General features: G+C 45.4%; 1 protein-coding gene across 1 annotated transcript; it reads left to right on the top strand.

The window, feature by feature from the left end:
- The first annotated feature begins 87,053 nt into the window (after nt 1-87,053).
- LOC122920530 (C-factor-like) lies at nt 87,054-139,143 on the top strand. Its single transcript, XM_044270105.1, has 6 exons — nt 87,054-87,271; nt 116,077-116,128; nt 124,816-125,003; nt 131,323-131,487; nt 135,146-135,256; nt 138,947-139,143. Exons 1-6 carry the CDS (start codon nt 87,137-87,139, stop codon nt 139,058-139,060), a joined length of 765 nt encoding a protein of 254 aa, XP_044126040.1. The 5' UTR covers nt 87,054-87,136; the 3' UTR covers nt 139,061-139,143.
- Nucleotides 139,144-144,179: the final 5,036 nt, after the last annotated feature.

Genomic DNA, 144,179 nt, shown 5'->3' with positions numbered 1-144,179 from the left:
TGTGCACAGGGATCCATTCAGCAAGGCTGTGGCAGGTTGGTGGAACTACTAAGTTCGCCTGCCATACCCGTAAGGCTGTTTGTATTCCCCTTTTCCCAGCAGCTTGGCCATTGAGACTCCTGCTCCTCCGTGCCTAGGAGGAGTAGGTCGTCTTACCCTGACACCTAGCCCAGGGACTGGACGGAGGGTGAGTTAGGGATCCGAGGTTCCTGAGCATGGGTCCTCCTACCTTAAAGGTTGGCTCATGCAGCTAGGAGTTAGGGTCAGGTTAGGGACGCGTTAGGAGGTGACCTGCTCCCTAATCCTGTCTTCCTGGCCGAGCAGCCTAACATCATCGGGCATCGCACGGCTGAGGGTTTTCCCCATCCTCAGCCGTGACACTAGGAGGAGGAACTACACCCCTAACAGGCCTGGTACACAGGAGATAATATGACAACATACATTAAAATGCAATACAAAATACCATGACCATGTTCCACAAAAAGGTGGGGAACAACGTGACCCAATTGACCCTTGAGTAGTGCCCACAGTTACATAGTGGGACACTACAAGTTTCCATCCTTGTTTTTATTCTGGTTCATCTGTCTCTTCGTCTAATCCTGAGGCGGATAAGGTCTCATGTGAACTGTGCACAGTTTGGGCCCAAGGTTCAGTCGAACCTAGAAAAGGTTCAAAATAATCAGAAAGTCAAAGCTAATAAGAGACGTTCTAGGAGGATGGATTTTCAGGTTGGGGATCAGGTGTGGCTGTCCTCTAAGAATGTGCCTCTTAAGGTGGCCTCCAAAAAGTTTGCACCTCGGTTTATAGGTCCATACGAGATTACGGAGGTAAAAAATCAAGTGTCGTTTAGATTAAGGTTACCTGATTCGTTCCACATTCATGATGTCTTCCATAAATCTCTGCTGAAAAAACATGTTATTCATGTGGTTCCTTCACAGCCTGCTCCGCTGCCAGTACTGGTTAATAATTCGGAGGAATTTGTGATTTCAAAAATTTTGGATGTGAGGAGGGTCCGCAACTCCTTACAATATCTGGTACACTGGAAACGCTATGGACCAGAGGAAAGGTCCTGGGTGCCAGCTAAGGATGTTGATGCCGCCAGACTTGTTAAAAAATTTCATTTGGAACATCCTGAGAAGCTGTCTTCTAGGAAGCCGGGACAGCCGCGTCGCTCGTTCCCGTGGGAACCACACTGGGGCTGAGTGCCGAGCTGATCACTCTGCACTCAGCTGTATGGGCTGCATTGAAACTCAGGAGTCATGTGACGCTGGCCACGTCACATGACTCCACTAGTGCTCTTTTTAAACAGGCAATCTGCTGGCCACAGATTGCCTGTTATTGAGGTCCTTCCTGCATGATACTCACCTGGTTAGTTTGTTCCTGCTTGGCTTCCGATTTCCCGTCCGTCTCATCCTCTGGTCTTGGCGTGCTCTCCTGGTTTGACTTTGGCTTGTCCTGACAATTCTCTGCTTGCTCCTCCGGTACCTTATCTGCTCTATTGGTTTTGACGCGGCTTGTTTGACATTTCTGTTTATGTGTTGTTTGTCTTCCCTGCACTATCCTAGGTAAGGGTTTGTCGACCAGTTGTACATTGTCGCTAGGACTTGCAAGGCAAGTAGGCAGGGACAGGGGTAAGGGTGGAGTTCAGTGGTCACTACCCCACCCCCTGTGTGTGTGACAGCAGTCTTATCTCCTCTTTCTTTAATATTTTTAGATACTGAGTTTAACCTCCCCAGGACCGCCTAACGCACGGATGCGTCCTGGAGGCGGTCGATTCATTCCTCCTGGACGCATCCGTGCGTCATCTCGCGAGAGGCGAGATTTCCTGTGAACGCGCGCACGCAGGCGCGCGCGTTCACAGGATCGGAAGGTGAGAGAGTGGATCTCCAGCCTGCCAGCGGCGATCGTTCGCTGGCAGGCTGTAGATGCGATTTTTTTAGCCCCTAATAAGTATATTAGATGCTGTTTTGATAACAGCGTCTAATATACCTGCTACCTGGTCCTCTGGTGGTCCCTTTTGCTTGGATCGACCACCAGAGGACACAGGTAGCTCTGTAAAGTAGCACCAAACACCACTACACTACACTACACCCCCCCTGTCACTTATTAACCCCTTATAAACCCCTAATCACCCCATATAGACTCCCTGATCACCCCCCTGTCATTGATCACCCCCCTGTCATTGATCACCCCCCTGTAAGGCTCTATTCAGATGTCCGTATGTGTTTTACGAATCCACACATCCATGGATCGGATCCGCAAAACACATACAGACGTCTGAATGGAGCCTTACAGGGGGGTCATCAATGACAGGGGGGTGATCACCCCATATACACTCCCTGATCACCCCCCTGTAAGGCTCCATTCAGACACCCGTATGTGTTTTACGGATCCACGCATCCATGGATCGGATCCGCAAAACACATACGGACGTCTGAATGGAGCCTTACAGGGGGGTGATCAGTGACAGGGGGGTGATCAGCCCGTATAGACTCCCTGATCACTTCCCTGTCATTGATCACCCCCCTGTCATTGATCACCCCCCTGTAAGGCTCCATTCAGAGGTCTGTATGTGTTTTGCGGATCCACGCATCCATGGATCGGATCCGCAAAACACATACGGACGTCTGAATGGAGCTTTACAGAGGGGTGATCACCCCATATACACTCCCTGATCACCCCCCTGTCATTGATCACCCCCTGTAAGGCTCCATTCAGACGTCCGTATGTGTTCTACGGATCCACGCATCCATGGTTCGAATCCGCAAAACACATACGGACGTCTGAATGGAGCCTTACAGGGGGGTGATCAATGACAGGGGGGTGATCAGGGAGTGTATATGACTCCCTGATCACCCCCTGTCATTGATCACCCCCCTGTCATTAATCACCCCCCTGTAAGGCTCCATTCAGACGTCCATATGTGTTTTGCGGATCCGATCCATGGATCCATGGATCCGCAAAACACATACGGACGTCTGAATGGATCCTGACAGGGGGGTGATCAATGACAGGGGGGTGATCAATGACAGGGGGTGATCAGGGAGTCATATACACTCCCTGATCACCCCCCTGTCATTGATCACCCCCCTGTAAGGCTCCATTCAGACGTCCGTATGTGTTTTACGGATCCACGCATCCATGGATCGGATCCGCAAAACACATACGGACGTCTGAATGGATCCTGACAGGGGGGTGATCAATGACAGGGGGTGATCAGGGAGTCATATACACTCCCTGATCACCCCCCTGTCATTGATCACCCCCCTGTAAGGCTCCATTCAGACGTCCGTATGTGTTTTACGGATCCACGCATCCATGGATCGGATCCGCAAAACACATATGGACGTCTGAATGGAGCCTGACAGGGGGGTGATCACCCCATATAGACTCCCTGATCACCCCCCTGTCATTGATCACCCCCCTGTAAGGCTCCATTCAGATGTCCATATGTGTTTTGCTGATCCGATCCATGGATCCGCAAAACACATACGGACGTCTGAATGGAGCCTGACAGAGGGGTGATTACCCCATATACACTCCCTGATCACCCCCCTGTCATTGATCACCTCCCTGTCATTGATCACCCCCTGTAAGGCTCCATTCAGACGTCCGTATGTGTTTTACGGATCCACACATCCATGGATCGGATCAGCAAAACACATACGGACGTCTGAATGGAGCCTTACAGGGGGGTGATCAATGACAGGGTGGTGATCACCCCATATAGACTCCCCATTTTTTTATACAAAGTTGGCATTTGACCAAGATATTTATCTCACCCAGCATGGGTATATGTAAAATGACACCCCAAAACACATTCCTCAGCTTATCCTGAGTACGGCGATACCACATGTGTGACACTTTTTTGCAGCCTAGGTGGGCAAAGGGGCCCACATTCCAAAGAGCACCTTTCGGATTTTTTACTGATTTTGATTTCAAACTACTTTGCACGCATTTGGGCCCCTAAAATGCCAGGGCAGTATAACTACACCTCAAGTGACCCCATTTTGGTAAGAAGACACCCCAAGGTATTTCATGATGGGCATAGTGAGTTCATGGAAGTTTTTATTTTTTGTCACAAGTTAGTGGAATATGAGACTTTGTAAGGAAAAAAAAAAATTAATCATTTTCCGCTAACTTGTGACAAAAAATAAAAAGTTCTATGAACTCACTATGCCCATCAGCGAATACCTTAGGGTGTCTACTTTCCGAAATGGGGTTATTTGTGGGGGTTTTCTACTGTCTGGGCATTGTAGAACCTCAGGAAACATGACAGGTGCTCAGGATGTCAGAGCTGCTTCAAAAAGCGGAAATTCACATTTTTGTACCATAATTTGTAAACGCTATAACTTTTACCCAAACCGTATTTTTTTTTTTTTACCCAAACATTTTTGTTTTTATCAAAGACATGTAGAACAAAAAATTTAGAGAAAATTTATATATAGATGTCATTTTTTTAGAAAAATTTTACAACTGAAAGTGAAAAATGTCATTCTTTTGCAAAAATTTTGTTAAATTTCGATTAATAACAAAAAAAGTAAAAATGTCAGCAGCAATAAAATACCACCAACTGAAAGCTCTATTAGTGAGAAGAAAAGAAGTTAAAATTCATTTGGGTGGTAAGTTGCATGACCGAGCAATAAACAGTGAAAGTAGTGTAGTGCAGAATTGTAAAAAGTGGTCTGGTCATTAAGGGTGTTTAAGCTAGGAGGGCTGAAGTGGTTAAAGCAGGTTGAAAGTCTTTTTGTGTAGAGTCTGTCACATAGGTAGGAAACCCTTAGTCTCTTCGCATACCACTGCCCTTACCTACTTGGACAATCCACCCTAAATGGCAGCCCCAAACTGGTCAAGAGTTCCGCTCCTGACTCAGGACCTAAGAGAGGTAAACAGAAACACATATTTAAATGGAAACAAAGTGAAAGACAGAGCAGCAGACAAATACTATAATGAACCAGTGGGTGTGAACCCACTGCTCCACGTGTCCTACCTCCTCTAAGGTCTAAGTGAACCCCTCGATCTTCACAGTACCCCTGATGGTGGGGATAGACTTTTCCAAGGGGAATACCAGGTCACTACCTCTAGAGGAGGATAGCACACAAGGCAGCTGGTCCAGGCAGACCAGAAGGTACCTGAGAAAGGTACCAGAGGTGCAGGACCGAAGGATGAGGCAAAGGCGTAGTCAAACAGGCAAAAGGTCAGGGCAGGCGGCACAGGTACAGGTCAGGCAATCCGAGTCGGCAACAGGAGAGTCAAGGCAAGAAGGCAGAGATCTAGCAGGTAGCAGAGACCAGGAATACAGTTACGAGTCAGGAACACAAGAGAAAATCAGAAACCTTAGCAGGACACAAGGACCTTGAGACTGAGGCATCTAGGAAGGGGGCTGAGCCGCTTATATATGTGCAGAAGGGCAAGGATTGGTCAGCAGGGTCAAATGACCTAACCCATAAAGCCCAGGAAGTGACAAACGCCGGCCCTTAAGGAAGTGCTGCAGGAAACAAGCAGCAAGCATGCTGTGGCCAGGGCTAAGAGAAAACTGTGGAGCCGATCCCAGTACAACAGTACCTACACAGACAGAACCCAGGACTGCAGCGGTAAATGGGAAGCACTGGCCGCAGATCACTGCTGAACACAGCGACCAGGACCGCGGCTGTAAGTAGGGGAACAGCCGCGGTCTGTCCACGACGAGACAGAAACTTTTTAATCAAGCTCGGAGCATGAATGTTCTCCTTTGGTTCCCAAGACCTCTCCTCAGGACCAAAGCCCTTCCAGTCCACAAGATAGTAGGTCTTCTTGATGTCCAGGATGTCTTCTACCTCAAATATCTCATCAGAATCTTCAGATACAGGAGTTAGAGTAGAAGGAGCTGTCGAGAAGCGATTAAGGACTACTTGTTTTACTAAGGACACGTGGAAGGCATTAGGAATACGCAGTGAAAGAAAGGCAGATGCAATTGTATGTCACTTCATTGATCCTCCTCAATACTTCAAAGGGTCCAAGGAACCTAGAAGCAAACTTGAAACTGGGAACCCTTAAGCTGATGTCTTTAGAAGAGAGCCATACCTTATCTCCAGAGGAGAACTGAGGCGGTTTTCTTCTTCTCTTGTCTGCAGGAGATGAGTATGAGGGTGTTGTCCATAAACGACAAAGAACGGAGAGGATCCAGTAGACTCACTAGAGTGGTTGTTATGGGAGAATTCAGCCAAAGGTAGAAATTGTACCCAGTTGCCGTGTTGGGCTGAAACAAAATGCCAGATATAGTTTTCTAATAATTGATTGACCAGCTCTACTTGCCAGTTGGTCTGGGGGTGATAACCGGAAGAGAAGTCCAGCTCAATTTCGAGCAGCCGGCAAAGAGCTCTCCAGGGCTTAGAGGTAAACTGGACTCCACAATCGGAAACAATAAGCCAAGGTAGACCACGCAAGTGGAATATGTGTCTCACAAATATTTTAGCAAATTCAGCGGCCGAGGGCAGTCCACCCAAAGGAACGAAGTGCGCCATCTTGGAAAAGTGGTACACGACCACCAAGATAGCTGTACATCTGGCATAAGAGGGCAGATCTGTAACAAAGTCCATGGCAATGTGTTGCCATGGGGCATCAGGAGCAGGAAAAAGTAACAACAGTTCAGGGGGTTTGGTCCCAGAGACTTTATTCTGAGCACAGAAGGTGCAGGCAGACACATAATCATGCACATCCTTAGACAGTTTGGGCCACCAGTAGTGGCGATACAAAAGTTCTGTGGTCCTGTGGATCCCTGCGTGACCAGCCAGTTTGGAGTTGTGCCCCCAAGCTAGAATACATTTTCTCTTGGCAGATGGCACAAATGTCCTCCCAGGAGGGATGTCTTTTACCAGAACAGGAGCCACTGTGATCAAACGAGCAGGATCTACAATGTACTGGGCCTTGATGTTCTTCTCGGCTGGGCTAAATAAAAACAGGAGAAGAAGAGTGCCCATCTGGCTTGGCGAGGGTTCAGATGTTGGGCCGTCTGCAGATATGTAAGGTTCTTGTGGTCGGTGAAGATTATAACTGGATGCTGGGCCCCCTCCAATAGATAATTCCACTCCTCCAAGGCAAGTTTTATGGCCAGAAGCTCTCTGTTTCCTATACAGTAATTCCTCTCAGCAGAGGAGAAAAGCGTGGAGAAGAATCCACATGTAAACATACTTTTCTGTAGTGAAACAGCACCGGTTCCTATAGAGGAGGCGTTCACCTCTAAAAATAATTAGCTGGAGACATCTGAATGACACAGAACAGGTGCAGAATTAGCTGGAGACATCTGAATGACACAGAACAGGTGCAGAAGCAAAGGACCTCTTTAAATGGAAGAAGGCGGCCTACGCCTCAGGAGTCCAGTCTTTGGCATTCACCCCTTTATTAGTAAGAGCGGAGATCGGAGATGTAAGAGATTAAAAATTTGTGATGAACTGATGATAGAAATGAGCAAATCCAAGGAAGCACTGTATAGCACGAAGACCCTGTGAACGGGGCCAGTCCATTACTGCATTAAATTTTTCAGGATCCATCTGCAACCCGGCATCCGAGATTATATATCCGAGGAACGGTACGGTAGATTTTTAAAAGATGCATTAACGTACATGCTTCCGGTGAGTGGTCAAATCTGGAGAATAGATCTGTACTGTATATCATCCAGGTACACTATCAGGCAGACATAGAGCAGGTCCAGGAAGGTATTGTTCACCAACTCCTGGAATACCGCCGGAGCACTGCACAGACCGAAGGGCATGAGAAGATACTCGTAGTGTCCATCATGAGTGTTGAAAGCTTCCACTCATCGCACTTTCGAATGTGGCCAGGGCTGAGAGGAAACTGTGGAGCGGATCCCAGGACAACAGTACCTACATAGACAGAACCCATGACTGCAGCAGTGAATTGGAAGCACTGGTTTCAAATCACTGCTGAAAACGGCACCCGGAACCGCAGCAGTAAACAGGGGAACAGTGGCGCACAGCCGCCGGTAACAAAGACAAATAACAGACAGCAGGACAATTACCAGGAGGTGACATCAGCAGCAAAGTTGGCAAACAAACGGCAAAGTCACAACCACAGCAGCTGGTCGGAGTTCCAGAGTGAATCCAAAGTAAAACCAAGTCAGTGAGGTATGAAGAACAGTCACAGGTAACTGTAGCTAGCAGATGCTTGTTTAACTATCATGTCTAGATAGAGCCTGATTGGCCCGGCATCTCTGCTCCCTGATAGGCTGACCAGCCCCACTGTCAGCAGGTCGTATTACTAGTGTTGAGCGAAGTAAAGCATTCAAAGCGGAATTCCATCCGAAGTTTAGGAAAACTTCAATTCTAAAATAATCCGAATTTTCTCGTGCTTCATAGTAACAAATCAGGTTTTCCTAAAATGGCAGCTGAACATGTTCCACAGGGAAACTAAGTGTTGAGGAGAAAAGCTCGGGAACACAAGATCACCCATAATGCTGTGCACCCACCCTGTGATGTCACAGCCCTATAAAACCCTCATCCCGTGTGGTCATTTTCCTGTGAGCTGAACATAGGGAGAGACGTGGCAAGCACTCATGCGCTAGAACAGTGTTGCTGAAAACGATTAATAGAAGAATATTGAAGAGGGAGCGTGCAAGGATAGTGCAGAGAGACTTATTATTGCTACATTTATTTATTCCTACATCAGCCATAAACTAATATATGTAATTCAATACCAATAAGATGGACATCTTTATTATTCCACTGGCAAAATGCCAACCAATACCATCCACTCTGCACCCCTTAGAGGGGCCAGGACTATCGATGACCATCCAGGATGGTCCTTACTTATCTTTTGCTGGCTTTACTTCTTCCAAATCATTCTTCAAAATCTCCATGTCCTAGAAAAGTCAGCAAGATACAGAGAGAGTATTAGATGATGGGGAAAAGAATGGAAAAGCAGATGGCAGAAGAAGGGCTCCCACCTGTAGGGTAGAAGGGCGCTGGGAGTGAAGAAGTAGGTATATGCCAAAGCTGTTTAATATTCTTTGTTTACTGTCAAATAACCTGCTGGAGATTTCAGGCCAGAACAGCAATAATATGCATATTGTCCCCCCACCTAGCTAACCAAACCAGCAACAGTACCTGTTTAAAGGTGCCACAAGGTCATTAACATGAAGACTAACTGTACTGTGCGGTCTTCATTTTTAAGTGAAAGGCAGCTATGGTCTAATTGGCCACGCAATTCTTCACAGCAGTATGGCCACAACCCGCCCGCAGCTCGGACGCTCCATGTGGCTGTACCCTAAGGCAAAGTGGCCTGGGTATACCTGACTCAGAACAAATCAAATTTCTTGACAAACTCCAGCCAGCATGAATAATGCACAGTATACAGTAGGTTTTGTGACAGCCTATGGATGATGTATGCCCAGGGCCGTTTGAAAGAATTTGGGGGGCCCGAGCAAAATAGACATGGAGGCCCACCCCCTCCCGCTGACAGCCGCTAGCGACTTTTCCCTCTGGCAGGGCGACCTGTCAATCAGGTGACGTCACAATACGCCTATTGTAACTGTAAACACAGTGCTGTAGCGTTACATTACCCTACTTCGTGAGATTTCCCTACCTCCTGTCTTCCCGTCGCACTGCTAATGACGTGGGGAGGCGTTCCTGAGTTTTGACGATCTGCGCATGTGCAAACCGACAGTTTATGGAAAATCTCTGCGGAGTTTAGCTTCACACCGGGACACTGCGCATGCGCCGGCCGGAGTTAGCTGCGCTTGTGCACTGGGCCGTAATATTTCCCTACTGAGGCTCTCCTGCGCATGCGCAGTGTCCGGGTATAAAGCTGAACCGCTGAGATTTTCCATAAACTGTCAGTTTGCGCATGTGCAGATCGTCAAAACTCAGAAACGCCTCCTTACGTCATTAGCAGTGCGACAGGAAGTCAGGAGGTAGGGAAATCTCACGGGGTAGGGTAGTATAACGCTACACCGTCCACCGTGGTAACCAGGAGTGCTGCAGCCGCCTGAGGTTCTCTATAGAGCGCTCAGGCAGCTGCAGCCTTAAAGGAAGCAAAACAAGCACCGGCTCTGGGGCCCCGGGCCAGCTCGGGGCCCCAAGCAATTGCTTGTTTTGCCTGTCTGTTAGCGACGGGCCTGTATGCCACTATAACCTTATCCAGTATCATACATGGGAGTCTTCCATCAGAGAAATATACATCAGAAAATCCTCCATGTCAGGAGGCTGAAACATGATGTGAATCAGACCTGAGAAACACAGTTTAATGCGAATCCTTATAATAAGTTTGGAAATTCATGTAAATACTTTTTATATGCTACCTGAATTTGATAGATTTCCGTCTTTTTTCAGCCTATGTAACTACAGTGTGTAACTATCTTCAAATAATTTCAGTGTTTGTTTATCTACCAAATGTTATGAGTAAAATAAATATAATGTACAAATCTTGTTAATTGAAAATAATGTATTGTGGTAATTTACTAAAGACTGGTGTTTCACATGCCATTCTTAATATAAAAAAAACCACTACAGGAAGATCCTCCTAATTTTTTAAGAGGTACGTTTATCTTCTGCTGTCTGTGTGCCAGAAACTGAAATCCACTCCAGCTAGGAGCTGGAATACTGTAGATTTCACTTATAATTTACACCAGTTTTCTAGTAAATTATATAAATTATAGTAACTCTGTCTGCCTTGATGGCGCCCCTGGTGCCACTTCTGCTAAGCTTTGCCGACTTATTTTAAAGTGCCAAAAGTGGTGGGGGGGGAAAAAAAGTCACAAAATCTTTGTGCAAAATGTTCTTTGCACCAAATTTTTTTACTTTTTTTATGCCAAAAAACTGATCCAAAGCCTTGGTAAATTACCACAGTTTTTTTTAGGTTTGTGTATCATTTCTTGATTTCCAATATACATGGTAACAGTTTAAACATGGATAGTATTATTTTCTTTAGGTAAATAAATACTGAAAGTATTAAGTGAGTAATCATGTGGAGCCTGGAGATCTAAAATAGCCACACCTGATAATAAGCTCACAACCTACCAGTGGTATGTACATATTAAGAATAGGAGGGTTAAGTCAGGTAACAAATCAATATTTAGTAGATCCTCCTTTTGCAGAAATTACAGCCTCTAAACGCTTCCTGTAGGTTCCAATGAGAGTCCGGATTCTGGTTGAAGGTATTTAGGACCATTCCTCTTAACAAACATCTTTAGTTCATTCAGGTTTGATGGCTTCCGAGCATGGACAGCTCTCTTTAAGTCACACCACAGATTTTCAATTATATTCAGGTCTGGGGACTGAGAAGACCATTCCAGAACGTTGTACTTGTTCCTCTGCATAAATGCCTTAGTGGATTTTGAGCAGTGTTTAGGGTCGTTGTCTTGTTGCAAGATCCAGCCCCGGCGCAGCTTCAGCTTTGTCACTGATTCCTGGACATTGGTCTCTAGAATCTGCTGATACTGAGTGGAATCCATGCGTCCTTCAACTTTTCAACTTTGACAAGATTCCATCCCTGCACTGGCCACACAGCCCCACAGAATGATGGAACCACCACCATATTTTACTGTAGGTAGCAGATATTTTTCTTGGAATGCTGTGTTCTTTTTTTTCCATGCATAACGCCCCTTGTTATGGCCAAATAACTAAATTTTAGTTTCATCAGTCTACAGCACCTTATTCCAAAATTAAGCTGGCTTGTCCAAATGTGCTTTAGCCCACCTCAAGCGGCACTTTTTGTGCTGTGGGAAGAGAAAAGGCTTCCTCTGCATCACTCTCGCATACAGCATCTCCTTGTGTAAAGTGCGCTGAATGGTTGAACGATGCACAGTGACTCCATCTGCAGCAAAATGATGTTGTAGGTCTTTGATGCTGGTCTGTGGGTTGACTCTGACTGTTCTCAGCAGGGCCGTCTTTAATATTGATTGGACCCTGGGCAAGAATTTACTTGGGCCCCCTGGATCCCCCCCCCCCCCCACCTGCACTTTGCTGTACTTGCTATACAGCAGCACTTACCTGTCACATCCAGTGCCTCCAGGTGACGTCTCCTCTCTGTCATCATCTTCTCCACTCGGTCTGGACAACTTCTCTCAGCCGCCTCGTCTCTGCAGAGTGTGACACACAGATATCTTAGCTTCCTCACATTCTATCATTATCCCCCAACTGGAGTCCCAACAGTGTTATCCTGCTGCTTGCTGTGCCCCCCCCCCAGGGGTGTAGCTATAGGGGGTGCAGAGGTAGCAGCCCCCAGTAGTAATAGGACCTGCCTATAATGTCCCCTGGATCTGCAGTGCCCCCTGCAGTTATAATCCTCCCTCCACCATACAGTCCCATGTAAATAACATCACCTCCTCCCCAGCCGCCTCCAACGCACAATCCCATGTAAACATCACGCCCTACGGCTACTTTCACGCTTGCGTTCCTGCAGATCTGTCCTGCACTTGTACAGGACGGATCCGCACCGATAATACAAACGAATGCATCCGTTCAGGACCGATTTGTATTAGATTTGAATTTCTAAGTCCCAATACGGATCCGTCCTGACTTACATTAAAAGTCAATGGGGGACGGATCTGTTTACAATTGCACCATTTTATGTCAATGCAATGGGATCCGTCCCCATTGACTTACATTGTAAGTCAGGACGGATCCGTTTGGCTGCGCAAGGCCATGCGGACACAAAAACGCTGCTTGCAGCATTTTGGGGTCCGCCTCCAAAATGGAACGGGGGGCCGTACGGAGCCAAACGAATGTATTCTGAATGGATCTGCATCCATTCAGAATGCATTGGGGTTAAACTGATGCATTTGGGGCTGCTTGTAAGAGCCTTGAAACGGATCTCACAAGCGGACCCAGAAACGCCAGTGTGAACGTAGCCTAAACATTAAGTCCCATGTACATAAACATCATTCTACCCCACCATCCACTTTCAACATACAGTCCCATGTAAATAACATCACTCCCTCACCCAGCCACCTCAAGCATACAGTTCTATGTCAATAACATCCCTCCCTTCAGCCCTAACATACATCCCAGTTAAATAACTACAACTCCCAGCATCTGCCTCTCCCTTCACTTACCTTTTCTCATGTACAGACATCACCATTAGGCTCCTTCTTCTCTTCACTCCGGTCCAATCCTGCACTGGTCACATGATGGTGACATCATCCAGGTCATCCTATCACAGCCTGTTTTGCTGATCACATGACCTGTGATGTCACCGCAGGTCCTTCAGCTCTTCCCAGTGTAAGATTCAATTGTATTGCCGTTCTGTGTACGGCAATACAGTTGTATCTAGCAGGCAGGCAGGACATTCGGGGCCTGGGACAAAACATCCCAGGCCCCGAATGTTTTAACCTAGCAACGCCCCTGGACTAGTGAATAGGAGTCAGGAAACGGAGCTCCCTTGGGCCCCCAGGAGCAACTGGGCCCAGGGCAGCTGCCCCTTTTGCCCTGTGGCAAAGACGGCCCTGGTTCTCAGCATTCGTCGCTTCTGTCTATCCGAGATTTTTCTTGGTCTGCCACTTCGAGCCTTAACTTGAACTGAGCCTGTGGTCTTCCATTACCTCAATATGTTCCTAACTGTGGAAACAGACAGCTGAAATCTCTGAGACAGCTTTCTGTATCTTTCCCCTAAACTGTAATAGTGAACAATCTTTGTCTTCAGGTCATTTGAGAGTTGTTTTGAGACCCCCATGTTGCTACTCTTCAGAGAAAATTAAAAGAGGAGGGAAACTTACAATTGACCCCCTTAAATACTCTTTTTCATAATTGGATTCACCAGTGTATGTAGGTCAGGGGTCACTGAGCTTACCAAGCCAATTTGAGTTCCAATAATTAGTTCTAAAGGTTTTGGAATCAATAAAATGACAACAGTGCCCAAATTTATGCACCTGCCTAATTTTGTTTAAACAATTATAGCACACTTTCTGTAAATCCAATAAACTTCCTTTCATTTCTCAAATATCACTGTGTGTGTCTCCTATATGAGATATTTAACTGACATTTTTTATCGTAACAACCAACGATTTATACAGGAAAATCATGACGATTAACAAGGTTGCCCAAACTTTCGCATCCCACTGTATATGGCTCACCCATATGTTCCTTAGTTTGGGATCAAGTCAGTTGGATCTTTATTTATGACTTCTAGTTTTCTGCAACACCATCCGTGACATCACCCCAATCATGAATCTCTCTAGCTTGCCAATTATAGCTACATAGTTTATACGGTTGAAAAAATACATACTGGTAAGTCCATCAAGTTCAACCAAGGGATAGGTGGGGACGCGAATCCCAGAAGGAAGTGTAGATTTCTACATGTTTTTATAAGTATTAGGGTCCATTCACACGTCCGTTTTTTCTTTCCTGATGTTTTATGCGGAACAGATCTGGACCAGTTATGTACCCATTAATTTTCAATGGGTCCTGGAAAAAATCAATGTGTGCTGTCCGTTTCCGTTGTACCGTTCTACATGTCCGAAAAAATATAAAACTTGTCCTATTCTTTTCCGCAAAAATCGGATCCTGGTACAATACAAAGTCAATGGATCCGCAAAAAACGGAAGACATTCGTATGTCATTACGTATGTCATCCGTTTTATGCGGATTCCGTTCCTGGAAATTAAAACCTGTCCACAGAAACTTTTTTTTTTCTTTTTTTTTTCTAAGAAATCCAAACAACTTTATTTGCTTATTGAAATTTATACAGGTTTTCGTTTTTTGCGGATCCGCAAAAAACTGATGTCATACGGATGACATCCGGAAATATTTTCAGGAACAACAGATCCGCAAAAAACGGACCGAAATTCGGGATATAGAAAAATACTGACGAGTGAATGTAGCCTTAATGTTGTTTATTTTTAAGAATACATCTAAACCCTTTTTAAAACTGTCCACTGTTCCTGCTGTGACCACTTCCTGAGTCAGTCTATTCCACAGATTCACGGTTCTTACAGTAAAGAAGCTTTGACACTTCTGGAGGCTAAATTTTTCTTCTCCAGTCAGAAACAGTGACCCCTTGTCTTTTGAGGGCATTTTACATGAAACAGTATTTTTTGTATGGCTCATTTATATATTTGTATAAGTTAATCATATCCCCCCTTATACGTCTCTTCTCAAGACTAAATAAATTAAATTATTTAATCTTTCTTCATAACTAAGACCATCCATATCAGTTTAGTCGCTCACTCTCCTTTATACTTTTTGCAGCTGCAGTTTGTCCTTTTTTATGGACTGGTGCCCAGAACCGAACTGCATATTCCAGCACTTTGTAAAGTGGTAATATCCCTGCCCTGCGAGTCCATGCCTCGTTTAATGCATGGCAATATCCTGGTGGCCTTAGAAGCAGCTGATTGACATTGTATGCTGTTATTTAACCACCTCCCGACCGCGCTGGCAGGTTGGTGACTTTAAAAAAATCGAATCAGAAGCCATTTAACACATTATATTTATAAATATAATGTGTTAAATGGCTTCTGTGCTCTCTGCTGGTTCCTTTTCGTCGGTTGGTTCCAGCAGAGATCACACATCACTGTGAGTTCACCAAACACTACACATTTAGCCCCAGATCACCCCCGATCACCCCCAATTAACCCCTTGATCACCCCTGTCAACCACTAGTGAAAGGGAAAAAAGTGATCAGTGTAAACTGTCACTTATTTTTTTTCACCAGTATTGACTGTTAGGTTTTAGGTTAGTTTAGGCCCCTTTGGTAGGTAGTTAGCGTTGGTTAGTGCCCAGCCCACCGCACCGCAGTCACTGATTCACTGATTAGCGTACCGCTAATCAGCATTGGTACTTTTATAGTATCTGTAAGTGATCAGAACTGATCACAGTCAGATCTATAATAGTATTAGTGTCACCTTAGCTTTTTTTTATTTTTATCACTGCACAATCACTTCACAAGCGCTGCGGCGATAAAAAAAAATCAGTTTTGATATTTTTTATCAATCGCAGCGGCTTCCTGTACTTTGCTAGCCTCCCATTTGTAAGACAGGCTTGCTTTTTTTCTTGGGTAGTCTCAGGGAATACCCCCTAAATTTAGTTGACCAAATGGCAAGTAAGGGGTATTCTTCTGAAGAGGCCTACAGGCTTCTGACCCAGTCGGATGAGGAATGGGAACCCTCATCTGATTAATCTAGCGGGTCAGAATACGAACCTGTAGAAAGCAGTGGCAGTCTGACCCAAAGTTCGGACGATGAGGTTGAGGTCCCTGATACCACCAGGCGTACCCGGCCCCTTGTTGCTAGACCACAGGTTTCGCAGGATCCGCTTCAAGGGCAGCAGAGTGGGGTTGGCGCTGTCGGATTACGTGGGTTTTTTTGAGCTGTTCTTGACTGCGGAGCTCTTGGACTTAGTCGTGGCAGAAACAAACCGGTATGCCACTCAATTTATAGCCGCCAACCCGGGAAGCTTTTATGCCCAGTCTTTCCGGTGGAAACCCGTCCAAGTTTCCGAATTTAAAACTTTTCTGGGCCTTCTCCTCAACATGGGCCTGACAAAAAAGCATGAATTGTGGTCATATTGGTCCACGAACCCAATTCATCACATGCCTATGTTCTCTGTTGCCATGTCCAGGACACGATTTGAGACCATCCTGCGTTTCCTGCACTTTAATGACAATAGCACCTCTCGTCCCAGAGGCCACCCAGCTTTTGACCGGCTCCACAGAATTAGGCCCCTAAAAGACCACTTTAACACCAAATTTGCAGATTTGGCTTCAAACAATACACCGCAAGCAAGCGCGCCCGGTATGGGGTCAAATTGTATAAGCTCTGTGAAAGGGCCACAGGCTATACGCACAAATTTCGTGTCTATGAGGGTAAAGATCAGACCCTGGAGCTGGTCGGTTGCCCTGACTACCTGGGGAGCAGTGGGAAGACAGTCTGGGACTTGGTGTCACCCTTATTTGGCAAGGGGTACCATCTTTATGTGGACAATTTCTACACAAGTGTGCCCCTCTTCAGGCATTTGTTTCTAGAACAGATTGGCTGCTGTGGCACCGCGCGACCTAGTCGCCGGGGCTTCCCCCAATGGCTCGTTACCACCCGTCTTGCAAGGGGGGAGAGGGCTGCCTTGTGTAACCAAGAACTGCTCGCGGTGAAAGGGAGAGACAAGCGTGACGTTTACATGCTCTCCTCCATTCACACAGACATGACAATCGAAATTGAACGAGCAACTGGAGTCATTGAAAAGCCCCTCTGTGTCCACAACTATAATTCGCTCATGGGAGGGGTGGACTTTAATGACCAGATGTTGGCTCCTTATTTACTCTCCCGCAGGACCAGACACTGGTATAAGAAGGTGTCTGTATACCTAATTCAATTGGCTGTCTATAATAGTTTTGTTCTCTACAGTAAGGCTGGGAGAACAGGATCCTTCCTCAAATTTCAGGAAGAGATCATCGATCATCATTCCGTGGCACCAACCACCAGTGTAGTGAGCCATCTACACAAGCGACATTTCCCCAATATCGTTGCTGGTACCTCAAACCAATCGCCACCCCGAAAAAAATGTTGTGTCTTTAGCAGGAATGGAAAGAGGCGTGACACTCGCTATTTCTGTCCTGACTGCCCTGACCACCCTGCCCTATGGGAGTGTTTCCAGAAGTACCACACACAGGTACACTATTAGTATAGGGATTGCGTGACACAGGACAGGCACACAGGGCTCTTAGGGCCCTTTCACTCACAGCTGCTGCAAACCTCTCCTTTCACCTGGGACAAAGTGCTTTGCACATTGTCCCATGGGGAAGGAGAGGTTTGTCCTATAAAGGTAAAAAAAAAAAGAAAAAAAATCACAGGTAGGCAAAAAAGTTAATGTTCCAAAAGTTCAATAAAGTTTATAAAAGTTAATGTTCTGTTTCAAATGTTATATAAAGTTAATGTTAATAAATTTATTGATTTGCGGCCTGTTTTTTTTTTGTTTAGTTTTTTTACCTTCTAGGTGGACCAACCGATCAACCAGCTGCAGCACTGATGTGCATTCTTACAGAAGCATTGCGCTGCTGTCAGATTACAGAAAAGTCGGTGTATGCGGCGCTGCAAGACAAGATTTCTCCTCTGCAGTAAAGAAGATACGTTTGTCAAGGCTTATGAGCTGAGGGGCCGTGTTCATATGCTTTGGCAAACATTTTTTATCCGGCAATGATTTATTCATAAACATCGATTGATGTGAATGGAGAAATTGGGTTTGCCAGGACATACAAGCTGAGTGGGTTTGGATGTCCTGGCAGACGCCTTTCCCCTCCTTTTTTTTTTTTTTTGCACATTTTTTGGCAGAGATTTTTTCATCCACATTGACCGATGCGAATGAAGAAATCTGTGCCGTTCATTTTTTCTTTCAGCGCAGAGGCTGAACGGAAAAAAAAAATCTCATTACCCGTATGCTCAATATAAGAATAGCAGAAACTCCTAATGCTGGCCATACATGTAATGATTGCGGAGACCCTCAAATGTCAGGGCAGTACAAACACCCCAGAAATGACACCCATAAGACACCCCAAGGTATTCACTAAGTGGCATATTGAGTCCATGAAAGATTGAACTTTTTGTCCCAAGTTAGCGGAAAGGGAGACTTTGTGAGAAAAAACAAAAAAGAATCAATTTCCGCTAACTTGTGCCAAAAACTCTATGAACTCGCCATGCCCCTCATGGAATACCTTGGGGTGTCTTCTTTCCAAAATGGGGTCACATGTGGGGTATTTATACTGCCCTGGCATTTTAGGGGCCCTAAAGCGTGAGAAGAAGTCTGGAATCCAAATGTCTAAAAATGCCCTCCTAAAAGGTACTCATTGGAATTTGGGCCCCTTTGCGCACCTAGACTGCAAAAAAGTGTAACACATGTGGTATCGCTGTACTCAGGAGAAGTTGGGCAATGTGTTTTGGGGTGTCTTTTTACATATACCCATGCTGGGTGAGAGAAATATCTCTATAAAAGTCAACTTTTTCAATTTTTTTATACAAAGTTGTCATTTTAAAGAGATATTTCTCCCAGCATGGGTATATGTAAAAAGACACCCTAAAACTTATTTCCCAACTTCTCCTGAGTATGGCGATACCACATGTGTGACACTGTTTTGCAGCCTAGGTGCGCAAAGGGGCCCAAATTCTAAACAGCACCTTTAGGATTTCACAGGGCATTTTTTACACATTTGGATTACAAATTACTTCTCACGCTTTAGGTCCCCTAAAATACCAGGGCAATATAAATACCCCACAAACCTGAGTTCATGTAAAATTAAATTTTTTGTCACAAGTTAGTGGAATATGAGACTTTGTAAGAAAAATAAATCAATCATTTTCCGCTAACCTGTGACAAAAAATAAAAACTTCCATGAACTCACTATGCCCATCAGCGAATACATTAGGGTGTCTACTTTCCGAAATGGGGTCATTTGTGGGGTGTTTCTACTGTCTGGGCATTGTAGAACCTCAGGAAACGACAGGTGCTCAGAAAGTCAGAGCTGCTTCAAAATGCGAAAATTTTTGTAAACGCTATAACTTTTGTGCAAACCAATAAATATACACTTGTTGCATTTTTTTTATCAAAAACATGTAGAACAATAAATTTAGAGAAAAATTTATATAGAAATGTAGTTTTATTTGAAAAATTTTACAACTGAAAGTGAAAAATGTCATTTTTTTGCAAAAATTTTGGTCAATTTCGATTAATAACTAAAAAAGTAAAAATGTCAGCAGCAATGAAATACCACCAAATGAAAGATCTATTAGTGAGAAGAAAAGGAGGTAAAATTAATTTGGGTAGTAAGTTGTATGACCGAGCAATAAACCGTGAAAGTAGTGTAGTGCAGAATTGTAAAAAGTGGTCTGGTCATTAAGGGGGTTTAAGCTAGGGGAGCTGAGGTGGTTAATCTACCATCTACAAGGACACCCAAATCCCTTTCTATAAGTGACTCTCCCAGTGTTACATCACCTAGGACATATGAAGCACAGAGATCATTGCTACCAAAATGCATAACTTTACATTTATTCACATTGAACCTCATTTGCCAAGTTGATTCCCAATCACTCTGAGTGTTCAAGTCAGCTTGTAGTTTATGGACATTTTCCATAGACGGTACAGTACTACATAGCTTAGTGTCATCTGCAAAAATAGAAATGGTGCTATTAATCCTGTCCTCAATATCATTAATAAATAATATTGGGACATATAAAAAAATAAAAAAAAGGAATAAGTGCACTTGAGTACAAGGATGGATGGTTGAGGCTATTAGAACTGTCAGGCCAGCACCTACAAGGCATACAGGGCAAGCTCTGGCCATGTGGACAATTTGGAGACCCAGAAGTTGAATGGGGCAGAACCATTAGTCAGTACGTGTAGTCGTGTACACAGGTACTGTTCCACCACATTGTTCAAATGCTGCCTCCTGCTAACACGCTCCATATCAGCAGTTGGGGCCGGTTGTTGCGGCGAGGTGACAAAGCTTTTCCACATGTCGGCCATGCTAACCCTGCCTTCTGAGGTGCTGGCGCTGACACAGCTGCGTTGGTGACCTCTTCCTCCTCCCCTGCCTTCGCCTTGTGCTTCCACTTGTCCCCCGGTGTCAGTCGGGAATGCTCTCAGGAGCGTCTACCAGCGTGCGCCTGTAGTCGTGCATCTTCCGATCACACTCCAGTGGGGAAATTAAGGACGGCACATTGTCTTTGTAACGGGGATCCAGAGGGTGGCCACCCAGTAGTCAGCACACGTTAAAATGTGGGCAACTCTGCAGTCGTTGCGCAGGCACTGCAGCATGTAGTCTCTTATGTGTGCCAGGCTGCCCAGAGGTAAGGACAAGCTGTCCTCTGTGGGAGGCGTATCGTCTGCGTCCTCCATATCCCCCCAGTCACGCACCAGTGATGGGCCTGAGATGCATTGGATGCCACCCCGCTGTGAACATGCTTCATCCCCATCCTACTCCTCCTCGCCCTCCAGTAGTGGGCCCTGGCTGGCCAAATTTGTACCTGGCCTCTGCTGTTGGAAAAATCCTCTTTCTGAGCAACTTCTAAAAGACTGGCCTGAAAGTGTTAGAGATGACCCCTTCTCCTCCTCATCCTAGGCCACAGCCCTAAGTGTTTTCTCAAGGAGACATAGAAGTGGTATTGTAATGCTGATAACGGCATCATCGCCACTGGCCATGTTGGTGGAGTACTCGAAACAGGGCACACAGGTCTAGCATGGAGTACCAGTCATTGGTGGTGAAGTGGTGCTGGTCAGCAGTGCGACTCACCCATGCGTGCTGCAGCTGAAACTCCACTATGACCTGCTGCTGCTCGCACAGTCTCGTCAGTATGCGCTGTAGAGCAGACAGCCGAGTGGCGGCAGGATGAGAATGCCGGAAGCGCGCACAGACGGCCCACGCTTTATGCAGCAGCTCTGGCATGTCGGGGTAGTTGTGAATGAATTTCTGCACCACCAAATTCAGCACATTCTCCAGGCAAGGGATGTGCGTCAAACCGGCTAGTCCCATAGCTGCAACAAGATTTCGCCCATTATCGCACACCAGGCTTGAGGCCCACTGGCAGCAACCACTCGTCGGTCTGTTGTTCTATACCCCACCACAACTCCTGCGCAGTGTGGGGCCTGTCCCCCAAACAAATCAGTTTCAGAACGGCCTGCTGACGTTTACCCCTGGCTGTGCTGAAGTTGGTGGTGAAGGTCTGTCGCTGACCGGATGAGGAGGTGGTAGAAGAGGAGGAGGAAGCCGAGTAGGAGGAGGAGGCAACAATAGGCAAAAAATGATGCCCTGCGATCCTTGGTGGCGGAAGGATGGGCGCCAAGCAGCTCTCCACCTGGGGCCCAGCCGCCACTACATTTACCCAGTGTGCAGTTAGGGAGATATAGCATCCCTGGCCGTGCTTACTGGTCCACGTATCTGTGGTTAGGTGGACCTTGCCACAGATGGCGTTGCGCAGTGTACACTTGATTTTATCCGTTACTTGGTTGTGCAGAGAGGGCAAGGCTCTCCTGGAGAAGTAGTGGCGACTGGGAACGACGTACTATGGGACAGCAAGCGACATGAGCTGTTTGAAGCTGTCCGTCTCCACCAGCCTGATTGACAGCATTTCAAAGGCCAGCAGTTTAGAAATGCTGGCATTCAGGGCCAGGGATCGAGGGTGGCTAGGTGGGAATTTACGCTTTCTCCCAAAATTTTGTGAGATGGAGAGCTGAACGCTTCGATGTGACATGGTGGAGATGCTTAGTGACGGAGGTGGTGTTGGTGGCACATCCTCTGTTTGCTGGGTGGCAGGTGCCAACGTTCCTCCAGAGGCGGAGGAAGAGGCCGGGGCAGCAGCAGAAGAGGGAGCAGGAGGGGCGGGAGCCCTTTCTTGGTTTTGAAGGTGCTTACTCAACTGCAGCCCGTTTCTCGCATGTAGATGCCTGGTCATGCAGGTTGTGCTAAGGTTCAGAACGTTAATGCCTCGCTTCCGGTTCTGATGGCACAGCGTGCAAACCACTCGGGTCTTGTCGTCAGCACATTGTGTGACGAAGTGCCATGCCAGGGAACGCCTTTAAATTACCTTTGGTGTGCTCAGTCCCTGGTGACGGTGGCCAGTAGCAGGCGAACTGTTTTGGCGACGGCTGCTCTGCTTTTGCACCCTACTCCCTCTTTTGCTACGCTGTTGGCTCGGTCTCACCACTGCCTCTTCCTCCGAACTATGAAAATCAGTGGCACGACCTTCATTCCATGTGGGGTCTAGGACCTCATCGTCCCCTGCATCGTCTTCCACCCAGTCTTCCTCCCTGATCTCCTTTTCGGTCTGCACACTGCAGAAAGACGCAGCAGTTGGCACCTGTGTTTTGTCATCGGCAGAGACGTGCTGAGGTGGTATTCCCATGTCCTCATCAGGAAACATAAGTGGTTGTGCGTCAGTGCATTCTATGTCTTCCACTCCTGGGGAAGGGCTAGGTGGATGCCCTTGGGAAACCCTGCGCATGGGTCCTCCTACCATGCTTGTCTAATCCCAGATGTGCAGTATATCAGAGGGTTTTTTCACCCCAGTAAGCACAAAGCCGCATTTCTGGCCTAAATGTGACAATCACTTATGCATGTGTAATCCCAGATGTGCAGTATATCAGAGGCTTTTTTCAGCCCAGTATGCCAAAGCCATATTTATGGCCTAAATGTGACGATCACTTATGCACGTGTAATCCCAGATGTGCAGTATATCAGAGGTTTTTTTTACCCCAGTAAGCACAAAGCCGCATTTATGGCCTAAATGTGACAATCACTTATGCATCTGTAATCCCAGATGTACAGTATATCAGAGGCTTTTTTCACCCCAGTATGCCAAAGCCGTATTTCTGGCCTAAATGTGACAATCACATATGCATGTGTTTTCCCAGATGTGCAGTATATCAGAGGGTTTTTTCACCCCAGTAAGCACAAAGCCGTATTTCTGGCCTAAATGTGACAATCACTTATGCATGTGTAATCTCAGATGTGCAGTATATAAGAGGCTTTATTCACCCCAGTATGCCAAAGCCATATTTCTGGCCTAAATGTGACAATCATTTATGCATGTGTAATCCCAGATGTGCAGTATATCAGAGGGTTTTTTCACCCCAGTATGCCAAAGCCGTATTTCTGGCCTAAATATGACAATTGAATGATTTTCCTAAATAATGACGTAAAGTCATGATTTTATTAAAGACACGGAGGCGAGTATTGCTTTCTCTTCCTTTACTAAATTCCATAGCAGCAAGAAGAGTAACAATGGTAACAAAAAAGAAACACCCCTAAGGGTAACCCCTCCCTCCCATCAGTCCATAAATAGCTCCTCCATAGGGACCACGTCCTCTTTCTTTGACCAACTGGAACAACACGAATATCCAGACGACCGGGATCTATTAAACCAGATCACTCCAACGGGAGACGACCAAAACTGCAAACCAGACTGGAAACGAACTGCACCGACCCGAACCCAGATCAGGAGAGTCAACCTAGGAGAAGACAGAAAAACAAAACAGTATGGTAATCTCAGAGTAATGAATACTGTAAACAGCAACATCGTCACAGCCGAACTGAATTGACAGACACAATGAATAAATAACATAATGATAAATGTAAAATCACAGATACAAAATGGTAAAACCACTCCGGCAATACATAAAGGTAAGTACACCCATCTAAAGGGAGGGAACGGGAGGGCAATACTCGCCTCCGTGTCTTTAATAAAATCATGACTTTACGTCATTATTTAGGAAAATCATTCAATTTTATCACAAGACACGGAGGCTCATATTGCTAGTTCAAAGCGAAGAAATAACAGACGAAAAAGCGTGAGGTCCAGGACGAAAATAAAAATCCCTGAACGTAGAGGCTCTGGACCAGTCCGCCTAGTTGCAAAATATCCTCCAAACGGGCTCCCGAAACTGCCATAGACGTAGCGGAAGCCCCACGAATCGAATGCGCCGTAAAGATGGAAGTATCGACCCCCGAAAGAGACAGTATCCACTTGACCCAGCGAGAAAGGGTAACACTAGCAACAGGGGCAAACAGCCTACGAAAGGACACAAAAAGATGCGGCGACTCCCCAGACCGTAGGGACGCCGTCCGTGAGAGGTATTCCCTAAAACAGGAAACCGGACAAACCGCGGGGCAATCAGAAAAAGCAGGGTAAGCGACTGTTGAAATGCCCGTCTTGGTACGACGAGAAATACTGAAAGAAATCCCCTCCGGCGTGAAAGAGACCGCATTAAAGTCCAAGGCACGGACATCCGAGACGCGCTTACAAGAAACTAAGCAGAATAAAGTAACAAGCTTCGCCGAGAGCTGTCGCAACGAAAGATCCGCATTAGAAGGCCAACGAGACAAAAAATCAATGACCAAGGAAACATCCCACAAAGAGGAGAACCGAGGCCTAGGAGGTCTAGAGAGACGAGAACCCCTGAGCAAACGGCGTACCAGAGGATGTTGGCCTGCCGGAAGACCTGAGAAACCCTGATGACGGGAAGAAATGGCTGACCTGTACAAATTAATGGTACGATAGGCCTTGCCATCCTCGAAGAGGGAGGACAAAAACTGCAACACCTCCTCTACGGGAGCCGAAACGGGATCCAGGTCCCGTCCCAAGCACCAACGAGACCAAACTCCCCAGGCTGCTCGATACGCCCGAATGGTACCGGGGGCCCACGCACTTTCCAGAAGGAATCTAGTCGTTTCCGATATTCCATCGATGTCCCAGCGACCCCTGAGATCCTGCACGCCAGGAGACGGAGAGCGTTGTTCAATAGCAGGGGATGGTGTTGACCCAGCGGGCCTAGAAGGAGATCCAGACGGGCCGGGAGAAGGATCGGGTCCGCAATCAATAACTCCATCAGCTGTGGAAACCAAGTCTGTGGACGCCAAAACGGAACCACCAGAACTAACTCTGCCTGCTGGCGACGCACCTGAGACAGCACCCGAGGAATCAAGGCGAAGGGTGGAAAAGCGTATAAGAGAGCGCCCGACCAATCCTGGAGCAATGCATCCACCTCCTCCGAGTGAGGATCCGGCCTCCAACTGTAGTACCTGGGCAGCTGGGCGTTCCAACGAGAAGCAAAGAGGTCCACGGAGAACGGGCCCCAGAGGGATTCGATGGAGGAGAACACCGTAGAATCCAACATCCAGTCGCTGAAGTCCGAGATGTAGCGTGAACTCCAATCCGCATGAACGTTGAGGAGACCTGGAATGTACTCCGCCACGACTGTTATACCCCTGTCCAGACAATAGGACCAGAACTCCTTCGCCAGATGAGTCAACATTGCCGACCGAGTGCCGCCCATGGAGTTCACATACCGTACTGCCGACACATTGTCCATCCTGAGCCATATGCAAGCGTTGACCTTGCCGTCGACGAAGCTCCGAATCGCGAAGGACCCTGCCAGCAGCTCCAACGCGTTGATGTGCAGAGATGACTCCGACGTGGACCAAGGCCCTCCGGTGGAAACGCCATTGCAGCGGGCCCCCCATCCCTGCAGACTGGCGTCCGATTCTATCACCACGTCTGGCTGAGGACCCACGATAGCCTTGCCGTTCCACGCGTCGAGGTTGTGAATCCACCACGTCAACTCGTCCCTGGTGTCTTGATCCAGGACCACCAATTCCCCGTAGGATGCGCCCGCCCGAAGATGGGCAATCTTGAGCCGTTGAAGCGCCCGGTAATGGAGCGGAGCCTGGGAAGACCGCCTGAATCGAGGAAGAAAGGAGACCCAAGACACGGGCTAAGTGACGAAGGGACACGTGAGGCAACCGGAGGGTGTGTCGTAATTCCCTTCGGATGGCTCGAACCTTGGACATTGGTAGACATAGAGTGCGGGTGGAAGAGTCCACTCTGAACCCCAGGAATTCCATGGACCTGGAAGGTTGGAGACAAGACTTTTCGTGATTGATAACGAATCCCAGACCGGTGAGTAGAGAAACGGACAGTCGCAGATGAGTAAGGAGAGTGGAGGGATCCCGAGCAATCAGTAGCATGTCGTCCTAGATAAATTATCAGACGGACACCCTGACCCCGAAGCCAGGACACCACCGGCTTCATGAGTTTGGCTGAAACACCAAGGGGCCGATGAGAGGCCAAACGGGAGGCACGTGAACCGCCAAATCTGATCCCCCCATAGGAAACGCAACAGATCCCTGGACTGTTGAGCAATAGGAACCGTGAGATAGGCATCCTTCAAATCGAGTTTGACCATCCACTCGTCCGGGAGGAGAAGGTCCCTGAGCAGATGAATGCCCTCCATTTTGAAATGGCGGTATCGCACATACACGTTCAGATTCTTCAGATTTATCACCGGGCGAAACTGCCCCCCTTTCTTTTCCACAAGGAAAATATCACTGACCACTCCCCCGCAAGGGTCTGGGGCTTTTTCTATGGCGCCCTTTTCCAAAAGGGACCAGAGTTCCGTGTCTATGAGTTTGCGAGACTCTGGAGAGAACTCTCGCGGTCTGAAGGGGGGTAGACAAGTCGGGGTGTCTATAAGTTCGATCTGAAAACCCCTGAGAGTGGAAAGGACCCACGGATCGGAGGTGATGCGATCCCAGGCATGTAAAAAATTTCGGAGCCTGCCCCCTATGCATAGGGAAGAAGACAGAGGACAAATTTGGGGACTTACCAAATGGACGTCGGGAACTTGGAGCTCCTCTGAAGCTCCTGGACCTTCCGAAGGTGCCTCTGGACGGGAAGAACGGCGGTGGTTGACGCTGATCCTGGAACGTTTGGCGCTAATGAAAGAAGCCTCGACCGGTGTTACGGGCCTGGAAATGCGTACGGCCGGACAGGCGGCCCCTTGAGCTGCCGGCCCTGGTAGAGACCCGATTCTGAAAGACTTTGCGCATGCTAGATTGCGCTTTATCCAGTGCCGTGAAGGATCCAACAAATTTGCCTAGTTCCTTAATAAAGGAATCGCCAAAAAGGAGCCCCTGAGCATCTTTGTGTTAACATTCCCGGTCACACATATGGCACGCTGCACCCAGCCCCTGAGCTCATCTGGGTCAATCTGAGTGCCATCAGCCTTGGCTGCCTCTGCCAGCTCAAAAATGTTCGTGAGGGGACCTAGGATATCCAGGAGTTTATCCTGGCAAGCCCGCAGGGCCGAGTCAAGGCCCCTGCGAGGGTGAAAACCCGTTTTGGCCAGAAATTTTACCATTTTTGGGTCCACGTTAGGAGTCTCACCGACCTTATTAGGGATAATGGGGCGCGGACATTCAGCCCTTAGCTTGTTGCGGGTCTCCTTGCCCAAGGGAGTTCTAATCCTGGCCTCCAGGTAATTAGCCACATGGGGGGCGGGGACCCACTCGGCGGACCTGGGGTGGTGCAGGCTATCCGGGTCAAACAGAGGTTCACCCGATGGGTCAGTAAGGGGGGTGGTGGCTGAATTGATAGCCCCCGAGGTCCCACTAGTAGATGGCCGAGAGACTGGGACGTAATCGTCCACATCAGGGTCCACCATAACCCCCTCAATCTCATCATCCGAACCATCCGGATGGAAACTCAAAGCCTCCTCATCCGACTCAATAGCAGAGTGATCACTAGGCTCGTGCTGAGTGCGAGCAGATTTCCACCGACGCAGCTTTTCTGCCTGGCGCGGACAGGCTCGTTTGCATGTGCTAGGCACGCTCTCATGTGATAGAACAGTGCTATCAGTGGTAGGGTTTCTGGAGGCAGTGGCTGCAGGTGGCGGAATGCTGGGAGATGCCCTAGGGATAAGGGCCTTAGAAATGGACTGGCTGATAACAGAAGACATGGATCCCATAGCGGCAGCAACTGCCTGGGATATGGACTGCTGCAGGGCCAGAGCTTGGGCATCAGCAGGGGACATAGAAAACGCCCCATGTGCCGGAGAGGGTCCCTGGGATATGGGAGCCAGAGAGCTGGGGACAGAGGTGGTCGAATCCTGCACAGACATACTAGTGGAGTTAGTCACTCACACAGATAGAACCTAGTGTGTGGGCAGAGATCGCTGGTATAACCTACTGAGAAGCTGGACCGAAATGGCGCTGGAGCGGAAGACTCACGGCTGCCGCAGTAACATGGGAACTCCCCCCCCCCTCCGAGAAGCCAATAGGAGCGGGAGGAAAAAAAGCGCCGCCCAGAGAAAGGACCGCCCAAAAAGGCGGGTCCCGAGAACGGCCGGGGACACCAAGATGGCGGTCGAGGCCCGGCCCCCGAACTCCAAGATGGCGCCCGAAGTGTCGGTAATCGTGAGAGTTCGGGCGCGGGAAGACAGGCGAGCGCTGCTGAAGGAAACGAGAAAATGGCGCCCGACGCCCGGAGGACCCAGCACGGAGGCCAAGAAAGCGCGATAGGAAAAAAGGTCCGTGGGCAACCAGGAGGGGGACGGAACAGCCGAATAACAAGAATAGAAATAGAATATGAGAGAGGGGCAATATGAGGCGCAGACAAAAGGAAATTACATATATAAATATATATATAAGAACAATATATGCACCCCACGGAGAACTAGCGCAATAGGGGGGTGATAAGAACTTCCCCCCCAGACAGTGGGGTAAACTGTAAGGAAAAATATAGTTATAAAAAGTTATTATATTAGAAATCACAATATGACAAACATAGACAACTTATCTGCTTTGGAGCAGCAAAGAAAGAGGAAGTGGTCCCTATGGAGGAGCTATTTATGGACTGATGGGAGGGAGGGGTTACCCTTAGGGGTGTTTCTTTTTTGTTACCATGGTTGTTCTTCTTGATGCTATGGAATTTAGTAAAGGAAGAGAAAGCAATATGAGACTCCGTGTCTTGTGATAAAATCACTTATCAATGTCTAATCCCAGATGTGCACTACATGAAACAGATGTATTTTTTTCACCCCACTAAACAAAAAGCTGTATTTCTGGCCTAAATGTAAGAATCACTTATGCACGTCTAATCCCAGATTTGCACTATATGAAACAGATGTATTTTTTTCACCCCAGTAAGCAAAAAGCTGTATTTCTGGACTTGCAGACGTGCAGATAGCCTGTGCTGGTGCACTATCGTTGCATAAAATGGCTGCCGATTATGTATTGATATTGACTAACTGAAGAAAAAAAAGTTTGTTTTCAGTAGTAGTTGGCTCAGAGCAGGCTTAAAAAAATAGTGAACTGCACCCACAAAACACATTTGCTGTAGATTGCTGAGTAAAGAAGCAGTTCTGAATCTTCATAAGATTTCTCCCTGATCTCTCCCTCACAGCAGCTGCAGCCTCTCCCTACACTAATCCGAGCAGAGTGACGGTCGGCGCTACGTGACTCCAGCTTAAATAGAGGCTAGATCACATGCTGCAGTTAGCCAATCACAGCCATGCCAATAGTAGACATGGCTGTGATGGCCTTTTGGGTCAAGTAGTATGACGCTTGTTGATTGGCTGCTTTGCAGCCTTTCAAAAAGCGCCATAAAAATCGCTGAACACCTAACCCAAACCCGAACTTTTGCGTAAATCTTTGGGTTCGGGTTCGGGTCCGGGTGCCGAAAACCCTAAAGTTTGGTATGAAACCCGAACTTTACAGTTCGGGTTCGCTCAACTCTAGTCGTGTTGATATAGCCTTACTCTGTAATTCATCCAGCTCCGTTCTATGGAAACAGAAGGTTTAAAGAGCACACCAAATGCTTGAAAAAACGTCTTTATTAACTTCAACTTTTCTTCAGATAGTCCATGTACAAAAGACATGTTGATTAAAATATCACAAATGGCGGTATGCATAAGATTGGTGATTCAACTGTTCAATCTTGTCATTCAACATAAAATGGTGGATATATTTCTCTCTTCAGTATCTGAACTCTCACTTTAAGTTATTTAAGCACTTTATGATCTCTCTAAGAGGTATATCTGAGGTCTAACTAATAGTTCTACTTGCTCCACTTGGTTTGCAGTTTGCTCTATACAACTGATTTTAGCAGTTTGAACTATTCGCAGATTGCTTTTATTTGTTAAAGAGGTTGTCCGGTCCCAAAATTGAATTTTTTTTACGTGCTCCTAACACCCCTCACCATGCCTAATACATATGCCCCCAATACCTGTTTTTCATGTCTGAGCTTTACTGCCCCCCTGAAAGACATCAGACGATCCTGGCAGATCTGTTTACTTTCTCCCTTCTTGTTTTGTTGAATACATAACTTTATTGATACACAATCCTGGCTGCACTGCACAGGCTGGCCACGCCCCCGACTCTGCTCTGTCTGCAGCAGCCACACCCACTACAATTCCTTTGTCTTTCTACACCCAGACATGAATCTACTTCTCACCCACTGTCTAAATCCCATCACTGACTGTCCACAGGCTCTGCCCTCACATGTGTATCTAATCCTATCCTGTGTGATACCGCCTGCTGAGCGGTGTATCTAATCCCATCACTGACAGTCCACAGGCTCTTCTCTCACTATCTCCAGAGTGTGATAAACAGCTGGAATCAGCCAGCGTATCCAATCACATGTGTATCTAATCCTATCCTGTGTGATACAGACTGCTGATCGGTGTATCTAATTCCATCAGTGACAGTCCACAGGCTCTTCCCTCACTATCTCCAGAGTGTGATAAACAGCTGGAATCAGCCAGCGTATCCAATGACATCTGTATCTAATCCTATCCTGTATGTGTGCCTGATACACATCCGGTTGTGTGCGATACTGCCTGCTGAAGTGTATATCTAATCCCATCTTTATGATACAGCGTGCTAAAATGTGTATCTACTCCCATTTGTATGATACTGCCTGCTGAGCTGTGTATCTAAACCCTTATGCACACGACCACATACATTTTGCGAACCACAATTTTGGCAGTCCCATTAAGTTCTATGGATTTGAGGCCCTCATTTTGAAAACCAGATTAGGACATGTTCTGTCTTTAATGAAACTGACATACGGATGTAAAAAACACACTGATGACATCCATGTGCTTTCCACATCCATACAGTGGAATGCGAAAGTTTGGGCAACCTTGTTAATCATCATGATTTTCCTGTATAAATCGTTGGTTGTTACGATAAAAAATGTCAGTTAAATATCTCATATAGGAGACACACACAGTGATATTTGAGAAGTGAAATGAAGTTTATTGGATTTACAGAAAGTGTGCTATAATTGTTTAAACAAAATTAGGCAGATGCATGAATTTGGGCACTGTTGTCATTTTATTGATTCCAAAACCTTTAGAACTAATTATTGGAACTCAAATTAGCTTGGTAAGCTCAGTTACCCCCGACCTACATACACAGGTGAATCCAATTACAAACCGGATTCCAAAAACGTTGGGACACTAAACAAATTGTGAATAAAAACTGAATGTAATGATGTGGAGATGGCAAATGTCAATATGTTATTTGTAATAGAACGTAGATGACAGATCAAACGTTTAATCCGAGTAAATGTATCATTTTAAAGGAAAAATACGTTGATTTTTGTGTCAGCAAATCCCCAAAAAGTTGGGACAAGTAGCAATAATAGGCTGGAAAAAGTAAATTTGAGCATAACGAAGAGCTGAAAGACCAATTAACACTAATTAGGTCAATTGGCAACATGATTGGGTATAAAAAGGGCTTTTCAGAGTGGCAGTGTCTCTCAGAAGCCAAGATGGGTAGAGGATCACCAATTCCCACAATGTTGCGCAGAAAGATAGTGGAGCAATATCAGAAACGTGTTACCCAGTGAAAAATTGCAAAGACTTTGCATCTATCATCATCAACTGTGCATAACATCATCCGAAGATTCAGAGAATCTGGAACAATCCCTGTGCGTAAGGGTCAAGGCCGTAAAACCATACTGGATGCCCGTGATCTCCGGGTCCTTAAACGACACTGCACCACAAACAGGAATGCTACTGTAAAGGAAATCACAGAATGGGCTCAGGAATACTTCCAGAAACCATTGTCAGTGAACACAATCCACCGTGCCATCCGCCGTTGCCAGCTGAAACTCTACAGTGCAAAGAAGAAGCCATTTCTAAGCAAGATCCACAAGCTCAGGCGTTTTCACTGGGCCAGGGATTGTTTAAAATGGAGTGTGGCAAAATGGAAGACTGTTCTGTGGTCAGACGAGTCACGATTCGAAGTTCTCTTTGGAAATCTGGGACGCCATGTCATCCGGACCAAAGAGGACAAGGACAACCCAAGTTGTTATCAACGCTCAGTTCAGAAGCCTGCATCTCCGATGGTATAGGGTTGCATGAGTGCATGTGGCATGGGCAGCTTGCATGTCTGGAAAGGCACCATCAATGCAGAAAAATATATTCAGGTTCTAGAACAACATATGCTCCCATCCAGACGGCATCTCTTTCAGGGAAGACCCTGCATTTTTTAACAAGATAATGCCAGACCACATTCTGCATCAATCACAACATCATGGCTGCGTAGGAGAAGGATCCAGGTACTGAAATGGCCAGTCTGCAGTCCAGATCTTTCACCTATAGAGAACATTTGGCGCCTCATAAAGAGGAAGGTGCAACAAAGAAGGCCCAAGACGATTGAACAGTTAGAGGCCTGTATTAGACAAGAATGGGAGAGCATTCCTATTTCTAAACTTGAGAATCTGGTCTCCTCGGTCCCCAGACGTCTGTTGAGTGTTGTAAGAAGAAGGGGAGATGCCACATAGTGGTGAAAATGGCCTTGACCCAACTTTTTGGGGATTTGTTGACACCATGAAATTCTGATTCAACATATTTTTCCCTTAAAATGGTACATTTTCTCAGTTTAAACTTTTGTTCCGTGATTTATGTTCTATTCTGAATAAAATATTAGAAGTTGGCACCTCCACATCATTGAATTCAGTTTTTATTCACGATTTGTATAGTGTCCCAACTTTTTTGGAATCCGGTTTGTATGAGAAAGAGTATTAAAGGGGGGCAATTGTAAGTTTCCCTCCTCTTTTACTTTTCTCTGAAGAGTAGCAACGTGGGGGTCTCAAAACAACTCTCAAATGACCTGAAGACAAAGATTGTTCACCATCATGGTTTAGGGGAAGGATACAGAAAGCTGTCTCAGAGATTTCAGCTGTCTGTTTCCACAGTTAGGAACATATTGAGGAAATGGAAGACCACAGGCTCAGTTCAAGTTAAGGCTCGAAGTGGCAGACCAAGAAAAATCTCGGATAGACAGAAGCGACGAATGGTGAGAACAGTCAGAGGAAACCCACAGACCAGCACCAAAGACCTACAACATCATCTTGCTGCAGATGGAGTCACTGTGCATCGTTCAACCATTCGGCGCACTTTACACAAGGAGATGCTGTATGCGAGAGGGATGCAGAGGAAGCCTTTTCTCCGCCCACAGCACAAAAAGTGCCGCTTGAGGTGGGCTAAAGCACATTTGGACAAGCCAGCTTAATTTTGGAATAAGGTGCTGTAGACTGATGAAACTAAAATTTAGTTATTTGGCCATAACAAGGGGCGTTATGCATGGGAAAAAAAGAACACAGCATTCCAAGAAAAATATCTGCTACCTACAGTAAAATATGGTGGTGGTTCCATCATTCTGTGGGGCTGTGTGGCCAGTGCAGGGATGGAATCTTGTCAAAGTTGAGGGACGCATGGATTCCACTCAGTATCAGCAGATTCTGGAGACCAATGTCCAGGAATCAGTGACAAAGCTGAAGCTGCGCCGGGGCTGGATCTTTCAACAAGACAACGACCCTAAACACTGCTCAAAATCCACTAAGGCCAGGGGCGTAACTAGAGGTGACTGGGCCCCACAGCAAATTTTTGTATAGGCCCCCCAACCCCAATCCCCCCCCCCGCCTTTCCTACTATATATATATATATATATATTATATACATACACACACCCTATCTGTCATGTAGTGTCATTCTATCATACTGTTGTGGGGGCCGTGTCAAAGTCTTAGGCCCCTTTTGACACGGGCGACTTTTCTGCACGGGTGCAATGCGTGATATGAACGTATTGCACCCGCACTGAATCCGGACACATTCACTTCAATGGGGCTGTGTACATGATCAGTGATTTTCACGCATCAGTTGTGCGTTGCGTAAAAATCGCAGCATGCTCTATATTCTGCGTTTTTCATGTAGAGCAGGCCCCACAGAAGTGAATGGGGCTGCTTGAAAATCGCATTGCATCCGCAAGCATTGTGGATGCAATGCGATTTTCACGGATGGTTGCTAGGAGATGATAGGGACCCGAACTTTATTATTTTCCCTTATAACATGGTTATAAGGGAAAATAATATCATTCTTAATACAGAATGCTAAGTAACATGTGGCTTGAGGGGTTAAAAAATAATAAAATATTTAATTATTCACCTCATCCACTTGATCGCGCAGCCCGGCTCGTCTTCTTTCAGGACCTGGCAGGAAAAGTACCTTTGGTGACGTCACCGCGCTCACAACGTGGTGAGCGTGGTGACGTCGGAGCAGGTTCTGCTGCAGGTTCTATCTTCATTCAGCAGGACCTGCGCCGACGTCACCACACTCACCACCAGGTTGCTAGGAGATGTTGTTTGTAAACTTTTAGTTTTTTATCACGTGCATGAAAAACGCATCAAAACGCATTGCACCTGCACAGAAAAAACTGAATGCAATTGTAGACAAAACTGACTGAACTTGCTTGAAAAAAGGTCCGAGTTTCACTGAATGCACCCTGAACGCATCTGGAGCCAACCCGTATCGTTTGTGTGATAGGGGCCAGCCATTCCCGTATTGCGGACTGCATATGCGGATCAGCAATAAATGGGCACCCTTCCGTGTGCATTCCGCATCACGGATGTGGACCCATTCACTTCAATGGGTCCGCAAATCCGGAGATGCGGAAGGGTGCTGTGACGACCACCCGCCAATCCCGTCGTACTATGCCACAGTTGCCATACAGGTCTCCACTAGAGACTCCTGGAGGCGAATCCACTGTGAGCAAAGAAGACGTTTAAGATTGGTTGGTGGGCCCAGACCGGATGCAATCACGATTGTATGTACAATCGGTAAAAATAAAATTACTGATTTCACGCTGGAAATCAAATTAATTTGCTGCCACCACTCTTCGTATTGAATTGGGGCGAAGAGACCCCGGCTAGCTAATCCTTAAGGGACGAAACGGTTATTTGAAACCTAGCTAGTACACTAACAATTTATAAAAATAAAACTATTTGGTAGTATGTCTTCTGAGGACAGAGCTCTTAGCATAGATCAGGTCATCAAGTAACAAGGGCAAAACTGGAACAATGAAATCGTTAGTTTTTATTTTAAAACTACACACAAAAATATATACATTAAAGCTGACAGATAAATATACCTGCCAGGTGAACAGATTGGTTTGGATAGAAATAGGTAAGAGGTGGAAGGGAATAGAATGTCTGTAAATTCAGAATTACCGTGGTAGGGTCCAGTAATAGGCAAAGTCTTTGAAATAATAATCCAAGATGGTGAGGTGCCCGTGTCCCTGCGGGCGGTCGAGATGTTAGACGACGTCAGATGGTAGGTGAAGGACCCAGGACCTGAGTGTGTCACTGTTTTTACCTACTCTGAAGCGGGGAGTGGTTATGACACGTTCAGGTCCAGCCTTGTGTAATTGGAACAGGGGCAGTCCTTTGCCCCATAGGGAGAAAACCTGGCAGCATCTTTGCTTTGCCCATTTCTCCATATTCCGTAAGTCCAATCAAGAAATATAGTTGATATTGACAATCAGTACAATTTTACGCATCATCTGATAACAAATACGACTAAAAGATAACACAGGGTGCCTGAGAACCTTTATATCTCAGAGCGGGAATCTCTGATTTGCCCGCGGGTTTCCTAGAAGGTGGGTTAGGAGAACCGAAACCATCTCTAAAAAGATGGTTCCTTTCACATTTCCATAACCCATGAAATATTAGGAAAATATGGGAAAAATATGAAGCTTATGGATTGAAGAGGACTTTCAGGTCATCTTCCTTCCTGTACCAACCAGCTGTGTGATAAGGATCTGTCCTTTTCTTCTGAAGCTCGCTGCCCAGGCTAAAGGTGTGAGACCCCTGCTGGTATTGGAGACACTATGGCTGCAGAAAGGAAGTTTTTTATGAGGTTCTGTCAAGAGAATACCAGATTGATGGGTACTCAACCTGGCATGGGGCAGGAAGATTCTTTGGCAAGAAGGTGCTAATTGTACCTCTGATCTGTGAGTTACTCCTTTAGTGAAAGAGAAGATTCTTAGTGAAGGCTCTTTTGTCTTTGTGATTGAGAAATATGGCGCATTTGTGATTTCCTAGTATCGCTGTGGATCGCAAAGCGTCACAGGTGCGAAACGGAATCACGGAAAGTTACACTACATAAGCACTACGCAGTGCTTCCGTGGGGTTCCATTCCGCACTTCCGTTCCACCAAAAGATAGAACATGTCCTTTTTGCAGAATTGTGCTTTCCTGGGTAATATACTTGGAGAGGTGAAGATGACATCACACTACACTGTATGTACAGCACAGTATGACCCCTGCTGTAGGAGAGGCGCCCATTCTATGTATTGCTGCAGGGCTGACACCGACTGTAGTCTGTCCCCATGGTCTGAGCCCCTGGTAACCAGTGGAGTAGCTAGAAATGACTGGGCCCCACAGCTAATTTTTAGACGGGCAGGCAGGCGTCATACAGTGGCATTTGATTCTTTAACATACATGTGTTTTTACTGGACTATGACGTACACGATACAAAAATGCAGTACTCTACGTTCTTGTATCCTGCGCAATCCGGTAAATAAAATGGATACTTTTTTTTTTTTTGCAATGAAACTCTATGGTGAACGGATGTCACTGTCATGGCATCAGTATGAGGCATCCGGATACATTTTTTTGTACATATTAAACAGATGGGAAAAAAGTGATGTGAACCCAGCCTTAAATGTGGGACAAAAATGTGATGTGAACTAGTGGTGCATTGTACAGTTGTTGAAAAAAACCATACTCGCCTGCTCCCCGCCGCTCCGTGATCTTCCAGTCCCCATTCTGGCCTCATACTGGTGTCCCCAAGCTGCACATGGGCGCCCAGAGGAGTGTGGCATTAGATGGATAGGGGGCCTAGAGGGCAGGGCATCAGATAAGTAGGGGGCCCAGGACTGGGGGGGGGCTTCTGAAAGGACAGCAGATGAATGCAGCTGGGGGGGGGGCAAAGGACAGCAGATGAATGCAGCTGGGGGGGGGGCAAAGGACAGCAGATGAATGCAGCTGGGGGGGGCAAAGGACAGCAGATGAATGCAGCTGGGGGGGGGGCAAAGGACAGCAGATGAATGCAGCTGGGGGGGGCAAAGGACAGCAGATGAATGCAGCTGGGGGGGGGGCTACATGAGATACAGGACAGCTAGGGTTGGCAGGGATAAGCCTGGAATGTATGGGCTCCTGATAGTGACAGGCACAGGCTCTTCTTTCTGCAGCACTTCCTGTCTCCCCTCTCCCTCCTGTTACTGCCGACTACAGAGCAGTCTCTGTAGCAGAAGCTGGGCTGTACTAATAGTTAGGAGAGGGAGGGGAGACAGGATCTCCCTGTAGCACACTGTACTGAGCCCTGGCTGCACTATTAAGCAGCCAGGCTCCTCTATTAATGGTCCGTGCTGATGGGCGGGGCTTAGCTCCCTGCTCTGCTCCTAGGACGTTCTAAAGAAGCAGTGAAGTGAGTGTAGAGGGGGTGTGGCCAGTCTGACTGTTTACTACTGCTCCGGGCCCCTTGTCAGCCCGGGCCCCGAAGCAGCTGCTTCCCTGGTAGTTACGCCACTGACTAAGGCATTTATGCAGAGGAACAAGTACAACATTCTGGAATGGTCATCTCAGTCCCCAGACCTGAATATAATTGAAAATCTGTGGTGTGACTTAAAGAGAGCTGTCCATGCTCGGAAGCCATCAAACCTGAATGAACTAAAGATGTTTTGTAAAGAGGATTGGTCCAAAATAGCTTCAACCAGAATCCAGACTCTCATTGGAACCTACAGGAACGTTTAGAGGCTGTAATTTCTGCAAAAGGAGGATCTACTAAATATTGATTTCATTTCTTTGATTTCATTTCATTTTCTATCACTGTGTGTGTCTCCTATATGATATATTTAACTGACATTTTTTATCGTAACAACCAACGATTTATACAGGAAAATCATGACGATTAACAAGGTTGCCCAAACGTTCGCATCCCACTGTATGTCAGTTCTGCGAAAGATAGAACATGTCCTATTCTGGTCCTCATAATGCAGATCTAAAACCCATAGAACTCAATAAGACTGCAAAAAAAATGTGAATCGCACACAGATAGTAACCTTATTTAGTGGATCCGCAACTTGCAGACCGCAAAACAGATACGGTTCTGTGCACGAGCCCTATCACTTATACTCAGCGCCCATAACAATGGCATCCATAGTGCCCCCATAACAGTGACATCCACAGTGCGTCCATAACAGTGACATCCACAGTGCTCCCCATAACAGTGACATCCACAGTGCTCCCCATAACAGTGACATCCACAGTGCTCCCCATAACAGTGACATCCACAGTGCCCCCATAACAGTGACATCCACAGTGCTCCCCATAACAGTGACATCCACAGTGCTCGCCATAACAGTGACATCCACAGTGCTCCCCATAACAGTGACATCCACAGTGCTCGCCATAACAGTGACACCCACAGTGCTCCCCATAACAGTGACATCCACAGTGCCCCCATAACAATGACATCCACAGTGCCCCTATAACAGTGACGTCCATGGCGCCCCCATAACAGTGACATCCACAGTGCCCCCCATAACCGTGACATCCACAGTGCCCCCATAACAGTGACATCCACAGTGCCCTATAACAGTGCCATCCAGTGCCTCTAGTGCCATCCATTGCCCCTTTTTGCCATCCATTGCCCCCATATATACAGTACAGACCAAAAGTTTGGACACACCTTCTCATTCAAAGAGTTTTCTTTATTTTCATGACTATGGAAATTGTAGATTCACACTGAAGGCATCAAAACTATGAATTAACACATGTGGAATTATATACATAACAAAAAAGTGTGAAACAACTGAAAATATGTCATATTCTACGTTCTTCAAAGTAGCCACCTTTTGCTTTTATTACTGCTTTGCATACTCTTGGCATTCTCTTGATGAGCTTCAAGAGGTAGTCACCTGAAATGGTTTTCACTTCACAGCTGTGCCCTGTCAGGTTTAATAAGTGGGATTTCTTGCCTTATAAATGGGGTTGGGACCATCAGTTGCGTTGTGGAGAAGTCAGGTGGATACACAGCTGATAGTCCTACTGAATAGAATAGAATAGAATAGAATTTGTATTATGGCAAGAAAAAGCAGCTAAGTAAAGAAAAACGAGTGGCCATCATTACTTTAAGAAATGAAGGTAGGTCAGTCAGTTCGAAAAATTGGGAAAACTTTTAAAGTGTCCCCAAGTGCAGTCACAAAAACCATCAAGCGCTACAAAGAAACTGGCTCACATGCGGACCGCCCCAGGAAAGGAAGACCAAGAGTCACCTCTGCTGCGGAGGATAAGTTCATCCGAGTCACCAGCCTCAGAAATCACAGGTTAACAGCAGCTCAGATTAGAGACCAGGTCAATGCCACAAAGAGTTCTAGCAGCAGACACATCTCTAGAACAACTGTTAAGAGGAGACTGTGTGAATCAGGCCTTCTTGGTAGAATATCTGCTAGGAAACCACAGGCAACAACCAGAAGAGACTTGTTTGGGCTAAAGAACACAAGGAATGGACATTAGACCAGTGGAAATCTGTGCTTTGGTCTGATGAGTCCAAATTTGAGATCTTTGGTTCCAACCACCGTGTCTTTGTGCGACACAGAAAAGGTGAACGGATGGACTCTACATGCTTGGTTCCCACCATGAGTGTGTGGGGGTGCTTTGCTGGTGACACTGTTGGGGATTTATTAAAAATTGAAGGCATACTAAACCAGCATGGCTACCACAGCATCTTGCAGCGGCATGCTATTCCATCCGGTTTGCGTTTAGTTGGACCATCATTTATTTTTCAACAGGACAATGACCCCAAACACACCTCCAGGCTGTGTAAGGGCTATTTGACCATGAAGAAGAGTGATGGGGTGCTGCTCTACATAACCTGGCCTCCACAGTCACCAGACCTGAACCCAATCGCGATGGTTTGGGGTGAGCTGGAGTGAAGGCAAAAGGACCAACAAGTGCTAAGCATCTCTGGGAACTCCTCCAAGACTGTTGGAAGACCATTTCAGGTGACTACACTCTTGAAGAGAATGCCAAGAGTGTGCAAAGCAGTAATCAAAGCAAAAGGTGGCTACTTTGAAGACCCTAGAATATGACATATTTTCAGTCGTTTCACACTTTTTTGTTATGTATATAATTCCACGTGTTAATTCATAGTTTTGATGCCTTCAGTGTGAATCTACAATTTTCATAGTCATGAAAATAAAGAAAACTCTTTGAATGAGAAGGTGTCTCCAAACTTTTGGTCTGTACTGTAGATATAGGAGAATTCTATAACATTTTTCCCCAGCATTGTCTGGTTCATTTAAACACCTATGTGCCTTTAGTATGCAGTTCAGTCAGCGCCAATCCCTTTGTAGAGCTGCATCATATGTCTGTGATCAGGTGTCTCAGTAATCATAACATTTTTAAAGATCATCCTAATGTGATTTGTGTCACTCTAATGGGGAGATATACGCAACATACTGATGCAGTGAGCTGGACTGGGGTATGCACTTTGATGCCAAATTATGCAATGGCTTGGTCAGGTGTAGGTGATAGTCGATAGTTTTGTTCGTGACTCCAGTTGCAGCGTGCACAGGGTACTGTCACTGGGCCCTCCTAGGTGTTATAACTAACGCCCCAGGTTAGGAATGCCAGAGTGGTGTAATGTCTCTGTATGGTAGTAGTAATGGTGTCAACGGGGTCTCCTACTGTCACGAGGGTATCGAGAACCACGCCTGACTCCGTTATACCCGGGGTCAGGAAGTCGCAGCGGTTGGCTGCACGCTCTATTTAAGATAGGGCTGTTTTCCTTATGGTAGCTTTCTGGGTTTGCTTTGCAAACCCTTTTGGCTCACTCAGGGATCCGTAGCTCCTTCTCCTCAGCTGTTCCTTGTCCAGCACTCCCAAACCTCCTTATTTTCCTCTCTCACACTTCTCTGTTTGCCAGAGATAGAGCTTCCTGCCTGGACATCTATCCTGACCCACTGGAGCTGTGTTGCTGCGTTCTCTGACTGTTGATTCAGAATGCTACCCTCCGAATCCCTGTTGGACCTTTGTGGACAGTTGTTGTCGTCCACCTGGGTGTTTGTGTTTGTCTGTGTTTGTCTGTCCTCTCCCTGGTGTTTCCCTCTTAGTGCAGTGGTGAGGACTAGCGATCCCACCGGCCCGTTCACTATCTAGGGCTCATTTCAGGGAAAGCCAGGGTTTAGGCACGTGATAGCCGCACGGGTGAGGAACCCGTCTAGGGACGTCAGGGCAGTCAGGTGCCAGCCGCAAGGTGAGTTAGGGGTTACCACCTTTCCCTCTCCCTTAGGCAGGGCTTTCCCTGTTTTCCTCCCTGTGCGTGACACCGGTCATTACATTATCTCTGGCCCTTATTTTGTGTAGGTAAAAAAAATATATATATATATATATATTTATATTATTATTATTTTTTACCTACTTAGAATCCAGTATGGATCAAATTGCTGCTCTGTCCAAACAATTTCATGACCTGTCTTTGGAGGTGGTAGGATTGAAGGCGTCGGTCCTCCAGCAACAGCAGCAATTACAACTGACCGCAAGCCCAGCGGTTGCTACTGGTAACCAGGTTGTTGCGGAACCTAAGGTCCCTCTCCCTGACAGATTTTCTGGGGGAAGGGACAAGTTTTTGGCATTCCGTGAGGCCTGTAAGTTATATTTTAAACTGCGCCCTCACTCCTCTGGTAATGAAGATCAGCGGGTGGGGGTTGTTATTTCCCTGCTGCAGGGGGACCCGCAGTCCTGGACATTCTCTTTACCTACTGATTCCCAGTCTCTTCGGTCAGTGGATGAGTTTTTTGGTGCCTTGGGTCTCATATATGACGACCCTGACCGAGTAGCACTGGCTGAATCAAGATTACGGAGACTCTTACAAGGAGAACGGCCGGTAGAGGAGTATTGCTCTGAATTCCGTAGGTGGGCTACGGATACCCAATGGAACGACCCGGCTCTCAGGAGTCAGTTCTGCTCTGGGTTATCCGAAAAGGATAACCCAGATGCGGTTATGTCCCTTTCTATCCGTATAGAGAGACGCCTTAGGGACAGGTTGAAAGAACCGGAGAAATTGGTAACTCCTCTCAAGCAGCAGTTAGTCTGTACGGACTTAGACGAGCCTATGCAGCTAGGAGGAACTACTCGTCAGGTCCGTCCTCCTGAGGCTCGCCGTAGGCGTGGGGTTTGTTTTTTTTGTGGGGAGAGGGGTCATTTCATTAATGTCTGTCCTTCTTTCCTCAGAAACAAAAGACCGTCGGAAAAACTACTAACCCCAGGCTGTGTGGAGGAGGTCAGCCGGGGGGTATACGTCTCCTCCATACGTACATCGCAATTTGTGTTGCCAGCGGTTATTGTTTTTGGTGATAAGACGGAGACTATTTCTTTCTTTTTAGACAGTGGAGCAGGGGTAAATTTGATAAATGCCCATTTTGCCCGCACTTTGGGTTTGTCTCTCTGTACGTTACAGAGACCCATTCCCATATTCGCTATTGATTCTGCTCCCCTGTCTCAGAGAAACCTCACCCACATTGTTCATAATATACACCTTCGGGTAGGGGACCACCATAACGAGATGCTTTCAGGTAATGTTCTGGAGGGGCTTCCCACTCCGGTGGTGCTGGGTCTTCCCTGGTTGGTAGCGCACAATCCAGTAGTGGATTGGCAGGCCAGGGAGATATTGGAGTGGAGTGAGCAGTGCAGAGAAAATTGCTTAAATAGCAATTGCTTAGTCGCCTCCATAACTACCCTACCTACATTTATTTCGGATTTTGAGGATGTTTTTTCTGAAAAGGGTTGTCAGAAGTTACCACCTCATCGTCCTTATGATTGCCCGGTTAACCTTATTCCCGGCGCAAAATTACCCAAGACCAGGTTATATAATCTTTCGGGTCCAGAGAGACAAGCCATGAAAGATTATATCTCCGAGAGCTTGGCTAAGGGACACATCAGGCCCTCTTCTTCACCCGTGGCTGCAGGGTTTTTCTTCATTAAAAAGAAAGATGGGGGCCTGCGTCCTTGCTTAGATTTTCGCGAATTAAATCGGATAACCATCCGAGACCCATACCCTCTTCCTCTCATTCCTGACCTGTTTAATCAGATTGCGGGTGCTAGGTGGTTCTCCAAACTTGATCTTAGGGGGGCCTACAATCTGATTCGTATTAAGGAGGGGGATGAGTGGAAGACAGCGTTTAACACCCCTGAGGGGCATTATGAAAATCTAGTTATGCCTTTCGGTCTGACCAATGCTCCTGCCGTCTTTCAACATTTCGTTAATGACATTTTTAGTCATCTAATCGGCAGGTTTGTGGTAATATACCTAGATGATATTTTAATTTATTCGTCTGATCTGAGAACACATGAGGAGCATGTCAGACAAGTACTGCAGGTCCTACGGACGAATGAATTATATGCTAAGATTGAAAAATGTGTCTTCGCCGTTCAGGAAATACAATTCCTGGGTTATTTTTTATCTGCTTCAGGTTTCCGTATGGATCCTAGGAAGGTCCAGGCAATTTTAGATTGGGATCTTCCTGAGAACCTCAAAGCACTACAACGGTTCTTGGGCTTCGCGAATTTCTATAGGAAATTCATTAAAAATTATTCACTTATTGTAAAACCGCTTACTGACATGACTAGGAAGGGGGCTGGTTTTTCTAAATGGTCTGACGCCGCTAAAGTTGCTTTTTCCTCTCTAAAAGAGAGGTTTACCTCAGCACCTGTACTAGTCCAACCTGATGTCTCTCAGCCTTTTATTGTTGAAGTCGATGCGTCAGAGGTGGGAGTGGGGGCGGTGCTGTCTCAGGGTCCGTCTCCTGGCAAATGGCGTCCTTGTGCTTTCTTTTCGAAAAAAACTATCTGCAGCAGAAAAGAACTACGATATTGGCAATAGGGAACTATTAGCTATTAAACTTGCGTTTGAGGAGTGGCGCCACTTCTTAGAGGGGGCAGTCCACCCCGTCACTGTGATTACGGACCACAAAAATCTCCTGTACCTCGAATCAGCTAAGCGTCTCACCCCTAGACAGGCTAGGTGGTCGCTATTTTTTACCAGGTTTAACTTTGTTATTACCTATCGTCCTGGGGCAAAGAACACCAAGGCTGATGCACTATCTCGTTGTTTCCCTGGAGGGGGTAATGTGAGTGATCCGGTGCCCATTCTACAAAGAGGAGTGGTTGTCTCTGCGGTACACTCTGTTTTGGAGGGGAAGGTGTTAGAGGCCCAGGGGGACGTCCCGGTCTCTTGCCCCTCAGAGAAATTGTTTGTACCGTTGAACCTACGTTTCGAATTATTAAAGGAACATCATAATTCGGCACTTGCTGGGCACCCGGGTAGTAAAGCAACCTTGGAGCTATTGTCTCGTCGTTTTTGGTGGCCAAGGTTGCGTCAAGATGTATTGGATTTTGTGTCTTCTTGTTCTACCTGTGCGCGCGCAAAAGTTTCACATACACGTCCTGCAGGGTCTCTATTACCACTCGTCATTCCCAATAGACCGTGGACACATCTGTCAATGGATTTTATCACTGACTTACCTTTGTCTGCGGGTAAAACAGTGATTTTGGTAGTAGTGGACAGGTTTAGCAAAATGGTACACTTCATTGCGTTACCCGCACTACCTAATGCTAAGACTCTTGCTCAGGTATTCGTCAGTGAAATCGTGAAGCTTCACGGGGTCCCCTCCGATGTTGTTTCGGATCGGGGTACCCAGTTTATTTCTAAATTTTGGAAAGCTTTTTGTTCCCGTTTGGGGGTACACTTGTCCTTTTCCTCAGCTTTCCATCCTCAGTCGAATGGACAGACTGAGCGAACCAACCAAAACCTTGAGACATATCTAAGATGTTTTGTGTCTGAAAACCAAGAGTTGTGGTCATCATATTTACCGTTAGCTGAGTTTGCCATAAATAATCATCGTCAGGAATCCACTGGCAAGTCACCATTTCTTGGTGCATATGGTTTTCATCCCCAATTCTGTACTTTCAAAGAGGGGGGTCTTCTGGGGTTCCCGAAGAGGAACGTTTTTCGTCATCTCTTTCATCGGTATGGCAGAAGGTGCAAGCTAACTTGAAAAATACGGGAGGTAAATACAAATGCATGGCTGATAAGAGACGGTCGCCAGGTCCGGATCTAGGAGTGAATGACTATGTGTGGTTGTCTACTAGGAATATTAAATTGAAGGTTCCCTCTTGGAAACTGGGTCCTAGGTTTATTGGCCCTTACAAAATTGTAGCCATCATCAACCCCGTGGCTTTTCGCCTGGAGTTACCTCAGACTTTTAAAATTCATAATGTTTTTCATAAGTCGTTACTCAAAAAATATGTTCCACCTCTAGAACCATCACCGCTGCCACCCCCTCCTGTTGTCGTGGATGGTAATCTAGAATTTCAGATATCCAAAATTGTTAATTCTCGTTGGGTCCGCCGCTCTCTTCAATATCTGGTGCATTGGAGAGGTTACGGTCCCGAGGAAAGAATGTGGGTTCCTGCGTCTGAGGTAAACGCCGACAGGTTAGTTCGGGTTTTTCATGCCTCTCATCTTGAGAGACCTGGTCCTGAGTGTCCGGAGGCCCCTCGTAGAGAGGGGGGTACTGTCACGAGGGTATCGAGAACCACGCCTGACTCCGTTATACCCGGGGTCAGGAAGTCGCAGCGGTTGGCTGCACGCTCTATTTAAGATAGGGCTGTTTTCCTTATGGTAGCTTTCTGGGTTTGCTTTGCAAACCCTTTTGGCTCACTCAGGGATCCGTAGCTCCTTCTCCTCAGCTGTTCCTTGTCCAGCACTCCCAAACCTCCTTATATTCCTCTCTCACACTTCTCTGGTTGCCAGAGATAGAGCTTCCTGCCTGGACATCTTTCCTGACCCACTGGAGCTGTGTTGCTGCGTTCTCTGACTGTTGATTCAGAACGCTACCCTCCGGATCCCTGTTGGACCTTTGTGGACAGTTGTTGTCGTCCACCTGGGTGTTTGTGTTTGTCTGTCCTCTCCCTGGTGTTTCCCTCTTAGTGCAGTGGTGAGGACTAGCGATCCCACCAGCCCATTCACTATCTAGGGCTCATTTCAGGGAAAGCCAGGGTTTAGGCACGTGATCGCCGCACGGGTGAGGAACCCGTCTAGGGACGTCAGGGCAGTCAGGTGCCAGCCGCAAGGTGAGTTAGGGGTCACCACCTTTCCCTCTCCCTTAGGCAGGGCTTTCCCTGTTTTCCTCCCTGTGCGTGACACCGGTCATTACACCTACCTGGGTACGGCTGGACTTCTGTATCCTGGCTCACTTGCAATAAATTGAGTGTAGTGCTAGTAGGAGTAATAGAGGGATTTTGCAGCAGAAATTGAGATTCAGACTTTAAGTATAGTTCAAACTTGTCTTTACTGATTGTAACTTTCATCCAAGCAAGATACAGCTTTAGTCTTAGGTCCCAGCAGGTATTGGCAATGGTTGGCAGGAATTTATGCTTCTGCTCTCTCATGTACCTGGAGCAAGCAGGAAAAGACGTCTGCTTGTAGCTTTATACTGTGGCAGGAAGTTGGCTTCTGCACTATCTTCTGCTGTCTGGGGACTGACTAGCGGAGGAGGAGTATGGCTTCTCCTGGGTCTTTGGACTTTACTCACAGCTATCTTCTCAGGGTATGATTTCTTCCTGGAACTGGAGTTGTCTGCTTGCTTCATCCAGCCGAGGCTGCAGGGCTCAGGCTGGGGATGGGGATCAATGTCTCAGCCGAGACCTAGCTTGATCCTAGCTTGGTTCCCTATTCAGGGGGACACCTGAAGACTAACACACAGCCTTCCCCAACAGGGGTGGCTGGCACACTAACTCTAACTTCCTTCTCTCCCCATGCTGCAGGATATGGGCACCACCCACTCAGCTCATAGAGGGGGGAGTTGAACTGGAATGAACTATTTTAGTTTAGAAATACTAAACTGAACCTAACTCCTTGCGAACACATTGCTGCCACCTGCTGGTGAACATGGAAATTACAGCAATATATATTTAACAAGGTTTATAATGCACAGTTGTGAGGATATAATGTAAAATCACATCAGATGACAAGGTTAAGACTTTTAACAGATTGTAGCGGGGTAACAGAGTTTCGTAACACAACTCTGGGGTGTTACACTGACAGAGATAAATAAATTCCATGCCAGGTCTCCTATATTAATATGATCAATCCCCAATACTTGTTCATCTATGCAGTTTCCAACTAACAGGTAGCAGCCTGGCTGCTAGATGGTTACTTATTTGCACTCCCTCTTATGGCTAGATCTGCAATGAGATTTGACTGCTTTCTTCATGATGGGTGGAGTTCAGTTGGTTTAAACAGCACATGTGAGCACGCACGCTATGGCCATATCAGTGCCAGGCATGCTATCATTTGTTATCAGGAATGGTTGCTGAGGTGCTCTACATGTAAAAGACGCTATTGTACAAGCGACCCCTCACTGTCAGAGGAGATCGTGTTTATTACGTATCTGCTTGAGCTGACAATAAACAACAACGCGATAACGCGCGGCCGCTCACTTTCAAAGTGGACTGCGCTTATCGTGCTGTCAGCTTTGCAGGGTGATCTCACATCATCAGGGGGGGGTCACATCTCATAATGGAGTTAAGTGTCCATGATTAAGGTACTAACATACTAAATAATGCCACTGGACACGATTATCTTTTAGTACTCTCTAAGTACTTTATCGCCGAATATCACTAGCACTCCTGATGATGATCCGGGCGAGGCCGGAGAAACACGTTGAGTGAATTTGTGCGTACAATAGCTTTGGACCATCAGTGGTCTATTGGCATAGTGAATAAGCCCCACTACTACCTAGATCACTTGTTTGCTCTGGCATGCAGTCAGTGTGGATGTAATGTTTGTAGTCCTTCTGACATATGTTAGTTTGATGCACAGCATTTGAGTTACTAGTGCCTTTGATACAAGGACAATACTGCCCATGTGTAGATTTTTAGTAGTTATACCACACATAAATGCTTTTTTGTTTTTGTTTTTAGTATCCATATAGGCAGTGTAATTTTTAGTGAATAATAGGATACATATTTATACCATAGAGTTTTTCAGTGAAATCTTGTGATTTATAGTTCTTTTAGGACTGAATTTCAGGTATGGCGGGATTCCTAGCAGAGAATATCAATCTTACTAATTGGGACACAGAAGCAAAGGAGGTTTTCTCTGAGTGTGATTTACCGTCACCATTGAGGAGTCTCAATATAACAAGCTCCTTTAAGGTGTTGACCAAATCATACAAAGGCCACATCAGAAGCTGGTGGGAATTACAGACATTGGAGCACTATTTGAATCATAAAATAGTTTCAAGAGGTCTCCGTATGCCACTCCTGCAAGCACATAGAGTAAGATCTATTGAATTCAATAAGAAGTGGGAGAGAGAATCAGTAGATTCCTCCCTGTGATTGATGTCCTTATAGTTAGAAGAGGAAAAAATAATTTTCTCTAAGAGTAAGAACAAACTGGAAGAATGTATTGAGGCAACTAAGAAATTTAGCAATCATTCTGACTACAACAAAAAAGGAAGCAGCCTTACAGGAGATTGTAGAGAAATACACAGCTGAATTAAAAGAACGGAAACATTCTCAGCTCAAACATGATATTAGTGATTTCAGGGAAGGAAGGATTCTAGACTTTGGAATATATACTTCCAGGGCCCTTGAGATAGAAACAGAGCCATCCTTCTCTGAAGGAGAAGGTGAAGGACCATCCACATCCATTAGCGTCCCCTATAAAAAAATTTCAGCTAGGGGAAGAGGGCTATATCAGAGAGGTCGTGGAAGAGCCAGAGGTAGTGTTTTTTTTAGGGAATCCACCCCTGACTACAGACTACTTTATCCAGCAGGAGGCGGTGATGTTACTCGATCTCCTGCTGGAGAAAGGAAGAGAAGACAGGAAAATAAGAAGACGGACTTCAGCCGGAAGTGCAGAAAAGCCGTCTGGAGGGTCCACATGACCAGGTGGCAGATCTCAAGAACGGCTGCACTCTGGAAGGTATGTGACCAATAATCTTTCCTCCACAGGTTAGCATGTAATATAAAATTTAAAAAAATTTGAATCCCTTTAAGTAGTTTGCAGTTTAGTGGAACTGTAAGTAAACATACATATAACTAGTTTAGTATACAGTTCTAATCACAATACTAACAATAGGAAAATTATATAACTGTTCTAAATACCTATTTTGGCCTCTTTGCTTCCATAAAACGGAACTCTGGAACTGTCTGTTCAGCTCCTCTCTCTGGTGAATAATGGATCCAGCTAGGGGATTTCCAACACAAACTCAGTGGGAGGCTGGCTGTGATTAGCCAAGACTCCTGCTCAGCAACAACAGTTTAACTCTATGCTGTCTGTTGTGTCTGCTGTGTCATTGAGCTTACCTTACATTCATATAATGAATTTTAAAGGCATATTATCTTTTCTGGTTCTGTGAACACAATATGTTATAGGCAAATGGCTATTTACCGCATTTGTGTGAGTGGAGGCAGAGCTATACTGCTTATAAGCCGCAGTCTCCTCCTCACCTTAACGGCGTCTCGTTTCTGCATCACTTCCTGGCGCCTGTACGCACGTGAGTATACAGTCTCTGCTTCTCATTGGCATCAATGTCTACATCCCAGTGTTCACGTCTTCCAGAGGTAAGATCCGGGCCTTGCGGCTTCATTCCTGGGCAGGGGGGAGGGATTGGCACCGACATGCCGCACTGGCGGAAGAGCTGGCTTCCATGTGTTCAGAGCCGCGCTCTGCTGCCTTAGGTTGTCCCAGCATGCCATCTGCTGGTCGGCGGTGTTATTAAAGCTTACATTTGCCTGTCATATCTTGATACATTCTGGTTATGGTTGTGAAGTATTACAGTGGTAAGAAAAAAATGGGAGAAAAAGGTGTGTTACAGAAAAAAAGAAAATAATAATAAATTTAAAAAGGGGTTAAAAATGATGAGGAGTGTTTTATATGTATGTCCGGTATTGTTACATCATAGGACGGGGCAGTACATAGGCTATATTCAGTCCCATCAGGCTTATGTCTGGCTGCACAGGGACCTTGGTTGCATTGCTTTTCCTGATTCATGAATGTGAGTGACTTACTGTGGTCTTTCGTTCTCTCAGTCTGGCCGACGGTGTGTCGGCTTCTTTAGGTAAGGGAGCACCACCGCACCGGAACGTTTCTGCCTGGCAGCATCGGCTCCCCACGCGGCAGTCTCTCAGGTTGCAGGAGTCAGCGCGACTCCGCTCTCGACACATTGTAATGTATAGCACGGGCCGCCGTGCACGTAGTGAGGCAGGGGTGCATGCAAGGCTGTTTTGCTTCTGGTAGGCTCTTGATTCATCTGGTCTGCTGGAGCCTCCAGGCAGCAGGTGATAATGGTTGAAAGAAAAAATTGGGTGTGGGTTGTAAAAAAATAAATTAAAAAAGTGGCAGTTTAATACAAACCGGATTCCAAAAAAGTTGGGACACTAAACAAATTGTGAATAAAAACTGAATGCAATGATGTGGAGATGGGAAATGTCAATATTTTATTTGTAATAGAACGTAGATGACAGATCAAACGTTTAATCCGAGTAAATGTATAATTTTAAAAGTTGGGACAAGTAGCAATAAGAGGCTGGAAAAAGTAAATTTGAGCATAACGAAGAGCTGGAAGACCAATTAACACTAATTAGGTCAATTGGCAACATGATTGGGTATAAAAAGAGCTTCTCAGAGTGGCAGTGTCTCTCAGAAGCCAAGATGGGTAGAGGATCACCAATTCCGACAATGTTGCGCAGAAAGATAGTGATGCAATATCAAAAAGGTGCTACCCAGCGAAAAATTGCAAAGACTTTGCATCTATCATCAACAACTGTGCATAACATCATCCAAAGATTCAGAGAATCTGGAACAATCTCTGTGCGTAAGGGTCAAGGCCGTAAAACCATACTGGATGCCTGTGATCTCCGGGCCCTTAAACAACACTGCACCACAAACGGGAATGCTACTGTAAAGGAAATCACAGAATGGGCTCAGGAATACTTCCAGAAACCATTGTCAGTGAACACAATCCACCGTGCCATCCGCCGTTGCCAGCTGAAACTCTACAGTGCAAAGAAGAAGCCATTTCTAAGCAAGATCCACAAGCTCAGGCATTTTTCACTGGGACAGAGATCATTTAAAATGGAGTGTGGCAAAATGGAAGACTGTTCTGTGGTCAGACGAGTCACGATTCGAAGTTCTTTTTGGAAATCTGGGACGCCATGTCATCCGGACCAAAAAGGACAAGGACAACCCAAGTTGTTATCAACGCTCAGTTCAGAAGCCTGCATCTCTGATGGTATGGGGTTGCATGAGTGCGTGTGGCATGGGCAGCTTGCATGTCTGGAAAGGCACCATCAATGCAGAAGAATATATTAAGGTTCTAGAACAACATATGCTCCCATCCAGACGTCATCTCTTTCAGGGAAGACCCTGCATTTTTCAACAAGATAATGCCAGACCACATTCTGCATCAATCACAACATCATGGCTGCGTAGGAGAAGGATCCGGGTACTGAAATGGCCAGTCTGCAGTCCAGATCTTTCACCTATAGAGAACATTTGGTGCATCATAAAGAGGAAGGTGCAACAAAGAAGGCCCAAGACGATTGAACAGTTAGAGGCCTGTATTAGACAAGAATGGGAGAGCATTCCTATTTCTAAACTTGAGAAACTGGTCTCCTCGGTCCCCAGACGTCTGTTGAGTGTTGTAAGAAGAAGGGGAGATGCCACACAGTGGTGAAAATGGCCTTGTCCCAACTTTTGGGGGATTTGTTGACACCATGAAATTCTGATTCAACATATTATTCCCTTAAAATGGTAAATTTTCTCAGTTTAAACTTTTGTTCTGTGATTTATATTCTATTCTGAATAAAATATTAGAAGTTGGCACCTCCACATCATTGCATTCAGTTTTTATTCACGATTTGTATAGTGTCCCAATTTTTTGGGAATCCGGTCTGTAAAACATTTTTTAAAAATAAAATAAAAATCGGATCCCCACGCGGCAGAGTCAGCACGACTCCTCTCTCGGCTCATTGTAATGTATAGCACAGGCAGCCGTGCTCGTAGTGAGGCAGGGGTGCATGCAAGGCTGTTTTGCTTCTGGTAGGCTCTTGATTCATCTGGTGGGAGTTTGGGAGTTTCATATATGCGTCCATAGGTTTGTGGCTTCTATCCACCCGATGCATGGCTTCGTACCAGCAGATTCAGCTATTCTTAGTAGACACATTTAGCATCAGTGTCAGTGTCAAAGTTAGCTATTGTGCATCACGGGACTAGATTTAAGACTAGGGGTTTGGTAAGTTGCTAATACTCAGTTTTTAACATGTTCAGTTATGTTCAGTCATTTCATCAGCAGGTAGCAGTTGCCAGGTACAGTAGCATTGTGGGTGAGTACTCACATTCCACTTACAAAGTCGGTTATGGCAAGTCTGCCTGTCGGACAGGTCTCTCACGTGTCTATTATATCCTTGGTTAGGCTCTAGCCTGTCATGGCCACATACTCGATAAAAATAAAATAAAAATGAAGTCCTGTCACGACTACAGGCATGAATTCGATTCGTCTGTCACGTCTACAGACACGTTTAAGTCCTGTCACGACTACAGGCATGAATTCGATACGTCTGTCACATCTACAGACACGTTTAAGTCCTGTCACGTCTACAGGCATCAATTCAATACGTTTGTCACGTCTACAGACACGTTTAGTCCTGTCACGACCACCGGATACGGTCCTACACTTTATGCCTTGTCCACTCTCATGTCTCAGTCTACACTCGTTCAGGGCTTGCAAGGCTACTTAGGTCACATTCTATTCTGCTATGTACACATCTTCCCATATTCAATCACTTCGATGAAGGGGTGCTCCACATGCTGGACGGCATCTTGTGTGCTGGTACGGTGGTTCTTGGACATCGATAGTCCGTGATACTGGTGAATGGCACAAACTGGTGTTGGGTATTCATCTACTGCATTAATCATGTTGTGTTTTAGTAGGATGTCTCAAGAATCATTAAAGGGCGATACATCATCATCCTGTGGGAGCGTGGTGTCACATTCCACAAGAGACTCCACACCATCATTAAAGTCATGGACTGTGCCCAAGTTGATGGCAGAGTTATCCAAAAGAGGCATTCCATTTCCAGCTTCTGCAAGGAAGGCGAAACTGTTCCGTCTTCTGTCTTCAGTTCCGGAGGTCCAAAATCCGCAGGTGGTGTCCATGGACACTATTTAGACTTCGCTTACGCAACTGCTTGCGGCAATCAACTCCATGGCGTCATAAATGTTGAACTTTCAGGCCAGGCTAGAGTCGGTCGAGGCAGGCGATACAGCTACGCCTCGTGTGTGTGGGCACTGCTTAAAAGCACTTTTTATCTTGACAATTGTATTGTGCTGTATTCTGTGACTTTGTACTAATTTATCTGCAAAATCCCTGTTACCAGGCAGATTAGGTGTAATTTATACATCCCACCACTAGATGGGGATAAAACTTAGGTTCCATATATACCTAGTTCAGGTCTAGTGAGAAAGAAGGACAGGGACAGGTTAGTGGTTATTGATGATTCAGTCTGCTGAGAGTGAGAGAGTGCAGATCTAGCACTTCTGCTCTGATGAAAGTTTAGTCCAGAAATTGACAAGAGAGAAGACTCATACATCCAAAGGATAAAAGCCTCAAATCAGGCATCAAGGACCTTTGGGATATTCAGGTGAAGGATACCATAGCCTCCGGCCACCTCACCAAATTACACTGATATAGAAAATATACGGCTAAGCTCTAAGTCAAGCCTAAGAAAGCCTAGAAACAGTGGATTTGCAGACAAACTCTAAAAACAGCAAGAGACTGTATTTTGTTCTGCTACCATCAAAGTCAGCACAGTGGCGGATCCAGAGCCTGGTCTCGGGAGGGGCACTTTCAGATTATTTTCTGTCCGCCGCCACAAAACAATGGTACTTATAGAACAGACTACACAGTGTAGCGGTATACTGTATATTGTCGGGCACAGTGTAGGCTATATGTGTATAACAAACATATTTTACATGAAAACTTACAATTACTTGACTTGACCCTTGGGGATCTCGGACGCCACTTTCACACTTTGGCTGGGGGCTCGGCGGAGCTGATGTGTTTTATCCTAATGAGAAAGATTTCATAATAAGGATTTGGAGAAGGGGCAGAGGGATAGCAGAGCAGGGAGAGGCCAGTGCTGCTACTATGGGGTCATAACATGGTGGAGTAATAAAGCCCACCATAATGCCCCCCAGTAGAAATAATTCTCCTTATAATGTGACAGTGCAAAAAATACCCCCTTGTAATGCCCCCAGTTGAGCTAATGTCCCCATAGTGCCCCAGTATAAAATACCCCTATATAGTGCCCCTAGTAAATGACCCCATAGTGCTCCACACCCAGTAATAAGAGCCCCCTGTGCCAGTGATAACAGCCCCCAGTGATAACAGCCCCTCTGTGCCAGTAATAACAGCCCCCAGTAATAACAGCCCCCCTGTGCCAGTAATAACAGCCCCCAGTAATAAGAGCCCCCCTTTGCCAGTAATAACAGCCCCCAGTGATAACAGCCCCCAGTGATAACAGCCCCTCTGTGCCAGTAATAACAGCCCCCAGTAATAACAGCCCCCCTTTGCCAATAATAACAGCCCCCAGTAATAAGAGCCCCTCTGGGACAGTAATAACAGCCCCCAGTGATAACAGCCCCCCTGTGCCAGTAATAACAGCCCCCAGTGATAACAGCCCCCCTGGGCCAGTAATAACAGCCCCCAGTGATAACATCCCCCCTGTGCCAGTAATAAAAGCCCCCAGTGATAACAGCCCCCCTGTGCCAGTAATATGAGCCCCCAGTGATAACAGCCCCCCTGTGTCAGTAATAAGAGCCCCCAGTGATAACAGCCCCCCTGTGCCAGTAATAAGCGCCCCCAGTAATAACAGCCCCCGCCAGTAAAAGTATTGTATATAATAAAAAAATAAAAAAACACATACTTACCTCCATGTCAGCGATGCGATGCAGGCCTCTTCTGGCCTGTGTCTCACGCTGTATGGCTCAGGCAGCGTGATGACGTCATCGCGCCGCCTGCGCCGTCCTCTGATAGGCTGCAGGCACTTGGCCGGCAGCCTATCAGAGGAAGGGAAAGGGACACGCCTCTCCCTCCCCTGCCGCAGCACAGGCAGGCATCTGTATCGCTGTCCTGAGGACGGCGATACAGATGACTGGAGATGAGCACTTCCACAATGGAAGCGCTCATCTCCCTGTGCCCCACTGCCGCCGCCCGCCGCCAGCTCGGGGGGGGGGCAATTGCCCCGTTGCCCCCCCCCCCTGGATCCGCCACTGAGTCAGCACCAGTAAAAGTTGTGAGTTGTATCATACCACTGTCTACCTCATTATTACTACTAAAGGTTGTACCATTAACGGTACTGGCGTCACGACAAAAACCATCAAGGGACTCAGCCGCAACAAGCACCCTAAGCACCCCTAACATCAAGGGCACCTCAACCACCATCTTGGCTGATGCTTCCCTACCAGGCTAGTGTTGCTGGTGGGTCAGGTTCGGTACCCCCTATCGCACCGTTCCACTTTGTTCCAGCCAACATTCTACAGGAAATAATTGATGGCAAGGACGTGAACTTAGCATCCTTACTCATAACAGCTCATGAGGCGCCAGACAACAAGACCATAGTCTCTGGGGATGTCTCGGTGGTCCTCAAATCTAAGGACGTGAGGTTGAATAGAAACTGAGCATACCAGAGTTTTTCTTAGCCTTTAGTCTGTACAGGGATGTTGTCTTATCCTGTTTGGGTCCCATCCATATGCAGACTGGGTAGAGTATGTTATCAATGGTCTTTCTGCAGGTTTTCATACAGGGCTCTTCTCATTTTGCAGGTCTCTCCACAAGCAGACTGCGTACCATCACCAGTGCCCAGGCTCGACCAGCTAGTGATGGACTAACGGTTTATCTTGCCACTGCCAGGTCCCTTATGACTATATGACTAAAGCTCTGTCCTGTAACACCCTGAGGATATATAAGAAGGCATGGACCTCATTCTGTAATTTTAAGAGAAGCCATTCTTCAGCAGGTGTGGGCAACATCTCTTACCTACTGGCCTTTGCCACATTTTTGCCACTCTCACCACAAGCTGTCATTTAGCACTGTTAAGTTATACCCAGCTGAGATTCAACATCATTTGTATCTACGGCATCCTAATCAACCCTCCTTGTTTTCAGCCCATCCAATTTGAATGCTACTGAAGGGTATCCAGAAGGGGTCCGCTGTGGCGTGCCCTACACGACAGCCATTTACAGGGTCAATGTTCAGATTGCTTTCAGATAAACTATGCAAAACCCCTTCAGGAAGCACACTAGTTTATTGATCAAGACAACCATGTACCTAGCTTTCTACGACTTCCTCAGACCAGGCGAGTTCACCTGCGCCACAACATGCAAGAGCTATCTGAGGAAAGGATCAGCTGTCAGGGAGGGGTCATGCTAAGTTTTTACTTTAACGTCCACAAAGACGTCCCGAATGGGTCAGCTCACAGAGGTTAGATACTTCCCCACTTGTAAAAAGTGGTGCCCAGTTATGGCAGTGCAGGAATGGACGCGCTTTACCGAAGCAACCCCAGAGATGCTCTTCTGCTAAAGCTGGGTTCTGCGCCTTTGAGTTGTCAGAACTTTCTCAAATTCATCCCAATATTATTGAGGAATGTTGGGGTCAGTCCTAGTTTCATCACAGAGCATTCCTTTCGCATCGGTGCGGCTTCACCACCTCCAAGCACAACGTCTCAGTGCATGTTATTAAGAAGTTGGGCAGATGGCAGTCGGCTTGTTATGCACGATATATACCAAATCCGCAGTGTGAAATGTTTAATGCTTTCATGAATCTAGTATTGCAATTTTGTTAATAACACTATTGCCCGGAGCTATGTTTGTTATTTTTGGCCCCTTTAGCCTACACTCCGTACAGCAGTCTTGGCATACCCCTACTGCTTAGCATAGTAGGTAGGTAGGTAGGCGTACTTATCTTGAGCCGACCCGAATGCAAGTTATAGGCAAATGGCTAGTTGCCGCATTTGTGTGAGGGGAGGTGGGGCTATACTGCTTATAAGCCGCAGCCTCCTCCTCACCTTACCGGCCGCTCGTTTCTGCCCCACCCTCCCAAGTCCCCTTTTATTCTAACTACTTAATTGGGTGGGCCCCTTTAGCCCACCCTCCGTACAGCAGTCTCGGCATACCCCTACTGCTTAGCATAGTAGGTAGGTAGGTAGGCGTATTTATCTTGAGCCGACCCGAATACAAATAACTTTTATATGACATCCAAAACATGAAGTCACAGTAAATAACTCTTCTTTTTAACATAAAAACATATGAACTGTATTAAGGTTATTGACAGGTCTAGCTGTATACAGTCGAGGCCAAAAGTTTTGAGAATGACACAAATATTCGTTTTCACAAAGTTTGCTGCTAAACTGCTTTTAGATCTTTGTTTCAGTTGTTTCTGTGATGTAGTGAAATATAATTACATGCACTTCGTACGTTTCAAAGGACTTTATCGACAATTGCATGACATTTATGCAAAGAGTCAGTATTTGCAGTGTTGGCCCTTCTTTTTCAGGACCTCTGCAATTCGACTGGGCATGCTCTCAATCAACTTCTGGGCCAATTCCTGACTAATAGCAACCCATTCTTTCATAATCACTTCTTGGAGTTTGTCAGAATTAGTGGGTTTTTGTTTGTCCACCCGCCTCTTGGGGATTGACCACAAGTTCTCAATGGGATTAAGATCTGGGGAGTTTCCAGGCCATGGACCCAAGATGTCAACGTTTTGGTCCCCGACCCAGTTAGTTATCACTTTTGCCTTATGGCACGGTGCTCCATCGTGATGGAAAATGCATTGTTCTTCACCAAACTGTTGTTGGATTGTTGGAAGAAGTTGCTGTTGGAGGGTGTTTTGGTACCATTCTTTATTCATGGCTGTGTTTTTGAGCAAAATTGTGAGTGAGCCCACTCCCTTGGATGAGAAGCAACCCCACACATGAATGGTCTCAGGATGCTTTACTGTTGGCATGACACAGGACTGATGGTAGCGCTCAACTTTTCTTCTCCGGACAAGCCTTTTTCCTGATGCCCCAAACAATCAGAAAGAGGCTTCATCGGAGAATATGACTTTGCCCCAGTCCTCAGCAGTCCATTCACCATATTTTCTGCAGAAGATCAATCTGTCCCTGATGGTTTTTTTGGGAGAGAAGTGGTTTATTTGCTGCCCTTCTTGACACCAGGCCATCTTCCAAAAGTCGTCGCCTCACTGTGCGTGCAGATGCGCTCACACCTGCCTTCTGCCATTCCTGAGCAAGCTCTGCACTGGTGGCACTCCTATCCCGCAGCTGAATCCTCTTTAGGAGACGATCCTGGTGCTTGCTGGACTTTCTTGGACGCTCTGAAGCCTTCTTAACAAGAATTGAACCTCTTTCCTTGAAGTTCTTGATGATCCTATAAATTGTTGATTGAGGTGCAATCTTAGTAGCCACAATATCCTTGCCTGTGCAGCCATTTTTATGCAACGCAATGATGGCTGCACACGTTTCTTCAAAAGATACTTAAAATAAGAACTTGTCGTTCTCTACAATCCATACCAATCCAAGTACGTTCTGAACTGGAAGATGATCATAATTGAGATCTATCGTATATTCTTCATTGTTGATGCACTTCAGAGTCACTGAAGGGTTCCAGTTCCTCTCTACGGCATCCTAATCAACCCTCCTTGTTTGAACCTCTTTCCCTGAAGTTCTTGATGATCCTATAAATTGTTGATTGAGGTGCAATCTTAGTAGCCACAATATCCTTGCCTGTGCAGCCATTTTTATGCAACGCAATGATGGCTGCACACGTTTCTTTGCAGGTCACCATGGTTAACAATGGAAGAACAATGATTTCAAGCATCACCCTCCTTTTAACAGGTCAAGTCTGCCATTTTAACCCAATCAGCCTGACATAATGATCTCCAGCCTTGTGCTCGTCAACATTCTCACCTGAGTTAACAAGACGATTACTGAAATGATCTCAGCAGGTCCTTTAATGACAGCAATGAAATGCAGTGGAAAGGTTTTTGGGGGATTAAGTTAATTTTCATGGCAAAGAAGGACTATGCAATTCATCAGATCACTCTTCATAACATTCTGGAGTATATGCAAATTGCTATTATAAAAACTTAAGCAGCAACTTTTCCAATTTCATATATTTTTGTAATTCTCAAAACTTTTGGCCACGACTGTACACTGTGGCAATGTGAATAGTGCTGGGTGCAGTAAAGTCCCGGGGAAGCATAAAAAAGGGGTGTTGTTTGCACCAGGAGTGTGTCACCAAGGGGCCCAGCTTTGGTGGAGTAAAGGCCTTAGATATAGGTGGCCACCAATTTAGTTGGTGGACACCAAGATAGTTAGACTAGCTGGCTCCAGCTAGTCCGGGGCAGGCTTTTACTGGGAACAGGCAATGTGTTGGGTGGGTGCCTGTTCCCCATGATCCAGACTGGGATTTTGGAATATGCCCATGTCCAGGAATGCTATTTAATCCTGTTGCTGGACTTGGGTGTGGCTCCCAGTCTAGGGAAAGGAGACAGAGTCCTTGTGAAACAGAGTCCTGCTGGAGGCTCTGTACGAGTGGTCTCAGCCGGGCTGGCTGAGGGGCCACAGGGCTAGGTGCTAGCCGGAACATTGGGGGACGCCATGACGCCTGGGCGCAAGGATCACGAGGCCGGAGTCGGGAGGATTGTTGGCCACACTCCCCCATAAAGGTACTGGGCTTGAGACCGTGTGTGTACAGTGCTCTATACAACCAGGAGGCTGATGGGGTGGGAAAGCCGCATGTTATAACCATGTGTAAAACGATGCTTTAGGTGAGTCAGGGATATACTTTGTTTAGTTAGAGCCCAGCTGGGCAGGTGTTTATTTTGTATGATTTATGTTTGTTTTGCTAAGGTGCCAAATAAAAGCGATGTTTGGACCTTAAACGTGGTGTCTGGCAAAGATACTTGTGTGAATGACCCCTGGAGAAGAGCTAACCCCCCACAACACATATAAGGCATATTAGCAACCTAGGACAGGTCTTAGCTGGCCAGCTACACTCTCACCAAAATTATCTATAATTCTATGTTTTTGTGGTAGAACTTAAACATGAATTTGAGGAATTTTCCATCATGTTCTCAACTTCCAAGTCTCTTTTATCACTCTCAAGTTTTGCAAGTCTCTTATCCAACTCTCCCACCTTGGCCTCAAATTTTCAAGTATGGGTTCGTCCCATCCCAACTTCTGTTTGCATAATTCTTGAAGTATTTCTCTTGCTATGAGGATTACTGGGGCCAAGAATCCCAATGGATCATATACAGAAGCCACTGCGGAAAGAACGTCTAGTTGCAACTTTCTCTTCAATAGATACTTCAAAGAAGAACTTGTCGTTCTCTACAATCCATACCAATCCAAGTACATTCTGAACTGGAAGATGATCATAATTGAGATCTATCGTATATTCTTCATTGTTGATGCACTTCAGAGTCACTGAAGGGTTCCAGTTCCTCTCTATTGTTTGAAATGAATTTGTGAAGGCGCAGGTTTCCGCTTGCGCATAACTCTTGGCCTTCTTTCAGTAGTTTGATTGCAGGTTCTGTGGACTCTAGACTTATAAGACAATCATCTACATAAAAGTTTTTCTTCAGAAAATTTGCTGCTGATGGGAAATCCTTTTCATTCTGATTGGCCAGGAACTTCATACCATAATTGGCACAACCTGGAGATGATGCTGCTCCAAACAAGTGTACTTTCATTCTGTATTCTGCCGGCTCTGAATCTGTATCTCCGTCCTCCCACCATAGGAACCTCAGGAAGTCTCTATCTTCATTCTCCACATGAAACTAGTGGAACATCTTTTCAACATCACACATGACTGCTACGGGATACTTTCTGAATCTATAGAGCACTCCAGGCAGAGTGTTTGTAACATCTGGTTCTTTTAGTAGATGATCATTCAATGCAACACCATTGTACTTTACTGAGCAATCAAATACTGCTCTAATCTTATCTGGTTTCTTTGAGTGGTAAACACCTTGATGTGGGATGTACCACACTTCTGCTTCTTTAGGTTGGTTATTAAATTTCTCTGTATGTCCTTTGTGGATGCCTTCCATGAATTTCAAATAATAAATCTTGAGTTTGGAATCTCTTCCCATCCTTTTCTTCAAACATTTCAATCTTGCTAGGGTAAGATTTCTGTTATTTGGCAGACAAGGTCATTCTCTAAAAGGTAAGGGCATTTCAAGATGACCTTGTTGATTCTGCTAAATACTTTTTTCTAGAGTTGTACGAACTTTATGTCTTCTTGGGATACACTCTTTTCTTTAGAACTTATGTCTGCAAAGTCAGATTCAAGGCTCTTTATTACTGTCGCTGGACTTACAGTTAGTAACTCTTGGACAGATATTTGATGACATAATTCTGTCACCTGTCTTAAGTTTGCAATCTGCTGTTTTCCTCCAACAACACCACATCCTAGATCAGTTTAAACAGTGTAGGGTTCACCCTTTCCTCCTATGATTACCTTTCGTGGTACCAAGGCTTCGGGACAATCGTAACCTATCAACAGTCCAACACCAAATTCCTTCAGCGGGGACATTTCATGAGATATGACAGATAGGTGCTCCCATTCATTGGCTGTTTCACAGGTAGGTATGCGATCTCCATCTGGAGGTATATTGTCTTTTGTATAAGCTGGAGGTAGATCTAATGTGAAGTTTGAATGAAGTCCTCTAACTCTCAGTCCTTTGACTGTTTGCTAATGTGTCTCTTCCCATCATTGTGGTGAGTTTGAGCTTCACTGGTTCTGTAGCCACTTGTAATTTCTTGCAGATTTCTTGATCAATGAAGGTGACATCACTCTGGCATCGAGTAGCGCATAGGCATATACATTCTTGTTCCTCCTTTTAGAATTTGAAATGCACACTGGTACAACCATTGATGTGCAATTGCTTTTTCCTTCCCTCACTCTACAAGAGAATACCGATACTTTATTTTCTTCCTCAGTATCTTTAGGTATTGAGGATTTATCTTTCTTTGGACGTTCTTCATGTAGTGGTGTAGGATGCCATCCTTTACTAACGCTGCATGTGGCCTTTTTCTTACACTCCTTAGTAACATGGCCTTTCCTTAGACAACCAAATCCCAGTAATGACTTTGAACTTGCTCTCGTAGGTATCTGGACCTTTAACTGCTGCATTGGTTGCAAAGCTAGTTGCTCTTGCACGTCTTATCTCTCTTGCTGGCCTTTCTTCTAAGGATTTTAAGACGTAAGATGATGTTACTGGATTACATGCTATCCGTGCTTCCTTATTGACGAACTCAGAGAACTCTTTAAAACTTGGGAAGTTCTTGCCTAGATCTAACCATTCAGTCACATAGCGATTCCATCTAGAAGCCACTTCTTCAGGTACGCGTAGCTTAGCTAGCTTCCTGTGATTTTCTAGATAATCATTCTTCTAGTCCTCGTACATGTGGGATGGCACTGCTGCATGCTTGCAGGAAGTCACCATACTTTTGGAGTCTGAAGTTATTCAGTTTCTCTCTAAAAGCTCTTTGTACTAAGAAAGGATGACCATATCTTGTATTAAATTTTCCCAAGCTTGCTGTTAAGGGAAATATTAATTATTGATATTTTGGAAATATCAATAATTAATATTCATAAATAGGCGTGAGTCGTCTAGTGACGACTCTGTCTATTTATACCTTTAAAAGAATGTAAGTTAGCTAATTGCCTAACTAACTTCCTCTGTTGCCTATACACTCCACTGAACTACACTACGTGCGACTCACTACTACTACTACTACTACTACTACTATACTACAGAGGCGATGAAAACACTATACCCCGTATTATGAACAAATAAATAATTATTACACAATACAATGTATTACAGTATATCTATATATATTTATATATCAATGGTTATAAATAAATATACAGTACAGACAAAAAGTTTGGACACACCTTCTCATTCAAAGAGTTTTCTTTATTTTCATGACCATGAAAATTGTAGATTCACACTGAAAGCATCAAAACTATGAATTAACACATGTGGCATTATATACATAACAAAAAAGTGTGAAACAACTGAAAATATGTCATATTCTAGGTTCTTCAAAGTAGCCACCTTTTGCTTTGATTACTGCTTTGCACACTCTTGGCATTCTCTTGATGAGCTTCAAGAGGTAGTCACCTGAAATGGTCTTCCAACAGTCTTGAAGGAGTTCCCAGAGATGCCTAGCACTTGTTGGCCCTTTTGCCTTCACTCTGCGTTCCAGCTGTCACGACCATGTTTATGGCCGTGACTCCTTGGGAGCCGCATACAGTTGCCCGCGGTTTGGGTTGTTGTGTCAACCGCAGCTGGAGGCATAATGTTGTGTGCCTCAAGTGCGGTTGCCGCGGACAACAGGAGTGTGTGCGGTTGCCTTGGAGTTGTGTGCGTGTATGTATGCACTTTTGTATGTCTGTGTGCACTCTGTTTTATGTTTGGTGTGCACTGACATCTTCCCTTCACTGTGGTTGCCCGTGGCAACGTTTGGTTGTATGTGTACATGTGGTGGCAGTGTCCCGGCCTTCGGGCTGACTCCCAGGACATAGTTGCCACCCATGTCGTTGCCGGCGGCAACAGCCACAGTGTGTTCTTGGTTTGGACACTTCCCCTTTAAGTTGTGTTTTCCCTTCTTTGGTATTGGAAGGGTTAACTCCCTTTCTGTGTGTGTGAGTCACAGGGTCTGTCTGACTGTTGGGTGTGGCTTCTTGGCCTATAAAGCCTCTGTGTTTAGCACATGTCTGTGGGTTGCTGCAGCCATGCTTAGCTGGAGCAGCATCCTGTGTTTTCCACCTGCCAGTGTTGGGGCCACCCTTGTGGTCATAAAGATTATGTCACAAAAAGATTTATGTCACATTAAGTTTATGTCATGTTAAGTTTGATGTTCAGTTGGGATTTTCCTTTTGTTGTTTGGTGCAGCTTATGGATCTGGATTCCTGTGTGTGGATATGTGTTTGCCAGCACAGGGATCCAGTCAGCAAGGCTGTGGCAGGTAGGTGGAACTAGTTTAGTTCACCTGCCATATCTGTAAGACTTTTAGTGTTCCCCTTTTCCCTGCAGCTTGGCCAGTGAGACCCCTGTTCCTCCGTGTCCAGAAGGAACAGGCCATCTTACCCTGACTCCTAGTCCAGGGACCGGTCGGAGGGTGAGTTAGGGATCCGAGGTTCCTGAGCATGGGTCCTCCTACCTTAAAGGTCGGCCCATGCAGCTAGGAGTTAGGGTCAGGTTAGGGATGCTTTAGGAGGTGACCTGCTCCCTAATCCTGACGTCCTGGCCGAGTAGCCTAACATCATCTGGCATCGCACGGCTGAGGGTTTTCCCCATCCTCAGCCGTGACACCAGCTCACCCCAAACCATCTTGAGTGGGTTCAGGTCCGGTGACTGTGGAGGCCAGGTCATCTGGCGCAGCACCCCATCACTCTCCTTCATGGTCAAATAGCCCTTACACAGCCTGGAGGTGTGTTTGGGGTCATTGTCCTGTTGAAAAATAAATGATGGTCCAACTAAACGCAAACCGGATGGAATAGCATGCCGCTGCAAGATGCTGTGTTAGCCATGCTGCTTCAGTATGCCTTCAATTTTGAATAATTCCCCAATAGTGTCACCAGCAAAGCACCCCCACACCATCACACCTCCTCCATGCTTCACGGTGGGAACCAGGCATGTAGAGTCCATCCGTTCACCTTTTCTGCGTCGCACAAAGACACGGTGGTTGGAAACAAAGATCTCAAATTTGGACTCATCAGACCAAAGCACCGATTTCCACTGGTCTAATGTCTATTCCTTGTGTTCTTTAGCCCAAACAAGTCTGTTCTGCTTGTTGCCTGTCCTTAGCAGTGGTTTCCTAGCAGATAGTCTACCATGAAGGCCTGATTCACACAGTCTCCTCTTAACAGTTGTTCTAGAGATGTGTCTGCTGCTAGAACTCTGTGTGGCATTGACCTGGTCTCTAATCTGAGCTGCTGTTAACCTGCGATTTCTTAGGCTGGTGACTCGGATGAACTTATCCTCCGCAGCAGAGGTGACTCTTGGTCTTACTTTCCTGGGGCGGTCAGCATGTGAGCCAGTTTCTTTGTAGCGCTTGATGGTTTTTGTGACTGCACTTGGGGAAACTTTCAAAGTTTTCCCAATTTTTCAGACTGACTGACCTTCATTTCTTAAAGTAATGATGGCCACTCGTTTTTCTTTGCTTAGCTGCTTTTTTCTTGCCATAATACAAATTCTAACAGTCTATTCAGTAGGACTATCAGCTGTGTATCCACCTGACTTCTCCACAACGCAACTGATGGTCCCAACCCCATTTATAAGGCAAGAAATTCCACTTATTAAACCTGACAGGGCACACTTGTGAAGTGAAAACCATTTCAGATGACTACCTCTTGAAGCTCATCAAAAGAATCCCAAGAGTTTGCAAAGCAGTAATCAAAGCAAAAGGTGGCTACTTTGAAGAACCTAGAATATAACATATTTTCAGATGTTTCACACTTTTTTGTTATGTATATAATTCCATATGTGTTAATTGTGGGATTTTACTAGTCTATGACGTAAAGTCATGATTTTATGAAAGACACGGAGGCGAGTATTGCTATAACTTCCTTTACTGACAACCACAGCAGCAAAGAAAAAATGAAGGTATTAGCATATTGCCATGGTAACTGTCCCTCCCCACACAGTAGACCCTATATAATGTCCAACAGTCTTCACAACTTCCTCTTTCTTGGCGAATGCCACCTCCATCAGCAACGACTCCTGGAACCCTCACACGGAGACCTCAGGAAAAAACTGGAAAATCCTCAAAACGGAACACCGGAGAGACCACGACCGGAACCATCCTTGGAACCGAAGGTCAACAAAACGAGTCCTCCTGCAAACGGAACAGCCGAACTGGAAAGGTAAACAGACCACACAGGATCACCTGGAAGCACCTCACCAGACAAGTCAACCTGCAAGAAAACAAAAGTGCATGAAAGGAAAACGCTCCATACAAATGAACAACCGCCACCTGTAACTCAATCAAAAGTCATTAACATGAATCAGTCAAACGACACAGTATCAATTAAACAAGCAATGAGCAATAATCCAAGGGAGGGAAAACATCAAGGGAGGGCAATACTCGCCTCCGTGTCTTTCATAAAATCATGACTTTACGTCATAGACTAGTAAAATCCCACAATTTTATTTCAAGACACGGAGGCTTCCTATTGCAAGTTCAAAGCTGCACAACCATTGAAGAAAAAACATGAGGAGTAGGTCGAAAGTAAAACTCTTTAAAGGTCGAAACTCGAGACCAGTCGGCGATCCTCATAATGTCCTCCAAGCGAGCCCCCGACACCAACATAGAAGTAGAAGCCGCGCTTCTAGTGGAATGAGCGGTGAAAACAGAGGTATCAACCCCTGCCAAAGACATACACCACTTGACCCAACGAGCCAAAGTGGGAGTAGCGACCGGAGAAAACGGACGCCGGTAAGAGAGAAACAACTGATAACTCTCAGATGACCTATGGCCAGAGGTACGAGTCTCATACTCCCGGAGACAAGCAACCGGACAAAGGTTAGGAACGGAAGGGAAACTGGGATAAGACACAGAGCGGATGTGGGTCTTGGTACGGCGGGAAATATTGAAAGTAGCCCCCTCCGGGTAAAAAGACCTAGCATCGACATCCAATGCCCTGACATCAGAGACCCTCTTGCAAGAAACAAGGCAAAGGAGGGTAACCAACTTGGCAGAAAGTTGGCGAAGAGAAAGCAGAGAGTTAGATGGCCAAGCCGCGAAAAAATCCAACACCAAGGAGACATCCCAGGTGGAAGAAAAACGCGGCCGTGGAGGGTGCGACAGACGGGAACCCTTGAGAAGGCGACAAACCAGAGGGTGTTGCCCGGAAGGCCGACCCTCGAAGCCCAGATGGAAGGAAGAAATCGCAGACCGATAAAGGTTGATGGTTCGGTACGCCTTACCTTCCTCGAACAAAGAAGTCAAAAACTCTATAATGTCAGAGACAGGGGCTGAGCGGGGATCCACACACCGTGTGACGCACCAACCAGTCCATGCTCGCCAGGCCGCTCTATAGGCCCTTCTGGTGCCAGGAGCCCACGACTGCTCCAAGAGTCTTCTAGCAGCGTCCGAAAGCTCCTCGCCCTGTCCGAAACGCCTGATATCCTGCAAGCCAGCAGACGGAGGGAGCCCTCCAGTAACAGTGGATGTTGTGCGCCTCCGGAGTCCAAAAGAAGGTCCGTAAAATCCGGCAGAAACAACGGCGGCAGGATGAGAAGGTCCATCAGGTGAGGGAACCATGACTGGGAGGTCCAGAACGGCACAATCAACACCAATTCCGCCTGTTGCCAGCGCACCTGGGTCAGCACCCGAGGAATCATCGCAAATGGCGGGAATGCGTAGAGTAGAGGTCCGTGCCAATCCTGCAGGAACGCGTCCACAGCCTCTGCGTCTGGATCCGGACGCCAACTGAAGAAACGCGGCAACTGGGTGTTCAGCCGGGACGCAAACAGGTCTATACAGAACGGACCCCAGAGGGATGAGATATGAGAGAACACCCGACCATCTAACCTCCAATCGCTGCCATCTCTGAGATACCGAGAGCTCCAGTCCGCTTGGACGTTCTGAAGACCGGGGAGATACTCCGCTACCACCGTCACCTGTTGATTGAGACAAAAGGACCAGAACTCCTTGGCCAAATGCGATAACATGCTCGAATGCGTACCTCCCATGGAGTTGACATATCGGACAGCCGACACGTTGTCCATGCGAAGGCGAATGCAGGCGCTGGCACTGTGCTTGGCAAAACTGCGGACAGCAAAAGATCCGGCCAGGAGCTCCAGGGCGTTGATATGGAGTGAGGCCTCCTCCTGAGACCAAGGACCTCCAGTGGAAATGCCGTCGCAGTGGGCCCCCCACCCGAGAAGGCTGGCGTCGGAGTCGATGGTGAAATCCGGACGAGGACCGCAGATCGCTTTCCCATTCCATGCCTGAAGGTTCGAAATCCACCAGCGCAGCTCGTCCCGCGTCTCGGGATCCAGTGAGATCGAATCTGCGTACGAAGCCCCGGTCTGCAGGTGTGCATGCTTCAAACGCTGAAGGGCCCTGTAATGGAGAGGAGCCGGGAACACCGCCTGGATGGACGAGGAGAGGAGTCCTATGATCCGCGCCAGGTGGCGAAGAGTAATCTGTTGGGCGGCCAGCGTCTTGCGTAGCTCCTTGCGTATGTCTCGGACCTTCGCCAGAGGCAGGCTGAGGGTTTCCATGACGGAGTCCACCGAAAAACCGAGGAACTCCATAACTCTGGACGGTTCCAGGGACGACTTCTCGTGGTTGATGAGGAAACCTAGACGGGATAGAAGATTCATAGTCACCTGCAACTGCGAGCGGAGGACAGCGGGGTCCTGGGCCATAAGAAGGAGGTCGTCCAGGTAGATGACTAACCGGATGCCGCGACTGCGGAGCCAAGCTACCATGGGGCGCATGACCTTGGTGAAACACCAGGGGGCCGAAGACAAACCGAAGGGAAGGCAAGTGAAACGCCAAACCTGATCTTTCCATAAGAAACGGAGGAGATCCCTGGATGTCCTCTCGACCGGGACCGTGAGGTAGGCATCCTTCAAGTCCAACTTCACCATCCAATCCCCCTGAAGGAGGAGGTCCCTGAGTAGGTGAATCCCCTCCATCTTGAAGTGCCTGTAACGTACAAACCTGTTTAGCGGTTTGAGGTTTATGACGGGGCGCATCTGCCCCCCTTTCTTTCGCACCAAGAAAATACTGCTGAGCAGACCTACCGAAGGGTAAGGTACCAACTCGATTGCGTCCTTGAGACAAAGGTCTGAGAGCTCCTTGTCTATGGCTAGAGAGGCCGGTCCTGACGTGGGAACAGGAGGGGGAGCAGGGAGATGATAAGGGGACTGAACCAGTTCTATCTGGAAACCCCGGATAGTTGCTAACACCCAGCTGTCCGACGTGATTGATTCCCAGGCACGAGAAAAAAGTCGGAGTCTGCCCCCTACACGAACTGGAGAAGAAAACAGACGAGGAACACTTACCAAGGGGACGACGGAAACCGGAACTTCCTCTGAACGGTCTTCGGGTAAGAGCACCTCGGTACGGGAAGAAATTCTGCGAAGGCCTTGTGTCCTGGAAGGAGGATCGTTGAGCAAAAGGTCTCTGACCATAGGAGCCTCTGCCCGAGCCTCGGGCATGGAAGGAGGAGCGGCCGGCAGAGCGGCCCCTGAAATTGCCGGCCCTTGAGGAAAAACGGCCCTGGAATACCTTCCTCATGGAAGACTGAGCCTTGTCAAGGGCTGTAAAGGCTCCAACAAATTTCCCCATGTCCTTAATAAAAGAGTCCCCAAACAGGAGACCCTGAGCCCCGCTACCAGCTTCAGTGAGGGACAAATTCACCAACTTGGGCTCAATTTTGAACAAAATAGCCTTACGGCGTTCAATAGACAGGGAACTGTTGACGTTTCCCGCTATACAGATGGCCCTCTGGATCCACCCACGGAGATCCTCCGGATCCACAGAGGTGTTAGACTCTCTGGCTATCTCTGCCATGTCAAAAATCTTGGCCAATGGGCCGAAAATATCCAGGAGTTTGTCCTGGCATGCTTTCAAGGCCGACTCAAGGCCCTTCCTGGGGTTCCACCCCGACTTGGATAAAAATTGGACCATTTTTGGGTCCACTGACGGGGTCTCACACACCTTATTCGCCACGATGGGTCTGGGGCACTCTGCCTTCATCTTATTGCGTGCCTCTTTTGATAGAGGGCAACGCACCCGAGCCTCCAGGTATTGTGCCACATGGTCCAGGGGGAACCATTCTAAAGACCTAGGGTGGTGGAGATGGTCGGGGTCAAAAAGGGGGTCCCCAAGGGGGTCGGTCAGGCCGCCCGAAGGACCCTGTATAGCGTCCGAAGACGACGCGCCCAGAGGCGTAGAGTTAGGAGCCGAAACCAAGTCGGCTGGGCCAGAATCGGACGGCTCGTCCTCAGGGAAATCCATGTCCTCAAATCTCACCTCCTCATCAGAGCCGACATCAGAGTCGATCTCATTTTCAGGGTGCGTTCTCGCACACTTCCAACTCCGCGCCCGTTCTGCCCGGCGGGATGAGGCTCTTTTGCGCGATAACGCGCTCTCTTGGGTGGCATTGGTCTCACCAGTCAAAGTGGTTCTGGAGGTATGAGGTACAGGTAAGTCAGCCTGTAATGTGTCATTAGAGACACCAGGACGTGCTGAGAGGGCATCGGATATGGACCTGGTCAGGGTACTGGTAACGGTCCCCATAGCAGCCATAATGGCCTCAGACACTGACCGCTGAAAGGCCTCTGCGGAGAATGCAGACTCAGCGGGTGTAAGAGCAGGAGAAGAGACCTGTGCGTCTCTCTCTGACTCCAGGGGATGCTCAGAATGTGACATGATCACAGCAGTAAAATCGTCACACTCCCAGGGAAGAACGATCAGTGGGCTAATAGATGGGCCACTCAAGAGGGGTGCAACAACTACAGCAACCTAAACGACAATGGCACACAGAGGGTAGTCACCCAGACAGTGTGCAAAGGAGCGGCGCGAAATCGGAGCAAGCCGAGGGCGGAAGTAGGCGTGGCTAGCACGAGGGGAAGAAATCAGCACTAGGGGAATGGAAGGGAAAGACCACAAGAAAATGGCCGCCGCGAGATCCCAGGAGGCCGAAATCTCGCGGGAATACGGCTCCAGCACCAGACACCGGCTGGAAGCAGAGAAAAGAGGGCGGTAAGCGATAAAACGACCCGGTCCCCACCAGAGCAAGAGAGGGGAACGGGGGAAGAGTGAGATCACGCAGGGGAGAAGGCGATAAGAGGGTAAGCCAAAACGGCCCCCGATCCCGCCCCCAGAAGGGAGACAGGAGCGGGAGGCACAGGGGGAGACCAGGGGCGACCGCAGGAAAACCTGTGGAAATAAAAACCTAAAGGGAGAAATCGAAATAGAAACGAAATAGAAACTAAATAGAAACGAAATACCCCTGCGACAAAATGAATATTAACCCAAGCAGAAATACAAAACGTAACTACAACACCTATAGTAAATGCTGCAAGATCAGTTAGAGTACTTAGCTTGTGGCAGCAGCAAAGAAAGAGGAAGTTGTGAAGACTGTTGGACATTATATAGGGTCTACTGTGTGGGGAGGGACAGTTACCATGGCAATATGCTAATACCTTCATTTTTTCTTTGCTGCTGTGGTTGTCAGTAAAGGAAGTTATAGCAATAGGAAGCCTCCGTGTCTTGAAATAAAATTCATAGTTTTGATGCCTTCAGTGTGAATCTACAATTTTCATAGTCATGAAAATAAAGAAAACTCTTTGAATGAGAAGGTGTGTCCAAACTTTTGGTCTGTACTGTATATAAAATAAATAGAAAAATAAATAATTCATCAATAAATTCATAACTAAATGTATCAAAAATAAATTCATTGTAATTAATAAATAAATGAATTCATATAAAAATATAAATAAATAATTTAATAAATAATTAAAAATATCAATAAATAAGTCATAGGATTTTTGGAGGGAGAGAAAAGGGTGATGGACAAGGGACCTCTCAACGGCCTGAACCGACAGCGTGGGCTAAGAAATCATTGCTGATCCAGGACTCTTGAGTCTGTCCATGGAGTCAGTAGACAGACGGGTCCTCTTGTCCATGACCACCCCACCTGCTGGGCTGAAAGTCTGCTCAGACAGTACGCTGGAGGGGGGGCAAGACAGTAGCTCCAGCGCATACTGAGCGAGCTCACGGCAGGTGTCCAGCCTGGCGACCCAGTACACCATGGTTGGTGCTCATGCTGTCGGAAGCACCGACTGACCCCATGTAGTGAGCCCCCATGCGGGCCAGCCGCTGGTGGTGACTACTACTGCTGCTGCTGCTACTGGGTCGTCTTCCTCCTCCTCCACGTCGTCCTGGGCCTGGTCCTGGTAGAGCAAGGCCGCCTCATCTTGCTCCACCAAGGCACTCTCCCCAGCCTCAAGCAGGCGATCTAGTGTCCTGTCCAGCAGGAACACTAAGGGGAGCATGTCATTGAGGCCACATGCTCTCCGCTGACCATCTTGGTCGCCTGCTCAAATGGGGCCAACACGTGGCAGACCTGCTGTATCTGCTCCAACTCCGCATTAGTGATGTATGGGAGAGGGTTGGTTGGCCTTGGAGTGCCTAGGTCCAGCAGGTATTCCCTCACCGCCCTTCTCTGCTCCCACAACCTCTCCAGCATGTGGAGGATGAGGTTCCACCGCGTCACACTGTCAACAAGCAGCCTGTGAGGGGGCAGGCTGTTGTCCTGCTGCAGTCTGGACAGGGACGCGGAGGCAGTTGGGGAGCGTCGGAAGTGGCTGGCAATCCGACGGACACATTGCACAATGTCACTCAACCCTGGAAATGTGCGAAGGTATTTCTGTACAACCAGGTTGAGGACATGTGCCATGCAGGGAACGTGTGTCAGACTGCCAGCATGGAGGGAGTTGAGGAGGTTGCTGCCATTGTCACAGACAACCATACCTGCCTGGAGCCTTCAGGTATCAGCCACTTCTGGACCTGATCCTATAGTGCTGATAGAACATCAGGTTGAGTGTGTCTCCGTTCCCCTAAGCTAACAAGCTGGATCACGGCCTTGCAGCGGACATGCCCCTCACATGAGTAGCTACGAGGACGCTTGCTAGGGGGCTCAGCAGCTGTGGAGACAGTGGCTTGAGGGAGACTAGTGTTTCTACCCTGGACACCCCGTGGCAGCACCACAAAGTCTGATGCCGCTGTTCCCTCCCCGGCGCCTCGGAGGGACACCCAATGGGCGGTAAAACTAATGTAGCACCCTTCCCCTTGCCTGCTGGTCATACATAGTCAGATGCACCCTGTTGCTGACAGCGTGATCCAGCGACAGGGATACATTCTGCACCACACGAGGGCAGGGACGCCCGTCCTGGCGAAGAAATGGCAGCTGGGGACATGCCATCTAGGTTGGGCCTGCTCCAACATCTGCCTGAATGGATTGCTATCTACAAGGTTGAAGGGAAGCAGATATTGGCAATAACCCTTGCCAGGAGCCCATTGAGAGAACGCACTCGTCTGTTCCCGGGGGTGTAGGGCGCGGTGCGTTCGAAAGCCTCAGTAATTGAGGGCTGGCGCCGGACGGCGGAGGAGGAGGAGGACATGGAGGAGGGTGCAGTGGAGGCAGAGGTTTAGTTGCCGGTACCAGTACCTCTAAGAGAGGGAGCGGTGGAGTGGGACTGAATTTGAGGCTGCTGTTGCTGCTGAACAGTGGCAGGAGGTGCTGTCCCCTGCACACTGGTGGTAGCGCTGCTGCTACGACCACCCCGCATCTCTTCCCACTCCTGCCAGTGATTGATTTTAAGGTGCTGGATCAGGGCAGTGGTACCCAGCCGAGCCAAACACCTCCCTCTCCTCACCCTGGCATGGCATAGCTGACAGATGCCAATTGTGACATCATCTGCTGCCAGGGTGAAATAGGCCCAAACAGGCGACTTCCACCCAAACCTCTGGTCAGATGGGGCGGAGGATACCTGCGCCTGTTCAGGCTCGGTGCGCACAGTAGGAGCTGGCTGCTGCTGCCTGCCGCTCTTACCAGTGGAGCCCCTGACACTGGGCTCCCTGGTGACCTGGCGCACCATTTGCCTCACCTGCCTACCTTCGTCAGTGCTGCTATCACGTGACGAAGGAGGTGGCACACACTCTGGGTCACCCTCCTCCTCAGACTCAAGGCCCCCATGTGATGGACTGAGAGGACCAGCTAACGTGGAGCCCCTGCCATGGCTCTGCTGTCCCCTCACTGACACCTGAGTCTGACTAGGTGCAGGAGTAGTGTGGCTGACCCCACCTGCACCCTTTGGAAGGGATGTCACAGGGGTACTCACAGGAGGTACCCCCTCCTCCTCCTCTATCCCTTCCATAAGGTCCTGACGATCCAAATCACCCTCCTGCATTAACTCCCACAAGATGTCCCTCTCACTGTCGCTAAACAGGAGCAGGGTAGAATCTTGGGGACTGGGGGGTGGTGAAGCAGGAGGTGGAGTTGCCCCACCGCTGCTGATGCTGCTGTTCCTGCTGCGAGCCTGGGCGTATGAATCAGTGGTGCTCGATTGTGCCACATAAGCCACAATTACATCCACATCGTCAGAACCGATTGGGCGGCTGCCACGCCCATAAAACTCTGGGATCAAGCGTGCTCCACTACTGACTGCGCCTGCCTGTCCATGACTGGCAGAGCGTCCACGTGCTGGCTGCTGTCCAGCGGTGTTCCTTCTCCTGCCCCTACTACTACTCTGGCTGAGTGCCCCACCTTTGTGGGAGAAACTTTATTGGGACTGTGACAATAAAAAAATAAAAAAGTAATATTAAATAACAAAAATAATAAAATAAAAGTTTTTGAGACCCAAAAGAAATGAAAGATAGAACATAGTAACATAGTACATAAGGCCGAAAAAAGACATTTGTCCATCCAGTTCAGCCTGTCATTCTGCAAGTTGATCCAGAGGAAGGCAAAAAAAACCTGGGAGGTAGAAGCCAATTTTCCTCACTTTAGGAGAATAAAAATTCCTTCCCGACTCCAATCAGGCAATCAGAATAAATCCCTGGATCAACGATCTCTCTCTAGTAGCTATAGCCTGTAATATTATTACGCTACAGAAATACATCCAGGCCCCTCTTGAATTCCTTTATTGTACTCACCATCACCACCTCCTCAGGCAGAGAGTTCCATAGTCTCACTGCTCTTACAGTAAAGAATCCTCTTCTATGTTTGTGTACAAACCTTCTTTCCTCCAGACGCAGAGGATGTCCCCTCGTCACAGTCACCGTCCTGGGAATGAATAGATGATGGGATAGATCTCTGTACTGACCCCTGATATATTTATACATATTAATTAGATCTCCTCTCAGTCGTCTTTTTTCTAAAGTGAATAACCCTAATTTTGATAATCTTTCAGGGTACTGTAGTTGCCCCATTCCAGTTATTACTTTAGTTGCCCTCCTCTGGACCCTCTCCAGCTCTGCTATGTCTGCCTTGTTTACAGGAGCCCAGAACTGTACACAGTACTCCATGTGTAGTCTGACTAGCGATTTGTAAAGTGGTAGGACTATGTTCTCATCACGGGCATCTATGCCCCTTTTGATGCAACCCATTATCTTATTGGCCTTGGCAGCAGCTGCCTGACACTGTTTTTTGCAGCTTAGTTTGCTGTTTATTAAAATTCCTAGATCTTTTTCCATGTCAGTGTTACTGAGTGTTTTACCATTTAATAAGTACGGGTGACTTGCATTATTCCTTCCCATGTGCATAACTTTACATTTGTCAGTGTTAAACCTCATCTTCCACTTATCTGCCCAAGCCTCCAATCTATCCAGATCCCTCTGTAGTAGTATACTGTCCTCATCAGTGTTAATTACTTTACACAGTTTAGTGTCATCTGTGAAAATTGATATTTTACTATGCAAGCTTTCTACAAGATCATTAATAAATATACTGAAGAGAAGACTAATTAATTATTGAATATTGAAGAGAAGACTAATTAATTATTAATATATGTTTTTTTTTATTATTTTGCACTACTATTGTTTTTAAACCTACCTACAACGACACAAAGACAAAAAGAACACAAGTGGCACTAAAACTTTTTGTTTGTTTGTTTGTTTTCTACAAAGACACGGACTAAGACAAAACGAACACGAGTAACACTAAAACTTATTTTTTTTTTCTCCTACCTACAAAGACACAAACTAAAACAAAACGAACACAAGTAACACTAAAACTTTTTTTTTCTCCTAACTACCTACAACGACACAAAGACAAAAAGAACACAAGTAACACAAAAACTTTTTTTTTGTTTTTTTCTCCTACCTACAAAGACACGGACTAGAACAAAATGAACACAAGTAACACTAAAACTTTTTTTTTTTTTTTTTTTTCTCCTAGCTACCTACCTACAAAGACAGAAGGAACGGACTAGGACAAAAAGAACAAACTCGGGACAGACAATGAAAGACTACAAATTTACACAGAAGGACACTAAACTAAGACCCTACACTAAGCTAATATATCCCAAGTTAACCTAAACCCTAACTATAACTGTAAATAATAAAGTAGAACCTACACTAAATCCTAAAAACTAAGCTAATGGATGCTGAAAGTACCATCTAATTCCCTATCTGTATTTGATCAATTCAAACTAACTTTTCCCTACTCTACACTGAACTTTATATAATAAACTGAGCCCTAACACTGCCTAAACTAACTTTCCGACCTACCCTGCACCCTACAAACTATCTGTAAGATCCTCACCTGCTTTGCACTCCAGGGGAACCAAGAGGGGTCCTCGTGGAGTTGCGGGACAGGTTATGCGTGTCTCTGATGCACCAGCGCTGACCCCTTTGCGAGCCAGTGCGGAGATGCGTTCGCGTGGACATCAGAGGGGAGGACCGTCGGAGTCCCGGGGACAGAGTGGCCAGGCGAGTGACAAGACGCCGCGGCCAGGGTCGTCTCCGGTGTCTCCTGCGACTTCCTTTTCCGCATCTGGGTCCACGCACTCGCATACTCGCGCTGAGTCAATCATGCGTCCGTGCGTACGCACGAGGGCAGGTTCGCAAAGGGATACACGGTCGCGAGTACGCGCTTCTTATGCACTTCGTCGACCAGTGGCGCATATTATACTGACTCACAAGAGCAAAGTGGATTAGGGAGCCAGCCATGGGTTAATCAACTTGTGATTGCCTTAGGCCTTGTCCTCAGGTGCAGGGCAATTTGTTCACCTATGGTAGTGGACACTTGGCACCCTGGGATTGGTCAGCAGGCATTTAAAAGGAGGTCTCTCAGGGTGATCAGTGCCCACTGTTATTTTCCCTCAACCAGGTATAGGTCACAACTCCTAGTGACTGAAGACTGCCAGGAACTTTGTCCTTACAGCGGACCCAAGATCTGGAGTGACTCGACTGCCAAGTGCACAGCATCATTCAGCACTGGTTGGGACTATTCCTGGAATCTCCTTGCCTGGTTTTTTGTTATTATTCCTTGTTACCAGCAAGTGTCCTGGACGTTTATGTTTCTGGTGAATAAACACCTTTTTGCTTTCATCACTGGTCTGTTTGTTGGTGCCTTGCATTACAGAACAGTGGGCCCAAACTAACAGTTGCCATGGACAAGATCCAGCAGCAGCTGAATGAATTAACGGGAGCCGTTAACCTGCTGTTCCAACGACGTCCAAATATACCAGCAGCCGCTGCAGCGCAAATCCAAGAGCAACTGACAACTGTGATGGAGGAGGTTCAGCAGCTTATCCAGGGAGCCTCAGCACTACCCGTCACTATCGCAAGGCATCAAACAGAACCTAAGATCCCTCTGCCTGACCCCTTCACAGGAGAGCGACAGGAGTTCTTAAACTTCAGGGACTCCTGTCTCCTTTATTTCCAGTTACGACCGATGGCTTCTGGCACTCTCAGGCAGAGAATTGGGATTGTAATGTCACTGCTACGTGGAGAAGAAGGATGGAGGCTTGAGACCTTGCATCGATTATCGTGCCCTTAATCGGATTACGGTGAAGAATCGGTATCCACTGCCTCTGATTGATGATCTGTTTTCTCAGGTGGCAGGGGCCCGAGTCTTCACCAAACTCGATTTAAGGGGTGCTTATAATTTAGTTCGCATTAGAGAGGGTGACGAATGGAAGACCGCATTTAATACCAGAGACGGGCATTACGAGTATCTCGTGATGCCTTTCGGTCTCTGTAATGCTCCCGCGGTCTTCCAGGAGTTCATCAACGATGTTCTCAGAGATTTCTTGGATAGATGTGTTGTTGTCTATCTAGATGACATACTAATCTACTCCTCGGATCTGGTCTCTCATCGGAGACACGTGTGTCAGGTTTTCCAGAAGCTGAGGGAGAACCGCCTCTATGCCAAACTTGAGAAGTGTCTGTTTGAGGTGAAGTAGTTGCCTTTCCTGGGGTACATTATCTCAGAAAAGGGATTGGCTATGGACCCATCCAAACTTTCTGCTGTCTTGGATTGGCCTCAACCTAAGGATCTTAAGGGGTTGCAGCGTTTCTTAGGCTTTGCCAACTTCTACCGTAAGTTTATTAAGAATTTTTCTGCGATAGTAGTACCTCTCACCAACCTCACTAAGAAGGGAGCTAATCCTTCTAAGTGGACGAGAGAGGCAGTCAGAGCCTTTGAGACGCTGAAACAGGCCTTTTGCACGGCACCAATTCTTACTCATCCAGACACCTCCAGACCTTTTGTTCTCGAGGTCGATGCCTCAGAGGTCGGTGTAGGGGCAGTTCTCTCACAGTATTCTAGGGACCCCGAGAGGTTACATCCCTGTGCCTTCTTCTCTCGGAAGCTCTCTCCAGCCGAGTGTAATTATGATATCGGCAATAGAGAGCTTCTGGGAGTAAGATTGGCTTTTCAAGAGTGGAGACATTGGCTAGAGGGTGCAGAACATCCCATCACGGTTTACACTGACCACAAAAATTTGGAGTATCTAGAGAGTGCCAAAAGACTCAACTCCCGACAAGCCAGGTGGGCATTGTTTTTCACCCGCTTCAATTTCCGCCTCACTTATAAACCAGGTTCCAAAAACGTGAAGGCAGATGCCCTGTCCCGCTGCTTCCCTGAGGCTGCTTCCGTCCTGGACTCTGAGCCAGAAACCATTCTCCCAACTAAATGTTTTCTTGCTGCCCTGGGGGCCGCAGAAGTAATGGAGGACTTGTCCTCTCTTCTTGAGCCCTCACAGGCAGAGAGTCCACCTGACAAACCCGAGGGTCGATTTTACCCATTAACCTTCGATTGGAGGTCATCCGACAGCTTCATGACTCAAAGTCTGCCGGGCATTTGGGTGTTAAAAAAACACTTGCCCTTGTTAAACGTCACGTGTGGTGGCCCAACATGTCCGTGGATGTTAAGGCCTATATCCAGGCATGTACTGTTTGCGCCAGATGTAAACCGTCCCGGTCTGCCCCTTCTGGGACTTTACTCCCACTGCCTATTCCCCAGGCTCCATGGACTCACATTTCCATGGATTTCATCACAGATTTGCCAAGGTCCTCTGGAAGTACGGTAATCTGGGTAGTGGTAGACCGTTTTAGTAAAATGGCCCATTTTATCCCACTCCCTGGATTGCCCTCGGCCAGAGAATTGGCAGATCTGTTCTTGAATCATGTCTTTCGATTACACGGAGCGCCGGATAACATTGTTTCAGACAGAGGAGTGCAATTCATCTCCCGCTTCTGGCGTTCTTTCTGCTCCCGATTGGGTATTAATTTGTCTTTTTCTTCTGGTTTTCACCCAGAGACCAACGGTCAGACGGAAAGGACTAACCAGACCCTGGAGCAATATCTCCGGTGCTTCGTGTCAGACTGCCAGGAGGAATGGGCAGCGTATCTACCCTTTGCGGAGGTGGCTTATAATAACTCTGAGCATGCTTCCACTAAGATGTCTCCGTTCAGGTGCGTGCGGGGCAGGGATCCAAGACTCTCTTCTTTGGCCGGACCCTCCACTGACTCACCGGTGGTGGATCAGTGGTTCAAGGATAGACTTCCATTTGGTCGTCGGCCCAGCGGAATCTCCGCAGTGCGGTGGCGCAACAGAAGAAATTTGCTGATCGTCATCGCACCGTAGAGCAAAAGTTTAAGGTGGGAGATCAGGTGTGGGTCTCCACCCGGAACATCCCGCTGCGTCAGCCATCTTCCAAGTTGGGTCCTCGATTCATTGGCCCATACCCAGTGACACAAAAGATCAACCGAGTTACGTACAAGGTTGCTCTTCCACCGTCGATCCGAGGAGTGAACACCTTTCATGTTTCACTTCTCAAATCGGCAGCCGACTCCGCTCCCTTCATTCAGACCCCATCCCCGCTGGAGGTCCAAGGGGTACCGGAGTTCGAAGTGAACAGAATTTTGGACTCTCGTTTTGTCCAAAGGTCTCTTCAATACTTGGTGGACTGGAAGGGTTTTGGTCCAGAGGAGAGATGTTGGATACCTGCTCGCCAGGTGCATGCGGATGAGTTGGTGGCAGCCTTTCACCGGGATAATCCGGGGAAAGCTTGCTTGGAGTCTTCAGAGCCGCCTCCTCGAGGGGGGGGTAATGTAAGATCCTCACCTGCTTTGCACTCCAGGGGAACCAAGAGGGGTCCTCGTGGAGTTGCGGGACAGGTTATGCATGTCTCTGATGCACCAGCGCTGACCCCTTTGCGAGCCAGTGCAGAGATGCGTTCGCGTGGACATCGGAGGGGAGGACCGTCGGAGTCCCGGGGACAGAGTGGCCAGGCGAGTGACAAGACGCCGCGGCCAGGGTCGTCTCCGGTGTCTCCTGCGACTTCCTTTTCCGCATCTGGGTCCACGCGCTCGCATACTCGCGCTGAGTCAATCATGCGTCCGTGCGTACGCACGAGGGCAGGTTCGCAAAGGGATACACGGTCGCGAGTACGCGCTTCTTATGCACTTCGTCGACCAGTGGCGCATATTATACTGACTCACAAGAGCAAAGTGGATTAGGGAGCCAGCCATGGGTTAATCAACTTGTGATTGCCTTAGGCCTTGTCCTCAGGTGCAGGGCAATTTGTTCACCTATGGTAGTGGACACTTGGCACCCTGGGATTGGTCAGCAGGCATTTAAAAGGAGGTCTCTCAGGGTGATCAGTGCCCACTGTTATTTTCCCTCAACCAGGTATAGGTCACAACTCCTAGTGACTGAAGACTGCCAGGAACTTTGTCCTTACAGCGGACCCAAGATCTGGAGTGACTCGACTGCCAAGTGCACAGCATCATTCAGCACTGGTTGGGACTATTCCTGGAATCTCCTTGCCTGGTTTTTTGTTATTATTCCTTGTTACCAGCAAGTGTCCTGGACGTTTATGTTTCTGGTGAATAAACACCTTTTTGCTTTCATCACTGGTCTGTTTGTTGGTGCCTTGCATTACACTATCTAATTATTCACTTCCCTAATCCCTATCTAATAAACTGTAATTTCGATTAATGCACAATTCACAGACTGACAAACGGTTTTGTTCCTCTCACTCCAACAACTAAACCCACAAAATGGCAACCAGGTGGTGTCTTAATTTATATAGTGAAGGGGCAGGCTATTAAACGATTGGTTGCTATGGATGTTGCTAAGGTGTGACAGGGTCTTCCCATTGGCTATTCAAGCTAGGAGAAGGGAGGGTTGACGATTCTCCTCTGTCAGTTCGTAAAAAAAAAATTACGATTTTATCGTGTTTATTTAGAATCGCATTTCTTTTTTCATGGCCACTGCTGTGGTAAATGTCCCGCCATTTATTTTTCTATAGACATTTTCGCTTATTTTAACTGATGTCTAGTCTACCGACTATCCAACACTGTTTGCTACATTTTATGTGAAGCGGTTTTTAGGATTAAAAGATTGTCAACACGCTATACTCGATATAGGACAACAAAATCGCCTTACTCGATAATGACGTAGTTGTCATTATCGCTTAATGCGATAGTAACTTTAATAATACGGTGTTATGCTAACTTTTGTGGAGCATTAAAACATAGGGAGATAAATCGCCTTACTCAATAATTGCGTAATTGTCATTATCGCATATGCGATTGTAACTTTAATATGGTGTTAAGCTAACTTTTGTGGAGCATTAAACATAGAAAGATAAATCGCCTTACTCGGTAATGACGTAGTTGTCATTATCGCTTAATGCGATAGTAACTTAAATTGAGGAAGATGTAGAATACTTCGTTATCTTCGTTGATCTATATTCTACATGAACGAAGATAATGAAGTATTCTACATCAACGAAGATAGCAAAGTATTCTACATGAACGAAGATCACAACGTATTCTACATTGTACAATACTTTGCTTTCTTCGTTGATGTAGAATACTTCGCTTTCTTCGTTCATGTAGAATACTTCGCTTTTTTCGTTCATGTAGAATAAAGAATACTGCGCTATCTTGATAATTGTATTAATATAAAGAGTTTAAAGACATAGATTATAGCGCTATATTTGTGTTAAATCTAGATCTACAAGGTTAAAGAATAGGAAAGTTGCCTTATTATTAAGTTATAAGGCAATTAGAAGTTATAATTTATAACTTCTAATTCTAAGCTTAAAAATCGCAATATGCGAATGATTAAATCGCATATTAATCGCGATAAATACAAAAATGATGAATATTCAATTTCGACGAATATAAGACGAATATTCATGTGACTATTCGTGAAATATCGCAAAATCGAATATGGCACCTCCCACTCAACACTAGTCACTGCACTTCTACTACCCATATTCTGCCTGTGGTAGAACAAGACCTGGCCATGGGTCTTACGTACTCTTCCGTATTAATTACATTTTTTGCCCACAAAGTATGGAACATTTTGCAAGTCTGTGTTCTGGAACTTAAAAACACAGAGGTGCAATGAAATGTCCCTCCCTTTCCACAAATACACTGAAGACACTGCTACTGACAATTGACTTTGGAAATAATGCAATATCAGCCCCACTAACGGATTTGGGCCTATTGTCTTCTGTACGTTCGAATAACCAAATAATACCCAAATTCAGAATATAGCTTTCTCAAGTGTAAAACACAAGTAGTCAACTTACTATGAGATTATTCCATCCTCCCCCACAGAAACCAATACTTAATCTGTCTGGAGATTCCCTGACACAGATTTAAGACTAGTAAAACACGTGTTGTACAGTTTTGAGCTTATTTCCCCCCCCTTCCCACACACACACACACACACACAAAAACAAACAAAAAAAATGCATTTCTGTTAAAATGGGAAAAAAATGACATTTTCTTGCAAGTAGCTGCTTTTGAGGTTCTGCAGAATCTGTGTAATAAGACAGTAACTGCTGCTAGAAGGCACTGCGTGGCACACCCAGCCTTAGCTCCTCACTTCTCTGCCGGACAAAAGTTTGAGAAGTTCGTAACAAACCCAGTTTGTTAGGAACTGATTAGCTCATCTCTATTCTCGAGCTCAGACTGTGTCAAATATTGATCCTCCAACAAGACAATGGGGGAGATTTATCATCTTCCTTGTGCCTGAAAAGTGGCTTTTAGGGTACTTTCACACTAGCGTTTTTATTTTCCGGCGCTGAGTTCCGTCCTAGGGGCTCAAATCCGGAAAAGAACTGATCAGTTTTATCCTAATGCATTCTGAATGGAGAGTCAGTCCTTCAGGATGCATCAGGATGTCTTCTGTTCAGTCTTTTTGACTGATCAGGCTTTTCAGAAAAACGTAGCATGCAGTATTTTTACCTCCGGCCAAAAAGCCTGAACACTTTGACTGAACGCCTGATAAGGCTTTTTTCCCATTGACTTGCATTAACGCCGGATCCGGCCCCGTGTGTTCAGTCAAAACGGATCCGGCTTTTGCATGTTAAACCCGAAAAATGTGAAAAAAAAGTTAAAGTCCATAAATGGCGGATCCGTTTTTTCCAATACATTTTTCCATTGTGATCGAAAGCCTGATCAGGATTCAAATGTAATCCGTTTTCACACGTTTTTCCGGATCCGGCGGGCAGTTCCAGTGTCGGAATTGAACGCCGGATTAAAACAACGCTATTGTGAAAGTAGCCTTAAAAGTCATGGCCTGAGAGGAGTGCACCTTGATGCTTCATCAGGACCACTACCACTCCCATCCTCTGTACTTGCTGCATATGTATACAGTGTGCTCCTGCGCATGCCTAGTCAGCACATCCCAATGCGCAGGTGCACGCTGCCATGGCTAGAAACACAAAGAAAAAAAACTATTCAACAGCACTCTGCAAACACAAATAAAGTACAATAATGCCATAATTATAGAAAATATTCTGGTCGTACACTCATTTTGCAAATTTGAGATTCTTGGCAAATACATTTTGTACAAAATTATTTTGCCCCTTCTGCCAAACGTCAAGACTAGGGATCAGCGAATCGTCTTCGGATAAAACATCGAAGACAATTTGCATAAAACTTTAGCGCAGGAGCTCCGTACACTATTAGAATGTCAATACATTCTAATAGTGTACGGAGCTCCTGCGCTAAAGTTTTATGCAAATTGTCTTCGATGTTTTATGGCACCCACATGTGTTTGCTGGCGAATACTGCGAACTGGCCATCACTGAATGTACTCTTATCTGCTTTTTATGGCAAGTTCTGACATGACTGAAAAAGTGGTGCAGAGGTTTCATGAATATGCCGTTCCAGAAAACGGACCCAAATACAGTGAGAATTGTGCCTCATTGTATGAAATAGGAGAGCAAGCAGGATTTTGTCAGGGGGAGGAGAGAGTTGTTATACACGCCTGTGCACACAATTACACATGACCGTGCAGGTTCTCTGTAGATAAGCAATACCAAGGTACCACTTGGAACCGAACCCGAGTTCGGGAAATGTTTTTTTACAGTACAAATTCATTTATAAAGTTATTGCACAAAGTCTCGCGAGACTTCGCAAAGCAATAACTTCGGCTCATCTGAGCCAATGCTCAGATGAGCCGAAGTTATTGCTTTGCGAAGTCTCGCGAGACTTTGTGCAATAACTTTATAAATGAATTTGTACTGTAAAAAAACATTTCCCGAACTCGGGTTCGGTTCCAAGTGGTACCTTGGTATTGCTTATCTACAGAGAACCTGCACGGTCATGTGTAATTGTGTGCACAGGCGTGTATAACAACTCTCTCCTCCCCCTGACAAAATCCTGCTTGCTCTCCTATTTCATACAATGAGGCACAATTCTCACTGTATTTGGGTCCGTTTTCTGGAACGGCATATTCATGAAACCTCTGCACCACTTTTTCAGTCATGTCAGAACTTGCCATAAAAAGCAGATAAGAGTACATTCAGTGATGGCCAGTTCGCAGTATTCGCCAGCAAACACATGTGGGTGCCATCTTGATTCACAAGTCCGGCGAGGCACAGGTAAGGGCTTACCTGGGCATCCCCAGACTTGTGAGTCAAGATGGCAGCCCGCATGTGTTCGCTGGATAAGCTGTCAGTTTTCTATGGCCATTTTGCGTCCATGTGTGCATCCACTTCCTGGCTCTCTATACGTTTTTAACATTCATCACCCATTGAAAATCTGTTGAGAAGCATCAGCCGAGAGGCATCAGTCCAAATATGCTGATATGTGCAGCGGTATTTGTCCGGCTCTCGGCATATTTGCTGTGCTTCAGCCAGATATCAGCCAGATAGCATGTCTGTACACGGTAGTTACGAATCCGGCAGGTTGTTCCCCTGTGTGAAACAGGCTTAAGGCTCCATTCACACATCCGTAATAATGGGTCCGCATCCTTTCCGGAAAATTGCGGAATGGTTGTGGACCCATTCATTCTCTATGGGAAAGGAATGGATGCGGACAGCACACAGTGTGCTGTCCGCATCTGCATTTGCGGAGCGCGCCGCCGATCTTCCGGTCTGCGGCTGCGGAAAAAAATAGAACATGTCGCATTCTTGTCCGCAATTGCGGACAAGAATAGGCATTTCTATGTGGGTGCTGGCCGGGTGTATTGCGGATTCGCAATACACTACGGATGTGTGAATGGACCCTTAACCTTGAACTGCACTGATTACCAGTGCATTCTGATCAGTGGGGGTCCAACCACTGGGACCCCAGTCAATCATGAGAACAAGCTCCCATTACCCTGTATGAATTAATTGGCACATGCTTGCTACTGCTCCACTCAACAAGCACTGTAATCAGCCATCTCTGGCATCCCACAGAGAATGAATGGAGAAAAGTGCGACCTTCATCTACATGGGGGGACAGTACTCCTTTCCTCATGACTGCCGTGGGCCCCATCCTGTGGATGAGACACAAATGTGTTGCGTGAGACAACCCCTATAATTTTTTTTACTGAAATTACTCATGAAGGATTAGTGTGGTAAATTATATTAGTAAAATAAAAAAACTTGGAAAAATAATTTATTTCTAAATAAGGGTACTCTCACACTTGCATTGTTGGATTTGGGGCAGGCAGTTCCGTCGCCGGTAATGCCTGCTGGATCCAGCAATCTGTATGCAAAAGGAAACGGAAAGAAATTTAGTAAGTACAATAAATTATTATGAATATCCTGTCTTGCAGGTTTGCACTATGTTCATGTTTAATTTGAAGGAATAACCTCAGCTCTGGATACTGGTCGGTTCAGAGATCGTGGGGGTTGGAGCCAAAGACCTAGAGAAACAACTCCTGAAAGACCAGTGCTTCTCAACCATTCTCTACATATGAATTATAATGTTATTGTTATAGAAAAAACATTTCCAGAAAAGAAACATAATCAGGACTGAAGAAGTCCCTGGCAATGAAAGGGTTTCTTCTCAGGAGGCCTGGCAATGATTGCACAGCTCAGTGAGTACAGGGGGAGGAGGCGGCTGAGCAGTGAGGTCAGTTTGCCTCTGGCTCTCAGGGTAGTGTGTCTCCAAGACAGACAGAATGATTAGCAGTGTCCTCGTAACAGGCTCTAATCGTGGGATCGGGTTAGAACTGATCAAGAAATTTATAGTTAAATCCCAGCCTCCTGAGAAGATATTTGCAACCTGCAGGAACCCAAATGGACCCCGGAGTGAGGTGAGGACGCTGTGCATTGGTCTGAACACTGAGACCTGCACATTCTGTTACTTCTCTTGTTGTTTACAGCAACCTTCTACACCCCGGCTGTGAAACTACAACTCCCAGCATGAAAACATACTTGGCAGTTCTTATATCTCCCATAGAAGTGAATGAAGCATTCTGGGAGTTGTAGTTTCTGAACAGCTAGAGTGCCAGAGTTTGCTGTTCCCTGGTTTACAGTCTTTGCGGTCGTCAAAAAACATCCGCAAAAAATACGGATGACATCCGTGTGTATTCCGTATTTTGCGGAACGGAACAGCTGGCCCTTAATAGAACAGTACTATCCTTGTCCGTAATGCGGACAATAATAAGACATGTTCTATTTTTCTGCGGAACGGAAATACGGACATATGGAAACGGAATGCACATGTAAATTCCATTTTATTTGCGAACCCATTGAAGTTAATGGTTCCGCATACAGTCCGCAAAAGAACAGACACGGAAAGAAAATACGTTCGTGTGCATGAGGCCTTAAAGGGGTTGTCTCCAGGGTTCAGCGAACTTGTGTTTTTGAGTTTGCCGTACAATGTTCGAGTTATCTAAGAATTCTATTATGGATTCCACTACCTCGGACCATAAGTTATGATCTGTGGTAGCGGAATCCATAAATGAATTCTTAGATAACCTGATCCTGAACCTTGTACGCTAAACTTGAAAACACAAGTTCGCTCATGCCTAATGGTCACCTCTGTTAGATTGCAGGGTGGTCATAATTGAAAATGGCAAGTGTATAATGTGATGGAAAAATGAAGGAGGCTATATGGACAATCAGCAATACATTAGTAAGTCCCATGTAGTAACTTTCTCTACATGATAAATGCCAGTTGCTCAATTGACAAAACCCTTTTAAGTAAGATAATAACCAGGATCCCAATTATTATTATTTATTATAAGATGGTTATGTTATGTTATGTAGGCTATGGTACTAGAAGAACACATAGATGTAGTTGGTGTGGCTGAGACATGGTTGGATTCTTCACATGACTGGGCTGTAATTATGGCGGGTTTTACACTATTCAGGAAAGACAGGGTCAATAGAAAAGGTGGTGGCGTGTGCCTGTATGTGAGGAGTTATCTGTAGACAAGTGTGAAAGAGGCAATTGTGGGTGAGGATGGTGTAGATGTGGAAACCTTATGGGTGTAAGTTCAAAGGGATATAAACACTAAAAAAATAATATTTGTTGTAATCTATGGACCCCCTAACTAGTGTTGATCGAGCACCAAAGTGCTCGGGTGCTCTGGCCGAACACATCGGGATGCTCGGGTGCTCTACCTAGCATCCGAGTATAGTGGAAGTCAATGGGAGAACCCGAGCATTAAACCAGGCACCGCCTGCTCTGAAGAGGGGAGGGTGCCGGGTTCATAGGAAAAGGTCAGAAATTGAGGGAAACGCCACCAAAATGGTTCGGGAACAGCATGGGGAGGATGTCTGGATGCATTTTGGACTCCCAGGTCGCTGCTGGGAACGATGTTGTCCGAGTAGTACGCCACTTTTACAGACTGACAATAATACGCACAAAACCGAAAAAATATCAATTTTAGAGGAAAAATTGTTACGAAACATTCTTTCCTGTAAATTTACTTGTATATAAAGTGCAAGTGCTTCCAAAAATTACAAGGCAGAGGTACTCCGATACAACCTGTATATCACATAATAGAGGGCCTCATTTACATTGTGGTACAATAGTTCAGGTAGTGGGACTCCTACACTCATAAAGCCTATGCACCAAGTGAAAGGGCTGCCAAAAAATTACAAGGAACCGACACTCCAAAACACCCTTTCTAACACATAAAGGAGGGCATCATACACATTCTTGAAAAATTATGATTGATGGCCTGATGGTGACCCTCAAAAACATTTGGAGCAAGGGCCTGCTGATCTGACCATCTAAAACAGGCATGTCCAAACTGCAGCCCTCCAGCTGTTGCAAAACTACAACTCCCAGCATGCCTGGATAGCTTACAGCTATTAGATTAGGGCATGCTGGGAGTTGTAGTTTTGCAACAGCTGGAGGGCCGCAGTTTGGACATGCCTGATCTAAAACATTATGTGCGAGGGCCTGCATGCTGCATTGATGATCCTAGATAACCTCTGGGCGATTGCATGTCCCCGTGACGGCGATGATCCATTTGGATGTCTGCCCTATTAACTTTCGATGTTCTTCTCTGCGCCTACCCTGGTGGTAACTGGGAATTGGGGTTCGATGCTGGAGAGGGAGCCTGAGAAAGGGCTACCACATCCAATAGAGGTCAATGGGTGAAATCTGATTGGCTGTTGTTGCCTTGTCCCTTTTCATTTCCTAATTGTGAACCACCCAGAGAGGGTGGGGCAAGTTATTAAAGCACAAGCGTCCAAGGAAGGCAGCAGGTGCATGGCAATTACAGTACAGACCAAAAGTTTGGACACACCTTCTCATTCAAAGAGTTTTCTTTATTTTCATGACTATGAAAATTGTAGATTCACACTGAAGGCATCAAAACTATGAATTAACACATGTGGAATTATATACATAACAAAAAAGTGTGAAACAACTGAAAATATGTCATATTTTAGGTTCTTCAAAGTAGCCACCTTTTGCTTTGATTACTGCTTTGCACACTCTTAGCATAGTCTTGATGAGCTTCAAAAAATGAGCTTCACCTGAAATGGTCTTCCAACAGTCTTGAAGGAGTTCCCAGAGATGCTTAGCACTTGTTGGCCCTTTTGCCTTCAGTCTGCGGTCCAGCTCAACCCAAACCATCTCGATTGGGTTCAGGTCCGGTGACTGTGGTGGCCAGGTCATCTGGGGCAGCACCCCATCACTCTCCTTCATGGTCAAATAGCCCTTACACAGCCTGGAGGTGTGTTTGGGGTCATTGTCCTGTTGAAAAATAAATTATGGTCCAACTAAACGCAAACCAGATGGAATAGCATGCCGCTGCAAGATGCTGTGGTAGCCATGCTGGTTCAGTATGCCTTCAATTTTGAATAAATCCCCAACAGTGTCACCAGCAAAGCACCCCCACACCATCACACCTTCTCCTCCATGCTTCACGGTGGGAACCAGGCATGTAGAGTCCACCCATTCACCTTCGCACAAAGACACGGTGGTTGGAACCAAAGATCTCAAATTTGGACTCATCAGACAAACCACAGATTTCAACTGGTCTCATGTCCATTCCTTGTGTTCTTTAGCCCAAACAATTCTCTTCTGGTTGTTGCCTGTCCTTAGCAGTGGTTTCCTAGCAGATATTCTACCATGAAGGCCTGATTCACACAGTCTCCTCTGTTCTTCTAGAAATGTGTCTGCTGCTAGAACTCTGTGTAGCATTGAGGGTACACCTGTGAAGTGAAAACCATTTCAGGTGACTACCTCTTGAAGCTCATCAAGAGAATGCCAAGAGTGTGCAAAGCAGTAATCAAAGCTAAAGGTGGCTACTTTGAAGAACCTAGAATATGACATATTTTCAGTTGTTTCACACTTTTTGGTTATGTATCTAATTCCATATGTGTTAATTCATAGTTTTGATGCCTTCAGTGTGAATCTACAATTTTCATAGTCATGAAAATAAAGAAAACTCTTTGAATGAGAAGGTGTGTCCAAACTTTTGGTCTGTACTGTACCCACTCCCGACTTGGGGAGGTAGTGACGATAAATAGCAATACAGCACTGAGACTCCCATTGATTGTGTTAGTGATGGGATTAAGATAGATGACTTGTGGAGCAGCCGACTCCTAGATGAGTAGATCACCCTATGATACACTCTGGAGATAATCCCATTACATGTGTCTCTTCTCTCCCTATTCATTCTTAATAGAGTGGGTAGGGGGGAGATGTCTGTTTGCATGTTGTTCATGGTTGATTGCATTATGTTGTTAGACTTCTTGAACTGTATATATATTGAGTTGGTCTTCAATTTAGAGAGTTCCTGTTTTGGCCTTCAACATAGAGCCTCGTCTCATGTGTGTGGGGATTGCTATACGCTGTATACTCCCCTGGTATCACGACCGGCGTGCCGATCACATACGTGACTCAAAGGGAGGGAAAAGGAAGGCCCTGTCCAAGGTAGAGGGAAATATGGTGACCCCTAACTCACCTAGAGGCTGGCACCTGACTGCCCTGACGTCCCTAGACGGGTTTCTCACCCGTACGCCGATCACGTTCCTAAAACCCTGGCTTTCCATAAAATGAGCCCTACGTAGTGAATAGGGCAGTGGGAACACTAGTCCGCACCACTAACACTAAAGGGAAACACTAGGGAGAAGACAGACAATACTGACAAAACATATAATCCCAGGTGGGCGACAACAAACAACCAACAGGGATCCGGAGGGTAACGCTCTGGTACGATAACCAGGGATAACAGCAACTCAGGTCCAGTGGGTCAGTATAGAAGTCCAGGCAGAAAGCTCTATATCTGGCAACCAGAGAAGTGGGAGAGGGGAATATAAGGAGGTTGGGAGTGCTGGACAAGAAACAGCTGAGGAGAAGAAGCTACGGATCCCTGAGTGAGACAAAAAGGATTACAAGGCAAACCCAGAAAGCTACTATTAAGAAACAGCACTATCTTTAGACATAGAGCGCGCAGCCACCCGCTGCGACTTCCTGACCCCGGGTATAACAGAGTCAGACGTGGCTCTTGACACCCTCATGACACCTGGCTATAACCCCTAGCTCTTGTAAGAGCTGTTCCTGTTCCTTGTTCCTATGGTGGTTACGGTGTCAAGTGGAGTGCTTGGAGTCCTCGGGAAGCACTAGGAGCATCCATCAACAGAGGTACCCAGTCGGGGTGCCAGGAGATCTGTTACAGCCTCAATGTCCACAAGCCTAAATGGCAACATTTCCAGGGCCAGTAATTTTGAAAGGTGCACATTTATTCCTATGGCCTGTGGGTGGGTGACTGGATATTTGCAGTTACGTTTAAATGCCTGGGGTAATGACATTTGGACGCTGGGACAGGGAAGTGGATGTGGTCACTGATGGTGCTTGCGACGGTCCAGGTGCAGGGCAGGAGGCATCCTCACCTGCTCCTTTGACAGGCGATTGGCCAGCACATACCATAGGAGAAGAGGAGGCAGTGGTGTGACCCACAGACACAGATTGTGGACCCAGGCGTTCGTCCCACTTATTACAGTGCTTGGATGCCATGTGGCGGATCATGCTGGTGGTGGTGAGGTTGCTAGTGTTCACGCCCTGGCTCATTTTGGTGTGGCACAGTTTGCAAACTACTATTCTTTTGTTGTCCGCACTTTCCTAAAAAAATCACTATACTGCGGGAGATTTACACAAGGGGGTGCTCCGTGGAACACTACCCCTAACATCACAGAGGAGATAGAAACGCAACTGTATAGCCAAATAGAGCGGGCTGCACAGGCTGGTACAGTGGTCATAATGGGAGATTTTAACTTTACAGACATTGACTGGGGTCGTGATTCTGCCTCAACCGCAAATGGGAGAACATTTCTCAACTTGCTGCAGGACCACTTTATGAAGTAGAAGCTCCCACTAGGGGCAATGCTTTGTTGGATCTGATAATTTCTAATGATGCAGAGCTTGTTGGAAATGTTACTGTTCAAGAAACACTAGATAATAGTGACCACAATATAATTATATTGCCCCTACACTATAAGAAGCAAACTATGTCAGCTAGAGCAAAGACATTTGAAGATTACAAAGGGCTTAATAAAATCTGTAAAAAGAAGATAAAATTAGCAAAAATACAAAACGAACAGCAGGTGGCAAATAAGAGCAAAACAAGTCCTAAAAAATTATTTAAATATATAAATGCTAACAAACCAAGGTCCGAGCAGGTAGGTCCTCTAAATAATGGTAACGGGGGGGGTGGTAGTCACTGAAGATAAGGAAAAGGCATAGTTACTAAATGTTTTTTTTAGCTCTGTACATACAAAAGAAGAGAAAGGAGCTGATATTGGTGGTGCTGGGGTTGTTACTACATCCAGTAATTTGCTCAATTGGCTAATTGTAGATATGGTCCAAGATAAGTTAAATAAGGTAACTGTGAACAAGACCAGATGGATTACACCCAAGAGTTCTTAAAGAGCTCAGTTAAGTCATTGCTGTGCCCCTGTTTATAATTTTTAAAGATTCTCTAGGTACTAATACCGTGCCAAGTGATTAGCGCAAGGCAAATGTGGTGCCCATATCTCAAAAAGGATCTAGGTCCTTCACAGGTCCTTCATTATAGACCAGTTAGTTGAACTTCTGTTGTGGACAAAATGTTTGAAGGACTCTTAAGGGACTATATACAGGAGTATGTGACTGTAAATAATATAAGTGATAACCAGCATGGGTTTACTAAGAACAGAAGTTAGACTAACCTGATTTATTTTTATGAGGAGGTGAGTAGTAGCCTGGACAGAGGGGCGGTTGGGGATGTAGTGTTTCTGGATTTTGAAAAAGCCTTTGATACTGTACCTCATAGACGTTTAATAGGTAAAGTAAGGTCTATGGGCTTGGAAAGTATCGTTTATAATTGGATTGAAAACTGGCTGAAGGACTGTGTCCCTAGTGTTGTGGTAAATGATTCCTATTCAGAATTATCCTGGGTTAAAAGTGGTGTACCCCAAGATTCAGTGCTACGCCCTCTATTATTTATTTATTAAGGATATCGAGGATGGGATTAATGGCACCATTTCTATTCTTGCAGATGACACCAAGCTATGTAGTACTGTACAGTCTATGGAAGATGTCCATAAACTACAAGCCGACTTGAACAGTCTGAATGATTGGGCATCAACCTAGCAAATGAGGTTCAATGTGGATAAATGTAAAGTTATGCATTTTGGTAGCAATAATCTCTGTGCTTCATATGTCTTAGGTGATGTAACACTGGGAGAGTCGCTTATAGAAAAGAATTTGAGTGTCTTTGTAGATGGTAGATTAAATAACAGCATACAATATCAATCAGGTGCTTCTAAGGCCACCAGGATATTGTCATGCATTAAACGAAGCATCGACTCGCGGGGCCAGGATGTAATATTACCACTTTACAAAACGTTGGTTCGGCCTCATCTGGAATATGCAGTTCAGTTCTGGGCACCAGTCCATAGAAAGGACGCTCTGCAGCTGGAAAAAGTACAGAGGAGAGCGACTGATAAGAGGCATGGAGGGTCTTAGTTATGAAGAAAGATTCAAATAATTTTATTTAGTCTTGAAAAGAGACGCATAAGGGGGAACATGATTAACCTATATAAATGGGCCATACAAAAAATACTGTTCCATGTAAAAGGCCCTCAAATGACAACTGGAGAAGAAAAATGTCAGTCTCCAGAAGCGTCAAAGCTTCTTTACTGTAAGAACTGTGGAATAGACTCCCTCAGGACGTGGTCACAGCAGGAACAGTGGACAGTTTTAAAAAGGGTTTAGATGAATTCTTAACCACCTCAGCTCCGCTAGCTTAAACACCCTTAATGACCAGACCACTTTTTACAATTCTGCACTACACTACTTTCGCCGTTTATTGCTCGGTCATACAACTTACCACCCAAATGAATTTTACCTCCTTTTCTTCTCATTAATAGAGCTTTCATTTGGTGGTATTTCATTGCTGCTGACATTTTTACTTTTTTTGTTATTAATTTCAGTTGTAACATTTTTCAAAAAAAACTACATTTCTATATAAATTTGTCTCTAAATGTATTGTTCTACATGTCTTTGATAAAAAAAATGGTTTGGGTAAAAGTTATAGCGGTTACAAACTATGGTACAAAAATGTGAATTTCTGCATTTTGAAGCAGCTCTGACTTTCTGAGCACCTGTCATGTTTCCTGAGGTTCTACAATGCCCAGACAGTAGAAAAACCCCACAAATGACCCCATTTCGGGAAAATAGACACCCTAAGGTATTCGCTGATGGGCATAGTGAGTTCATAGAACTTTTTATTTTTTGTCACAAGTTAGCGGAAAATGATGTTGTTTTTTTTTTTTTTTTCTTACAAAGTCTCATATTCCACTAACTTGTGACAAAAAAAAAAACTTCCATGTACTCACTATGCCCATCGCGAAATACCTTGGGGTGTCTTCTTTCCAAAATGGGGTCACTTGTGGGGTAGTTATACTGCCCCAGCATTTTAGGGGCCCTAATGCGTGAGAAGTAGTTTGAAATTGAAATGTGTAAAAAATGCCCTGTGAAATCCTAAAGGTGCTCTTTAGAATGTGGGCCCCTTTGCCCACCTAGGCTGCAAAAAAGTGTCACACATGTGGTATCGCCGTACTCAGAAGAAGTAGGGCAATGTGTTTTGGGGTGTATTTTTACATAAACCCATGCTGGGTGAGAGAAATATCTCTAAAAGTCAACTTTTCCCATTTTTCTTTTTATACAAAGTTGTCATTTGACACAGATATTTATCTCACCCAGCATGGGTATATGTAAGAAGACACCCCAAAACACATTGCCCAACTTCTCCTGAAAACGGCGATACCACATGTGTGACACTTTTTTGCAGCCTAGATGCGCAAAGGGGCCCAAATTCCTTTTAGAAGGGCATTTTTAGGCATTTGGATTCCAGACTTCTTCTCATGCTTTAGGGCCCCTAAAATGCCAGGGCAGTATAAATACCCCACATGTGACCCCATTTTGGAAAGAAGACACCCCAAGGTATTTTGTGATGGGCATAGTGAGTTCATGGAAGTTTTTTATTTTTTGCCACAAGTTAGTGGAATATGAGACTTTGTAAGAAAAAAAAAGAAAAAATCATTTTCCGCTAACTTGGGACAAAAATTAAAAACTTCAATTAACGCACTATGCCCATCAGTGAATACCTTAGGGTGTCTTCTTTCCAAAATGGGGCCATTTGTGGGGTGTACTGCCCTGGCATTTGAGGGTCTCCTCAATCATTACATGTATGGCCAGCATTAGGAGTTTCTGCTATTCTCCTTATATTGAGCATACGGGTAATGAGATTTTTTTTTTCCGTTCAGCCTCTGGGCTGAAAGAAAAAATGAACGGCACAGATTTCTTCATTCGCATCGATCAATGTGGATGAAAAAATCTCTGCCCAAAAAAAAAGGAGGGGAAAGGCGTCTGCCAGGACATAGGAGCTTCGCCCAACATCCATACCCACTTAGCTCATATGCCCTGGCAAACCCGATTTCTCCATTCACATCAATCGATGTGGATGAAAAAATCATTGCCGTGTTTTTTTTTTCATATACAAAGTGTTTGCCAAAGCATATGAACACCACCGCCCCCTCAGCTCATAAGCCTCGGCAAACATATATTTTTTACTGCAGAGGAGAAATCTCGTCTTACAGCGCCGCATACACCGACTTTTGTGTAATCTGACAGCAGTGTAATGCTTCTGTCAGAATGCGCTGGTTCATCGGTTGGTCCACCTAGAAGGTGGAAAAAAAAAAAAAAAAAAAACAGGCCGTAACGCAATAAATTTATTAACGTGAACTTTATAATAACATTTGAACAGAACATTAACTTTATTTAACTTTTGGAACAGAACATTAACTTTTTTGCTTATCTGTGATTTTTTTAATTTGTTTTTTTTACCTTTTATATAGGACAAACCTCTCCTTCCCCATGGGACAATGTGCAAAGCACAAATCGCCTAGAGATGTGGCGAAGTACATTATGCACTTTGTCCCAGGTGAAAGGAGAGGTTTGCAGCAGCTCTGTGTGAAAGGGCCCAAATAGCCCTGTGTGCCTGTCCTGTGAAACGCAATCCCTATGCTAAGTGTACCTGTGTGTGGTACTTCCGGAAACACTCCCCTAAGCATAGGGCAGGGTGGTCAGGGCAGTCAGGACAGAAATAGCAGGTGTCACGCCTTATTCCACTCCTGCCACAGACGCAACATTTTTTTCGGGGTGGCGGTCGGTTTGAGGTACCAGCAACGACACTGGGGAAATGTCGCTCGTGTAGACGGCTCACTACACTAGTGGATGGGGCCACGGAACCTCCTGGATACAGGAGGTTCTCGATGATCTCGTCCTGAAATTTGAGGAAGGATCCTGTTCTCCCAGCCTTACTGTAGAGAACAAAACTATTGTACATAGCCAATTGAATTAGGTATACAGACACCTTCTTATACCAGCGTCTGGAGCCAACATCTGGTCATTGAAATCCACCCCTCCCATGAGCGAATTATAGTCGTGGACACAGAGGGACTTTTCAATGACACTGGTTGCTCGTTCAATTTGGATTGTCGTGTCTGCGTGAATGGAGGAGAGCATGTAAACGTGACACTTGTCTCTCCATTTCACCGCGAGCAGTTCTTGGTTACACAAGGTAGCCCTCTCCCCCCTTGCAAGATGGGTGGTAACGAGCCATTGGGGGAAGCCCTGGCGACTAGGTCGCGCGGTGCCACAGCAGCCAATCTGTTCTAGAAACAAATGCCTGAAGAGGGGCACACTTGTGTAGAAATTGTCCACATAAAGATGGTACCCCTTGCCAAATAAGGGTGACACCAAGTCCCAGACTGTCTTCCCACTGCTCCCCAGGTAGTCAGGGCAACCGACCGGCTCCAGGGTCTGATCTTTACCCTCATTGATCCAAAATTTGTGGGTATAGCCTTTGGCCCTTTCATAGAGCTCATACAATTTGACCCCATACCGGGCACGCTTGCTTGGGATGTATTGTTTGAAGCCAAGGCGCCCGGTAAAATGTATAAGGGACTCGTCTACGCAGATGTTTTGCTCAGGGGTATACAAATTTGCAAATTTGGTGTTGAAGTAGTCTATGAGGGGCCGAATTTTGTGGAGCCGATCAAAAGCTGGGTGGCCTCTGGGACGAGAGGTGCTGTTGTCGCTATAGTCCAGGAAACGCAGGATGGTCTCAAATTGTGTCCTGGACATGGCAGCAGAGAACATGGGCATGTGATGAATTGGGTTCGTGGACCAATATGACCGCAATTCATGCTTTTTTCTTAGGCCCATGTTGAGAAGAAGGCCCAGCAAAATTTTAAATTCGGAAACTTGGACGGGTTTCCACCGGAAAGACTGGGCATAAAAGCTTCCCGGGTTGGCGGCTATAAATTCAGTGGCATATCGGTTTGTTTCTGCCACAACTAAGTCCAAGAGCTCCGCAGTCAAGAACAGCTCAAAAAACCCTAGTGCCGAACCGATCTGAGCTGTCTCAACCCGAACTCCAGACTGGGCGGTGAAAGGGGGAAATACTGGTGTGGCTGAAGTTGGGGGCTGCCAATCAGGGTTTGCCAGCACCTCAGGGACTCTAGGGGCTATACAGGCCTGTCTGTGCGGTGGCTGCAACGGGGTAACTACTGCACGTGCCACCGTACCAGCTTCAACTGCCCTTCTGGTGCTCGCCACTTCACCATGTTGTACGGCAGTGCTGGTACTAGGTCCAGGATGGGCTGCGCTGCTGGTGTATGCCTCACCACGTAATCCAACAGCGCCAGCCCCACTCTGCTGCCCTTGAAGTGGACCTGTCGTCTAGCAACATGGGGCCGGGTACGCCTGGTGGTATCAGGGACCTCAACCTCCTCGTCCGAACTTTGGGTCAGACTGCCACTGCTTTCTACAGGTTCATATTCTGACCCGCTGGATTCATCAGATGAGGGTTCCCATTCCTCATCCGACTGGGTCAGAAGCCTGTAGGCATCTTCAGAAGAATACCCCTTATTTGCCATTTGGTCAACTAAATTTAGGGGGTATTCCCTGAGACTATCCAAGAAAAAAAGCAAGCCTGTCTTACAAATGGGAGGTTAGCGAAGTACCGGAGGCCGCTGCGATTGATAAAAAATATCAAAACTGATTTTTATTTTTTTATCGCCGCAGCGCTTGTAAAGTGATTGTGCAGTGATAAAAAATAAATAAAAATGTTGTCACTGCGGCGGGGCAGGCGTGGGTGAACACACGTGTGGGCGACCGATCAGGTCTGATCGGGCAAACACTGCGTTTTGGGTGGAGGGCGAGCTAAGGTGACACTAATACTATTATAGATCTGACTGTGATCAGTTCTGATCACTTACAGATACTATAAAAGTACAAATGCTGATTAGCGATACGCTAATCAGCGAATCAGTGACTGCGGTGCGGTGGGCTGGGCGCTAACCGACGCTAACTACCTAACCAAGGGGCCTAAACTATCCTAAAACCTAACAGTCAATACTAGTGGGAAAAAAAGTGACAGTTTACACTGATCACTTTTTTCCCTTTCACTAGTGATTGACAGGGGCGATCAAGGGGTTAATTGGGATGATGGGGGGTGATCTGGGGCTAAGTGTTGTGTCTTGTGTACTCACTGTGAACTGTGCTCCTCTGCTGGAACCAACCGACGAAAAGAACCAGCAGCGGAGCATAGAAGCCATTTAACCCATTATATTTATAAATATAAGGTGTTATATGGCTTCTGATTCGTTTTTTTGAAAATCATCAGCCTGCCAGCGACTATCATTGGCTGTTAGGCTGATGACGATCTTGTCCTTTAACTTTTGCCGGCCCGCGATGCGCATGCGCGGGCCGGCTCTGCCCGAAATCTCACGTCTCGCGAGATGACGCACCGGCACGTCCAGGAGGAATAACAGGGCCGCTGCAAAGACGCAATCCTGCGTACGGCAGTCCTGTAGTGGTTAAACAACATTAATGCTTATAAAAACGTGTAGAAATCAGAGTCTCACTTCCTTCTAGGATTCGCCTCCCACCTATCCACTGGTTGAACTTGATGGACTTATGTCCTTTTTCAACCATATTAACTATGTAACTATGTAGCATGTGCCAAAGGTCGCGTGTCATATGACCTGAGTAAGCATGACTGTAAGCGATCTGCAGTTTTAAAGGAATGTGCAGGATCTCTTTTTTATAGATATATACACATGTAGATAGTGGAAGTCATTTATGAAGACTGCATTTTCACGCTAGTCTTTGTTTCCCCCTGCACTGGCAGAGAGAGGTCCTAATTTATGACAAGGCACAGGCCTCATCTTAATGCCAGACAAACACAAGCGAGTTGAATCCGAAGAACTGCTAACGTGTCAGTGAGAGGTCCCGTTATGGTCTCCGCTCCACTGACAGGATTGTACATCATTATACTGTTTTATAATGTTGTGTAAGGCCTCATGCACACGACCGTTGTGTGCATCCGTGTCCGTTGTTCCGTTTTCCGTGATTTTCTGCGTACCCATTGACTTTCAATGGGTCCGTTGAAAACTCGGAAAATGCACCGTTTGTCATTCGTGTCCGTGATCCGTGTTTCTGTCCGTCAAAAAAATAAGACCTGTCCTATTTTTTTTGACAGACAACGGTTCACGGACCCATTCAAGTCAATGGGTCCGTGAAAAAACACAGAGGCACACAAGATTTCAATCCGCGTCCGTGATCCGCGTCCGTAGGCTACTATAGCACAGACGGATCCGCAGATCCGTCTGCATACAGCTTTTTCAGAGCTGAGTTTTCACTTTGTGAAAACTCAGATCTGACAGTATATTCTAACACAGAGGCGTTCCCATAGTGATGGGGACGCTTCAAGTTAGAATATACTAAGAACTGTGTACATGACTGCTGCCTGGCAGCATCCGATCTCTTACAGGGGGCTGTGATCCTCATAATTAACCCTTCAGGTGCTGCACCTGAGGGGTTAATTGTGCGTATCATAGCTCCCTGTAAGAGATCAGGTGCTGCCAGGCAGGAGGGGGCAGACCCCCCTCCCTCCCCAGTTTTGAATTAATTGGTGGCCAGTGCGGCCCCCTCCCCCAGCCCCCCTCCCCTGTATTAAATGCATTGGTGGCCAGTGCGGCCCCCCCTCCCCTGTATTAAATTCATTGGTGGCCAGTGCGGCCCCCCCCCGGGCCCCCCCTCCCTCCCTCCCCTGTATTAAATTCATTGGTGGCCGGTGCTACTGCAGTCCTGGTTGCCATGGTTACTTAGCAATTTTAGGAGCATTATACTTACCTGCGCTGTCTGTGACAGGCCGGGCGCTCCTCCTACTGGTAAGTGACAGATCTGTGCTATAAGCAATGCGCCGCACAGACCTTTCACTTACCAGTAGGAGGAGCGCCCGACTGGTCACAGACAGCGCAGGTAAGTATAATGCTTCTAAAATTGCTAAATAACCATGGCAACCAGGACTGCAGTAGCATCCTGGTTGCCATGGTTACCGATCTAAGCCCCAGCGATTAAACTGGGACTCCGATCGGAACTCTCCGCTGCCACCAATGATGGGGGGGGGGGAGAGGGGAGGACACACTGGCCACCAATGAATTTAATAAAGGGGGGCCGCACTAGCCACCAATGAATTTAATACAGGGGAGGGAAGCCGGGGGGGGGGGAGCGCACTGGCAACCAATGAATTTAATACAGGGGAGGGAGGGGGGGCCGCACTGGCCATTAATTTATTTAATACAGGGGAGGGAGGGGGGGCCACACTGGCCACCAATGAATTTAATACTGGGGAGGGAGGGGGGCTGCCCCCTGCTGCCTGGCAGCACCTGATCTCTTACAGGGGGCTGTGATCCGCACAATTAACCCCTCAGGTGTGGCACCTGAGGGGTTAATTGTGTGGATCACAGCCCCCTGTAAGAGATCGGATGCTGCCAGACAGCAGGGGGCAGTCATGTCCACAGTTCTTAGTATATTCTAACTTGAAGCGTTCCCATCACCATGTGAACGCCTCTGTGTTAGAATATACTGTCGGATCTGAGTTTTCACGATGTAACTCAAATCCGATGGTATATTCTAACATAGAGGCGTTCCCATGGTGATGGGGACGCTTCAAGTTAAAATATACCATTGTATTGGAGAAAACTCCGATAGGGACTCCTGACTTTACATTGAAAGTCAATGGGGGATGGATCCGTTTGCAATGGCACCATATTGTGTCAACGTCAAACGGATCCGTCCCCATTGACTTGCATTGTAAGTCAGGACTGATCTGTTTGGCTCCGCACAGCCAGGCGGACACCAAAACTACTTTTTTTTTTTACTTTCCTTCATGTCTGGTGATCCTCCAAAAATCAGGGAAGAAAAAACGGACACGGATCACGGAACAACGGAACCCTGTTTTGTGGACCGTGAAAAAATACTGTCGTGTGCATGAGGCCTAACACTTATGCCTCATTCACATGTCCTTTTTTTTTCTCTCTCCATGCATCATCCTTGTGTCACGGACACTGCACAGCTGAAAATTAATTTGCATAGCATCTCCTCCTAAGGCCTCATGCACACTAACGTATTTTCATTCCGTGTCCGTTCTGTTTTTTTTGCATATACAGAACCATTCATTTCAATGGGTCCGCAAAAAAAACGGAAGGTACTCCATGTGTGTTCCGTTTCCGTATTTCCGTTCCGTTGTGTTTCTGTTCCCATTTTGTAGTTCTGCAACAAATCTCTGTATGGTTTCCGTATGCGATCCATTGTGGATCGCAAACAGAAACAAGATTTTTGATCATTAATGTGTTTTAACAGTATACACATGGGCAAAGTAAGCATGGATCCGCCAAAAAAAACTGATTACCTACGGATGTGTTCCGTCTGAATTCTGTATTTTTTGCAGACCCATTGACTTGAATGGAGCCACGGATCGTTATTTGTGGGCAATAATAGAACATGTTCTATCTTTCAGCAGAACGGCTATATGGAAATATACAGAAACTGAATGCATTTTTTTTTTTGCGGAACCATTTAAATCCAAACGAAATCCTCAAAAATGAAACGAAAAGAAAAAAGCGTTTGTGTGCTAGAGGCCTAAGGGTTACAGAGCATTATAAATCGGTGTTGTGCGATTCTGTCAGAGGAGCAGAGGTCAGAACTGGACCCCTCACTGAAACAAGCTGTGGGGTACATTTACTAATGTACTTACAACACTTTTAGATGTAAAAAGTGTTGCAAGTCCCCCTTTCTGTCAGCCATGCAACACAATTTTGGCAAATTTTACTTACAATTACTTTCCAGGCGCAAACAGATAAAATAAAAGGGATAAAATACAGAATATTGGCTTACTGAGATGCAGCAGTTATATTCCGGCTGAGGGGACAGCTGAGGATACGGGCAGTCACTCCAAACGATGTGGATCACCAAAATGGCTGACGCCTAACTGTTCCTTACCACCCATTTTATCCCACCTCTGCCGAGGGGTGGGCCGTGATGGAACCTCCCTCCTTGCGGTCCGGCCTTTTGGGACAGCTGAGATTATTCAGGTTTTTGCCCCCACCTTCCCAAACGGCTGACCGATGTGGCAATATGAATCACAGCAATTCCTCGCCGTATGACAGGGACTGTGGGTACAGGTATGATCCCATAATCTGACACCAAATATGATCGGGTTATGATTTACAGAAGGTCATATCCTGAATACCAAGAAATATCTCCTGTCCAGTACTGGTCTGGATTCTCCCCGAAGCCCATGTCAGGCTGAACACAATTACCAGGGTTCTGAGGATGTGGCTTAGATCAGAGTTAAGGCTTCTGATATTATTTCATCCACCTACTGAATGGATTATGCAGGACGCCGCCCTGCAGGGTATTGCGATGTGAGGTCACGGTTAATGGGCAAGCGAGGGTTACTCACAGTTTGTATGGAGACCCTGGGCAGGCATACAGCAGTGATAGAGAGGCTGGCACAGGGGTCCTCTGGGGCACACTCTGTATATAGGGACCAGGCCTGATGGTGGATGAGGTGCCCTGGATGTTGCAGGTGTTTAATGTGCCTAGGGCAAGGTCCCTTTAAGGTTCATGATGCCAGTGCTTGTAACGGTGGCACACCGATTTATAGTTGTAATAAGTGAGGAACACAGGTTGTGGTGAACCAAACTTTTCTTTACTGGAAACAGTAAACAACTTTATACAGTTTGCTGTAAGCACAGTTCCATATAGCAGGTTCACATCACAAGCAGGCTTTCATATCAACGGCAGGTATAATGTTCTTTGCAAGATACTCAGAGGGTAACAACATTACACACAGATCAGGCTGTACCTTCTCCTCAGAAATACTGTACACTGTTCCTAAGAACTCCTGTCTGTTGTTATCCCAAGGCCCGGACGCCCAAATGCTGGCTTTTATCCGTGGTAACAATATTCCTCCGGTATATATCCCCTGCTTTAAGTTAATAGTACTTCTGCCCTTCAGCTTACTTGACTAGCTGGAACACTGGCTCTGCTCTGCTTGTGGGAACTGCAGGTTTTCTCCCAGGAGGCAAACTCTTCTCTTGGGGTGAATCCTCTGAGCTAACTGAGGCTCAGGAACTTCAGGAAGGCTGGAATCCTCCCCTAGCCTCCTGGTGGCAACTAGAAACCTGGGCTGTCTAGCTGCGTGTCAGGAGGAGTCCCTCAGCTTCTCTCTGGCTGGTGCCCTCTCACTTCTGTCTCTCCACAGACTCCTGACTACACAGACTAACTCCTCCCTGTCTGGGCTTGAATACATATACTAGGGGCTCCCTATCTCCCTCTAGTGTCTAGGATGAATAACTGCACCCTTATAGGCCTGCTGCACAGCTAACAGGGGAGAATACACATAAATACATATTAAAATGCATTGAAATGGACTGAGAAATACACTGCCACTGTCCCTTAGGAGTAGGAGGACAACGTGGCCCAATTGACCCTTGTGTAGTGCCCACATTTACCTAGTGGGACACTACACTTATACCACCTGCTGGGTTAGAAGTCACAATGTCTGGAGTTTGTTCTGCATTTTAAGTGGCCCATTCCAGGTCTTCATTAGTATGCCCATATGGCTTGTAAGTCATAGGCCAGTGCTAAATGAAGTTTCCTCTGAGAATGTGGAGTTTCTTCACCTTTTGTAGACAGGTTGGCACCCACAGGCACAATTTGCCTGTTCTTAATAGTGCAAAGACATGGCCATACAATCACCTATTGATAATGCAAGTTTAGGAAAATCTAAAATCTGTCTACCTCAGATTTTGTTACAGCTAGTTTTAGACAAAATGTCACCGTGGACAAAAGTACAAGTGGGGCCCCATATTCTGAAGTATTGCACTATCCATCACATGGCAATACACGGCATATATGCCCATATCTGCATTAAAGCTTTATCATAAATATAAATATTAATAAAACATTAATAAATACATGTAAAATGATAAAATGGCCATGACCTGTTTATTAAAAACCAAACTTTAATACACCAAAATGAGCCTAGTCATAAACTCTGACTCAACCAAACTTTAACCACCCTCTTTAAGACTACGGCCAAAACCACAAAACAAGGGCAGGTGGGGGGGAAGAAGGTGCAAAGGGTCCGGCTCCACGGGCAGGTGCAGGCAAACGGCAAAACCAGACTGCAGAGCTCAAACAGTTATAGCCCCAACACTCTACCCCTCCACCAATTAGACCCCTGTTACCAGGGTCCAGGTAACCCTACCCGGAACCCTGGAACACAATAGGTCAATCAAATTGACCAATTAAGGAGAATCACCGGGTAGAATCAAGATTCTGCCCAGTGATCCCTCTCAAGAGCGGGACCATTTTCCCTCCAAAACTCAGACTAAAAATATCACTGAGCAGAAAAAAACATTCAGCCAGTGATAGACTTTAAGAGCCAGGCAATGCCAGTATTGCCATGGGTCTCCCTCCATGGCAATACACGGCATATATGCCCATACCTGCATTGAGGCCTCAATATAAATATTAATAAAACATTCATAAATACACGGACCAAAGAGCGGAGATAAAAACCAAACTTTAATATACCAAAATGAGCCTAGTCATAAACTCCAACTCAACCAAACTTTAATTATACATCAGAGTCCATCCCTTCACGGCATAACTATCCATAACCACCCATCAGCCTTCAAGAAAGCGACAAGGGCCCCACCCACAGCTATTTCAACCATAGCCTGCAGGTTGATGTTAAAAATGTCAAAACCAATATCCGACAAATGAATACCATCCTGAAAAAAAACAGACCTGCCTTTCCACTCTCTAGATCCATGCCTGAAAGTGAAACCCCATAGTAATGGCATAAAATGTGACATGACCCTATTAATTCTCTTCCTGACTTTATCTTTAAACATTAAAGCCGGGAAAACTCTCCAACACCACCTGTTAAAAAAAAATAAAAAATCTGAAAAAATTAGCCTTGTTTTAGGAAAAAGGTGACAAAAATCCATCATTGTCTTCTTCATCTGAAAAATTAAGTCCATGGTTTCTTCACAACCGACGTCGTTACCTCCTAAATGAATAATCATTCTGTCCAGACTGGGAAAAACATCATGTAAATGCAAAACAAGATCTATCAAACCTGACCAACGCAGCCCTCAAACTCCAGCCCCGCAGATCTTGATGGCTTCTGCAGGTAAAGACAGGTTCTCTTCATAGTAATGCTCTGCAGTCCTCCTATTAGCCCAGTGTGGCCCAGAATACAGAACGACCTGCAAAAACTAATCAAAATATTAATCAATTAACAAATGAGGCCTCACATAAATTCGATATCTATTAAAAGACCACCTACCAATATGTCTGATCACAGATTTATATAGGCCAGCCTGAGCAGCCGCAGTAGTGGCACCAATCCAAAACGAATGCGAAGAGAAAAACTGCGCATTCAAACCCAATTCCACCAAACATTTAGACAAAACTGCTCTAAATTGAAATTGCAACAAGGAAGACAAATCCTGATGTACCAGAAAAAACACCTCATTCCCCTGAGGATGAATTGCTAGATACTTCAAAACAGCATTCAATGGACATATACTCTTAGGGCTGTTTCACACGAGCGGATGCCGTGCGTGGCATCCGCTCCGTGAAAGAGTGCCAAGACCCGATGCAGACTGCAGAGGCACGGAGCATTAACATGACTGATAATGCTCCGTGCCTCTCTGTGACCTCTTTACTACGAAATCACAGTCTGCATCGGGTCTTTGCACTCTTTCACGGAGCGGATGCCACGCACGGCATCCGCTCGTGTGAAACAGCCCTTATCCGCAATAGCACCTATCTTCAAATGACAGCCACTGGCCACCTGATCAGTTTTAGATCTTGCAATAAAGATAAAGAAGAAACCGAAACATGCTGCAAAGCTAAACCTACCATATCAAAGCAAGAGCGAGGTAATAACTCACCAATACGCAAAGCCCCAAAAAATTATATAATAAATGCTGTACAAAATAAAGATGCTTTAAACCGCGAAAAACAAACGGAACTAGTAATGCTACAGAACTTTACCAAGAAATCCGGGGAGATGAGATGCTTATCTGATGGGAGGTGTCCTATCGATTTGTAACCCTTCAGCAACTGTTTGATAAAAATAAAATAAAATAAATGACCTAGACCCAAATATGTTAAGGAAAAAGGATACACCAGCTAAGATTCTATAGACAGAACTGTGCGCCAATCCCTCCCCAAGCAAAAAGACAATGCCATATGCTCATCTATCAATAAAGGTGACACTGATTGATTCCAGCTCTTCCAGACAGACGGGTAACCCTTCCATGTCGATGTTGCAACCGAACGACTCAATAACTTCAAGGCTACGACAAAATCAGCCCCACAAGTGCTCTGGACAAGGAATCCCGCAAGCATCGGCCGATGGAGCCAAAATGTGAAAACGATTCATCTGAAAATGGGACAAGGCACCAGCAATTTCATTATTAACACCTGAAATATGCGCTGCCTTAATCCAAACGTTCAATTTTAGGCAAAGCAAAACTAAATGCCGTAAGAGTTTTATCACCAGTGGACTCTTGAAAGATAGCAAACATAACTCCTTTATTGTCAGTATGCAAACTAATGTGTGTTCCGAAAATAATGACCCCAAAGCACTAAAGCTACTACTACCCGAAAAAGCTCCAATAAAATCAAATTACCTGACACTGAATTAGAAACCCATGAATGATGCCAAGCCGACGCACACCAATGACCGTCCCGGAATGCACCAAAGCCAGCACTAACAGCTGTGTCTGCGAACAAGTTCAATTGTGCTGCATCCACAAAATCCTCCTGCCACAAGGACCTGCCATTAAAATCCTGCAAAAAAACTGCCAAACTAGCAGATCATCCTTCATATCCTTAGTCAAAGACGCATGCAAGCGAGGATTCCGCAAACCAGAAATCAGAAACGACAATTGCCTACCAAAGACTTGCCCCATAGGCATAACTATAAAACAAAATGCTAACAAACCCAATAATTACTAAATTTCCTTTACCGTAACACCATGACGAGACAAAAACTCTTAGGGCTCATGCACTCGACCGTATGCCCTCCGAGACATACGGACTGTGAGCGGGCCATATGTCCACTGAATGCCATTGCAGACAAAACTGACTGTACTTGCGTGCAAAACCATCAGCTTTTTCCTACACAGATCTGGACACAATCCGTATCGTTTGTTTGAAAGGGACCTTGGGGCTCATTTTTTGTGCAGTGATGTGTAGGTTTTTTTGTATACCATTTCAGAGTGTGTATGCCTTTTTTATCACTTATTCTATTTTTTGGGGAGGTGAAGTGACCAAAAAACTGCAAATAGCACATTATTTTTTTTTTTCATTATGCCATTCATGGTACATGATACATTATTTTATATATTAATAGTTCAGGCATTATGGGACGTGTGAGTCTACTTTCACACTGGCGTTTTGGCTTTCCGTTTGTGAGATCTGTTCAGGGCTCTTGCAAGCGGTCCAAAACGGATCAGTTTGCATTCTAATGCATTCTGAATGGAAAAGGACCCGCTCAGAATGCCTCAGTTTGCATCAGTTCAGTCTCCATTACGCTTTGGAGACGGACACCAAAACTCTGCTTGCAGCATGTCCGTCTAATGAAACTGAGCCAAACATTTCTGGCACACAATGTAAGTCAATGGGGACGGATCCGTTTTCTCTGACACAATCTGGCACGATAAAAAATGGATCCGTCCTCCATTGACTTTCAATGGTGTTCAAGACGGATCCGTCTTGACTATGTTAAAAGATAATACAAAAGGTTCTGAACAGATGCATACGGTTGTATTATCTGAAAAGTATATATAATTTTATTGTATTTAGATTTTTTTTTTTTATACATACATTTTATACAAACATTGTACAGACAACATCTGCACGTCAAATAATAAAACATAATAGAAAAAAATAAAATATGAAATGAAAAATATCCCTGCAATTTCAAGATATCATCATGGTATACGTGAGCCCTTAATGCAAACCATATGCAGTGAGAAGTAAGGGTAAGATATATATATATACAGTGGGATGCGAAAGTTTGGGCAACCTTGTTAATCGTCATGATTTTCCTGTATAAATCGTTGGTTGTTATGATGAAAAATTTCAGTTAAATATATCATATAGGAGACACACACAGTGATATTTGAGAAGTGAAAAGAAGTTTATTGGATTTACAGAAAGTGTGCTATAATTGTTTAAACAAAATTAGGCAGGTGCATACATTTGGGCACTGTTGTCATTTTATTGATTCCAAAACCTTTAGAACTAATTATTGGAACTCAAATTGGCTTGGTAAGCTCAGTGACCCCTGACCTACATACACAGGTGAATCCAATTATGAGAAAGAGTATTTAAGGGGGTCAATTGTAAGTTTCCCTCCTCTTTTAATTTTCTCTGAAGAGTAGCAACATGGGGGTTTCAAAACAACTCTCAAATGACCTGAAGACAAATATTGTTCACCATCATGGTTTAGGGGAAGGATACAGAAAGCCGTCTCAGAGATTTCAGCTGTCTGTTTCCACAGTTAGGAACATATTGAGGAAATGGAAGACCACAGGCTCAGTTCAAGTTAAGGCTCGAGGTGGCAGACCAAGACAAATCTTTGCTAGACAGAAGCGACGAATGGTGAGAACAGTCAGAGTCAACCCACAGACCAGCACCAAAGACCTACAACATCATCTTGCTGCAGATGGAGTCACTGTGCATCGTTCAACCATTCGGCGCACTTTACACAAGGAGATGCTATATGCGAGAGTGATGCAGAGGAAGCCTTTTCTCTGTCCACAGCACAAAAAGTGCCGCTTGAGGTGGGCTAAAGCACATTTGGACAAGCCAGCTTCATTTTGGAATAAGGTGCTGTGGACTGATGAAACTAAAATTGAGTTATTTGGCCATAACAAGGGGCGTTATGCATGGAGGAAAAAGAACACAGCATTCCAAGAAAAACACCTGCTACCTACTGTAAAATATGGTGGTGGTTCCATCATGCTATGGGGCTGTGTGGACAGTGCAGGGACTGGGAATCTTGTCAAAGTTGAGGGACGCATGGATTCCACTCAGTATCAGCAGATTCTGGAGACCAATGTCCAGGAATTTGTGACAAAGCTGAAGCTGCGTCGGGGCTGGATCTTTCAACAAGACAACGACCCTAAACACTGCTCAAAATCCACTAAGGCATTTATGCAGAGGAACAAGTACAAAGTTCTGGAATGGCCATCTCAGTCCCCAGACCTGAATATAATGGAAAATCTGTGGTGTGACTTAAAGAGAGCTGTCCATGCTTGGAAGCCATCAAACCTGAATGAACTAAAGATGTTTTGTAAAGAGGAATGGTCCAAAATACCTTCAACCAGAATCCAGACTCTCATTGGAACCTACAGGAAGCGTTTAGAGGTTGTAATTTCTGCAAAAGGAGGATCTACTAAATATTGATTTCATTTATTTTTTGTGGTGCCCAAATTTATGCACCTGCCTAATTTTGTTTAAACAATTATAGCACACTTTCTGTAAATCCAATAAACTTTATTTCACTTCTCAAACATCACTGTGTGTGTCTCCTATATGATATATCTAACTGACATTTTTTATTGTAACAACCAACGTTTTATACAGGAAAATCATGACGATTAACAAGGTTGCCCAAACTTTCGCATCCCACTGTGTATATATATATATATATATATATATATATATATATAAATCCTCTAATAGATCTCAAGATCTCAGTTGCAATCTACCGAACGTGTTTTTAATTGCTCTGTCAGGTGCCATTGAGTTAGAGAGAAAGGTCTGATCACATTGTCTATTTCTTCCTCTGTAAGGAAATGCAGTAGAAAATTATTCCACCTTCCCTCAAGATTTTTCACACTCCGTTGCTTGTGCCTCTCAGCCTCCCTACGTTCCAATGCTAGCAAAGTTTTAAGTTTTGTATTACTATCTCCCCAGTGGGGGCGGCGGGTCGCAGCCAGTGTTGTAAAAGACTCTTTTTAGGCCCCTTGCAGACGAGCGTGTCCGGATGCGTTGCGGCAAACCCGCGCGTGTAGGTACCCAATTGCAGTCAGTTTTGACTGCGATTGCATTCCGTTGTTCAGTTTTTATCACGCGGGTGCAATGCGTTTTGCACACGCGTGATAAAAAACTGAATGTGGTACCCAGACCCGAACTTCTTCATTGAAGTTCAGGTTTCGGTTCAAGGTTGTGTAGATTGTATTATTTCCCCTTATAACATGGTTATAAGGGGAAATAATGCAATCTACAATAATACAACTGATACCACAAAATAATAGCATTCTGAATACAGAATGCATAGTACAATAGGGCTGGAGGGGTTAAAAAAATAATAATAATTTTTTACTCACCTTAATCCACTTGTTTGCGCAGCCGGCATCTCTTCTGTTATTGAGGAATAGGACCTTTGACGTCACTGCGCTCATCACATGGTCCATCACATGATCTTTTACCATGGTGAAAGATCATGTGATCAGTGTAGTGACATCACCACAGGTCCTTTTTACTGTGCACAGCAAAGATGAAGACAGAAAAGAAGCCGGGCTGCGCGAGCAAGTGGATTAAGGCGAGTTAAATATATATTTATTTTTTTAACCCCTCCAGCGCTATTGTACTATGCATTCTGTATCAAGAATGCTATTATTTTCCCTTATAACCATGTTTTAAGGGGAAAAAATAAGGATCGGGTCCCCATCCCGATCGTCTCCTAGCAACCGTGCGTGAAAAATCGCACAGCATCCTCACTTGCTTGCGATTTTCACGCAGCCCCATTCACTTCAATGGGGCCTGCGTTGCGTGAAAAACGCACAATATAGAACATGCTGCGATTTTCACGCAACGCACAAGTGATGCGTGAAAATCACAGCTCATGTGCACAGCCACATAGAAATTAATGGGTCAGGATTCAGTGCGGGTGCAATGCGTTCACCTAACGCATTGCACCCGCACTGAAAACTCGCCTGTGTGAAAGGGGCCTTACTCACCATGCATATAGCAAGGAAGAGACTGGGCAAATTACTCCCCCCCCCCCCCCCCCCCCCAATAGTGAAACAGATAGGTATTGGAGGTTAGAGGTATATCCTGTTTCCAGATATCTCTGATAAATATGATGTTTATTTTTTATTATCAGAGGTATAGCGGCTCACTTGCTTGACTAACATGTATAGGTGCTCAAATTCTAAACTGACTCACCCAGTCAGAAAAGGATAAAATAAAAAGGCAAAGAATTAGACTGGCACTCTATATATGGAATCAGCAGATATAACTGACTTTGATGCAATAAATGGGTTAACGTTTATTAGACTACAAAGATTCACAATATAAAAAGGTCATATAGACAAAATTTAAGTATAAACCTAAAAATCTTTTTTAAAAAAACCTCACAAACGGAGGCGAAATGTCTAGGTCGTAAAGTGGTACAGTATAAGGTAGTGTAGGTTCCAATACCGTGTCACATGGAGATGTAATAGGGGGTCCGTGACACTCGGAGCAGGAAAGTATCAATTGTGAACCAGATACTGTACTGATAGAAGATACTCAGATATCTAGGTGAAGTGTCCAACAAATTGAAATTTGTGAATTTTAACAATTTGTTTTAAAAAATTTGTATTCTTTTTATAAATAAAAAAAAAAATTTGACTAAATTTCACCACTGTCATGAAGTAAAATATGTGACGAGAAAATAATCATAGAATGGCCAGGATAAGTAAAAGCGTTTTAAAGTGATCAATACATAAAGTGACACGTGTCAGATTTGCAAAAATCAGTCTGGTCCTTAAGGTGACAAATGGCCCGGTCCTTAAGGGGTTAAAAAATCCCTGATGGACCAAAATGACAAATTTAAAAAACATAACTTATAGGCTGATATATGAGCCATAAAATCATCACAAAAATGTAAAAAAAGATATAGAGATATATATATATATATATATATATATGTGTTTAAATCACCCCCCCTTTCCATTAGGGATCGACCGATATTGATTTTTTAGGGCCGATACCGATAATTTGTGAACTTTCAGGCCGATAGCCGATAATTTATACCGATATTCTGGGAATTTTCATTTAAAAAAATAAAATTCCTACACAAATCTGCTGAAAATTAATGTTTATTGTGAATGTGTAGTTTTGTTTTTGTAATTTTTTTTTTTCATTTATACTTAATATTTTGGTTATTTTTTGAACTTTTTTTTTTTTTTTTCTAACTTTTAGCCCCCTTAGGGACTAGAACCCTTGTCCTATTCATCCTGATAGAGCTCTATCGGGGTGAATAGGAGATCACACTGTCCCTGCTGCTCTGTGCACACAGCAGCATGGAGCTTACTATGACAGCCAGGGCTTCAATAGCGTGCTGGCTGCCATGGTAACCGATCGGAGCCCCAGGATTACACTGCTGGGGCTCCGATCGGAGGAGGAGGAGAGAGGGGATCCTGTGGCCACTGCCACCAATGATTAATACTGGAGGGGGGGCTTGGGTGGGGGGGCGCACTGCGCCACCAATGTTTTTAATGTGGGGGGCGCACTGTGCCACCAATGATTAATACTGGGGGGGGCTTGGGGGGGCGCACTGCGCCACCAATGATTAATACTGGGGGCTTGGGGGGGCGCACTGCGCCACCAATGAAGTTAAATCTCTCATTTATTCATATACAGGAGGCAGGAGCTGCAGAATGACATAGCCGGTTCCAACCTCCTATGAGCGGTAGCTGCGATCCGCGGCACCTGAGGGGTTAACCGAGGATCGCAGCTAAAGCTCATAGAGAGCTATGTGATCCTGCAGCCAGCTCCCGCCTCCTGTTCAATTTGAATGAATGAGAGATTTCTCTTCATTGGTGGCACAGTGGCCACAGCCTCTCCCCTTCTCTTGTCTCTTGTCCTCCCATTGGCTGCAGCGGCAGCACAGGGGGAGGGAGACACTGCTTCCTTCTCCCCTGTGCTGCTGAGGGAACACGGAGAGCGCTGACAGCAGCGCGATCTGTGTTCCCAATAAGTTATCGGAATATCGGCAAAATAAATGCTGATACCGATAACAGTCAAAATCCTCAATATCGGCCGATAATATCGGTAAAACCGATAATCGGTCGATCCCTACTTTCCATATATAAAATAAATGCCTAAATAAAACATCATGGGTATCACCGCAACCGAAAACGCCTATACTATTAAAACTGAGAAAAAAAATCCAAAATGGCGAACAGCGCAACGAAAAAAAGGGTCAAAATTGTCTAATTTGCCATTTTTTTTCATTGCTTCTCTTACCCAAAAGAATTTAATAAATTGTGATCAAAAAGTCACGCACACTCCAAAATTGTATCAATAAAAACTACAGATTGAGCCCCTAAACAGCTCAGTAGATATAAGTATAAAAAATGTATAGGGTCAGAATATAGTGATGTAAAACATTTTTTTTTATCACAGTTTACATTTATTTTTACACTATTTAGACATAAAGGACCTATACATATGGGGTATCGTTGTAATTGTACGGACCCAGAGAATGAAGGGCAAGGGTCAGTTTTGCCGCAATGAAATGCCGTGGGAACAAAACTAATAAAAAAGGTTGGAGGAATTGCGTTTTTCTCCAATTCCACCCCATTCCCCACTACATTTTATGCCATAGTTAATGGTGACATTAGAAAGTACAACCTGTCCCACAAAAAATAAGCCCTCAAACAGCTTGGTGACTAGAAATATAAAAATGTTATGGCTCATGAAAAATGGGGAAGAAAAATGAAAATGTTAAAATAAAAATAAAAACTCCTGTTAAATACCTCACCTTCAGGTAGCATATTACGCTGATGCCGACCGATATTGGGCAGGGGTTAACGGGGAAAATCCAGTGTACTGGCCGAGATCCCGCTGGCGCATGTGCACTGCATGGAACGATGCTGCTGCCCATAATAGTCATCACAGTGGGCGGGCGCCGGCGGGATCTCAGCCAGTATAGTGGATGACGCAAGAGGCTTACAGGGCGGGCCAGCAACAGGCTGGAGAGGGGTTATGTAAGACTAAGGCAGAGTGGCCTGGGCACTTACAGCCTGAACGCCACTACTGGGCACAGCTCTCATTTACATATGAATAAAACGGAGTTTTTGGCCCTGGTGAACAACAAAACAAAAGGACAAAGGTATTATTTGACTCCTCTATAGTTATGCTACAGCGCTATGTAAGCAGTGTATAAAGGCAAATTCTGGTGACAAACTCCCTTTACACAAGTTTGATTTTATGTAACTTTGTGACTCTATGAGGACTAATGGGGTTTTCCAAGATTTTTTTATGACCTACCCTCTGCATAGGTCATCAGTATCTGATCTGTGGGAGTCCAACACCCAGGACCCCCGCTGATCAGCTGTTTGAGAAGGCACCAATGCTCACAGTAGCGCTACTGCCAGTGCCGGTTACTTCTGAAACAACTAATCGTTGGGGGGGCCTCCTGAGTGATTAACCCTCACCGATCAGATACTAACTAGGATAGTTCAGCAGTTTAAAAAAAATCTAAGAAAACCCGTTTTTTTTATGTGTAATTCATGTTCGGTTGTTTAACATGTATTTGATTTTGGTTATACCATAAAGTGTTTTACAGTACCCTGTTTGTTAGCACAACTATGAGATTACTTTACAAATAGATAAGGAGGTTAAGGAGTCCTTAATAGAAAATATTTCATTTTTTTTCCCCAGGAATTAAGGAGTTTAGCTTCGAAGCATAGCAATATTGTGCTACTTCCTCTGGGTAAGTGAGACTAAAACATAAGTCATTAACTAACAAGCCTCTTTTATAATATATTATGGAGACATTTATTAACACCGGTGTTTTCCATGCTGGTCTCAAGTCCCTCTGCACTACAGAGGCTTTGTCCGACAGGCCATGCAACAAACTTAATTCTACACCAGCCCTTGTGCAGGCATTTCCGATGTGGAAAATGATCAATCAGTTGGAAAAGTGTTGTGAGTGGGAAAAAGTTGCAAATTTTATCACACAAATTGTGTGCGACAAAATTTGTGACCTATTTACACCACAAAAGTGACATAAATAGACTTGTAAATGTCCCACTATTTGTTTATACTTCTACCAATTCGGAATAACATGGAAACACAACTTTGTTTGGTCTAAGGTCACAAGAAGGGTCAAATTGTTTTACTTTAAAGGGTCATGAAAAATAGGACTTGTAAAGTTAACTTGGTCCACCACTGTACCCAAATAGCAAGGAGTTCTGTGGTATCCCCATATCCTTGACAGCTTCACTGTACCCCCACCTGGCCTGTCCATGACCTCTATTTCTGGATACCACAGCACTCCTTGCTATGTGGGCACAGTGGTGGACCCTGAACTAGTATCCCTGCATTCCTCATTTTAGCTCTTCTGTTACCCAGGCAGCTACATGTGGGTAGCCAGTGGTCACTTACATTTGCCTTCATTATTTTGCACAAATCACTATGAATAATGCAAAAAAGAGAATCGGGCAGCTGGATTGTGGTTCTGGTAGAAGCTCTCAATTGTTGGTGAAGAAGTATGAACCATGTTTATACAGCATTCAGAACATATAATACTCGAAAAGTCCCTTTATATAGGATGACAGCAGCAGATTGTCAGCAAGGAAGTGTTCCTTCCCGACAATCTGCTGCTTGCTAGTGGAGGAGACCACCGATCGTAGGCTACTTTCACGCTAGCGGCATGGACCGTCCTGCCGCTAGTGAACGTGTGCCCCTGGACTGCCGCTCCATCCCCATTGACTATAAAGGGGGCGGGGGCGGAGTTCCAGCGAGGCACGGCGAGAGGCTGCCGGAATAAAACTATAACATGTCCGACATTCCGGTGGCCTCTCACAGTGCACTGACGTGCCTCGCCGGAACTCCGCCCCCCGCCCCTATTATAGTCAATAGGGACCTAGCGGCAGGACGGGTCCGGCAGGCTGTTCACCCGACGGAACAGCCTGCCGGAGGTCTGTGCCACTAGTGTGAAAGTAGGCTTGCATGCAGTGATCTCCTCCTCAGTATGGGAAGGCGTGATCACTAAAATGCCATCGCTCTTTCCTATACTGACTAGTTGTTTGCCAGCAGCAGATTTTTTTTGCCAGCAAAAGTGTGTGCACTAACGATCAGATTATCCGATGAACGAGCATTTCACTAGTTCATTGGGTAATTGGTGGTACATATACACTGCCAGAAAATCGTTAATGAGGGTTTCTATAAGCGCTCATTAGCGATTATCTTTAGGATTCTCAGCCCGTGTAAAGGGCGCTTCAGGCTTCTTTCACACATGCAGCTGGTGTTCTGTCTGGCGGACAATACCAATAATCGGCCAGACAAAAAACACTGTGTGCAGCGGTTTTCGTTTGGCAGATTCTTGGCCATTATTTTCCAAGTAGTGGCCAAATCTCTGTCTGACCTCATTATAGTCAATAGGGTCTAGTAGGAAGGCTGTAACAGCCTACCGGAGTTCCCTGCCGCAAGTGTTAAACTAGCCTAAGGCCCCTTTCACACAAGCGAGTTTTCTGCGCGGGTGCAATGCGTGACGTGAGCGCATAGCACCCGCACTGAATCCTGACCCATTCATTTCAATGGTTCTGTGTACATTACTTTTGTTTGATGCATCAGTTGTGTGAAAAACGCTGCATGTTCTATATTCAGCGTTTTTCACGCAGCCTTGGACCCCTAGAAGTGAATGGGGCTTCAGTGAAAAACCCATCGCATATGGAAGCAAGTGCGGATGCGTTTTTCACTGATGGTTGCTAGGAGATGTTTGTAAACCTTCAGTTTTTTTTTATCATGCACGTGAAAAACACTTCAAAATGCATTGCACCTGCGCGGAAAAAACTAAACAACTGAACGCAATTGCAGACAAAACTGACTGAACTTGCTTGCAAAATGGTGCGAGTTTCACTGAACGCATCCGGACCTAAACAGTCACGCTCGTGTGAAAGAGGCCTAAGGGTATGGTCACACTGCACAAACACCATGCAGCCAAGAACCGCACAGCATTCTATTAACTCACTAGTAATGCTGAATTGTTAAAGGCGTTTTCTGGGCTTCTAATACTGATGACCTATCCTCAGTATAGGTCATCAATATCAGATCATCTGTATGGAGGGAAGGTTTGCGCATGCTGTCTCCCTTCTCTCTTCCTGCTCGCTAGAGATGAAAAATTTGATTTGCACCAAAGCCAATGGAGGGGAACGAGGGAACACCCACAATGCCATGCATGCAGCCGGCCAGCCCCTATGATGTCACAGCCCTATCAATAGCCTCAGCTGGATTCTGACATTTCTCAGTGTACTTAATGCAGGGAGAGACGTCAGCAGGTGCTAGGGACAGTGCTAGGAAAGACTTTATTCAATTTGCAAGTTCAGGGAAAGATTATTAAAGGTGTAGGGAAGGCATAGGGAGTCATTTTCTACACTATGAAAGGAGAACCGGGTCCAATAGGAGAGTGTACAGTCGTGGCCAAAAGTTTTGAGAATGACACAAATATTAGTTTCACAAAGTTTGCTGCTTAACTGCTTTTAGATCTTTGTTTCAGTTGTTTCTGTGATGTAGTGAAATATAATTACACGCACTTCATACATTTCAAAGGCTTTTATCGACAATTACATGACATTTATGCAAAGAGTCAGTATTTGCAGTGTTGGCCCTTCTTTTTCAGGACCTCTGCAATTCGACTGGGCATGCTCTCAATCAACTTCTGGGCCAATTCCTGACTGATAGCAACCCATTCTTTCATAATCACTTCTTGGAGTTTATTACAATTAGTGTTTTTTTGTTTGTCCACCCACCTCTTGAGGATTGACCACAAGTTCTCAATGGGATTAAGATCTGGGGAGTTTCCAGGCCATAGACCCAAAATGTCAACGTTTTGGTCCCCGAGCCACTTAGTTATTACTTTTGCCTTATGGCACGGTGCTCCATCGTGCTGGAAAATGCATTGTTCTTCACCAAACTGTTGTTGGATTGTTGGAAGAAGTTGCTGTTGGAGGGTGTTTTGGCACCATTCTTTATTCATGGCTGGGGCAAAATTGTGAGTGAGCCCACTCCCTTGGATGAGAAGCAACCCCACACATGAATGGTCTCAGGATGCTTTACTGTTGGCATGACACAGGACTGATGGTAGCGCTCACTTTTTCTTCTCCGAACAAGCCTTTTTCCTGATGCCCCAAACAATCGGAAAGAGGCTTTATCGGAGAATATGACTTTGCCCCAGTCCTCAGCAGTCCATTCACCATATTTTCTGCAGAAGATCTTCTTTGTGGCTTCTTTGCTGCCCTTCTTGACACCAGGCCATCTTCCAAAAGTCTTCTCTTCACTGTGCGTGCAGATGCGCTCACACCTGCCTGCTGCCATTCCTGAGCAAGCTCTGCACTGGTGGCACTTCGATCCCGCAGCTGAATCCTCTTTAGGAGACGATCCTGGCGCTTGCTGGACTTTCTTGGACGCCCTGAAGCCTTCTTAACAAGAATTGAACCTCTTTCCTTGAAGTTCTTGATGATCCTATAAATTGTTGATTGAGGTGCAATCTTAGTAGCCACAATATCCTTGCCTGTGAAGCCAATTTTGTGCAACGCAATGATGGATTGCACGCGTTTCTTTGCAGGTCACCATGGTTAACAATGGAAGAACAATGATTTCAAGCATCACCCTCCTTTTAACAGGTCAAGTCTGCCATTTTAACCCAATCAGCCTGACATAATGATCTCCAGCCTTGTGCGCGTCCACATTCTCACCTGAGTTAACAAAACGATTACTGAAATGATCTCAGCAGGTCCTTTAATGAAGCAATGAAATGCAGTGGAAAGTTTTTTTTGGGATTAAGTTAATTTTCATGGCAAAGAAGGACTATGCAATTCATCTGATCACTCTTCATAACATTCTGGAGTATATGCAAATTGCTATTATAAAAACGTAAGCAGCAACTTTTCCAATTTCCAATATTTATGTAATTCTCAAAACTTTTGGCCACGACTGTAGATGGAAGCGTTACTTGCTGGAGCCCGGTGAGCTGTGGTCCTGTCACTCGGCTCCCTGCGCTCTGTCTCTCCCGCACTGAATGGTGAAGCAGGAAGACTTCTCCCCGCTCCCCCATTCAGCCTGCAGGCACAGATCGCGCTGCCGGCCTGTGTGGGCGGATCCTGCAGCCCGAAAATCTGCATTAGCTCCGCCCACACTGTGCTGCAGAGCGATCTCTGTCTGTATGGGAGAGAGGACTGTGAGCTTCAGGAACGGGACATGGTAAGTAGGTAATGTTTTTTTGGTTTGTTTTTATTTAACAGAGGGCATTTCTACCATGGTGGGGGCACAGAGGGCAAAATTACTACAAAGGGCATTATTACTACTACAGTCGGGGCACAGAGGGCATTACTACTACAAAAGGGGCACAGAGGGCATTACTACCACAAAGGGCATTACTTCTATTAGGGGGCACAATGGGCATTATTACTATAAATGGGATACAATGGGCATTATAACTATGAAGTGGGCACAATGGGCATTACTGCTGTGAAGGAGGCACAGTGAGCATTATTACTATGAAGGGGCACAATGGGCATTACTACTGTGAAGGAGGCACAGTGAGCATTATTACTATGAAGGGGGCACAGAGAACATTACTCTTGTAAAATGGGTGGGCATAACTGTTATGGGGCAATGAGTGGGCATTATTGCTATTAAGAGGCACAGAGGGCATTATTACTGGTATAGGGGCACAGTGAGGGCATGACTACTCTGAAGGGGCACAGAGGGGGCATTATAACTGTGAACGGGGCACAGGTAGAGCATTATTACTTTGAAATGGGCACAGAGAGGGCATAACTACTGTGAGGGAGGCACAAAGAACATTACAACTGTGAAGGGGGCACAATGAAGTGATAAGTACTTTAAAGGGGCACAATGTGGGCATAACTACTGTGAAAGTTGTATAGTGAAGGCATAACTACCTTGAAGGGGCACAATATGGGCATAACTACCATGAGGGGGCACATATCTGGACAAAACTACTCTGAAGGTTGTACAATGAGGGCAATACTACTGTAAGGGGGTACAATTTTGTTAAAGTATTGGTGGGGGGTGCCAGAGAAAGGACACGCCCCGGGTGCCAAACACCCTAGGCACACCACTGCTTCTATCGTGTGCCTGACCTGGGTTTCACCTTTGCTTCTTCAGGGACATGTGCACCACCTTTCGGGGGCATGTCCTTTATACCTAGCAGGTAGTAACTCCTCCCTTTGTATTTCATATTCACATATTACTACTTTGTTTCATTTTTCACCATATCCACATACATTTCTGTCCATAAAATATACACTTCATTGTCTTATCATACTATCAAAAATTACAACCCTCCGAAAGGTATTTATTCTTCCTCCAACCATTTAAAAACTCCAGATTCCTCCTCCTGCAACCACATGTTATAAATAGACCAATAAAAGCCCACACCTACATGTCCATTTATGGTCACATGCTGCTATCCAGCCAATCGGATGTTACTCCCGCTCCTCATTCACAAAAACAGGATCACATGTTGTCTTTCTACTAATGTAAACTGATAAGGTTTGGGAGTAACTATAATGATCTAGCTGCTTTCTAGCTACTAGAGTAATACAAAAACATGTCCGGATCTAATCTTTGTCAGTTGGACCACACATGGTTTTATATCAAATTCTATATTTACCCACCAGGTTGTAGAGTCCCCAGCTTATATATCCACTCTACCTCTCAGCAGTTTATTTTGGCGACAGGATCCTCTCATCGCCATTTATTTCGCACCCACTCTAGTCTCAGAAAAATCAAGCCTGCTGGATTTTTGTTGTGAAAAGTAAAGAGACGCTATGAGTCTCAAGCCCTTTTTTTATGTTCCGGACATGTTCTTGTTTTTAGTTTTCTCATGGTTCATCCCACATACTGGAGTTCACAGGGGACTGTGTTGGAACTTGGTGTCAACAGGAACCACTATGCCTGAGACTTGCAGCGCTCATAGTAGGATCGACAATTTGGAACTAAATATATATATTTTTTTATTTTTTGTTAAATCCCCACCTTTGGATCTTGTCGCATAAAATACCGTCAAATGTGAGGCCTCTTTCACACAAGCAAGTTTTCCGTCTAGATGCAATGTGTGTTGTGAACGGATAGCATCCGGACTGAATCGTCACATGTTCTATATTATGAGGTAGATTTATCAAAACTGGTGTAAAGGAAAACTGGTTTCGTTGCCCATAACAACCAATCAGGTTCCACCTTTCATTTTTCACAGTTCTTTTGGAAAATGAAAGGTGGAATCTGATTAGTTGCTGCAACTAAGTCAGTTTTCTTAGTTTTTTTTTCATGTAGCCCTGGCCCCACAGAAATGAATTGGGCTTGCATGAAAAATGAAGATTGTTGCTGGGAGATGCTGTGTGTTATTATTCAGTTTTTCTTCACGTGTGTAAAAGGCTACATGCACATGACCCTGGTCATTGTGGTCCACAAAAAAATGCTTCTATATTTTTGTGGGGCTACGGAACGGACATACTGATGCAGGCATTTTTTGCAAACCCATTGCAATGAATGGGTCCGCATCCTATCCCCCCCCCCCCCCCCCAAAAAAAATGGAACGGACACGGAAACAAACAACGTCCGTGTGAATGTAGCCAAAAGCACATGAAAAAACTGATTGCATCTGTGCAAGGAAAAAAAACTCTGACCGCAATCATGGATAAAAGTGCTTGATCATGCATACAAAACCATCCATTTTTTCCTGAACAGATCCTGACTCATTCTGTAAATAAGAAATAAGCTTACGTTTTCAGTTTCATATAAAGCTGTCAATAAATTAAACTTTTATTAAAGGATAACTGTCTTTTCATATATGTTGTTGCTGCTGTGGAGATAATCCATAATCACTAACTGGTGTTCACATACCAAGTGTTTAATAAGATTCCGTCCATAGCAACTGCTCCTCACAACACTTCTTTCTGACTATCTTCTCAAGATGGCCGCCGATGCCCTTACCCTGAGACCTCCCTCACAAACCACCCAGAATTCATCCGGCTCATCTCGGGAATGTGCAGCCTCACCCCAACCAATCAGCTTTCTCCAGACTTAAACACGCCCTCTTCCTCCTGAGTAATCACATATTTTTATGGCCAATATTCTAATTGCGAATATCGGCACTATCCCGGTCCGACAGGAACGCGCGCGCCCACTACTACGTGCTACGTCTTCTCTATATAGAAGAGGAGACAGAGGACACCTAGCAATGCTGTTTTAGCCGCACCACCGAAATGCCTGGGGGAGGAAAGAACATGCTGCAATTACTAGACAATTCAATACCTATACAAAAGTATTAACTAGGGAACTAAGGTAAACTTAGGCCTCATGCACACAACCGTTGTGTGCATCCGTGTCCGTTGTTCCCGTTGACTTTCAGTGTGTCCGTTGAAAACTCGGAAAATGCACCGTTTGTCATCCGCGTCCGTGATCAGTGTTTCCTGTCCGTCAAAAAAATAAGACCTGTCCTATTTTTCTGACATTTTCTGACAATGGGTCCATGAAAAAACACGAAGGCACAGAAGATTGTCATCCGTGTCCGTTTTTTTTCCTATCATTTTCAAGGCAAACTTGACTTAGAGTTTTCTTTTTTTTTTTTCACTTTTCTGGTCTGGTGATCCTCCAAAAATCAAGGAAACACACAGAAGAAAAAACAGACACGGATCACGGAACAACAGAACCCCGTTTTGCGGACCATGAAAAAATACTGTTGTGTGCATGAGGCCTTAGTCAGACAAATCCAATTACATAAAATAAAAAAAAATGAGTTATCCTTTAACGTACCTGTTTCAAAGTTCACCACTGAGGCCGCTGACAGTGTGATTGTGTAAGGCCTATGAATGTTTGTGCTTTTACTTCCCAGTACATTTTGGGTAATGTTTCCAATTGATTTGAGGATTCTGGACAGAATTTGTTTGCCTGCATATGCTTCTATATACCTCCTGGCACAGCTGGTGTCAAATTAATGCTGGCTACATCTGCACGCCGATTCAGGCGCTCTCTCTCCAAATCCTGACAGGCCTCTCACCCAGTTAAGCCAGTACTCTCTGCTCTGCACTGATGAGAGGGGTGATCACCCTGAAACAGCTGTCTGCAGATGAGGTGCTGGCTTATCTAATATCTTAGTCATGTCTCAAGGCTTATTGAAAGGGTAGAACATTGACTGATAGGATAGCTGCCTTACATCTGGCGGCATTAGAGGCAGAGCTTGTAAGAACTCCTTTGCGTCCCTTTCTTCCAAGCACTGGGACTACCTGAAAAGCTGATGCAGAAGTTTCCCTTGGTTGGATGTGTATTCAGCACACCAGTGCTAAACATCATGACCCAAGAAGAATGTCTGTCCAAATTAACATTTCTGTGATTTGTTTCTCACCCTTCAAATGTCTCTGTTGGAACTTGCAGACGCCACTGATACAAACAGTGTGAAAGGAGCCGTAGTAGAAGTTGAAAAACATCTGAACGGGTCTGGGTTAAATCTGCTAATAAACAATGCTGGAGTGATGCCACGTGTAAACCTGGACAAGGTGGATGCTGATGATATGATCGATACCTTCAGAACAAATGTGGTTGGACCCATGCAAGTAACCCAGGTACTAGTCGAAGCCGCTACATTTCACTTTGTTTAGTTTTGGAAATGCTGACTAAGGAATTATTCACACACTGTAAAATTCATGTCACTGTTTCTGTAGCATGCACATTCAGGGGGATAGGGTAGTTGTGAAGTATTTTTCTTGCAGTATTTCTATGAATATTCTGCTTACATACCATATTTTGGGGGACTGCATAATGTTCCAATTTAAGATGCAAACAAAATAATTTATTAAAGGGATTCTGTCACCTTGTTTTAGCCTATAGAGATGTGGACGTGCACGCTAGATCGCCGCTAGCATGTCCGCAATATACCTGTCCCATAAGCTCTGTGTGGTTTTATGTAAAAATGATTTTTTAAAGAATATATATAAATCAGCCTGGTAAGGAGCCCAAGGGGCTCAGCACTGCCCAGCACTGCCTGCGTTATCCGAAACTCCCCCTTTCGTCACAGTTAGATCGCCGTAATCTCGCAATGCGTGAGCTCGTGCATGCGCAGTTCCTTCCCTGAGGCTGATGCCAGCACAGGGAAGGAACACTATGCTGGCACTGCGCATGCGCGAGCTCGCACATCGCGAGATTAAGGCAATCTAACTGTGAGCAAGGAGGAGATTCGGAGGACATAGGCGGTGCTGGGCTCCTTCACAGGGGGGCGTGGCTGGGCACCAGGAAGGTTCATACAGCCCCTTGGGCTCCTTATCAGGCTCATTTACAATATATATATATATATATATATATATATATATACATATATATATCATTTTTTAAACACAATAAAAGGACACGGCGCTATGGGACAGGTATATTGCGGACATGCTAGCGGCGATCTAGCCGTGCATGTCCGCAGCTCTATAGGCTAAAACGAGGTGACAGAATCCCTTCAAAATATTCTCTTGTATCATTCACCACGGTTTCCACTTTCCAGTATTTTATCTATTTTTACTCTTGCACATCGTGTGAGTAGAGGGCCTCATGCATGTGACCATATTTTTCTTCAGTGTGCTGTACCTTTTTTAAAAGGATAGTGCGCTGACCCAGACAAGTCAATTGGGCTATTCACAAATCCTTTTCTGTTTTTCATGGATCCATCTGTCCAGTACAGGAATATCCCCACTCGCCACCATTTTACCTATTTTTATTCTTGTGCATTGTGTGAATATAAGGCCTCATGTAGACAAAACGGATAAAATGTGCGTGCAAATCCATCCTGAACAGACCCTGTCTCATTTTTATATTGCTGGTGTGAAATAAGCCCAAGCTGTTATCAAATGAAACTTTTATTAATGTATACCTCTCGGATTCAAAGTAGTGACTACTGAGGCCGCTGCAACATGCACCATATTACAACTCTGTACAATCTCTGACAAGCGAACAGAGTTCTTGAGCAGGGAGGCCTCCTTCACACGTCAGTGATTGTGAGCCAAAACCAGGACTGGAGCCTCCACAGACACAAGGTATAAGCCACGGGTCCGTATGTGAGCAATCTGCTCTCCGGCAGCCGGCTGCTGATTATAGCTGTCTCTGTCTTTCATATATGTAATTGTATTTCTCTTAAAGGACACAAATCAATGGTGGAACAATGAAGTAGACTGCCATATGAAAACTCTGACTGTTTGTGTTATCTCAACACTTTCCCAATATAGAATATAAATTTCATATGGCAGTCTACTTCATTGTTCAACCATTGATTTGTCTCCATAAAGAGAAATACAAGGACGCTGCAGCGCTTTACATAGCTGAAAGATGGCGACAGCTACAACTAGGAGCCGGCTGCTGGAGATCGGGATACTCGTGGACAGACATGTGGCTTAAGCATGTTAATGCTCCGTGTCTCTGCTGTCCAGAGCGCGGCTTGGCTGTTTTTCACGCAGCAGATTCCACGCACGGCATCCGCTCGTGTGAAAGAGCCCTTACAGTTTTGGAATGTATTGGATAACACTGGCAGCATTATGTCAGGCAGGGCAAGAATAGGGACACTGTAGTTTTTTTTACTGGGGTTCATTTTTATGAATACTATTAAAGGTTATGTTTTATGGGTTAATTTTAGTTTCTGCTGTGACGCCACTAATTCATTACCTCTGGTTGACATCCTGACTTTACTGACAGCTGACTGGTCAGATCTGTGATTTCTATGACTATTGAAGACAAGTTGTGCTCTATGAATATTTATTAATTAACTGGGCCATCAAATACATAAACCTTATTGGCATCACTATATAAATCAACATATGTGGCATTAAACATAAAACTATGCCTATAGATGGACATTCATTTTAATAACTATATAAACTGAGTGGACTACATTTTTTATGTTTATATTCATTTTTAACTATATTTTTTACATATATTTTTCATCAATTTTTTCTATTTTACTGCAAGGGCCCAACGATAATTATTACAGTGAGGGATTAAATGTAATAACTATATAATTTATCCCTTTATCATCTAATCTATCAGTCATTCTGAACTAATGTTTTAATAAATACAATATAGTAATATAGCATGTTTCAGGTGTGTGAGTGCCAGCTTTATTCTTTATACACTTTTCTATTGCAATACCTGACCTTTCGGTCGGCCAATAAGCTTTCCATTATTGCAATAACAGTGAGCCGCTATCCAGTGTCGGTAATCTCAATTCCCAGATCCTAAATAAATCAGAATCCCAAGGTGACCTTGGCAGACGGTGCTAATTCTCTTGCACAAACATTTCATTTTCTGGTCAAATAAGTAGGATAATACCTTGTACACATATTTCAGACTTGTCTCCTTGTTCAGTCTATCAGATGACAATGAAAAGGTCTCCCACAAACATTCCAGATAAATCTCCAATTTATGCATAGGTAAGGATGGTTTAATCAGACACAATGAATTCCAAATGATTAGAGTTTCCATATTCACACTTTTATAAGTTAAAATGTTGGATCCGCGCTAGTATGACATACCGTACTAAGAGGTAAGAATAATGCTGAACTTCGAGTCTGCTGTTCCTCTTGTTCTTTATTTCCTTGTTGTAGGAAGCAGCGCTTGTATCTCTGAACCCACGGACAGACTCAGCAGCTCATTTATCACACCTTTAAAAGGAACGTGAAAGTGATATTTTCATACGAATTAACTAATAAAGCGTTTGTTGTTTGTAATGCAATCATGTGCAAATAAATACCGCTCACATTAGAAAAAACACAGGATGCCCCAGAAAAAGTGGAGCGAGACCTGGGTCAGACGAGAGATCCTGCTAGATGTGACTATTGAGTACACAATCTTGTAAGTGGAATAAAGTGCATTGGAGAATTTTATATAGGAGTCTGTGCTATGTTAAAGGGAGTCTTTCACCTAAACTGACCATTATAGAACACTACCACCATGATCTGCATTATAGTCCCCATATTGGAATGCTACTTACCGTATAGCTGTCCATCACTTATTGAATAAAAGTTTTTTTTGTTTTTGTTTTTACGAAAATAAGCGACGGACAGCTATACGGTAAGTAGCATTCCAATATGGGGACTATAATGCAGATCATGGTGTTAGTGTTCTATAATGGTCAGTTTAGGTGAAAGACTCCCTTTAACATAGCACAGACTCCTATATAAAATTCTCCAATGCACTTTATTCCACTTACAAGATTGTGTACTCAATAGTCACATCTAGCAGGATCTCTCGTCTGACCCAGGTCTCGCTCCGCTTTTTCTGGGGCATCCTGTGTTTTTTCTAATGTGAGCGGTATTTATTTGCACATGATTTCATTACAAACAACAAACGCTGTATTAGTTAATTCGTACAAAAATATCACATTCACGTTCCTTTTAAAAGGTGTGATAAATGAGCTCCTGAGTCTGTCCGTGGGTTCAGAGATACAAGCGCTGCTTCCCACAACAAGGAAATAAAGAGCAAGAGGAACAGCAGACTTGAAGTTCAGCATTATTCTTACCTCTTAGTACGGTATGTCATACTAGCGCGGATCCAACATTTTAACTTATAAGCTTGTCACAAAGGGAGTCGGACCTACTTCCTAAAAGTGCTGCTGATTAGGAGTACCATCCCAGGAACACCAATCGCTTATATTCACACTTTTTTCACTTAAAAAAGCCAGGTAGCAGAAATAAAATATGAGAACGTTTATCAAAGCCAAAAACTGGTGCAATCAGATGTGTGTGTGAAAGTACTGTTAGGGCGCTGTTAGGAGTGCTGTTAGAGCTGCAGGTAGTGCACCATGATTACCGCGAGCTGCCAGGTCTCACCTGATTTTTCTACGTGAAACAGAGGTAAAGTCCAGTGCCACCTGGCAATTGGCTCTAACTTTGGTATAGTACGGTACATGCGGCTCGAGCCACACATCTCGTAGCACCCATAGATATAGTAACCCGAAACACACAACAGGTAGCCAATTTCTAGTGCATGGCCAAGTCTGCAAGAGTGAAATTCACTGAATGCTCTGGCTTCCCTGCTCTGGTCTCTCCTAAATGATGCCTATATCCGCTAATAGGGGACATATGTTATCCCAGAGGTGTAGCTAGCCCCCCGCCCCCCCCCCCCAACTGTAGTTATGTCCTCCTTGTGGCCTGATTGCAAATCTGCCGTTCCCAGCCTAAACAGGCTCACAATGCAGTCACACACATACATCGTGCTGCAGGGCTGTGCAGGAGGCTGATTCCTGGGCTTTCACTGCTTCTCCCACAGCCAGCAGCGCAATGTGGTCCTGCTGGGGAGCGGGGGAGCTCAGCAGAACAGTGAAGCTGGGAGTGTGTGAGATTATGAAACGGCTCTTATTGCATTAACACTGTTATTTTGCTGTTTGGCCACAAGAGGCCGCTGTTTCACCACACAGCTAAACAGACTGCTCAGATTTATATTTTCATAGGAGGTGCAGCTGTGTGTCTAGACTCGGAAGGAAGCTGGCGTCCATCTTAGGCTACTTTCACACTGGTGTTTTGGCTTTCTGTTTGTGAGATCCGTTCAGGGCTCTCACAAGCGGTCGCAAACTGATCAGTTTTGCCCTAATGCATTCTGAATGGAAAAGGATCCGCTCAGAATGCATCAGTTTGCCTTCGTTCTGTCTCCATTCCGCTTTGGCGGTGGACACCAAAACGCTGCAAGCAGCGTTTTGGTGTCCGTCTGATGAAACTGAGCCAAGCGGATCCGTCCTGACACACAATGTAAGTCAATAGGGACAGATCCGATTTCTATGACACAATCTGGCACAATAGAAAACTGATCCGTCTATTGACTTTCAATGGAGTTCAAGACGTCTTGGCTATGTTAAAGATAATACAAACGGTTCCGTTCTGAAAGGATGCATGCGGTTGTATGACCTGAACGGATCCGTCTGTGCAGATCCAAGACTGATCCACAGCAAACGCGAGTGTGAAAGTAGCCTTAGTTGCAGACTGGAAAAGTGTGAGATAGAAGAAATCCATTAACATCCAAGCATGGAGTCGCCCTTTTGCGACCAGGTCTGCAGGGAGAGCGTGCACGCACCTCAATATAAGATTGCCGCCTAAATACTAGAGACTGAGATCAAACCTGCCGGTAGTTAGTTAGTTGGTGTTGCAGAGTGGCTGGCTACCAAGAATTGTTGCTTGTTTATCACAAGGACTTATCAGTTAAAGTTTTGGTTTGCTCCGGAGAACAGAGAGGACTTCACCATAATCTCCAGTTACCCCAGCGTGTTTATTGGGAGTGATATATATTGGGCACGTGCCACATTACAGTTTGGGAAAAGAGAGGGGGATAGTACTGTATAGTCTGGTAAGATTGTAAGCTGCTGTGTTGCTCCATGGGCTAGCCTGTATCTCACACACACACACGATTGTTCCTAACAGGTATGGCGAGGCAGAGTTGGCTCTGCTCGCAGTAGGTAAATTGCGCAAGTGTTTTCCTGCTACCATCGTAGGGCGCCGAGCTGTGCGACACAGGGGTCTCAGCCTCCAGGCTGAGTATATGTAATCTGATTTTATCTTCACTGCATTTGGGAGTGTGTTTGATATCCCGTGACAGCAAAATAAAGTCTGTTCTACAAGAGCTGGTGTCAGTCCTTTTCCTTGTTCGTGACTTTTCTGTATCCTGGGGAGCCCACCCCGGTACATTGCTTACAAGTGGACGGCTCCCTGCTCACTATGTAAATCATTGAACCATCTGCTTCACCATGTAAATCACTGAACTGCTCAGGTACGCCACCAAGCCTCTGCACCTGGGGCACATGTGCGACGGCTGTCCCCCCTCACTACATCCCTGGTTGTCCTGAAAGTAAAACCCTGTTAACATGAGATCAGTGTTGCTGTTCATAAAGAAAAAAATTGTCCTAATGTTTATGTTCACTTCTAGGCTTTTTATCCATTGCTGAAGAAATCTGCAGAAAATAATGCACAGGAGCCTTTAGGCTGCAAGAGGGCAGCTCTGGTGAATGTGTCATCTTTGCTGGGCTCTATTGAAAAAACCTCATTGACCTTTGATGTTGAAAAACAAGTTGTATCCTACCGAATCAGCAAGGTATAGTCAATGGTGCCTGTTATGTGATTCCAAGTAAAATGTTTGTGTCAAGAGAACACTCCCAGAGATGCTGATTGGCCGAGAGCAACGGCAGGGATTTCTCAACAATGCTCCTACCCAAGGTTCATCTTGTGCGGGCTACATGACGTTTACACAGGACAATCTGCTGCCAGCAAACTATAATTTTATGTGCCACCTAAAAGAAAGGTTTAGCTAGTTCGTCAGGTGATCTGTGGCACATTTAAATGGGGCAATTATGGATAATTTCACCAATCCACGGCCTCTGTAGCTAATATACAGTCATGTGAAAAAATTAGGACACCCTTTGAAAGCATGTGGTTTTTTGTAACATTTTTAATAAAAGGTTATTTCATCTCCGTTTCAACAATACAGAGAGATTAAAGTAATCCGACTAAACAAAGAAAACTGAAGAAAAGTCTTTTCAAGATCTTCTGTAAATGTCATTCTACAAAAATGCCTATTCTAACTGAGGAAAAAGATAGGACACCCTTGCCCCTAATAGCGAGTGTTACCTCCTTTGGCTGAAATAACTGCAGTGAGACGGTTCTTGTAGCCATCTACCAGTCTTCGACATCGGTCTGAGGAAATTTTACCCCACTCCTCAATGCAGAACTTTTTCAGCTGTGAGATGTTTGAGGGGTTTCTTGCACGTACAGCCCTTTTCAAGTCACCCCACAGCATCTCAATGGGATTCAAATCTGGACTTTGACTTGGCCATTCCAGGACTCTCCATTTCTTCTTTTTCAGCCAATCTTTGGTTGATTTACTAGTATGTTTTGGGTCATTGTCATGTTGCATGGTCCAGTTCCGCTTCAGCTTTAATTTTCTAACTGATGGTCTCACATGTTCTTCAAGCACCTTCTGATACACAGTAGAATTCATCGTGGATTCTATGATGGTGAGCTGACCAGGTCCTGCTGCAGCAAAGCAGCCCCAAACCATGACACTTCCACCTCCATGCTTCACAGTTGGTATGAGGTTCTTTTCTTGGAATGCTGTGTTTGGTTTACGCCAAACATGTCCTCTGCTGTTGTGTCCAAATAATTCAATTTTGGACTCATCTGTCCAAAGAACATTATTCCAGAAGTCCTGGTCTTTGTCAACTTTATCTCTGGCAAATGTCAGTCTGGCCTCGATGTTTCTCTTGGAAAGCAAAGGTTTCCTCCTTGCACACCTCCCATGCAAGTTAAACTTGTACAGTCTCTTTCTGATTGTAGAGGCATGTACTTCTACATCAACAGTAGCCAGAGCCTGCTGTAGTTCTCGAGATGACACTTTAGGGTTTTTGGAGACCTCTTTTAGCATCTTGCGGTCTGCTCTTGGGGTGAACTTGCTGGGGCGACCAGTCCTGGGCATGTTGGCAGTTGTTTTGAAAGCCCTCCACTTGTAGACTATCTTCCGGACAGTGGAATGGCTGATTTCAAAATCTTTTGAGATCTTTTTAAATCCCTTCCCAGACTCATAGGCTGCTACAATCTTTTTTCTGAAGTCCTCTGACAGCTCTTTTGCTCTCACCATGGTGCTCACTCTCACTTCAACAGTCAGGAGCACACCAAACTAAATGTCTGAGGTTTAAATAGGGCAAGCCTCATTCAACATGCAGAGTAACGATCTACTAATTATGTGCACCTGGTGTGATATACCTGTGTGAGATCTGAGCCAATTTAAGAGGGAATACATGTGAGGGTGTCCTATCTTTTTCCTCAGTTAGAATAGGCATTTTTGTAGAATGACATTTACAGAAGATCTTGAAAAGACTTTTCTTCAGTTTTCTTTGTTTAGTTGGATTACTTTAATCTCTCTGTATTGTTGAAACGGAGATGAAATAACCTTTTATTAAAAATGTTACAAAAAACCACATGCTTTCAAAGGGTGTCCTAATTTTTTCACATGACTGTATATATATATATATATATATATATATATAATATATATATATACTGTGTGTGTGTATATATATATATATATCATTTTATTTATTTTTTCTCAATTTGTTAAGAGTTACAGCATTAACAGATCTTCAAGCAGAGGTTGCAGTGACGCCTTTACAGGCATCATTGGCTCCCGCGAATGCTTTGAAATTAGTATATTCTTTATGTATGAGCTATGAATGAAATAATTTTTGTGGCTTAGTATGAGGGGTAAAATATGAAAACGTTTTGGATGAGTGTTTTATTAAATGTGTTAAAAGTGAAATTCACACTTCAGTGTTTGTGCTGTCCATACAGTGTATTCACTGAGAAAGCCACCAGCATGGATCACATGTATCCATAGGGCACCACTGACCCATGTACTGTATGCCAAAAGAATGCCTTTTTCGCACACATACGTCAGAGTGGTATACATTGAATAGTGTAGTTTAGTGTCATTTTCACAGACCCCTCCTGCAGACATTGTATACCAAGCAATTTTAGTTTTTTTATAATGGGAGTGAATGGGTGACATTGATTGTATACGGCGGTGTGCCTAGGGTGTTTGGCACCCGGGGCGGCTCCTTTCTCTGGCAAATTCCCTCCCCCAATACTTTTAAAATATTGTACCCTCTCACAGTAGTATTGCCCTCATTGTACAACCTTCACAGTAGTTTTGTACAGATGTGTGCCCCCTCACAGTAGTTATGCCCTCTTTGTGCCCCTTTCACAGTTGTAATGCCCTCTGTGCCTCTTCACAGAAATAATCCCCAATGTGCCCCCTTCATAGTAATAATCCCTATTGTGCCCCCTTTATAGTAATAATGCCCACTGTGCTCCCTTCATAGTAATAATGCCCATTGTGCCCCTTTACATTAATAAAGCCCATTGTGCCCCCTTAATAGTAGTAATGCCCACTGTGCTAGTAATGCCCATCTGTGCCCCCTTAATAGTAGAAATCCCCATTGTGCCCCCTTCACAGTAATAATGCCCACTGTGCCCGGTTCACAGAAATAATGCCCTCTGGCTCTGTGCCCCCTCCATAGCAGAAATGCCCATTGTGCCCCATTCACATTAGTAATGCCTTCTGTGCCCCCTCCATAGTAATAAAGTCTTCTGTGCCTGCAGGCACAGATCACTCTGCAGCACTGTGTGGGCGGAGCTTATGCAGATTTCCGGGCTGCAGGCTCAGACCACACAGGCCGGCAGCGCGATCTGTGTCTGCGGGCTGAATGGTGGAGCGGGGAGAAGTCTGCCTGCTTCACCATTCTGTTCGCCGGCGGCCTGAAGGAGGGGAGGAGCGCGGGGAGCTCAGAGGTGAGTGACAGGACTGCAATGAGCGCATCCATCTGTATTGATGGGAGCACTCATTGCTTCTGGCACCCCCCTGAGAGCTGGCACCCAGGGTGCATGTCCGACTTTTTAGTCCGGCAGCCTCTCACCGCGAACTGCAGTACTGCGCTGGAGCTCCGCCCCCGTCCCCATTATAGTCAATGGGGACGGAGCGGCGGTCTGGCGGCACGGCGAAATAGCGGAAGGACGGATCCGACAGGGTGAACAGCCTGTTGGATCCATCCTGCCGCGAGTGTGAAAGTACCCTAAACCTCAGACATACACTGCAGTGTGAACAGAGCCTAGGGACAGCACACACACTTCCTGAATAAATGTTACTATTACAACTATGTTACACTTTATTTTGCTGACATATTTAGCACCTTTTTTTACAGGCCGCTCTGAATATGCTTACGCGTTTGCAATCTGAATCATACAAGAAGGATGGTATTATTTGTACAGCTCTTCACCCTGGCTGGGTTAAAACAGAAATGGGAACTGAGCGGGTGAGTTACATAGTACAGTTTAAAAAAGACATATGTCCATCAAGTTCAATCAAGGGGATGTGGATGAATGGAATGGGTGGCATGGTCTATACAAGTGTATTGCTGTACAGCGGCGGCACGAAGCGCACAGCGTCATAGCAACCAATGACGCTGTGCGCTCCTGCACTCGGGAGGATGCCAGTCCGGTATCTTGCGGACCGTGTTCCACGGACGTCTGCATGAGGCTTAAGGAATGACTTTTTGCCAGGGGCTGGCGAAGCTTTCGGTTCAGGTGCACGGACTGCCAGATGCTGCGCCTAATTTATGACAAGGCATATGTTTTGTCATAAATGAGGCGCAGCATCTGCCACATAGCCTTTTGGAGTTCACAGTATACATTTTATAGTAGTGAACCTGATTATTTAGCTTTAACCCTTTAGCAGTGATGGGTCGCTGCATGTATACTCAATTGGAGGTCATTAATAGCGACAAATTTGCACGTTATGACATAGACATACTTCTGTAAAACACACGTCTGCAGTAATGTGCACTATGCATACAACTTCACACACAGTAGCCATGTTTTTGTAATTTCCTTGATGCCCCTGGGATATTAAGCACAGTATTTCTTCCTGCACAGTACTTGTAGCACGTTCTATACATCAAATACAAGCATTTGGGTACGACTCAGACTGACAGTGTGGCCTGCTTGCATTTTCCCAGTGGGTCTCTTCCAATATATTGCAATTAGTGGTTTTAATGGCAGTGCTCCAGGTGGTTAACCTGTTGGGGATACATGACGTACCGGTACGGCATGATGTCCCGGTACTTAAGGACTGAGCAGGGACCCTGGGACAATGCGCGGGGAGTCCGGCGGAACGCCCCCCCCCCCCATCCCATGTCGGCGCTACCTTCCTGTGACATGCCTGTGAGATCCAGACCCCTGGATCTCGCAGGCCGGAAGCTGTATGAGTAATACACACAGTATTACTCATACAGCCAATGCATTCCAATGCAGAAGTATTGGAATGCATTGTAAAGGGAATTAGACCCCCAAAAGTTGAAGTCCCAAAGTGGAACAAAAAATAAAGTGAAAAAAAGTTTAAAAATATAAAGTTTTCCCCGCCAAAAAATTAAGTTTCAAGTAAAAATAAACAAAAACGTCATTTTCCCCAAATAAAGTAAAATAATATTGGTCAAAAATAGGGGAAAAAAAAGGGGGCTTCAAATGGGACATGGTTTAAAAAATAAATAAAAATGTCCAGCCTTCCAAAAACCGTATGGCATTCCTTTCCTTCAGCGCCCTGCCATGTGCCCGTACAGCAGTTTACGACCACATATGGGGTGTTTCTGTAAACTACAGAATCAGGGTCATAAATATTGAGTTTTGTTTGGCTGTTAACCCTTGCTTTGTAAATGGAAACAAAATTATTAAAATGGAAAATCTGCCAAAAAGTAAAATTTTTAAATTGTATCTCTATTTTCCATTAATTCTTGTGGAACACCTAAAGGGTTAACGACGTTTGTAAAATCAGTTTTGAATACCTTGAGGGGTGGTTTCTATTATGTAAGCCTCACAAAGTGACTGCAGACCTGAACTGGTCCTTTAAAAAGTGGGTTTTTGAAAAAAAAATGTTTTAAAAGTTTTGCTTCTAAACTTCTAATCCTTGTAACATCCCCAAAAAATAAAATGTCATTCCCAAAATGATGCAAACATGAATTAGACATATGGGGAATGTAAAGTAATAACATGTAAAGTATATTTGGTATTTTTATAAAAAAAAAAAATGTTGACTCCATTTTACCAGTGTCATGAAGTACAATATGTGACGAGAAAAAACAATCTCAGAACGGCCTGGATAAGTCAAAGCATTTTAAAGTTATCACCACATAAAGTGACACTGACCAGATTTGCAAAAAATGGCCTGGTCCTTAAGGTGAAAACGAGCCCAGTCCCTAAGGGGTTAAAGGGACACTGTGACCTGGATTTCACTTACTGAGCTATTAACATCACCACATCAGTTTCCACTATTTATATTACAATATACTAGTATTACTGCCCTGTGTCTTGTACTTTTTGTTAATATGCTAATTACCTCAATAAGGAGCCCAAGGGGCTGTCCCTCCGGCTGTTGGAGCCCAGCACCGCCCCACTGCTAATTTATTCACTGCTCATCGCCGACATAATGTGTTTGTTGCGGCCAAAATCTCGCGCATTTCCGGGTCAAGCAAAGCTGGCGCATGCGCACTTCGTTCTGTGAGGCCGATGCCTGGACACCGCGCGGGCACTGACATGAGTATCCACGGCGCATGTGCGAGATTTCGGGCAGCGCCTTAATCGGTGTGATGAGACTTAGGCCTCATGCACACGACCGTTGTGTGCATCCGCGGCCGTTGTTCCGTTTTCCGTTTTTTTTTTCAGCTGACCCATTGACTTTCAATGGGTCCGTGGAAAGATCGGAAAATGCTCCGTTTGGCATCCGCGGCCGTGATCCGTGTTTCCAGTCCGTGAAAAAATAAGACCTGTCCTATTTTTTTCACGGACAACGGTTCACGGACCCATTCAAGTCAAAGGGTCCGTGAAAAATCACGGCTGCACACAAGATTGTCATCTGCGTCCGTGATCCGTGTCAGTTTTTTCCTATCATTTCAAAGGCAAACTTGACTTAGATTTTTTTTTTCATTTTTCATGTCCGTGGATCCTCCAAAAATCAAGGAAGACACACGGAAGAAGGAAGACACGGATCACGGAACAACGGAAACCATTTTTGCGGACCGCAAAAAAAAAGTCCGTGTGCATGAGGCCTTATATGTATTGTTTATTTTCAAATCCTCCATCCCATCTATAAGCCTATGTACTGACATCCATAAATTACAGAACCCCAAAAACTTTTTTACCTATTTGAAGAGAACCTGACTGCAAAATGCAATCTGCAGGCAGCTTGTTATAGACCTGAAGGAGCTGATCAGATATATGCTATAGTATTGTCAGAAAATATTCAGTAAAATGTTTAATGTATACATTTAAATATCTGCTATTTGTAATTTCATTGTTCACCGGGCAGGAAGGTGGAGTAGGAAAACTGGAGTAGCATTTCTAGACAACAATGGCAAACAACCTGTGGCATTTGATAAATGTGGCATAACGTATGCCAACACAGGCCTAAGCAAAAAATTACTTCAAATATTCCCCTTATGATAAATTTCCACCATAACATCTAAGGCTACTTTCACACTTGCATTTGGTGCGGATCCGTCATGGATCTGCACAGACGGATCCGTTCAGATAATACAACCGTCTGCATCTATTCAGAACGGATCAGTTTGTATTATCTCTAACATAGCCAAGATGGATCAGTCTTAAACACCATTAAAAGTCAATAGAGGACGGGTCCGTTTTCGATTGTGCCAGTGAAAACGGACCCGTCCCTATTGACTTGCATTGCGTGTCAGAACGGATCCGTTTGCCTCAGTTTCATCAGACGTACACCAAAAAGCAACAAGCAGCGTTATGGTGTCCACCTCCAAAGCGGAATGGAGACGGAACGGAGGCAAACTGAGCAGGTCCTTTTTTCCATTCAGAATGCATTAGGGCAAAACTGATCCGTTCTGGAGCGCTTGTGAGAGCCCTGAACAGATCTCAAAACGTCAGTGTGAAAGGAGCCTAATAATAATATTTTTAAACAGTATGTTCTTTTTTTTTTTTTCTAGGCTCCCCTGACAACTGATGAAAGTGCAACTGGAATTATGGAAGTTCTTAATTCTCTCTCTGAGAAACAAAATGGCATTTTGGTCTGCTGGGATGGAAGTGTACTGCCCTGGTGAGACCGTGAAGATTCAATGTCCACCTGCATGTCATCTCTATAATGAAAACATCTGAAAATAAATGCTAGTGTTATGTAAGAAGACACCATCGCAATTGTCATCATTTCAAAGCATTAGGCTGGTTTCACACAGGCGTTGCGGGAAAATGTGCGGGTGCGTTGCGGGAACACGCACGATTTTTCTGCGCGAGTGCAAAACATTGTAACGCGTTTTGCACTCGCGTGAGAAAAATCGCGCATGTTTGGTACCCAAACCCGAACTTCTTCACAGAAGTTCAGGCTTGGGATCGGTGTTCTGTAGATTGTATTATTTTCCCTTATAACATGGTTAGAAGGGAAAATAATAGCATTCTGAATACAGAATGCATAGTAAAATAGCGCTGGAGGGGTTAAAAAAATAAATAATTTAACTCGCCTTAATCCACTTGATCGCGCAGCTGGCATCTTTCTGTCTTCATCTTAGCTGTGTGCAGTAACAGGACCTGTGGTGACGTCACTCCGGTCATCACATGATCTATCAGATGATCTTTTTCCATGGTGATGGATCATGTGATGGACCATGTGATGACCGGAGTGACGTCACCACAGGTCCTGTTACTGCACACAGCTAAGATGAAGACAGAAGGAGATGCCGGCTACACGATCAAGTGGATTAAGGTTAAATCTTAGTTAAATCTTTTTTTTATTTTTTTAACCCCTTCAGTGCCATTTTACTATGCATTCGGTATTCAGAATGCTATTATTTTCCCTTATAACCATGTTATAAGGGAAAATAATAATGATCGGGTCTCCATCCCAATCATCTCCTAGCAACAGTGCGTGAAAGTCGCACCGCATCCGCACTTGCTTGCAATTTTCACGCAACTCCATTCATTTTTTTGGGGCCTGCGTTACGTGAAAAACGCAGAATATAGAACATGCTGCGATTTTCACGCAACGCACAAGTGATGCATGAAAATCACCGCTCATGTGAACAGCCCCATAGAAATGAATGGGTCGGAATTCAGTGCGGGTGCAATGCGTTCAACTCGCACATCGCGGAATACTCGCCCGTGTGAAAGGGGCCTTATACTCTTACATTTACCATTTATTTTGTTTGTTTTTTTACAAATTTGTGTATAAATTGTTATAGCTGATTGTTGTGAAACCAGTATAATTAGAGTTAAATGCACCTGTAAGGCTACTTTCACATCTGCGCTTTCCCTTTCCGCTATTGAGATCCGTCAAAGGATCTCAATAGCGGGGGAAAACGCTTCCCTTTGTTTTGTGAATGGGGACAAAACTGAACTGAAGTGAACGGAGTCCACCAGAGTGCTTTCCGTTCTGTTTCATTGCGTTCCCATGACTCGCACAAAAGTGCTGCAAGCATAGTTTCTGAGTATGTCCTGGGAAACTGATCAAGACGGATCCATCATTACCCACAATGTAAGTCAATGGTGACTCTCTGACACAAAAGAAAACAGATATATCCCCCATTGACTACTTTCACACTAGCGTTCGTCGGTCCGCTCGTGAGCTCCGTTTGAAGGGGCTCACGAGCGGACCCGAACGCAGCCGTCCAGCCCTGATGCAGTCTGAATGGAGCGGATCCGCTCAGCCGTGCGGAGGCGTGCGGACCCGTCCAGACTTACAATGTAAGTCAATGGGGACGGATCCGTTTGAAGATGCCACAATATGGCTCAATCTTCAAGCGGATCCGTCCCCCATTGACTTTACATTGAAAGTCTGGACGGATCCGTCCGAGGCTATTTTCACACTTTTTTTTGCTAATATAATGCAGACGGATCCGTTCTGAACGGAGCCTCCGTCTGCATTATTACGATCGGATCCGTTCAGAACGGATCCGATCGAACGCTAGTGTGAAAGTAGCCTTACAATGCGTCTTGGCCATTTTAGACATAATACAACTGGATCTGTTTATTACGGATGCAGACAGTTGTAGTATCATGACGGAAACGTTTTTGCTGATTCATGACGGATCCATAGCATTAAAATATACTATATCTTGACTTTGCTGCAAAGTCCCCCGCTGACCATTGGCTACTTCAGGTCACTGGATTAGGACTACACCATCTTGAAACTATAAATTCACAAAAAACATAAAAAATCAATACATGAAAAAACAATACCATCTAGGGATGAGCGAATCTATTTTTGGATGAAACATCCAAAGTTGATTTGCATAAAACTTTGTTCTACCATACAGTATTAGAATGTATTGGCTCCGATGAGTCAAAGTTATTGCTTCTTGAAGTCTCACGAGACTTCGCGTAATAACTTCATAAATTATTTATTTTGCACTGTAAAAAACAAATCCCGGACTCTGGTTCGGTTTCAAGGTACCATTTGGAACTAAACCCAGTTTGGGAAATGTTTTTTTTTACAGTACAAATGAAGCTATAACTTCGGCTCATTGGGGCCAATACAGTATTAGAACGAAGTTTTATGCGACTCGACTTTGGATGTTTCATCCGAAGTCTATTCGCTCATCCCTAATACTATCCCACCATCTCTAAGACCGATTTATTGCAGAAATTGGATCCCTAAGTCAGCGTTTAAGCTCTTGGGTGGATGAAGTACTGCAAAAGAGTTTAAAGGAAATCTGTCACCATTCCTCCTGTGGTGTCCAACCTCCAGTAATTTCCGTGGCCAGCCTGTAGTACAGTAGGGAGGGGTGCAGCCCTGAACTCTCCGCACCACTGTCTGTACTTAATTGCATGATCAGTCCGAAAGGGAAGGCCAGCAACTGGATGACAGTCCCTTCCCGACTAGGTTCTGGGCCCTACAAGGGAAAATACAAATGGAGAAAATAATAAATGTAATTACAGACAGTCAAAACCAGGATTGGATCAGAATCCAAAAGCAAAAATAAAAAATCAGGCTTTGAGTCCAAACCATAGAGATACATCAGAACCAAGACAAGATACAAACAAGACAAGTCAAATAATAGACAGAGTCAGAGCCAGGAGATAACATCAGGCAATAAACGGCATTCAGGAGCAAGGTCTGCAACAATACGAAAAAAGTCAGTGGGCCAGACATCCAAACAGACTGCTAGTGAGGCTGAAACAAACAATCACAGGCAACCATTGCAAGCAGCTGCCTGTTTAAATCTCCCTCTGCAGACAGCATGTGAAGCTGGAGCTGTGCTTGATTGGTCTGATGCCTTTGCTCCCTGATAGGCCAAGCAGCTCCCATGTCGGTGGGGCTCGCGGCCACGGCAACAGAATGTCAGGAGGGACGGGACCTGCCATGGGAGCACCGCCAGGTGAGTTTATAATAATTTGCATTAAGAAAATTGCTTTACGGCAGCCACATGGGCCATAGACATAATGTACAGGAGGGGACCCTATCTAATATCCGCACCATCGCATTTACAATCACGAAATTTGGCACACAGATGTATCGGGTGTCCGGAAAGGTTTTAGCACTCTAGGACGTACCATTCCTGAGATATTTCACAAAAATGCAGTAGCCAATGAAAGCTTGGTCACATGACCATTATCAGCCAATAGAAGCTCACAGGTCGTCCAGCCTCCACATACAGTTTAACTCCAGGTTTCCATAACAACCCAATCTGTCACCAGGATAATCGCTATTGAAGTAAAGCCATGGCCTAATAGCACTTATTTCCAGATGTGCCTTTTTTCCAGCAATAGATGTCTTTATCCCCTAAAAATCCAGTTTATTTGGTATGCAAATGAGCCAGTAAGGTGCCCAGAGGGGTGTCACTCTTGCAGGAAGGAGGCCAGACACGCCCCCTGCTACAATGTGTCCACCTTCAAAAGACTAACTTAAAACCACCGCCCCCAGGTCCCGCTAAGCCACGCCCTGATCCGTTTAGGCCATTCCCCTCCCACTCCTCAGCGGATGGGGATTGAAAAAATGAAGGTAAAAATCAACTTCTGTCAGCTGCAGGGGTGGGAGGGAGGGTTACTTGCTCCCTGCAGCTCACACTCAGACAGCACAGTGCTGCTGTCTGAGAATGAGCTGTTCAAAAGGACATCCTTGTGTCCGTCCAGGCTCTGCACCAGACGGAGGACAGGGAGTCTGAAAGTCGGACTGTCCGACCTGAAACTGGACCTCTGGCCACCCTAGGGGCATGCAGCTGTGGAGGTCACAGTTAAGGGGATGGTCGGCTATGGAGGTTAGTGTTATGGGGCAGATTGCTGTAAAGGACACTGTTAAGGGGGTGGGCCCCTATGGAGGTCACTGTCAAGGGGGTGGTGTGCTATGAAACTCACTGTTAAAGGGGAAGGCTGCTGTAAAGGTCAAAGTTAAGGAGGTGGGCTGCTGTGGAAGTCCAATTTTAAGGGACGGGGCACTGTGGGGGAAGAGGCCAGTGTTAAGGGGTGGGGGGCTGTGGAGGTCACTTAAGGGGGCAGGGTGCTGTAGATGTCACTGTCAGGCCTCTTTCACACAGGCATCCCATATTTGCTCCAGATGCGTCGCTTGTGCATTGCGGGAAACCCGCATATGTGTGCACACAATTTTTAGTCAGTTTTGACTGCGATTGCGTTGTTCAGTTTTGTATTTTGCATGCGCATGATAAAAAACTGAATGTGGTACCCAGACCCGAACCCAGGCTTCTTCACTGAAGTTCGGGTTTGGGTTATGCGGGCCGCAATACACGAACACCGTACGCGGGGCAGCAGATCGCGGACCCATTCACTTTAATAGAGATTTGACGTAATCGCGCTCACCACTTTTTGAGGGTTTCCACTGTATGGGTACGTCAAGGTCTTTTCAAATACAAAATGGTGCCTAAAAAACATTCTAGCACAATCTGCCTCCAAAATCCATATGGCGCTCTTTTCCTTCTGACCACTGCCACATGCCTATTGAGCAGTTTACTACCACATATGGGGTATTTCTGTAAACTGAAGACTCATAGTAATATATATTGGGGTTTATGTTGCTGTTAACCCTTGCTATGTTGCCTAAAAAAACCAAAAAAAAATCTACCAAGAAAATGAAATTTTAAAATTTCACCTCCATTTTCCTTTAATTCTTGTGGAACACCTCAAGGGTTAACAAAGTTTGTAACATCAGTTTTGAATAATTTGAGGGGTGTAGTTTCTAAAATGAGGTAATTTATGGGTTATTTCCATTACGTAAGC

The sequence above is a fragment of the Bufo gargarizans genome, chromosome 10 (assembly GCF_014858855.1).
Source record: "Bufo gargarizans isolate SCDJY-AF-19 chromosome 10, ASM1485885v1, whole genome shotgun sequence".
NCBI classification, from domain to species: domain Eukaryota; kingdom Metazoa; phylum Chordata; class Amphibia; order Anura; family Bufonidae; genus Bufo; species Bufo gargarizans.
This window is presented reverse-complemented; position numbering and strand designations above follow the sequence as displayed.

Excerpts from the sequence above, each read along its gene's own strand:
- LOC122920530 (XM_044270105.1), top strand. The coding sequence starts at position 87,137 with ATGATTAGCAGTGTCCTCGTAACAGGCTCTAATCGTGGGATCGGGTTA. Across the intron at positions 116,129-124,815 it reads TATTGTGCTACTTCCTCTGG|ACGCCACTGATACAAACAGT; the intron begins GTAAGTGAGACT and ends TGGAACTTGCAG. Across the intron at positions 125,004-131,322 it reads GACCCATGCAAGTAACCCAG|GCTTTTTATCCATTGCTGAA; the intron begins GTACTAGTCGAA and ends GTTCACTTCTAG.